We start from the raw sequence: 144179 nt of genomic DNA, 5'->3' as shown, positions 1-144179 counted from the left end.
CATGCCCCTCTAAAATTCATCTTCTTGCTAATCCTTCTAACACAAAACCCCCGTCATATTCCCCTCTCTTTCACCTGAGTATGGTTTCCCTCCTCTTCAGTTTTCATTCTTCTCTGCACCACCTAAGTAATCTTTTTGTGTAGTCTCTGATGACATACTGGATACATGCTGTCTCTCTCACAGGACCTCGGTCTCACACAGTGAACAGAGCAGAAAGACTGGGAGCATCCACAACTGCAGGGAAAGGTCTGCTCAGTCCATGGAGCCCAGGAGGGCTTGTGCACAAATTACTCTGTGGGATGTTGTATGTATCCACATACATAGGAAAAATCTGTGAAGTAGTTAGAGTAGGCTTAGGCAAGAAGACTCACCAAATAATTAAATTGCCAAACTCTTAACAGAGTTCTGCTAAGTACTTGTAAATTGATAATCCTGTAGTCTAATCATATGGTCAAATTTGAGCCCATTTCACAGTGACGGTAAAAATTGTTGATCCCAAAAGATCCTCTTCCAAGTTTCAACCCTTCTTCAAAGCACAGATATGCTAGAGGTGCTTCATAAATAGCTGATTCTTATTTGGGGGGGTGGGGAGGTAAACTTATTTTGCTTTGGTGAAACATTCCAAAATTGTTTACACATGTCAAGTTGTGGGCAACATTCTGTATCTGCACTACCTCTAGGTGAGATCGTGATAGCACTGTGTCCTGGTTTCGGCTGGGATAGAGTTAATTTTCTTCTTAGTAGCTGGTACAGTGCTGTGTTTTGGATTTAGTGTGAGAACAAAGTTGATAATATGCTGATGTTTTAGTTGTTGCTAAGTAGCGCTTATCCTAAGTTAAGGATTTTTCAGTTTCCCATGCTCTGCCAGCAAGCAGGTGGGCAAGAAGCTGGGAGGGAGCATAGCCGGGGCAGCTGACCCAAACTAGCCAAAGGGGTATTCCATACCATGGAACGTCATGCTCAGTATATAAACTGGGGGGAGTTGGCCAGGAGGGGCGGATCGCTGCTCTGGCATCGGTCAGCGGGTGGTGAGCAATTGCATTATGCGTCACTTGTCTTTTCTTGGGTGTTATTTCTCTCTCTCTCTTTTTTTTTGTTATATTCCTTTTCATCACTATTATTATTATTATATTTTGTTATTATTATTGTTATTATTAAATTTTATTTTACTTTATTTATTAAACTGTTCATATCTCAACCCATGAGTTTTACTTCTTTTTTTCTATTCTCCTCCCCATCCCACTGGGAGGGGGGAGGAGTGAGGGAGCGGCTGCGTGGTGCTTAGTTGCTGGCTGGGGTTAAGCCATGACACACTGCACCTGGCATATATTCCTTCAGTAGCACAAAAATTATAGTACTCTCTCATTAACTCGGTTAAGGAGCTGTTTGCATTTTTAGTTTTTTTCAGAATTCTAATGTGAGGAATAGATTGGGAGAGTTTTGCCAGTCCATTAGTACTTTTTAACATCATGAACTTGATCAAGGAAGAAAAAAATAGTTTCCTAAACAGTTGAAAATATGATGGAGACACAATTTATTTTCTAAATAAGGAAATTATTACGGAATTGGATGTTAAAAGTGGTTCATTCTTCCACTAATACAATACTTTAGCTTTTAATGTTGATATTGCATTTTCTCTGGATACTGGCATACATAATAAGAGACCTAAAACCTTTAAAGTGACTTGCTGTTGAACTGAGTTGGCTTTTAAAACCACCAAAACTATGTAAATTGCAATGCAATACAAGAAAAGCAGGAAAAATAGAATGGAAATGCTGTGAAAAGAAACTGGCATGTGGTGCTCCTGCCATCTTGTGGCTCTTCTGCACAAAGTCATATGAATGTTAACTCATTCATTTATATACTTAAACTAAGTTTCAGTATTAATTGTCCTAGTGCCTACCTGTGGTACAGGTCTGCCAATAATAGTCATACATGAACTGTTCAGATAAGGCATAGCCATGTGTTGAAATAAAAACATTGTGTACCAGGAAAAAATATCTGGAAAGAGAAAGACATTTTTACTTTGTAGACATCTTTTATGCTTCTCTGGGCTCCAGCCATGTTTTCCCAGAGGAAAGAAAAATACATTTTATTACATATATATAAACACAAGTATAATAAATATGTACATGTAGCTATATATAAAAGTATGTTTAATGTATTTTTCTCCTGGAAATGCATACATTTATGCATATATGTACATGCACACAAACGGACACCATTCAATATGTATGCATTTAAATATCTGTGATTCTAAATTGGACCTGAAGACGTCTGTAGATAAAGTACATGATCAGCCTTACTTATTTCAATTTCACTTCTTCCTAAGAGAATCAAGACATATGATTACTTCCCCCACAACTGCAGCTTCCAGGAGCTACAACATCAACTCAATCTGACCTGAATTTAAACCATTCAACTCAATTCAACAAACCGTCATGTTTCCGTTCAGATAGATTCAGTCTGAAATGAAATATTGAGCTTGTTTTCCCAATTGGAAAGCAAAACATTGCAGCAGAATCGAAACTTAAACACTGAAAATTTCAATTTTGCAGACTCTGTTTTGTTCCGCTCATTGCGGCCAAATATGGTTTGCATTCGAAAGCCTTAATCAGATCTAATCAAAAGCCACCAGCCGATCAATCAGTATGAACAGAAACTGCTGGCTTTCTTCATTTCACCTTTAGAGCCCAAACACAGAAACTGGCAATGTTTCTCTGTCCTGAGAACTTCAAGCCTGACCACATATGATCAAGGCTTACAGATTTCATCTGCTGCCAGTTCCATAGTGCTAACACCCCCTCCTCAAAACAGAAAGAAATTAGAGTGTGAGCAATGGGTGGCCAGGTTCTTGGGGCCTTGAGATGACTTCTTGAAAAGAAGTCATATGATATGGGATTTTAACAGATTGTACCCTGCAAAAAAGGCACATGCAATTCCTACTGCAGAGGAGGAGTAAAGTGTTTACCATTCCATCCTGGCCGTATCCTACGACAATATGTTAAATACGCTTAATTTTTATGTGGAGGGACTAACACATTAGAGCACTGTCAAGACCACTCATCTGTAGCCCTCTCTGATGCATGAGGAAAACTAGATGTTGCAAACTATATTTGGAGAGAAAAGATTGAATCAGCATCTTCAGGAGAATATAACTGTTAATACCATCCATGAATTTTTACCATGGTGAAGAGATTTCAGCTGTTCATTGAGGGAAAGTTGCTGCTGGTTCACTGAAAATTGTTAGGTTCCAAGTGGCACAAATAATAGTTAGCAATTGTGGTAATTTCTCATACACAGCTGGGATGAATGGTTAAGATGGAAATTGAGTAACTCATTTAACTCCTTGGCTCTGCACAGGAGTACTTTACCATCAGTCAAAGCAGTCCCAGCACTGGGACTTTACTAACTTATATGATTGGAAAATATGGATCAAAGAATCCCATTCCACCGTCAGTGTAACAAAGCAGCTGCCTGGGACTGGAAGACTTTACTCACTTTTTAAAAAGCGCTGTAACTGACTCAGAAGTGTGCTATCCCAGGAAAAAAGTGGCTGTGACACATGGTATCAGTAGACTGCTTTACACTAGGAAGTGTTCAGTGTGTGAATGTTTGTCACTTTGATCACTGAAAGCTTTTAGACAAACAAGCGTGTTCACCATACTGTAACCCTCACTACCCACAGATGGTCATCACTGGATGTAAGTAAAAAAAATATTGATGAGTCTTAATTTAAATGTTTGTCTTTCCCAGGAAAAGAGATTTTTTCAGAATTATAGATTTATATAGCTTGTAAAAGACCTCTGGAGGTCATCTGGTCCAACACCCTGCTCAAAGCAGAGTGAACTCAGAGCAGCTTGCTTAACTGAACTATTAACACCTCCAAGCATGAAGATTTCACAACCTCTTTAGGCCACCTGCTCCAGCATTTGAATACCCTTATTGCAGAAAAAAAAGAAAACTAATATCTAATTGGAATTTCCTGTATTGCTGTTTGTGCCCTTTATTTCTCATCCCTTCACTGTTCAACTGCAAGAAGTCTGGCTCCATCCTCCTTATACTTGCTCATTAAGTAGCTGAAGGCAGCCATGAAAATCCCCCCATCTCCCCAGACTTCTCATCTCAACACAGAACAAACCCAGCTCTCAGCCTCAGCTCGTACACCATGTGCTCCAGCCCACTCATCATTTCAATTGCCCTCCAGTGAGCTTTCTCCAATACATCCATGTCTTTCTTGTACTGGGGAAGGCCCAAACCAGACACACTATTCCAGCACAAATGCTGAACAGAGGGGAATAATCATAATCACTTCCCTCAACCTGCTGACTACACTTTTGCTAATACAGCCTGGGATATGGTTGGCCATTTTCTTAATTGCACTCTGCTTGCTCATGTTCAACTTGTGTTCACCTGGACTCCTTTCTTACCAGTCAGGACCCAGCCTCTGGCCCAGGTCTCCGGATTCGCCTTTGTTGAACTTCATGAGGCCCCTGTCAAGTCTGTTTCCCCAGCCTGACAACGCCCCTCTGGACCCACCTATCCTATAGTCTACCTATCCAATCCATACTTCACCAGTTTGGCTACAAGGATACCATGGGTATATAGCAGATAGTTTGGTGTCTAATGATCCTGAAGTTGAGGAGTCAGAGTGTAAACAATTTTTGTCTCTGGAGTATTAGTTCAGATAGATAGGAATTGTATCTTGAAACTTGATATTGATACTATAAACTATTCTTTGCATATGCTGAAGAAAGAATAACTAATGATTTTCAGAAGGGTGCAGTTTTAAAGTTAGTCATTGTTCAAAAATATTTACGTGATTAATATCAGATATCTTCAGGTATCTAAAGAAAAACTCACCCAAAATATTTGATACGTAATAACAAGGTCAACTGAAGGTGAGAGTTTTCAAGGGCTCTGAGAAACAGACTGATAATTATTTTCCCTCTATAGAGTTATGTTTCCAGTCACTCTTATTTTTCTGAAGAATTTTTTTCTAACTGAAATCTTCTGTCTCCTCTTGGCCTGCTCATAAATTATTGCAGAAAATCTGAACAGTTTCAAGTAAGAGGTTGGTGAAAATAAATTAACATCTTCAGTTATAAGAAAATAATTACTTTTTACCTTTATTTGAATCAGATATGCTGGAGTAAAAAAGCTTTAGCCGTGAGTAAATACATCCTGCAGATGAGCTGGAATTGGATGAACTATGATCATTGAAAACTGAATGTATAACACATTACACAGTGCTAGATCTCAGGCTCCAACACACTTCATTGGCAGACGACCAGGCCTAATTTTCAGAATGAAGGGTGGATATATGCGTTTATCTGTATTGCAATAGCACGTACCAGAATTGCAACCACGCACCAGGATGCACCATCACCAGAATCCCATGGCACTAAGTACCATACACACAGGACAAAGACCGTCTCTGCCTCAAACAGCTAGCACCTAGGAGCAAGACAAAAGAAAACAGAGAGAAATATTAAACAATTTCTAAGACCAGTAAGCTGAAAAAATCCAAAATGAATAACATATATTAAAACAGACTAGGTTCCCTATCAGAGAATCAAATTTCCAAGGTCGAGTTTCTCTGATACTAGAGAATACATGTGAAACCCACTGGCCAAATAAAAGTTTTAGCACCACTTTAGTGCCAGTCAACACAGAGAATGACTGTCAGTTTTATCAGTTCCTTTTAGCTTAAATGCCAGAAGTATGAGTTACTGATTTAAGAACAGCAACCCTGCTGATAGTTATGTGTTGCTATAGGGCCTAATTTCCTTTTCTTAGCTCTTTGTCTTGTGTTTTAAGACCCTGAAAATTATGTATAACTGGCTATTTTTAAAGTGACTGCTGTAAAATTAATCACGCTAAAATTAAGAAATGTGAGGATTAAAGTGGTATTTGTCACCTTAATTTCGCACCCCTGCTTGAATGCATTGTAATAGTCTTAATTATATCACCACATGCTGTACAGATGTCTACCTCTCTCAGTTTATAGTATGAATTGTCTCTGGGAACAAGTCACTGATTCACAGCAAAAGAAGCAGTTGTCCATAACACCTTGGTTTCATTTGTCATTGACGCTGGGAGGTGTAAACTGAAACAGGAAACAAGATGGTCTTCTGAGTAAGACAGGTGAAATCTGTCCCACTGAACTACATTTTATCCCTGCCTCTGTCACAGAAGCTCTCATCAGCTAAGCAGAAAAGTTTTTAAAGTGTTTTCTCCGGTGTCTACTAATTATGAGTTTCTCATTAAATGCTTGACTTGAGACTCTGCTCTGGGGTCAAAGCTCATCACTCACAGAGGAAACTGATGTCAGCAAAAGCTATACCTTCAACCTGAAAATTGCTAATGGTAAGTGTTCTGATAAAAATCAAGCTCCAGACATCTTGAAGTAGGCATCCGAGACTGATAGATATTTTACACCTAAAATCATTCTGTGCCTCAGTTTACTCTCTGCAAAAACAAGCCAATATTTCTTACACCTCTAGAGCTGCAGTATTAAGTAAATAAATTTATCATTGTTGAATAATCAAGATCATATGAGTTAGTATTCTGTCTTCAAGGAAGGCCAATTACAGTAAATATTGTATTGAATCACACCATGATATTACTAAAATATATTAAGTAGCTTCCCACTGAGTAAGCATAAATTGGAAACAATAAAAAATAAACAGAATACCTCAAAGAATGTATGCATAAGGGTCTTGCTCAGTGGTAAGGTTGCACATGCACAGAAAACCTTCATTTTGGCATTTTTTACGCTTGAGGTACTTGATCTTGCAGCAGGTATGTTCCTTTTACACAAGACAGATTAAATTTTTAGTATTTAAATTTCAGGTGATCCCATTCAATCTAGTCACTGAGTGAATCACAAATACAGAATAATTTCTACAGCTTTGCAATAATCAACTTATTTATACTGTTATATTGCCATCAAATTCAAATCTGCTTTTTTTCTTCAGCTCTAGAATGGGACAAACTCACAATTGCAGCTTATCAGTAACACCTGGTAACCGTAAGAGTTCCAAATAAATCACTTCATTTGATTTAGTATTTTTTGCTCATAAGATTATTACTTTTCGAAGCTTTTATCACTGGGTTAGACTACAGACATCAATCAGACAATAAACAAAGTGTATGGTTTTATTTTTATAGAAGACTTAGCTGTTGTTAATGTGTATTTAAGCAGACAAAAATAATCACTATGAGATCCAAAGATAATTGCACTAGGTAAACCAAAAGTACAAATCTGTATTTACATGTCTGTGCCTGTGTTGAGTAACAAGAAAGCCTATAGCTTTGTGGCAAAGGGAACTTTTGTGCATTAATAACATTAGAAGTTGATTTTTTAGAGACTGAATTTCCATCAGCTTATGAAAAAGGCAAAAGACTGTCAAGTTCAAAAATAGTCTTTCATATACCAGAACTATTTTTGGTGTGCTTGTCTATGGTAGATTGGTTTCAATCCAGATTGCCAAACTGCCTTTCAGTGATACTTGAGTTATGATTAAGCCTTTACTCACTTGTTGTACAGACTGTTTAACATTTAAAATGAAATTTTATTTAAAAGGTTGCTTCTGTGGTTCAGACACCCTTTTCTTTTTTCAAATTACTAATTACTATAGGGGAAATCCTTCCTACAGTGATAACTGAACGTTAAAGAGAGCAGCTGAAGACTAACCAGAAATATTCATCTCATTCCAAAATTAATCTAGCCCTATAATCCAAATGTAAACTTTCAGACCTAGCTATCACAGGTTAAGCTGCTAAATCTTGTGCTTGAATACAACTGATGCATCTTCCTGGCCACTTATTACAAAAATAATTAAAATGTTTGGATGGAACATGTCTGACTTGCAAAATCTTGGTTCTACTGATCGTAGACTGGCAAAATTATAAGAAAATAAACCAAAGATTTATGATTAAAATTGTGAGGCTTTTTTGATAATAGGTGATGGCTTACTATATTGAACAAACTGTCAACAACTGTCAATTGTGAAAAAGCAGTATTTTTCTACTTGAGGGATTTCTTAGTGAGAAAACTCATCAAAATTGAATCCATTTAAGATTTCTGAGGAAAGGATATACCAGTGACTTTCAAGAGAGAATCACCTGAGCAAGGGAATTCTGTGTTAATAGCCAGATGGTAAAGAGGAAGGCTAAGCTTGGAAAGAAAAGGTACTGTTGAAGTCTCAAAGGGGAGGAGGAAGATAAATCACAATATGTGGAAAGGAGCATCCTAAGAGGGGTTGGATAGTGATCCTTCACAGGCGAGAAGAAGGAGCTTCTGGTTTTTTGAAAAACGATGCTCTATGGGCAGTCCTCTTGCCACCCTGTGGTATGATACTTTGGTACAGGACTTCCTTATCTCCTAAAAACTTTAATCAGAGGCCCCCCCAAATTATTATTCTGTAGTGTATGGAGCAGAGCTATGAACACACGTGCAGTTCTGCAGGGGACTTTTATGCTCAAAAAGTTTTTAAAGCAATTTAGCTAATTGCATTTGCACAATTGTCAGTAATGTATATAGGCAAAAAGCACTGGTGGTTTCAGGACATGGAGAAAAACAAATCTTTGGGTTTTAGAGAATATAGGAATACTGAATATTAGGGATGCAGGCCACAGAATTCATAGAATTACAGATTTAACTGGGCAGAAGATAGGTTCACCTGGGAATGGCTAGGGAGAAACGGAGCAGCTACTTGTAATTTGTAGAATACCAGGGAAAGAGGGAGGAAATATTTGGAAAGCTGTGTAGCTGGGGTGCAGGTCCAGCAAAGGCTACCGAGCTTTGCAGAAAACCAAAGGAAGGCATTGAAGATGGACTATACTGAGTGAAAGGGAAATAACTTAGTATAAACTTTGCAGAGATTGCTATAAGAGCTTTTAACTCAGTGAGATAGGTATAAAAAGGGTTGGGAGAAGCTCGAATCTTTCACTATCAAATAGGAACTTTTCTGACACCCAAGAAGTGTGGAAAGGAGCCTAGTCTCAGCTGCCTGCTTCACCAACATCACCACAGCATCCAATAGTGACAGACTTCTATTTTAGCCCAAAACTAACAACTAGTTGAATGTGTAGCTACTAGATCTGGATGCTGTTGCTCACACTATATGTCATATGAGATGCAAGGTACTTGGAAATCCCCAGTGGAAGCATTGAGAGTTCATTTGGCAGATGCAAGAGACCTTACTGTACCTCCTTCACCAAACTGTTATTGAAGAAGCACGGTTATCGTTTGTGTGATATCACTGTCCACTGTTACAAGACCAGGTACTCAGCATGGCCTGCCATCTTATTCAAGCTGCCAAATGGAAATCACCAGTAGGACCAAGTTTCTTTTTTATTCTCTTAAAAGAGGAGGAAAGCAATGCAAATGAAAAATTATTCAGTGACTGTTGCCCAAAACCCCACTGAGCGTTTGTAGATAGCAAATCTGCAATAGTTGCAGAACAATTCAGACCAGAAACCTGAATTTGTCTCCTGCAGAAAGGAATTCAGAGCATGTCTGTCCATTAGCCCTATCAAGAAAGTCTACAGCCAAGAAAGCCTATATTCCTAGACTAAACCAGTCATCTAGACTTCTGCAGCCAATGGAGAGAGTCACACCCAGAGGGTAATTAATTCCATCTTAAAACAGGTCAGTAAGAAAGTAAGGTTAAATCGACAACTGATAGGAGCTATCTTTCTCTAGTATTTATAGAAAAACTCCACGTTAACAAATTACGTAAAATAAGTCTTACTCAGAGCAACCAGCTATCTCTGTTAGGCAGCCACACTTGGTAAAAACGAATATATTTCCTCATTGACCAGAACTTTTCCATTTGTCTGTTGCTGTTCCTCAGTGATGAGTGTGATCTCCTTGAACATCACTTCTACTGCTGTATTGCATTGTTATAGGACATTTTATAATTTTATTCTTTCTGCAATATCAAAAAAATGTCTGCAACCTATTACTATGAATGGATTGCAAATAAACAGTTTGATACGAGATGCCAGGTTTCTCTGGAGGCAGGGCTCTGGCAAGTGCCAAATACTTTTTAATTCTGCACTTTTAGTTATTCCAGGATGATAAAAAATTCAACAAATGCTAATAAGTAGTTTGGCACAAAAATGTACCTAAAAATCCAAATATTCCCAGTTTCTTTCTTGATAAACATTGATATAGCTTTGTTTGGAAATCCCTTAAAGACGTAATTTTTCCCTAGCTTCTCCATTGTTTCCTCATTCTTTGAAGTAGAACTAGTAAAGCTCCAATTTTTTTTCTTCAATTCATGTGAGTATTCAGTTTCTTTTCCAGTCAGGAGGTTGAAAGTGCAAAAAAAAAAAAAATTATACAGAAGCAGAAAACAACTCGAGTAATATTTTCCAAGACTGACGGGGAAAGGGAACGTTTGGGTACAGACAGGGGTTTTTTTGTAGAATTTCTGTTCTCACTTTCTCCAAACCTTTTTTAAAAAAATAAATACTGTATAAACATTACATGTTTACTAGATGTCGGTGTTCATTATTTTACTTTCAGCACAAACAAGATTTAAAGAGTAAAAAATACTAAGCATATACTTCCAATTTAAAGAAGGACCTTGGAAATGACTACACTAAAATTCACAATACAACTACATTGCTGAATTTCTGGTCTGCAGGTTTTCTGTTTTCCCTCAGGAATTTAGTGCATGTGATTTTAAATTAGAATTTAAGTCTCTTCCTTATATACGTAACCTGTTATTTTGTCTTGTAGTTCAAAGTTTTTCACTTTGTCTGTACTACTAAGGGTATGCATAACAGAAGTGAAAAGTCTGATTAATACTACTATCAGGAGTGTGCACTAATCTCTTATATCCAGAGAAGTTGTAGGTTATTTCCAAGCTGATGTCATCTGTAGAAAAAAGCATTTTTTAAATGCCTGACATGATTGGGAAATTTATAATCTAAAATACATCCTCCCTGTTAATGTTTTTTATGCAGATTATTCTATCTGGCCCTTTTTGCCCCTTTCATTCTGTGAAATACTTCAGGACCCTGATGATAGACGTGGCATAAATGAAAGGTCAAAACTGTATTATCAAAATGAGACATAAAAATAGCACTTAAGAGGTTCATACTTAGAAGAGGTAAATCAAAATTATACATGTGTATTGCCTATCTATCTAAGCAGAAATTATTGCTGTCCTGACAGTCATCCACAACACTTATTTGTGCTATAAAAAAATAACTTTTCACAGCATGTGATGGGCCCCAGGATGGCCTTTCCATCCTTCAAGTTTCTGGATGGGTGTCAGGGAGCAGGCATGGGGGTGCTCAGCCTGGGCCAGGGGCTAGCAGGGCCTGTCCCACCATCCCCACCAGGAGCAGGGCAGCCGGGGGGCACCAGAGCAGCCCCAGGACCAGGCGTCAGGCACCTCCCTAGGGATGGGACAGGAGCCTGCAGGCAGGCCTGGCTCAGTGGAGCCCATGGCTGGGCAGGGCAGTGGGGAAGCTGGAGACCGGCCCTGCTGCATGCAGCACTGCTGGGGCAGGGGCTGATGGCCCTGGGGGGCTGAGATGGGGTCCTGGACAGGGGCAGTCAGGCCCATGAGCACCCTTGGGGCCCTGACAGAGGCCTCTCCTCCCAGCAAGGACTGTCCTCACACCTTGCAGAGGTCTGGGTTCAGCCAAGGGCCAGCCTGGCCACACCCAAGCAGGACAGAGCCAGAAGTGGTGGCCAGGTCCAACCAAGAAGCCAGACCATAAGGCAACATTGTGGTGATGAGGCAGGTCTGGAATCAAGCTGGGAAGTCATCCCACAGGTCATGGCCAGGATCAGGTCCTGCGATTGCTGGACAAGTCTGAGCCGGGCCAGGGAGCCAGCCCAGAGTTTGAAGCCTGGCCCAAAGGACCCTGTAGAGAGGCAGGGGCAGGGCTGTGGCTGAGCTGAGGATCAACACTCCTCCATCACACCTCAGACAGGGAGTGAAGGCCTGGGGCTGAGCTTATATAGAGCTCCTGGATGCACAGGTGTGGGTGGAGGCCCCAGACGAGGCTGGTCAGGGTCTTTATGGCTTATTAGTGCACTCAGGGCCCTGATAATGGGAATGATGAGTCAGAATTAATATGACTGTGCCAGACTATGGGTTCTTGGTTTTACAGGTACATATGTACAAACTAAATATTGGTGTGACTGTCCCTAACTAGAGCAAGACAGAAACACAGTCATTCCTAACTGAAGAGGCACTCACAGGAAGCACAAAAGACAGTTCCTGAATTCAAGACTAATACTTCTATACGCAGCAACTTCTGATTTCTCTATCAAAAGCTGTATCACAGAACCATAGAAACCAGGAGAGGAAATGGACTTAAAGACACCATCTAGTCCATTCACCTGCCTCAAAGGCTGTAGAATTGCAGCTATATCATTCCTAACAGCTGTTCTTAAAAATCTCCAATAACGGCTTTATATAAGGTGTATGCCTAAGGTACATGCCCTGCTGGAAAATATTTGGGGGTTTGGGTGGTTTTTTTAGTTCTAACAGTTTACCTCAATCTTTTTGACTTCAGAGTCTATTATTTCTTGTCCTGTCTATCAAGAACACAGACAACAGATTATTTCTTTCCTCTTTCTGTTAGTTTCTTCTGGTTTTCAAGACTGATCAACTGCTACCTCTGTCTTTTCCTTCGTTGACTAAGTAACTCCAGATCTTTCAAGCTTTGCTCATAAGTCACGTGTTTTAAGAGGTGGCCCATTCTTGCTGTTCATTTCTGAATTTTCTCTAATTGTTCTGTATTGTTCATGAAGCATGAGGATTGAAAGAAATACTCTGGTTGCTAAATACATGCTAAATACACCAGGAAGTTGACTTTCAAGGCACAACCTGACATTTGTCTTTATTGCATTACACCCGTCTTTTCCAAATTTTTTCTCAAGTTTACCAGAAGCAGTTTGAATTGTAATGCTATCTTCTAGTGTAGTTGGTGTCATCTGCAAATTTAAGAGTCATACTCCTTATTCCTTCATCATGGACACTAATGAAAACAGTGAATAGTAGCCTACTAAAACCCCACTTAATATATTCTCCTCTTCTGGTGATGAATCACTAATTAATAGTCTGTAAGGACAGTTTTCCAACCAGCTTTGCACTCTATAGCAGTTTTTCTGCAGTTTGCTTATGACAATATGTCATGTGAGAATGTGTCAAAAGATGTAAAATCAAGCATCTTTCCTAGCACAAAGCCACGTTCCCCTTCATGAATGAAACTACTTGACACAATTTGTTCTTAATGTATCTATAGGTGTTTATAAATTGTTTCATTATTTGTTTCAGTATTTTTTGGTAATAAGAGTCTCTAACTCCGTAGGTTCCCTTTGTGATGTGCTCACCCTCCTGCAGACTTTTTGAGTATCACCTGTTTTCTAAGAGTTTACAAAGAAAGATAACTTTGAATTACTTTGAGGCCATTTCAAGCTTGTTCTCTAAGTGTTTAGTGAGGAATTCCACTGAGCCAAGATGATTTGAAGAAAACGTGTTTTAGTAGCCCTCAACCCCACATTCCCTCAGAGGTAACCTATTTGATGCTGGTATTAATTCTGTTGGCCTATTGTAAGACATCCCTCATCAGTCACTAAGGTCACCCTCCCCTACAAAAGTCCTCAGTCTCTTCCCCACCAACCTCAAAGGACAGTTTAATTCTATATCTGGAACTCCCACCAAACCACACTGCCACTGGTCCAGGCTGAGGCACAACCCCTGCAGCCACTGGCTGTGGAGGGAAGAAGGAGAGGTGTCCCCCACTATCATGCTCCACCATCATGTTTCTCCTCCTGTAGGCAAGCAGTGACTCATCCTTCCTGTGTGGTCCTTCTCAGACTCACACAGGTCAAAACCAGGGCAGTGGCAACTGGTGGATTTGGCCCTCCCACCCCTCACACTGGTTCATGGGGAACCAGACTGTTTCCAGGGAGGGTCACATGCTCTTCTTCCCTATGAGGGATGGCTGCCACAGGCCCAAACCAGCCTCCTGGATGGCCACAAAGCCTACCTATAGTCCTCATAGCTCTTTTCTGCCATCAGCTGCACTTTCAGGGGAGTAGAGTAAGAGGTGACCCCAGCATGATTAGTCCTGTAGAGCACACAATGATACTTCCCCAGACACTAATGTCCATGGATACTTGACCGAAGACAAAGGCAACACTTCATAAAGAACAGTGCCCTTAAAACAATACTGTGGAGTTATGCTCATTCCCACAGAAGCTATATACTAAGCTATTTTTGTGTTATGACCTCATTCCTGTTTGACTCTTTCCCAACACAGTCAGGTGTGGCAGACCTAGCAGCTGCTGTCAGAAGTATCTCTTCCACGGTCTTCAAGCCCACTTCAAGACTTCAAGTTAAAGGAAGTCAGTTGTCTTCCCTATTGTATTCATCAAATTCACTGAAATGCTTTCCTTCTTGAATGAAATGCATTCCCTGCAGGGAATGAAAACAGCCTGCCAGGAGGTAGCATAAACTTGGTCCCATAACCTGCATCTCCTTCCTTTAGTTAAATAGGTCAAACCCATCTGCCATGCTTTTAGATGTCCATTGTCTAGCCAAAGGATTTGTTTTGGGGGACCAAAATAAAGCAAATAATATATCTTTGACATCAATAACCTAAAACAAAGTATTATATCCTATATAAAAGTCATTTGAAAGCCAAGGACACACAATTAATTTCATTGTTTTTCCATTCCCAGCAGAGAGGCTAACATGCCTACCCATGTTCTAGAGGAAAGAAAGTTTAAAACTTCTCAAGACAAACTGAGAAACCTGATGCTTGTCTTTCTGCTGTAAACTGAAACATCATCAACAAATTTCCTTTTCCAGGTCTGAATAGTTACCTTGAAGCAAAGGCTGAGTTGAAATGAGCGCCTGGAATACTTTCCCAGGACAAACATCCTCCTCACCAGTTTATTAGCTACGTCTACCCTGAGAGCTTCCACATACAAAGAGTCACTCTAGAGGTGTTTCAGCTGCACTTCAGGATGAGACCCAGGGGTTTTTTGGAGGAAAAGTAGATACACAGAAAAATCAGGAAATAAATGTGCTCTAGCATGCTTCAGTTCACTCCTGACCATCCAGATCTTCAGTCTGGTTTATCAATAGACTAAGATTGCAGCACACAACTTGGAGTTCATCTGCTCAGATTCAGCTTTTCAATGCAATTTTATCTGGTCTGCCTTTAAGAGACACATTTTCTTTGTCTACTTAGCTTCTAGAGCTAATGTCCTAGCTCACTTCCTGGAACCAAAAAACAGCTCCATCTTCTTAGAAGCGCTGGAATGGCAGTCACGAAGGCTGCTTTAAACAGCATTATTTTCATTCCTCTTTCTACTTCTGTCCTCCATGTGTCTTCTGTAGCATTCACACCTGATTCTTGAATTCTGAAAATTCTTCAGAAGCCAAATCTCCAGAGACAGTTTCGACAGTCTTCATAGTCACTGAAATGTTGATAGGAGAGGGGACTAAATAGAATCATAGAATCATTTAGGTTGGAAAAGACCTTTAAGATCATTGAGTTCAACCGTAAGCCTGACACTGCCAAGTCCACCACTAAGCCATGTCCCTAAGTGCCACATCTTTCAAATACCTCCAGGGATGGTGACTCAACCACTTCCCTGGGCAGCCTGTTCCAATGTTTGATAACCCTTTCAGTGAAGAAATTTTTCCTAATATCCAATCTAAACCTCCCCTGGTGCAACTTGAGGCCATTTCCTCTTGTCCTATCACTTGTTGCTTGGGAAAGGAGACCGACACCCACCTCGCTACAACCTCCCTTCGCGTAGTTGTAGAGAGCGATAAGGTCTCCCCTTAGACTCCTTTTCTCCAGACCGAACAACCCCAGTTCCCTCCGCCACTCCTCATAAGACTTGTTCTCTAGACCCTTCACCAGCTTCATTGCTCTTCTTTGGACGCACTCCAGCACTTCAATGTCTTTCTTGTAGTGAGGGGCCCAAAACCGAACGCAGTATTCAAGGTGCGGCCTCACCAGTGCCAAGTACAGGGGGACGATCACTTCCCTAGTCCTGCTGGCCACACTATTTCTCATACAAGCCAGGATGCTATTGGCCTTCTTGGCCACCTGGGCACACTGCCAGCTCATATTCAGGTGGCTGTCGACCAACACCCCCAGGCCCTTTTCCACCGGGCAGCTTTCCAGCCACTCTTCCCCAAGCCTATAGTGTTGCGTGGGGTTGTTGTGACTCAAGTGCAGGACCCAGCACTTGGCCTTGTTGAATCTCATACAATTGGCCTTGGCCCATCAACCCAGCCTGTCCAGATCCCTCTGTAGAGCCTTCCTACCCTCAAGCAAATCAACACTCCCACCCAACTGGGTGTCGTCTGCAAACTTACTGAGGGTGCACTCAATCCCCTCATCCAGATCATTGATAAAGATATTAAACAGAACTGGTCCCAATACTGAGCCCTGGGGAACACCACTTGTGACTGGTCACCAACTGGATTTAACTCCATTCACCACCAGTCTTTGGGCGTGGACATCCACCCAGTTTTTTACCCAGCGAAGAGTACGCCCGTCCAAGCCATGAGCAGCCGGTTTCTCCAGGAGAATGCTGTGGGAAATGGTGCCAAAGGCTTTACTAAAGTCCAGGTAAATGACATCCACAGCCATTCCCTCATCCACTAAGCAGGTCACCTTGTCATAGAAGGAGATCAGGTTAGTCAAGCAGGACCTGCCTTTCATAAACCCATGCTGACTTGGCCTGATCACCTGGTTGTCCTGCACGTGCCATGTGATGGCACTCAAGATGATCGGCTCCATAACCTTCCCCGGCACTGAGGTCAGACCGACAGGCCTGTAGTTCCCCGGATCCTCCTTCCAGCCCTTCTTGTAGATGGGCATCACATTTGCTATCCTCCAGTCAACTGGGACTTCCCCATTTAGCCAGGACTGCTGATAAATGATTGAAAGTAGCTTAGATAAATAAGTCAAGGAGCCAACAGGGGTGAGATCATAAAGGATTCCATCTGTTTTGTTTCTGATGAAGAGAGATAGGTTTCGAATAGAAGGAAAAAAAGGGGGTAGGGTCAATGAGGAAAGCAATATTAAAGTACAAAGTCAAGGATTACATTTAAGTGGTATCTCTGGCCATGAAATCCAGTAGAGGACTGTTATTCTTTGTCCTGGAAGATGAAAAAGCTGATGGAGGAGGGAACAGGCTGTACTGAAGGAAGTGCTGGATTTCCTTCAAAAGTGCTCAGCAGCAAAAGAACAAGGACGGAGGAACTGGGCAATAAGGACTGAGTCAAGGCTCAGGATTAATGGGATAGTATCTTACACTGAGAGGAAGGCATGGAAATAAGAGAGAAAAGGAAAAGGAAGAGGAAAAGGAAAAGGGAATAAACATTTCTACCAAAAGGATGTAAGAGCTAGCATGGGGACACAAAGGATGACAGAGAAGTCCTCCACATCCCTTGCTGGAGATTTTGGAAAAATTGAGACAAAAATAGATATGATACAAGATGAACAAACATGCAGCTTTGGCATTTGGACAGCTATGCAGACACTGGGATTATCCAGAATAAGAGTAAGAGCTGGAGAAGAGGTGAAAGTTTTCAAAATGTTTCTCACCATTAAATAAAACCTATGTATTTTGAAACAAGTGTCTTAGTGACACAGCAAGATGGACTCCCCCCATAACCAAAAATAAGGCATGGTCTGTGAAATAAGAGTCCATATTAAGAGAACTGCAGAAATAACAGTTGAAGGGGAAACTTTTTCCTTTTCTTGTGTGTGACAGTTGAAAGATGAATGCCACAGAAGATGAGTATTGTCATTCAAGAAAGAGAAGGAAACAAGTTATGGACAGAGGCAAAGCAATGTTTACAACAAAAGTTGGAGGAATATGTAGAACCTGCGGAGTTGGATGAATGGCTAGGAAAGTGAACGGCAATGATGGAGCTAAAAAGGGAGTATGAGCTAAGAGTGATACAATCCAATCCATGAGGTAGAAGTAAAAGTGACAGTGAGTATAATATGAAAGAACTGGAGAAAAGTAAAGCAGAGAAGGAAGCTCAGAAGAAAAAAAAATGTTAGGAGAAGAGGAAGCTGGGAAATCAACACAGGTTACTGTAATGAGAAGGGAAGTCAGAGGGAATTGCTTGTAGTGCAGTCTTTGTTTTTCTGCTGCACTAGTATGAAGACATCATTCCCACACATTGTGCAGTGCAGTCCCCCCACAGATGTGGGCAGAGGGAACATGAATGAGGAGCAGAGTGAACACATCAACATACACACATTTAGGTTGATAAAGTCCTGATCTTCACAACTGGGCTGAGACCAGAAATATGCTGAGATGCAGAAATTCACTTACAAGCACTCTTTTAGAATTACCCTTGTTCAGTGGGAATCCCCACTCAATGTACAAAATCAACTGAGAATTGCCAGGATGAATCACAGCAGTGGTCCAACCTGCCCTAGCCAATACCAGATATGTTAGGTTCCAGAGACCTTGGGTGTAAGATCACTAAAAAATATGTTGCTCTTTAAGTCACAGCCTTCATTTGCAGTTATTTCTGTATGTATTTTAATTAAAAGTCCCCTCTGTGTAAGCCATGTTGCTTCATCATAACTCTAAGATTGCAGTAAAAGCAAAGGGATACATTTATTTATAAATATATACCAAATTAATAATTCTTTTAAAATTGTTGCCTGTAGTCTGGTGGCAAAATTGATTTTGATTTTTTTTTTTTCTCTTTGTGGGAAAAGCACAAAGGTTCACAAAAATTAATGTAAGCAAATGTCAAGAGATTAAAGAGTGAAAAAGTACAATGGATCAGTATGACCACTGAACTGTACTCACATGCATCAAACGGTAAAACATCTCCACCCTGGGACACAAGAAACAGCTGGAATTATCAGGAAACTTAATGGCATGTAGGTATCCAGAGAAAATAATGGTTCTTTTATGGCCACCACCTTCTCTCTCTGCCTGTGATTTAATGGCCCTAAAATACCAAAAAATGACTCATTACACGTGTAGATCCCAAGAAGGAAACAGATTACCAAACTAAAAATTAGATGCAAATGTACTTTAGGTAATAGCATTTCTCAAGTGTGTGTTACAAGGGATCTAAAAAATTATTTCACTGTCTTCTGTGCACCACAGTGGTCTCCATGAATCCTGCAGAAATTCAGGCTCTGATCCTGCAAACAGATATACTCCACTTCAAACTTTTGAGTAGTCCTGTTAGCTTTCCTGGAATTACTCTTTCACATGAAGTCAAGCACAGTTATCAACATTTCTATAATTAGAGAAAAGTTTCCAAAGCTCATTAAAGTATTTGTCAAAGAAGCAGGTCACTGAGTAGGATTCTGCCAGGGTACTAGGAATGAAAGTGAGATGTAGGCCACAAACAACTTAATCTCATGTTGAGGAGTACTGCACAAACACTGAATGTTGCTGAAATACCTCATATTTTATCTGGACATGCTTCTGGAATAAAAGAATTTGAAGTGTATTTGAGGAATTAAAAATGAACTAATAAAAAAAAGTCATGAGAACACAGACAAGCAAGTATCATTACTTTCACTGCACTCAGTGCTTCACAAACAGAGAATAGGTGCACTCTCCTCCGACATATTAAACAGATCAGTTCCCAACTCTGTGCGCACAACCATTCACACTTCTGTTCTGCCAGGAAATACTGAAGGTTTAGATCTCTGTTCATGCCTTACAATTTGCCTGCATACAAAACTGCCCAGTGAGTAGTAAGAGGTATGCTTTAAAAACTGCTTTGGTTAAACCACTGTGAACACTCATGGGAACCCGGCGGAGGCAGATGGGGTGTTATGCTAGAAACATAAAGTCTGCTTTAAGTAAAATATAACCATTACATTATCCAAAAGACAATTTCTTAAATTACACATTGCTCATCCCATAACACCACAGTACATATTTAGATCAGTATTGTTTTGAAGGTCCTAAGTCAACACAATGAAATATCAGGGGCCTATAGCCCCAGCAAAAATGAAGGGAAGGCATCACTTTGTCCTCTGTGAGAGCAGAAGACAAGTTTGGGAGCTCACCTCTCCCCTGTGGTTGGTAAGAACCTTGAGTAATTTCATGTGAATACATGAAGTTTCAGGATGAAAGGTGTAAAAGTGAGAGAAGTTTTAGATTTTCTTTGTAACGTTCCCAAGAGATATATCAAACAAACCCTACATCAATTTGTTTAATGAGATTTTCAGCTTAAAATGACTGCAGGCCACTGCAAAAATCAGATTCATTTCTTGAACAGAAACATGGAGAAGGGACTTTTGTGTAAGACTCCATATCCTTGCAACTCAAAATAGTTTGTCATTCTGGGACCTGATTTTCAATTTTGAATAAAAGATATTACCTGAGGGTCAAGTTTAATTAAAAAAACAAAACAAAACAAAACAAAAATAGATGAGATTTTCTACTTCAAATAGAGAAATCTGTTTCCAAATCATTTATCTAGCTGTTGAGTCATCGGCTAATCGAAAATAAGTAATAGTTGTGTGCAAGAAAAAAGAAGGTTACACGAGACTTTCTATTGAATTTAACAATATGTTTTCACAATGCCTCTGAGTAAGTGCATATATCTTGCAAAGGTATGTATATGATATATATTTCTTTATTCTTAGAAATAGTTTGGATTTTCTGTCTTCATACATTGGATCCAGCTTTCACTGAAGTAAATTCACGCTGAAGCAAGTAGGAGTCTTCCACAGATACATCATCAGGATATATATGTGGGACCAGCATGAATAAATTCATTAATTCTCTCCAGTGAATCTTTATTAATTTTACATAATATTCAAACGAAATAAATACTTGCTATTTCTATGGTACATGCCCTATGGGCTTCAGTATTAAGAACACAAGACATTAGTTAATATGTGTTTGAATAACCAACTATATTTAAGAATCCATTCAACTAATGAGGTAACAATTATTTGTTGTTAATACCACATTATATCCTGCAAGAAAATTGGCTTCCTACTCCATCACTGTTCCATCTAATTACATATTCCAGATGATATTATAGAATTTGCTTCTATTTAACTTTATTTTATATGTTTTCTAACCAAATCTGCTCCAACTGCAAACTCTGGTACACTCATACTGCTTTTAAAAAATCAGTGGGAGCATGTCCACCATCCAGAAAGTTTTATTGTTGTATTTTTAAATTAAATATTACACCTGTGTATGGTATTTAATTGACAAATTAACTTACTTAGTACCCTACCCCCCCAGGAGGAACTGAGCATCCCAGATTTCCAGTAAAGCCATGTTATAATTGACTGGAATGAAACATCTTTAATTTTCATTGAGCTCAAATACAAAATCCTCTCACTGCACCAAGCCCTTATAGGTCACCCGCTCCCCAAGTTTTGCTGAAATCCAAGTAAGACCTTTTTTTTTAAATAATTACTCTTTTTTCCCCTGTGCATGTGCATGTCTCAGAAGTCAGTCAGAATATAGTAATCTTGTTTCACATTGCAAATGTTGTGGTTGAAACACAGTCCTGTTTTGAAAAATCTGACAAATTAAGTGGCATTTCCTGTTTGAAAGAGGGGAGCAACAGAATTTTTCAGGAGCGTGCAATGCTGGCGACATTCAAGTGAGGCAACTGCTTTCACGGCACGGCGCTCTGAGCCTAGCATATGGGGTAACTCTAGTCTGCAGTTCAGAAAGTAAGAAAAGTATTCCCTGCACTCAAAATAATACAAAGGTGTTCATGCAGACATTCAAATCAAATATTACCAGGTTCATGAATGAATTCAGTTCTCCCACAAGAACCTCATTTGCTGCCATAACAGCAACATCCAGGCAGCCAAAATCTTGCGTGGTGAAGCAACGTGCGGTGTTGCTGAAGTTGATGTCTATGGAGCACTGTTCAGGTGACACCCTCCTTTGGTTGAATCCTAAATTGAAAACTTTTGCCTTACCTATTTACCAGGAGGTAGGAATGCAACATTAGAGTAGGTCCTTAGATGCACATCTAAATAAAGGTATAAAGTGTACTTCTGCAAAGCTGTAACTAGATTCCTTCCCTATCAGCCCTTGTTACTCTGTGGCTTTGCTAGATCAGCGGAGCGGACAAGTAGGCAGTAAATCCAGCCTACTAACTTTAAACAGAACTGATCATCTGAATATGACAAGCCTTTAAGAACTCAAATATGGCTATCAAAATTTAGACTTCTGCGTATAAATATCCACAGAAAGCTTTGATGTTTAGATCAAGATAAATTTTCTTACATTGCACTCCATAAATAAGAAACTCATCAGTTAGCTATAATCACTGCCTGCCAAGAATGCCCTCACAGTGCCAGAAGATGTCCAGCCTCTCTCCTTATTTACAGTCTTTGGCAAATAGAGATCATTACAGGTACATTTAGTCAGATGAGGTATTCGAACCAGTTGTAAATAAAACTGCAAATTGATAAATTCCATTTAGTAGCTTTGATGAATGGATTTCAGACATTTTTCTCCTGAGATTTTTATTTTTTAATCATGGAATCTTATAGCTGTATTCAGATCACGTCACAGTAAATTCAAGTATTCATCTGCAACATCGTATGTTAAAAATAGAGCCAAATAAAAATTGAAACGGCAAGCTTGTAAAGTAAACACACACCCCAAATCTTGTAGAATAACTCCACAAAAACTTTGTAATTGTGTTTATGTTGCTAATGTTGGTAATCAGTACTGGATCTCGATCCCTATAGCTATATAACCCCCTGCTTGAGGAGGATGCTGAGGTTAGTGCACTTCATTGTGCTTTTCTGGTTAACCTTTGACTTGGCCTGGGCTCTGTGAATAGGATTCACCTGAAAAAATGTAATGTCTAGCATAAGTAGACCTTAGCATCTGAGATAAAAGCATAGATTTTCTGTATAGTCATGGAGATTAATAGGTCTTCTAGGGTACAAATCATCTCCATCTAAAGCAGAAATCTAAAACAGGCCAGATGAACTGTGTCCAAAAAAGTCTGTTTCTTCCCACTTACAGACCTTACAGAGAATCCAAGGTAACTGACACACACACAGCTGTCAATACCATGAAAGTCCATCTTACATGAGATGAATCCCCTGTCAAAGGTCTAAACCTGCTTGTATTCAAGCCCAAAGGGACTTCAAAATTGTCCTCCTCCTGTAGAAAGACCCAAGTCCATTAAAACGATTGTCCCTGGAACGTTCCTGGCAACAAAGGATTCCACTATTCACCTGCACGTGCAGCAAGTCTCGAGCAAGGACTGACCTTTCCCATTCATCAAAACCTCCTCAGTTCTAGTTTTCATATGAAATAGTTATACCCTGCCCTATACCTGGCATCTCTCATTGAGATTTTCAAATATCCAGTAGCCTGTGCTGGCAAACATCTGGAAATCTGGTAGATTGCCACCTGCAGCAGCAGGGCAAATAAATTACTATAAAAATGACTATCAATCACCTAAACCAGTAAAATTAGGTCTGTGGTAAACATAAGATAAAGCCATCCACCTGTAGTATGACATACAGGAGAAAAAAATACATGTACCTTGACAAGCTGGTTGCTAGAATTCTTTTTTGAATGTCTGTTTTTTTCCTAAGGTAAAGCATCCAAGTGCCTAGGCAACAAATGTTATGCACAAAATTCTGTGCAATATGATAAATGGTGATTCTGTAAGTAAATGAACACACATCCTTATACAGAAATTAAATAAAATCTAAAACAAGAATGAGTGTGTAAGTTTATGAATAAGTGAAAGTACACAAAGTAAGGCATATGTAAACTTATCTTGTGTTATATGAATCATTCTTGACATACGACTATAACGGCAGCCTTCATTAGAAAGGGGAACAGCAAAAACTTCTAAGAAATGAAGTAGGAATGCTTCCTAACGTTCAGTGGTTTGGCATTCTTTGTTAAGAAGGTGAAGAAAGCATAAACAGAGCCTGCATGCATTTCATGAGTCACTTCAGAAATTAAAAGTTTTGCGTATGAAGCTATGTCACTTGGAAAAGAGGATATGACATGTATGTGGTGGACATGAAAATACTAGATACATTTTTTGTTGTTAGTTGTGGGCTCTACTTTATAAATGTTCATTTTTCAAAGGACGAAATTTCAGAGAAAGAGGTAATATTTGGTGCCTGAAGGTTTTCATTTTATACTAGAGTGTAGATACATCCTATAGAAAAGAAGTTGTCATTGGAGTTTTAGGGACTCAGGAAATAAGAGTGTGTGTGTGTGTGTGGTGTAACCATGTATGTCTTCTTGGATCATAAATTAATTTGTAAATCTACTGATCCTCCAGCTGATGTTGTCTTATCTTTCCTGAAAATCATTCATAGATACGTTTAGTATTCTGAGAAGCGCACCTTATGGCACGGAGTCACCTGGTATGCAAACACTGCCATGGGCTGGGGCGGAGAGGGGAGGCATATATCCCTATGCATGTACACACTTATAACTATCATCTCATTCAAACCTCCAATGGCAGACAGAGTTACATCTTTACAGTGAAAGTCCTAGAAGAAATCGACTGTTATTTGTAACCAGCTTCCTCATCCCAAACTAACTTCCCTCAGGTTGAGGGGTTTTACAGGCACTGGTCTGTCTCATCTTCTCCAACTAGATCATCCCTTTTCATCTCATCAGCACTGCTTTGGCAGCAAACTTTCTAGCCAGATGGGTGCTGTTGTGCACGCTGAAAAGAACTGGAAAAATATGAACTGGTCTTTCAACCTCTCAGATAAATTTGCTACTTTGAGGTCCCCTAAGACATGAAAGTGTCGTTCCAAAATGGTTTCTTTCAGTGAGAAACATTTTTGAAAATTTTTTTCCAGTTTTGGAACATTGGAAACATGACTGATTATTCAGAGCAATCTATCTCTTTGTGAACATCGAATACACAGCAACATAGTTGTTCGATGTTTTAAATTATTAGAAGGGAATATTTCCCTCCTAAGTTTCACTTTGTGCTCAGTTGTCAACTACTGCATGGAGCTAAAGTGACAGAGGGAAATGTTTTGGCTGATACCAAATCTTCCTTGCCCTACTCTGCCATCTGTTCTTCCTGCAGGATAGGAGAATGCAGGGAAAGGGAGGACAAGCTGAAAGAATGAAGTTGTGCAGTGGCTATGTTTTGCTGGGCAGAGCGCAGCACTGAAGTGTTGCGATATTAAGTGTTTTTCTTAGCAAACTCAGACTCAAGAATTCTGCAGTAACATCATTACCTCCAGTTTCCACTCAAGGAAGCTTGCAAGCCCTCACAGTTGCACACCAACACACTGAAAACATGATCCTAAAATGCAGAACACATGAAGGAAAAGGAAAACCTGTTTTACCACTTCTAAATCAATGTGCTGGTATTTTGCTGCTGACTTCAGGTCTTTGCACTTGGAGACATCCCATGGAGTTGGTAAAGAATCCTGCAACATAATGCAATTTTATGATGACCATAAGCCTTGTGGAAACATTTCTGTTTCGAAAGACTTTCACTAAATAGTGAACAGCATTCCCCCTGGTTTCCTGCCAGCTCATCTCTCCACTGTGAGCTCCGATCACTGAGGCTTGTGGCCCCAGAATACCACTTCCCTCCCGCTAGGACTGCCTCGGGACAGACCAAACTGCCCCAAATTAAAGTAGGACTTTTAGGATGCCTTAGCAAAAACTCCAGCAGCTCTGGAGGTCAGGAGAACCTTGGTCGCACAGGGTTTTCACATTCCCCGCTATGCAGAGATGTATGGAGTTTTTGCTGAAGCCGGACTTTCTCTGGCTCCTGGGCTCTGCACTTCATAGCAGGGATGTGCCCTGAGGGGCCTTCCAACCACCCCTGTGTGCCAGAGACTCCCTGGGAGTCCAAATACCTACCCGCCAGCTGCCAGCTGCTGGGAGCAGCCCCCGATTAGCCCAGACCTCCAACTGCATCGCACTTGCTGAATCCTACTTCCAGCTTCACTTTGCAGGGGGGCAATCGTGTGTGCCCATGTTAGCCACGCTTGGGCTGATGAGTTAGCTTGAAAGTATAATGAATCATTCACAGAACCAAGACCTACATGGATACAGATATACTCTGCTGCATTGTCACGCTGTTCGCCAGTTTATTAGGTATAATGCTACTTCCCTGTTCATGTGTTTGCTGTTGAGTCAGGCTCTGATCTGGGGTATTTTTCTTTGTAGAAGGAAGTGTAGGAGGAAGAGATGGTCCAGATCCTACAGTTAACAGACACAAGTGTAATCTTATTTAACCCAACAACAGGACTGGCCATGCAAGGAAGTGCTCCTCACCTGAGCAAAACCACAGGGTATCCAGTCCTCAGTGCTACCATGTCCTTCTTTAAAAACAGAGCACCCTGTTAGAAAAACAGCTGTAACTTTTTCTCAGTGCAAGATTGCGTTGCTCTCTTTCAAACAAGACAGATATATTCCTTCATTCCTCCCTCTAACGGAGAAGAAATCAGTTGAGGCTGTGACTCAAAGTAAAACTGTTGGCCCCATTGAAGACCACAGCCTCTCCTTTGAAGGCTATGTTAGATGTGACTTAATAACATGATTTTTAGGCACATAATTACTCGTTGGTTTCTCAAGACAACCTGATGCTGGTAACACACGCTGTCAGACCCTCAAGGCTTGATTATTCTAATTCCCCCATTGCCACTTACAGAAAGTTGTGAGTAGGAGCCCTAGGGCTCCTCGTGGCACTGAAACACCCTCATATATAGCCTTCCCTGCAGCCACGAGTTTTCAGGGTGTCAACCTGAAAAACGGTAGACTCCATTTTTTCTTTTTTCTAAAAACATAAATAGAAGTATAGTTATAGTGATATTGGTTATAGTGAGATCTTCCCTACCCAATGATTTTCTGCTCCCAGCTACAACTTAGTTTTAAGTGTGACACTGTCCCACCTAAAGTCCTTTCTCAGAGGTGTGTTACCTCACTGAAACCAGCCCTCTCCACTTGTTTTATTTATGTGTTGCTTTTGTTTTACTTACCTATTCATACATTTCTTGAATGGAGAGTGCTTATAATTAATGAGAGTTTTTAATTACTGTTATTCAGTAAATGAGTTATGCCTTAAATTATTAGTGACCATTGTTACTGCTGCTGCTGTTATTAATAAACCTTATTGACATTTATTAATAAACCTTACTGACATTTAAAGAGAAAATGCAATTGTGTAACCATGCTTACAATGTTTAGCAGATTTATAAAGTTATTCAGTTTTCCTAGGAACATACAAAAGCATAGAAGACACCCAAACACGTAATTTTTCATTCAACATCTCTCTCTCTGTGACATAAAGATACTTATTACCATATTGCCAGGCAATCTTTTTTCTTTTTTTAATCCCATGTCTCTGTAGTAACAACCAGTGTTGTCATTAAGGGGATTCTGGGAAGGAAATATTCATCACTGAAAAAAGCACAAAATCCCATGTACTTTACAGAAAGAAAGATCATTGATTGAAGACTGACTTCTTCAGAAATTTCTGAACTTGTGCGTAGCTTGTAAAAATTCCCCACCCACATTATTCTCTTTGAAGCACACTCTCACAGAGCTACTCCTTCCATTTCTTGCCATAAAACTGTCAGCTGAGTGTTTCATGTTGTGATACAGCTCTCTATGTTACAGGAAATCGACCTAAGTAGTTTTCCTGTGAGTATAAAAAATACAGATAAAATCCATTAACCCTTTCAATACATGATATATTTACACACTTGTAACCTTGCAGGTCTTAGAACAAAGAAAAACAGTCTCAATGGGAAACAGCAATGGTTGCGGGGAGGGTTTTTGTCTTTAAGAACCTTTATTCTACTCACTGGCTAATTTTTTTTATTTATCTACAGAAGATATTTGTGGGTGTTTTCATGAGTGGCCCTTCTTTACAACATTGCCGTTTCTAACAGCCGCAAAGTAATTGTTTTCATACTAAACATTAGCATACTCTCTCAGCCTAGAAAATAAACATCTGTTTTTCTTCTTGATTTGACAGCCCGGTGTGTTGCTGAAACAAAGCTATGCCATGAGCTCAGATCCAGCTCTGAATTTTCAATGTGTGGTAGATATTTCTGATTTAGTTCTTGCTGAAACCTCTTGCTGGATTGTTAGAGATGTGCAGACTGCAAGAGATTAGGAGCTTTGAATAAGGCTATACAAATTCATAATCCTTATCTAAATTTCCCTAGACATCCAGACAAAGAGAAAGTCTGGAACTATAATAAGGATATCTTGCACTGTAGAATTCTTAATAATTCTTAATGTCCTGCAGATGATGGTTTTTCAAAACACCCACTCACTTAAAAGTATCCTAATATTTTACATGAATAAAATTTACTTTGCAGTCCAAACTGGAGAAGACAGCACAGAGGCCCTCAGCTTAAACCGTAACAAAAGGTGAGCAGGGATCTTAAACTCAAGATCCAAAACCAAAAATGTATACCCTTAACTCCATCTATCAGAATTTTTTGTCTACTACCTATGAATTTTGCATTCTTCTCCAAGAAATCCTTTATCTGTGCTATATTCTACAGTGAGCTGAACTCTGCTGTCAGAACCACTGAATAATATCAGGTGGGAAGGAACTTCATGCTACAAGACCACCTTATCTCACTATATCTGACTATACTGTAAAGCGACTAAACAAAATCATTGAACAGATACACAGATGCAGCTCAGAAAGGAACAGCATGAGAACCATCTTCAAAAGCAAAATAGGTCATATTTCAGGGAAAGGATTTTTGACCTTCAAGTGGGACTCACAAATAGCTGCAGATAGCCCCTAATTCAGATAAAATATTGCCAACTCCTCTCTTGTGAGGAAACATGAGGCTTGCCTAGCCTTTCTTTTGCTTTGTACTCAGTCTTATATTCTCATAAATTCTGAACTGCAACTTCTTGCTGTTCTACTTCCCACTCTCTTGCCGAGGATATGCCCCCATGTATATTTGGTATATCATTGTAATTTTTCAATAAGTTCAAACAGCTAATGGTTATTGTTGAAGTCAGCTGTCCCTTAGTCCAATTCCATATCTAAAACTATTTACTTTGGGAAAGGCAGGAATAAAAGAATACACAATTTCTTTCACAGCACCAACCTGGCTTATGCCAAAAAAAAAAAGTTTACCCCCCTCAGAAATACAATAAAACTTCTGAAATAATAAATTCCACAGACTGGCAATTTTCTTCAGCCTAAGTGATCAATAATCTATTAAAATGTTCTTCTGATTCCCAAAAAAGTAATTCTGATTTGTCAGGAGGAAATAAGAACTGAAGGATTTGATATCTGGTCTGTGCTTGGGGGCACTTACGTGTCTATGATCTACACATTTTTCTGTGTAGCTTATATAAAAACCATACAAGTACAGAATCCTGACTATTCAGGATACTTATAATAAGGAATACAGTAGTTCTCAAATGCCATGTAAGGAAGGCACATAGCATATAACCTGCAGATAGAAGGAGGTGCCACAAGACCGAAGGCAGTCAGAGTTTTCTGCATGGCTCTGATTTCTTTTCCCTTTCTCTGTGAAAGTGCAAGTGCAACAGTTGGGTTAAGATGGGAGAAAAAATTCTCTTTTAGTTTTAGGTCTAAGCTTATCTCTGGCTCCCAACTAAGACACCTACGGGATGTTTTAGCTTAGTGAGGGACCTAAGCGATTTGTGAAGGTCCTCTCTCCAAGCAGAAGTCATGTTAGTCCCTTCAGCCTGTGCCTACCAAGACTGAGGGGGAAAAAAGTAGAAACTTAAAACTTTCCTGCATAAGGTTACATATGTCTTTCTGTAGTCCCAGCTTGAACACAGACTAAACACACTTCTGTGGTGATTAACTTCATCAGTCATATTTTCAATGGCTACCCTTTGCTAATGTAATTGCGGACTATATTACATAGCTGAACAGGAAAGCTCCAAGAAGTTCTTAAGAAGCCATGAGGAGATACATGCGAATTCAATTTTTCTGAACTCTGCTACAAAAGCATGTTTTATTATTTTATTATTTAGTGAATGCTCCCCTCCCCCCACTTCCTTTTCCTCCTGCCAAACCCAGCAGAGATTTCTCTTCTACCTGTCATGTATCATCCCTTAACTGGTACCTCCTAAGAAAGAGAGGCTGAAGAGGCTTATGGATGCTGTGCTGGCAGGGAGCATTGCCAGTGGCCAGCCATGCCCCCGCGTTCCTCACCAGCTCCCCCCCCAGGGCAGAGACCCAGGGAGCTGCCCCCGGCCCCTGGCCCCTGCCGCTGGCAAGGCCCTGAGGGGACCAGAGGGGCTGCACTATAAAGCACCTGTGCATGTCCAGAGCTGCTCTCCATCAAGTAGTGGCTCTGGGTACCAGGCATGCTGCCTGGCTCCACTTGTGGTGTGAGGAACTAGTCTGCCTGAAGAAACAGAAGATTCCTACAGGAGATTTCCAGAAAACAGAACAGTGGACAGAACCCATAGGAGCAAAAGGGTAGCAGAAATCCAGCCAGCTGCTGTTCACGCACAGAAATCACATATAAACGTAATCAGCAAAAAATGTTGCATTCCCCCACGATGTTAGTGAGATTTGAGAATTACAGAAGCGCACTGGACGGAAGAGTATGGGCATCAGAGTAGCTTGTCCTCTGGCCCTGCGGTTTGCAGCAATATTCATATTCCCTCTGGTTTTCCGTATTTGAAAGGATGACAGCAGTTTTTACCACCAACAAAGTAATGGGAAGAGACTTCCAGTATGTCAAAATTATTTCCAATTCATGTTTTATTGCCTTCCTTCCTAGAATCAAAGTGGACAAAGCATGGATGTTAAATATAATAAAAAATAAAGGACTATCTCACAGACTGCTAGAACTTAAAATTACAGAAAATCTGGGAATAAAAGGTATCAGTTCTCCTGCAAGAATAAAAGGCTATAATAAAGAAAATATCTAGAAACTATGAGAGCTGCAACTGTAAGTTGAGAACACTGTTAGAAGAAATGCCATTAGGATTCAAATCCAAACGTTATTCTTTGATGTCTGGATACAACTCAAAGTACTTAGAAATTACACAGAATATTTTGGCATTATTAAACATACTTTTAATTATACCTGAGTTCTATTCAGTCACACTTAGACTTACCCAGGATGCATTAAAATGTGTATTTTATAAACATAGCCCATTCTGCCATGTAAAGATAATCTCAAAGGCAGTTCACAGTAACATCCATTCCCTTTTTGTATTAGAGTCCTTACTAGTTCCAGTTTGCATTGCTTTCATTGCAGGACTGACTCTTTTCCTTTCCTTAAAGAAGTAGAAGGAACCTGTTTTCCCTAGGATGTAGCTTTTAAAGCAGCTTTCTCCACCACTGCTGCCTCCTTCCAGGGCCTTGAGCACGGGGGCTCTGGACTTCATGTTCAAAGCCTGATCTCCACCTTTTTCACTGGAATGGCCTCCAAGCTGCACCCGAACCTCTGTGCCGCCTATTGCTCTCGCATGTTCTCCTGGATTTCTCACTGTCAGTTTTGACACGAGTGGAGGAGTACCACAAGCAGTTCATCTGCTTTTCCTGAGCCTCCCCACCTCCTGGGGTACTGGCTTTAGCCCTAGATCCTCAGATAAGGCCATGAGTTCCACTGGAAAGTAGGTCCCCCAGAACATCTTGCTTGCATGGCAGCTTTAGAAAGCAACATCTCCATTGCATGGACAAGAGAGACTGTAAAGAAAGGGAAGGCACTGTTCATCAGTGTTTAAAGCTGCATCTAGGACTTATGACCTTTGAATCAGAAAAGGAAGATAGACCTGAGCAATCGCGTTCTGGCTCCTCTATGGCTCGCCAGTAGGATTTCAGTATCACAGAAGAAGTGATAAGCTCTTGAAGAGTAACTTACGCAGAATTTTGATGCCCACAAGAAAAAACTGCTTTCCTGTAAAAGCAACTCATTTGTCTTTAAGACCCAGGACTGCACAAGTTGAAGTGCCAGACACTGTTACAAAGGGATAGAGGAGAACAGGGAGAAGTGGTTTGAAAAAGCTTCAAACATCCATCTCAAATTATGTTTCAGACACTTCACTAGGCAGTGTGCAAGAACTGATAAACCATATAGAATAATTTTTGGCTAATTGAAATGTTACCTTTTAAAGAACTTTTGCTGAAAAGTGGCTTGTCTAATCAATGTCACAATGTCCATAAAAGTATTAAAAGTGTATTCAAAATAAAAATTTACAGTTAGCTTTTATTGCAAACCCTAATTTTAGGAATTTTGGAATTTTCAACTCAAAAAACTCATTAGAAGAATAAAACAATTTATTTCAAAAAGGAGAAGAAGATGACTCTGGAAAGTCTGAAGAAAATTGCAGTTAATTAAAAGAGAAGTTTGCTGCCTCTAGATTGTTACTACCTTTTCCAGTGACCCATATTTTAAACCCCTGCAGTTACTCATGAACAAGCTTTATCTGAAGATGGTACTTCTGTCATTAAACACTTTTAATTAAATCTGGTGTTTCCGCCTTTTTCATTGTTTATTTTCTAATAGAGCTCAAATTGTGATCTGCTTCTGTCTCTGATAGATGTCATTAGGAGTCTTAACCACTATCTTAAGTGAAATTAGTATTGAGTGTTATGGGTCTGACCAGTGTCATTCTAAGCTCAAACTCTCCTTGATTTCCGTAAGTTTTGGACAGGAGTCTATTGCTTGTATGAATGTATTGCCCTCTGTTGGTCAGGCATATCTCATAGAGCATCACAGAAGCCAGGAAACCTAACCATCTTTACCATGTCAGTTAGGAAATTTATGTTTTTATGTATGCTGGACAACTAGAAAGACTCCAGGAATTTAAAAATATATGGTGTACTTTTAAAGACTGATTTTTTTTTAAATGACCCTAAGGGTCCTTTTTGACATTCTTGCAAGGCGTTACTGCTTTGCATCTCTTAGTGTAGCCACTGAAATCATATTCACACACTTGAAAATACAAAGGGCGTTTATGCTTCTCCCAGGAAATTATGATACAGTTCTGTGCTGTACTCGAGTGCAGAACCACAGTGATAATTGCTGTAAGGTGCAAAAAAGAGTTTAGGGAGTGAAACTCAGAGCAGGAAGAGAGCACGGGACAGCCTCAGCCGTGCCCTGGACCACGGCAATGCCACCAGGCCACCTCACAGCACCCGTCGGTCTGGGCATTTGAAGCTGATTGCCTGCCTGCCTTCAAACACAAATGCACACACATAACCCTAATCAGGCTACCCCTAATTAGGCATCAATGCCTAATTGACAGCTTTCCTGCTAAATCACCCATGTATATTGTTCTTAGCAACATTAGTATTTTATTTGCTCTTTAACCCAAAATCATCTATTGATCCATGTATTAACTGGTGTTTTCATGCATTTAATGTCATCCCTTACAAACCAGGTCATTTTGTGAGTGGCAAAATGAACAAAATCTGTCTGCCTATGGATTTGTAATTGAGTTCCCATGTGGACTCTGTAATATTTAATAAGTTGAACTCCAATTACCGTCGTTTCCACAAGTGGGAATTTTAATGAGGTCTTTCCTAGTCTGCTTGCTTGTTTTCACAAAAATCACAGGAGTTTCATATCCTTGAGATATCCCTCCATCATTATGGGTTCAAATTAACCCATGATTTCAAGTCATTAGAGAGGAGACCAACAGATACGCACACAGACATACACATGCCAAGTGTGATTCCATAAGTCTCATCTCCTTAGGAATATAGGTTTCCAATTCATACTGAAATCAAATAAAAATGCAAGTTAAAAAAGTATTTGAGGTAAAAATTAAGATTTTTGTGTTGTAGTATAATCAGGCTGGAGACAATCCCAGGGTCTAATCTCACTGAAATGGAGCCTCCCTCTTCTCATAAAAGGTGGCCCAAAGTTTTGGCCCTATATCAAGTACCAAGCAAGAGAAGACATTTGGGGGAGAGGACCAAGTAGCTCAGTGTTTTTTCTTTTTCCTGGGTAAGGGCCCAAGAGAAATCCAGTCTCCTTCCGACCCACAAGCATAGGAAGAAAACAGAAAGGTGACTGCCATAATCTCCCCACCCATCCAGACGCATGAGCATTAGAGTGTAGCCAGGCTTACTGCCCTCTTCTCCTCCAGCAGTGTGGGCGGTGGCAATGTCCCCAGAGCACGCAACCTTGGAGATAAAATTGTTTGTGTTTCTCAGAGCTGCTTCGGCTGGGATGTGTTAAGAGAAACGTCACTGCTCCAGCCACAGCTTCAAACTTTTCTCTATAACCATGGGAGCTAAAATCCATCGTATTGTTAATGAGGTATGAGGGTCTGATTTAATCATGTAAGTGCAGATCTGCAGACAAGCACCCAAAACTTATATGGGCTCAACGGGGAAAATGAAGACGTTTCTAATGACACACCTAAAACAAAGAGAACAGTGTGTGTAAGATGGAATTTGACAGAATTTTTTTATTTCCTTATATTTTGGTGGTTGGCACACAGAACTATTGTCTTTCAGCCATCTTAATGAGTTCTGAAATGAAAATATTTTTTTTAAATGTCACTGAACTTCCAAAGCACGAGGCAAAAGAAATTCTGTTATTCATAGTGAAAATGTAGCATTTTGAGAGCGTATAACCCTCAGTGTCTGAGGAAAATCAGGAGGTAGCAGCCACACCTTTCCTTGCTGGAAATTCACATAAACTGGATTTTTCTGGGAATACGTTCAGAACATAAGAACTGTATAAATTTATATCTCCTGTACATTTAGACCAACCTGTCTTTCCAGCCATCTGCAGTGGTCTTTCAAGAATGTTAAAAATGCCATATAATTTTAATAACAGGCTTCCACAATCCAATGTTTTACAGTCTTCCATGTACACCCTAATTTGGCTAGAACTTGTCCCTGGTTTTAGAGGTTTGCAACTGTTCCAGCCACAGCTGTCAAGTGTCTCTGTGCATTTCTTGAGGACAGGGAGAATTTTATCCATCTCTGATTATGTTATTTTTTTCTGCCTGGATCTGCCAGGGTTAATTGTAATACAAAAAGTCTGTGCAGGACAGTTCTGGATGAAAAAGTAATACAGAGAAAAGTAAGAAACAGCTCACCACAGTGAATTCCCTCTCCAGTTAGATCTCTGAAGATACTGGCATGAACTGTCTCTTGCACAACATACCTCTAACTTGTTTAAGTGTACCGTCACTACTAAACAATCATTTGCATTTATTATTATTACTCAGTTCAAAGGCTGATGCCAAGCTGTCTGAGGAAGGAAAGTACATGGTGTATTTTAAAAAAATCCTCAGTTTGATTGGAGTTTTCTGTTTTCCTTCGGTTTTCTCTTTTCTTTTTTTTCTTTCTTTTTTTTTTTTTTTTTTTTGAAGCTCGGTTCTAAGAAAAGGAAAGCAGGGGATTTACTAAAGGCAAGGCAAGTCGGTTAGTTATGAGTCACCTTCATGACTTATAAAGGGTCTCAAGTTGTTTGGAGCGGGCTTTCTTCACCTAACTTGTGCTGCAGGGATGTCAGGCGACCAGCCAGACCAACAGACCTCTGTGGCAACTGCTCCTGCCTCAGTTGCTTTTTTTCATTTTTCGTTTGCCTTATTTCTCTCTCTCTCACTCTCCCTCTCTCTCTTTAGAAGAAAAAAAAACACAACCCAAGCTCAGTGATCATGGTTAACCTGTGAGATGGAACAAAGGAAGTCTGTGGCCTTCTTGCTGCCTTGGTTTTGCTTGCATCTCTGTGTAAAGAAACTGCCTCATAGCAGGTAGGTTTTTCAGTTTGATTCTTTGGCTTTTTTGTTTATTTTTGCGTGTGCTCTTTTTTTTAAATGAGAAGCTCGTATGTTACAGGAGATGGGAGCAGGCCAAGGGAAGGGGCCCTAGGGCAGGGTTTAGAAGCCTCAAGAGTCAGAGAGGCTAAACTTCAAACATTGGCACACATGCAGAAATACTCAGGCAGGCATCCTTATGGAAATATGCCTTCAGCCATCCAGAATCACACACGGACAACCAGTCTCGAGTGAATACAAACCTAGTCCCCTTGCTGTCTTTGCATTCACTTTTGTAGGTGACCTCACGTAACTGATGGGACAGCACACACAAGAAAGGTGTCTGCAGACAACTAAGAGGACATGGGGGATGCATGCTGCTTTTTAGCTCCTGCACCCCTCCTTTTTTTGTTTTGAGATGAACAGTTTAGAAGACCATGCAATATGGAATATAATTTCTACAGTGTTTCAGTTATCTATTTGGAAGAGGTTTAGGACTAATCTGCAGTTATTCTCTTGCCTACAGCTTGCCAAAGACATTTTGAGGTGGGGAAAAGTAACTGTACAGACTAGTTTGACTTATTTAATTTTGGCCATACAAGTAGTTTTGGACATGGGACAAGTTCTGGTCCTCATTTCATAAATAAGCAACAGAGAAATGCCTTCTTTAAAGTATACCCATTAGACTTGCATCATTTAGTTATGGTTTGTTTTAATTCTTTTTAAAATGAAGATGTTTAAAATGCCCATACAAGAACTTTATATAACTTTCTTGAAATGCATATCCATGCTGACAAAACAGGAGCTCCATGCTCAGCATTAATACCTGTCTGGTGAAAACTCTAAGGTTTAATTTGGTCATAAAAATTTGCTCTGAACTCAAATTTAGCAGCCAATATCTAAGATTAATCATTTCTTTTATTAGGTTTTTAATATGGAGATTTTTAATTTACAAAGGAACAAGCAAAATAGCTGAAATATAGTATTTAAAAAAAAATCCAGCTACTTGATCCACAAAGTGAAATAGAGGTACATTTTATTTCAGCAGAGAAAAGCCTCTTCTATCCATATACTCATCTTTGGAGCTCTTCCAGTATCTTAAGAGACTTGAACTCAATATTTTTCTAAGTGTTTTAAAAAGAATAGCTTTACTTTCTGAGAAATTAGAGGAGAACAGAGGACTTAAAATCCTCCTGAAAATGTAAATAGGGTGCCTGAATATGGATGTCTGGTGTACTATTTATGTGTAACGGCCTTTTGTAGGTGATTAAAAGAATTATAGAATGTGCTAATTATATTAACCTTAATTCTTTTTCAGTAAAAATTAGATTTCTGCTATTCAAGGGTAAAAACATCTCTGAAACTAGTACATTTCATTTTGGTCTTATTTTTTACAAAAAGGATTTTTTCATGACTGCAGAGGAAGACAGATTCAAAAGCCACTCTTGTATACTATACCAAATTTTAGTTTTGACAAATAAAAGGAAATAGGCATCTCCAGAGGGCAATTTGCAACATTCTAAGAAAGATATAAAATAGGTGGAGCATGTTACCGTTTGGCCAGTGCCCACTTCTCTCTCTCTCTGGTGAATATTAAGGGAGGATACACAGACAGACAGCATAGACTGAAGACCTAATTTTTCTATAGCTGCAGTTGGGTGATGTGAGTCCCACCTCACGTCCCCTACAAAGCTATTCACACAATCTGCTTGCTGGCACATCTCTTTCAAGACCCCGAAGCTCCTTCAAGTTTTTTCTCCCAGAATCAGGCCTTTAGTTTATTTTCAACAGGTAATCTGACATTGCGCTTGTGAGCTATGTCTCGTTTATATGCAGGTATATGGAAATCAAGGACTGAGGCTCACTAGGTCTGTTTCAAAGCCTATTGCGGTCAGTGTGGGTCTCTATTCTTTAACCTCAAAGCATCAGGCTTGGGGTCTATCACAGTCTGATTCCTCCAACATGACTGTGAGTGTACATACTCACGTGCATGAGCACTGCAGATTTCTGGCCTTGGTGAATTGCCTTTCCTCCCACGCACCCTCCCACTGAAAAGGGACTTTGTAACAGAGGTGATTGCACAACCCTAAGCACCTTCAGATGAGGCTCCCCAAAAGGCAAAGTTCTAAATTTTTTTTGCTGTTTGGAGAACACCTTTTATCTTTTCTAAATTGGCTACCAAATTTTGCAGAGTTGGAATTACTTTCCTAACCTGCATGTGGTTTTCATAAAAGATTTATATTGGGAAGTACTATCAAAACCGGCATGTCCTCTTGCTACCAATCCAAAGACAAAAGGTTGAGTTTTACTCCAGATTCATGACAAAGAATCCCCTCTAGTTGACCAGTAGGTAAATAAGAATTCGGTCATTTGGACTGGAGAGGTAAAACTGGCTAATAATCACATAACTAGACTAACAAGCTGGATGCTTCTAGTCCATCAGTGGACCAGCGTAAGTCCACTCAGACCCTTGAGGTACCATACAATGATGTACAAATGTACAGGTGGGGAAATGAGTACTTGTCGCATTTAAACTAAGTAGTTTGAATTGTACTTGTGGTACTCCTCTGAAGGAAATCTGAATATAGACTATGATATGGATGAACTGATTAACCATTGATATTTCACTGACCAAAGAAAATCCTAGGTTAGAGAACAATGAGCTACCTACACTTGAGCAGATTTTTTAAGTGCCTCAATAACTCATAGACTATTTTTTTTAAATATATGAAATACAAAAATAGCTATGAATATGATGAATATGAATATGATGTCCATTCTCACACATTTTGGAAGACAGATTGCAAAATAGAATTACTGTAGCCTGTAAAATGACTAGTCAACATTTATTTTTCAGTAATGCCATAGGTCTCAGTAAGGTCTCAATCAGTTGCATTAATATTGCAAAAGAAATGAAGATAAACATTGTCACATTCCGAGGAAATTACAAAGAGAATAAATTAAATATGTGTATATATGTGTATAGAAGAGCAGAGAAAATCTTTTCAATGTTTACTAATTTTACTTTTGTTTTTATTGCTTATAGTTCAAACTAAGTCATCCAGCCTCTCAGTTTATCCCAACTGCCTCACAAACTCTTCAGAAAGCACTAGATTTCTTGAAGCTGTCATAGCAGAAGTTGACCTTTAGGAGGTATTTGAAATAGGAGAAAGGAACTGTGGAGAAAAAACGTTTGTCTGAAGGAGGGTGGTCTGTAAAAAAGTATGAGGAGAAGTAGAGTAGAGTAGAGTAGAGTAGAGTAGAATAGAATAGAATAGAATAGAATAGAATATTTCAGTTGGAAGGGACCTACAACGACCACCTAGTCCAACTGCCTGATCAATTCAGGGCTGATCAAAAGTTAGAACATGTCATTAAGGGCATTGTCCAAATGCTTCTTAAACGCTGACAGGCTTGGGGCATCAACCCCCTCTCTAGGAAGCCTCTTCCAAGTAGGTGAAGTACAGTAAGGAACATGACTGGTGGAACACATCACTTCTGTATAGTATTGACAGAAAAGGCAGTGGTAAGAATTGAATGCGAATGGAGAATAACTGAAGCAGAGATGACACTGGAGGAAAAATTACGTATTGCAGCTTATATGTCTTAAGTCAAATGTTGCTACTAAGAAATCCGGAGGGACATCTCAGAGGAATAGGAAAAGTCAATGATTAAATGAAGGCTAAAAATACAGAGACAGGTCTGTGGCCACAGAGGTGGGAGGAGGACCAAGAAAGAGCAGTCACAAAAAAGCAAGGTGGGACAGCATTTTCATGTATGTCTGACTGTCAAACAGGGATAAAATAATGAAAGGATAAAGCATCTAGCCTAAGAGATCAATTCTGATATGGACAGCTTCTGTGGAGGCAATAGCAATGAAAGCAGATATGAAGTTTGAAAATGAAATTAAAACACACACCTATCTGAGGTCACTGCAACAGATGAAGGAACAGAAAAGCAGATAAGTGGATGGGACCTGATGACCAGAGATCAGCAGATAAGATAGGAAGAATAAATATGTTATTCTGATGTTAGTGGCTGAAGGAAGAGAGTGCTGTAAAGAGGAAGAGGGAAATCACACCAGATCTTACGAGCTTTTTCTTTTTTAATGATGTAAGGGAAATAATAGGGGATTTTATTTTATTATATTTAAGCATGAGTAGATGGTCATCATTTCCCCTCATGGCAAGGCCACATTTTTAGAGCTGTGTGAGAAGACAGGCAGCACTATATGTATTTGTTCATGTAATGGAAATCTGACAGCTGTACAAAAGGCTGTTACAAAGGTTCAGCAAGAGGAAACACATGTCATTTCTCACCACTTCCTGATAAAGCATGATTCTTTTTTTTTGCCTTTAGCACACAGAAGCGAAACAGTTTGCAGCGTTGGAGATGTTATGTAGCTTTTAAACCCAAAATTAAAATGCTAGGGTGCCAGCCTTGGCAAAACTATTCCATTACATAAATCCAAGATCATGGGAGTAGAAAAGCACCAAAGACAAAGGCTTGTCTGTGGTTATGGCTACCTGTTTACCCACTTTTGCCTAGAAGGGCTGGCTCTGGAGCAAAGCTACAGAAAGCAAATGCTGCCTGAAGTCTCTCGCTTCCCTCACTGCTCAACAGGAATGTTGGAAGTAAGCATGTGCAAGTACAGCACTCATTCAGCTTCTTTAGAGAAACAATTATTAGATCTATTCAAGTGATCGATTTCAAAAACATCCCTTCTCCAAGACTGAACACAGGAGAAGGCAGACTGAAGAGGAAAGTGCCGTCAACCACAAATGGCTGCTGCAAACCACAGATAAAAATATTCTCTTTTTTAGCAAAACCCATAGGATTCTTTGGCAAACCCTAAAAAGTTATGAAAGAATTAGGGTTTCAGAAGCATGATGTAAAGAATAGTAACCTGGAATACATTTAAGAGGGTGCAAATTTACAAACATGTTCTACAAATATTCTTGGGGCAACAGACTCAGAGATGGCAGAAGCTTTTTGTAGCAAAGCTCTTGTCCTACTGCCTAGTGTGATCCTTATCCAAAGCTTAATGAAGCCAAATTTAGTGTTCCCACAAGAGGAAGAGACGTTTTACATCAAGCCTTTCATAAATATCTATGCCCACTGGGTGACAGCAAGTGAATAAGGAGTCAGGGACTTAGAGACATTAAAAGCACAATAATTGAATCAGAAAATAATTTAGGTTGGAAGGGATCTCTGAAGGTCATCAAATACAAATCCCTGCTCAAAGCAGGTTCAATCCACAATAAATTCAGATAAGACAATAGCCTTTTATTGACAGAATTAACTTGTTTGCTTCCTTTGTAAAAAAAAAGAAAATGAATACCTTAACTTGCCTCTCTCATCCTCCTCCCATGACCTGCAACCCTCACCCTCCACACACATACCACATATGCATACACAACATTTAGGAGTATTGATTATAGATTTAGAAACTGTTCACTTCATTGCCCACAAATGCAAATGTTACACCACAGGTCTCAGTGTCTGACTTCAGTAGGAGTTTAGCCTGAACACTCAACAGAGCTCTGAATCATCATTTTAAATTTGAGGTTTGGAAATTTTTAAACCACTTTTTTCTGCCTACCAAAATTTTATATTCATCTTGGAATTTTTGTTTGCCACTTACATATCACAACCATGTACTTGGCTGGTTTCATTTAGAGTGGCACAAAGTGAAAGGTGATTTCCCTAAAATCTCTAAATTAGATCACAGTCTTACTATGACATTTTAACTTCCTCTTAAAACATGTGTTAGTAAGAGTAGGGAAGTTATAAAAGTACATAAGTTTCTTTAAATTTACATACAAAAAAGATCTCCAAAATTGCGTCTTATATATAATGTCTCGTTTCCCATACTGTTTTTCGTATTACTTTTTTCTTAAACAACAGTAAATGTTTTTTTTAAAAGTGGTTACTGGGAGACCAAACAGAAAGCAAACAAGATTCAACCATTTCTGAACTCTGCCCAGAAGCCGATACTTTATTTTAGAAGGATGGAGAAAGGAAAATACATTTCAATCAAGACATACTTAACAGAGAACTAACTGGGCATTACTTAGGCCTTTCTAAACCTGCTTGGAATGACTGTCTCAACTATTCCATCCTTATTAACGATGTAAGTAACTGAAAATTGTAAAAAAATTTCAGATAATTGAATATATAATGAGGATTCTCTAACCTTTCTTCTACTGAGTGCATTTCTACTTCATTATGCGATTTCTTTGCAGATTTTTGAAACATTTTATAGAATTACTGATTTCTAAAACTGTTTTCCTTGTTAGTTTTCAGGAAAGAGCTCATAATAGGCTAAAAAAAAAAATGTTCAACTTTGGTCAAAAAAATTCATCAATTACTAATTTTACGGTCAAAGCATCAGTGACTGGTTAATACTAAGAAGCAACTAGCAAACAATGTACTGTTCAACACAGACAATTATAATCATTAATCTCATGCTAGCGTACTGGAACAAGGGTATAGGAGCCTGTATATGGATCCTAGACCAGCAACTAAATCTGTCAAACAGGTTTTCTCTCTGCTCAGTGCTCATTTATTCCAGAATCCAAAGGAATATTTGTTGCTCAATCACAAACACCGCATACTGATGAAACTATGATTATTTCTTAGCTTTGTTTCTTACATCCTGTTAAACAGTCAGCTCTCCTGATTGATAGGCATTTTGTCTCATTTAAGTAAAAATAAATCCAAGTAATTTTTGCTTTTGTTTATCTTGGGTTCTTAACATTTTGAGGAACTTGGCTGATATTAGAAGTCTTCATTAACTGATATCTAAAGGGATACAGAATTAGGTGAGACCGTGCTACAATCTGTATTCCTTCTGCTCAATGCAAGTAAAGCAGCACAAAAAAAATGCAATCAGCAGAATGATGGAAGTCCTTCAGAGAAGAAGAATAGTGAATGTACTCTAGTTCTCTTATAAAAGTAACTAAAACAATCACAGGTTTGACTGTTTTTAAATGTACAGCAGATGGTTCCTGTGTATTTAACTAACTACAATCCTTTTTCCTCTGATGTGTGTCCTTTCTCTGATATAATTTTTTTATATGCATTTCTTTTTTTTTGTCTTTTTTTTTTTTTTTTTTTTTTTTAGGTATATCAAGGGGAAAAACCAGTGGTTTCAGTTCTTTATGTCTCATACTCCAGTCTCTGGAGTTCTTCAGTAGGCTGTATGTTGTTAATGCTAATCGTGATAGGGGTTTTTACCTCTGACTGACTCCTACATATTAGCATTAACACTGTATCATGCCTCTTACCAGAATTCACATGGAACAAACTGCTGCTGTGGGAGGAGAACAGAAATTGTGAATCAGTCAGTGCTATGCTGGGAAAACCTCCGTTCTACGTGTAAAAAGACGAGTTGTTCTGCATACAAGCATGCTTGCTAGAATGTTTGCTAGGTTTAGAGTCACTGGAAAAAGCAGGGAAAAAAGCAGCTTTGTGTATCAATAAGTCCTTACTAGGATGTAGAATATGTAAGATTTTGAGCGCAACAACCTGTTTTTCATTTTGTTTTATTGCTTTTCAGCTCTTCTGGCTTTACTTCCTACACAAATATTTCATTTCTTCATTTTATTTAGGAAAGAAAAATTATTAATTAAACTTTTGGCATTTATAACTGTGCATTCTATTCATTTCTAGCGAATTTTATTATATGTAAGAGAAAAACTGACAGAAAATGTTTCTCTGAGATTTTATTGTCAGTTCATCAGGAGAAATGGGTCAATGGGTCATTTGGAGAAAATGAAAATATATTTATTTTACTTTAGGATTACCAGTGCATTCCAAACTTTTAGAAGAAGTCTCAGAAAATTCCAGAGAAATAGGAAAGTATTGTTATATTTATTTTGTGGAAGGTCAAAATAGATACTGAATACTTACAGTCACAAAAACTGAGTGACAGAGCCAGTCTTTAAAACTGTCTATCTTATGCTCTGATTAAATCTGCTTAATGAATAGTTTAGTTATGAAACATTAATTTGATGGGGGAGCAGAAGGGGAAACAAAAACACTCAAAGTACTCACCATTAATTAAGAAATAAGGTTAATGTTTGTGCTGTATAAATACGTATACCCTTTTCTGTTCGCAGTGTTTTAACTGTGAACCCCCAGCATGAGGTATGATTACAGAGCACCTTGAGACTGCAGACACTTATGAATCAATGGTCTCACGTATAAAACAGTCTCACATATGAACAGTCTCGCTGAATGTGATTTTTCCACTCAGACAGAACCGCTGCAGGGTGTAAATGTTTTCCAAATCAGGCTGTAAGTTCAGTGGCTCCCCTGGGGATGCATACAGCCAGGGGCCATGACCACCAAAAAGCAAAAGCCAGCTTCATCCCTTCCAAAGTCAGAGCAACAGCTCTGAGAGGGGATTCTCAATGTGGTGAAGCACATGTTGTTACAGAAAAGTGTATTCCTGTTCATTTTGCAGGAAAAATAGCTTTGAAAGTGGGGAGGAAATTGTGGTGAAAGAGAGGAGGAGAGTCGATAGAAATTCTCATTTCTTGGGACTAGGGTGAAACAGTGAAGTGCAGTTTGATTTCCCTCTCCTTTTGAGGCAAGGTTTGGCAGTATCAGTTCTCTTACTGAAGCCACGGTGGTCCCCGAGCCCCTAGGAGCAGGGGAGTCCCAGGCTTGCGGGTCACTGCTGCTTGTCTTCTCCGTGGTGCAGTCACCAGAGAACTGGCAGCAAGCCTGGCGCTGGCCTGACGTGGTTGCAGTACTTACGGAGCACCTAGCTGCATGACTGACATAGAAAGACAAATTTAAAGCTAAGATTTCTGTGAAACGTAGAAATCTGGAGATGCTGATGAGCTTGTCTCCACAACTTAAATTCCCCCATAGGATGTATAGATTAAAGTGAAGTATTAATTAAGTGATTACATTTATTATGTCAATTGTGCTCACAAAAGGAAGATGTTACATGGTATTTTCCTTGGTTCCTCATTGCATTCAAAGAAGTCTCATGTACTGCACAGCACCCCAAGCCTGCAACCAGTAAGAGATTTTTTCTCTTCTTCAAAGGCTTTAATTAACATCAGAGCAGTGTACCTGGAGTACAGTACTGTCCTCAGTGCTTGTGAATGACACAGTACTGAAACAATGACCAGCTGGGACTTCCTTACTTCACCCCACCTTTCCACTCCCCAGCCTGGACTTCCCATTTCTATCCTATATAGACACACGCCAATAGAAGGTATATTAAGGAAGAAAACGGGTCTTGCCACTCACCATTTTGATTCATAGTCATGCCATAAAAATCAAATGTATGTTCCCGTACATTTTCGCTCATTAATATGTAAAAAAAAAATGTAAAGTAACCTGCAAACTTAAGAAGTAGATAGCAAATATAAATATGGTCATTAGACCATTTGTATGTATTTTTTCTGCATAGGGGATTCCCCAGAAAAGCAGGCACCTTAAGTTGTAGATATTATATTAGCACATATTAAAAAAATATGTTTTCTTTTTACTCTGAAAAAATGTTAATGCTGTCCATGACTGGGGTTAAATCTTGTGAAAGACCACAGCGTGATAGCATTACCATTTTCAGATGGTTGGTGTTCTTCAAGAAATATCCACTGCCAACTCTTCCCATCGAACGCCTCTATGATATTGAGTTCCTGTGTCTGGATTCCTTAAAAAACTAATAAAATAAATGTAGTTGCACTAGCAAGCTCACTGGCTTCAAATATAACAAAGTATTGCGATAAGCTGAGTAGTATAGCACTAGATAAGTTACCGAACAGCAGTAAGAGATTACTTCTTGTCAGAGGTTAAAATAGAATGGGAAGCTCATTCTGGCTGCTGTCATAAAAGGACTCGATGTCTACTGATGCTTGAGCGTTTTCATCACTTGCATGTGTTCCATTTCCCAGGGAAGAGTTTCGCTTCCTTGGCAAGAAAAAAAATAACTCTCTCGACATTTAATTCCTTCTGTTATGAAGTCAGACTACATCATAATTGCCTTTTCTATCTGCAAAATCCATGATAACGTGAATTACAGAATATTACTTTGGAAAGGATATCTCAGTTGGTCAGATAATGTGTATACAAAGCTGGAACTGACTCAGCTCAACCTTCCTACTGCCACCTTTTAGGATCAAGACACCATGTAACTTTAACCTTGGTATGGAGTTTCCTTTTTGAATAAAATCAGTAAATAAAGGTGAAGGTTCAAGAGTCCTAAGCTCAGAGGAAAAATTCTGCAATTTGGAAAAGTTTCAACTCTCTTTCAAACAAGAGGCAGAAGGAGGAACAACTTGAATGTGAGAAGCCATGGAGCTACTACCGAGATGTGCAACAAGGAAGAAGGCTTCAGTTCCTGCCTTTTCCCCTGTCATCATAGAACGGTTTGGGTTGGAAAGGACCTTTAAAGATCATCTAGTTCCACCTCCCCTGCCATGAGCAGGGACATCTTTCACTCGATTGGGTTGCTCAAAGCCCCATCCAACCCAGCCTTGAACACTTCCAGGGTTGGGGTATTCACAACTTCTCTGAACAACCTGTCCCAGTGTCTCACCACCTTCATCATAAAAAAATTCCTTATCAGAATCTGGCCAGTGTCATCTTCTGCTCATGTATGTTGGGCTAAGTCACCCCACTCTCCCCTTTCTTCATCATCTGTATTTTGCAGTATAGTGTGTTCCTAGATTCTCCCTTACCTTTAGCTGGCTCTGCATTTCTTTTACTGAATGGATAGAGTAAAAACTGCCTCTTTACACCTGAAAAGCAATAATAAAGAGGAGAAATAGCCAAGGAGGGGACTTCACTTAATTCTGCAGTCTCTTTTGTCCATCTGCCCTCCCCTAATCCCTGTAGTTTCTGGGATCTATAGCACTCACTATAGAGAAGTAACAGTATCTACTTTCTTGTCTCTTTTGGCCACTTCCAATGGAGAAGATTGGGCCAGTCCCCATGTAGGCAGGACAATACACACACATCTAGAATCCACGCCCAGCCAGAGCTTTGCCATACCCAAGCTCATTTTGGTAATTTATATTGCCCCATAGCTTTAAGTGTGGTATATAGCTATAGTTCCAGGTGTATATCAGAGCACAGCCCCAAATAGCCAGCCAGGCGGGTACCACCCTGCAGTTCAGCTAAAGTTCAGAAATCCTTAAGCCAAGAAGAGAAAGGAAGCATTACTCTAGCCTAGCTGCTGTAACATTCCTCTTGGTAGACAATTTCAGCATTTTGTATGCCAACAATTATTGGTAAAATACAGAAATGGCCCTGAAGTCAGGGACCAGATCTCCCTGCCGCTCTGTGGCTGCCACGAGCACTGAGCACTGTTTCCATTTGTTCTCATGCTCGTCCAAGAAACGTTCAGGACTTTTTTCTAGTAGTGGCATCACTTCATACAGATTGGGTAGGGAGTACTCAAACTACCTTATGATCCATCCCCCCAAAAAACCCACAGATGTTTCCCCCTGCAAGCGTGGCTCTGAATCCCTCTCTGGCAGAACAGGGAATTGAATCTACATCTCCTACTTGGAAAGTGCTGTCACCACCATATTGGTGGTAACAAAGAAGCGGACACTACCTTCTGTTACCGAGTTCCCTTTTAACTGCTACTGTCCTCTGTGAGAATCCTGGCGCTTTTCAATGACATCCTCCAGCTCCATCTCTCCCAAAGGAAGACCTGCCTTCTGGAGCCCACGTAAGCCAAGACATGAGCTAGCACCAAGTTCTGCAGAAGTTTGAGCTTCCACCTTTTTATGCATAGACCTCCGGGGAAGCAGGGGGAAGTTTAATCTCGTGTAAACTTCAGCTGGCAGCCCTCAACAGCATTTTCGGTAACGTGGTTCTGCACTTGCAAAAGTCCCTTCCATGGGGATTCACCCGTGTCCCTGTAGGGCAACTCTCTTGCTCCTCTCCCACCGGTAAGGCAGCACCTCTCCTCCCCAAGCCACTGCTCCCACCTACCGGTAGGAGCTCTGCTGTAAATTCCCCAGCCAGTCCTGCACCCACTTGTCTTAAACCCAGTAACGGTCAGGAAAGGGAAGTTCCCTCTCCGGACTTTTCAGCCCAGCAATACGCCTTTCAAACCGTTTCTTCCACTGCACACTATAAAAGCTGGGTTCCCTCTCCCGAAAAAAAAAAACCAAAACAAACAAAAAAAAACAACCCCCCAAAAAAAACTAAACACCCCCCCCAAAAAAACCCAGAAAAGCTCTGAAACATGAAATTCCAGCTAAGGTTAAAAAACTTCCTAAGGGGAAGCAGCATTCTCACCTTCCTCTGCAGGTGGTGGAATCCAGGAGGATTCCTGGATTCCTGAACTAGATTCCTAAAATACAGAGCAGACATCAGGAGACTGTGTGGGTTGGTTATACAACTGGCTTAAGATTCAAAACAGACCACCTAGATCAGATCCCACTGGCATAATTTCACTATGGTCTTGGGTTAATCAGAGATGGCAGGTACCTCCGGGGGGAAAAAACAAACAAACAAACAAACAAAAAACAAACAGAAAATTTTGTGTTCCTCAAGACAGGAACCAATGCTTGCTTTTTCAGTAGCACCAGAGCAACAGGTTCAAAGCCAAAGTATATTCCGGAAGGTTAGGTTTAAAAGAAAGACAAATATTTGAAGTTCAGAGCAAAGATCATTTATAATCTTAAGAAAATATATAGACTGTGTGTGTACTCTTAAGGTAAACCTTGAATCAAGAATCTTATTTAAAAAAATAAGCATCTGATAGTATTATAAAAAGTCCTCTGCAACATTAATCAAGAGGAAAAAAAAAAAATCAGTTTTTCAAGTACTCGGAGAAGGCATGGGCTATACTTTAAAGATGCGTTTTATTTAACAGAAAACTAAACCAGAGGCCATAGGCTGTTCGCATACTGACGGACTTCAAACTTCACTGTATGCCAGTAAATCCAAATAGCTAAAGATTGCACTAAGCACAGAAATGCACAGGAGCAAACATATTTTAACACATACCTTACGGAGATTTCTGCAATTTCACCAAAAGCTACTTTTACCGCTTGCATTTCTTCTGTGCTCAGACACATTCAGCATTTACTTACTTATTATTTAGTTTGATTAAGCTAGGTAAGATTTCCTTACCTAAATGTATTTTACTGCTACCCTGCTCTTACAAAACTATAGTGTCAATTGATGAGAAAGCAAGTGATGCAGTTCATGGTAAAAATAGTAATTGGGATAAAATTCAGAGAAAATATTTGCACTTCAAAAAGTAATAAAAATCTCTTCCGGTATAATGAGAACAGCTCTAATGAGCTAGGGATGAAAACACATCTAACATCTATCAAAACATCTATCATCTAACAAAAACCCCTTGTGAAATTTAATTGAAGTCACCATATTTAAACATCAAAGAATGAAAATGCATAATAAAATCTTACTACACTGGGGATGCAAGTAATAGACTACATTCCTAGTACTATTCTGGAAAATGATCTTTAACTGCACTTGTACAGCAGAAAATATTAAACTCAAAGAACTTTTCAGCTTTTACTTTCTGCTGGTTTGGTATTAGTAAAGCAATGGCAATTACAGAGTTGTCTACTGAAGGGAGTCTTTTGAACTGGAAACACAACAGAGTATCTAATTTCAATTCTGACAGGAAATCAAAATTAGTAAAATAATAATATTTTGTAACCCTTTAAGGGCTTCTGAAAGGGCGCCTTTTTTCCTTTTTTTCTTTCTTTTTTTTTTTTTAACGATATTATTTGTCTCAACTTTCTACTGCAGAGGGCAAAGAACTCAGTGGAATTTCATCAGGAAGTCCAGCAAGAAACAAACATATCAGGTCAGAAATTAGAAAGAAACACTTTCTTCATGGAAGACCAAACAAGGGGTCTTGAAATAGTGTCAAGATAAAGGGGATGGCCTTTCCAGCTGCCAGTTCAACTACAGTCTGTAGGCCAAACTGCACTAACCACAGAGGACTGCATACGGACACATACAATTGTTGTCGAGATAAGGACAAGGGTAACTTGCAATATGAGTTATTGCAAATGAAACATTACCTTCCCCCCCATTAATTGCCCAAGACATTTTTATATGCAGAACAACTAAGTCATGTAAAAATACACATTTTATTATGTACATTTAGAGGTTAAAGTTAATTTAAATTGATACAGTTTTTCCTTCTTCAGTTCCATCTTTTGCCTCATGATGTTCTGCTGCTCCTTCCAAATATTTTTCTTCAGTGACCTGCAGAAACATATCAATTTTGTTATATTTTAAAAAATTATTTAATTCTCCTTGATCCTGGAAATCCTCCCCTCATACTGTCACTGTAACAAGAAAGGACAGCCTACAAAGACAATTATTGTCTTCAAAATTAAACCACCTGAATGACAAGCATCTTCAAACTAATTTCACAGAAAAGTATCATGGGGTAGGCTGTGGGAACACACCCTTGGCTAACAAGTTTCAGTAGACATACAGCACTTTTCTTCTCTCTCTTGCCACACAAATAAGTACAATATTTGATCTGAAGGCTCCAAAACATCTGCTGTTCAATTCATATGAAGATTTCCCACATTTAAGCATGCCTTGATAGTGAGTCTCCCGTTATATGCGGCTTATAATATTTTATAGTTCCATTTATCTTATAAACTTGCCTTTTGCATTTACTCATGCATTGTAAAGCTTCTCTTGGATAAGTACATTTCAACTTTGAAACACTGGTTGTTTAACAGAAGAATGTTTGCAAGAAACTCTTATTTTCCATGTAGGTTTTAAACAGGGAAAAAATACTCAAACTAGTGTATTTATGCAGTTTACTGAAATAGCATTCCCTTTTATCTCCAGTAAGTTCCACCTAGGTTTACCCAGTGGTATGAGATTTTATCCCTGCATTTACTTGTAAGAAACATGTTTGCAGGTGTTCTCTCAAACCTGTGGCAGAAAACTTATTACCTAAAATCTAGGTAAGTGTAAATACATTATTCCAATTTTTAGTTTTCTTATTTCATGTTCACAATTAAAACAGGAAAAAATAATTTTAAATCTTACACACGTGATACCTATATTAATTCTAGAGATGAATCTGAAAAATACTAATATAGTCTAAAGTGATAATTAACAACAGCTTAAAGAGATTATTATAAAAAGCATGTGGGATTCTCAGAAGCAGACAGCTTCAGAGCCATACATGGCAAGTCTGATATAATTTGCTCCAGTTTTTTTTAATAGTATAAATTATAGCAATTGAATAGTGTATGTTTTTTTTAAATGGTACAATGCATTTTAACAACCAGACTTCAGAAACAGTATCAGCACATCCTCTACTACACAGCAGTTAGATTTCCTGTGCATTCGATTTTTCTTCACCTGTGAACATTTCCATTCCTAAAGATATGTTCTTGAATATATTACCCATCTCTAATCATTCAAATTCTACTCTATCACAGCATATCTTTATATCTGGTAAGCTGTACTTCACCACTAATGAGACTTACCAGCCTCTTCGATCTTTCCAGCAGTTTGTGCCACACAGTGTGGTGAGCCTGTATTAAATGTCATTAAATGATGTTAGTGGAGGTAAAAAAAAAGAAAAAATCTTATCATAAAATAGATTCTGACAAATGTACAGAAATGCTGGCACAAAACCGTAACAATCCCTAATTCCGAGAGATTACAGCTTATGATTTCTGTGTCCAATTTGCCCATATTCCTTTGGGGGACTTGAATAAATGTCTGCTCATCATATCGATTCATTGTGTGGAATCATCGTGGGGGTGTAATGGGCAAAAATGGAAATTAAAATCTTATGATGAGGAAGGGAACACAGAGATGAGGTGATGAACCCAGTGCCCACTTGTCCCTTGAAAACTTCCCCAACTGAGACAACAGCACATGTGCTAGACCACAGGCCAAAATCATGTAAGTCAACAGGAATGGGAAGAAAGACTCCTGCCTCTGCAAAGCCTTTGTTTAAGGCTGATTAGTGCCAGGACTTTTTTTGTTATTGTTGTGGAGTTTTACTTTGGTGTCATGAAAGACTTTGAAATAGTATCCTTTATCATGAGTACAAATTCAAAGTTCTGCTCTTTCCTGAATCTGAATAAACACTGTCAGCAGCCTCAATTTCAGAAGATCAGCATGCACAACTAAGGCAAGGTGAATGAAATATCCATGCAGAAATTGCACAACCGAAACAACACTTTCAGTACTGAAAAATAACATCAAGGGCCCTCTGATGCAAACTTTTCTAGTTCTGATTTCACATCCACAATAGTTCCAGGAAAACAAACCCCAAATATCCAATGTAGTCATCATGGGCCTTCCCTTTCTGCTACTGTTCTCACCTTTGAATTATGTTTGGTTATCAGCACAGCATATAATAAAGACTGGAGAGTAAGCCAAATGGCCTAACTTAAAGAAGGAAAATCTGTACAAAATGGATTAGTTACCTTCAAATGGATTGGCAGGGACACACCCTGGAACCTCCTTATCAATTCAGATTGGTTAGTCTGCAGATTATGGGCTGCCGTTATCTCATACTGGAAACAGAAACTTGTCCTTGGAATATGAGGGCCTTCACTAACATCTACAAAGTCACCAAACCTGATGGGAGCAAAAAAAACCCTATGTCAAATATATTCGGAGAGAAGTACAAGCCTATTTGTTTTTTATTTTTGATTAGCAAATTCCTATCTACAGAACAGATGAAAGAAAATCCACACAAATTCCAAACCAAATCTAAACAAATCCCCAGTTCAGCATTTCTAGGTTTCCTGAAGCAAAAGTACAGGTCACATAATTTCCTAAAATGAACTTACGAAATTTAAACCTCAAGTCTAGAAAGAGGATCCTAGGTTTAACAAATCTTTGAAGCCACGTTGGCTTTAAAAGTAGGATAACTCTGCCATTCACCAGAAAAAAATTTGTCTCCAAGATCACATATTTTCCACAGTACAGTGTTTATAAGCTGCACAGGTATTTACCTTTCAAGTCTTGGAAAACTGCAAATCAATTAAGAAAAGTGAGAGACAAAAAGATGTACAGCAAAAGAATACTCGGAACAAACCTCTCCCAGAAATCAATAGGTAAGCCCATTTTCCCTCTTATTAAGCAAACTAGAGAGTTGGAGGAAGGTGAGAACAGACACAATATCATTCTAAAATTTCAACCATCACTGCGAAGACATCTGTTCCTTTAGAGAGATGTGGACTCCAAAATCAAATGCAGAACAATTTAGATATCTAGAAAACTGAATATCCTACACTAGCCTAAGCTAGTCACAAATTCTTTTATATGCCTGAGATACAATACAAGCTTCCTGCCTCCAGCCTAAGAACTTTGTATCTTACACTGTATCCCAGGAGCCAGCTCCATTCTCATCTCCACCACTACAAGGCAGTAGCTTGCCAGTTAGGAAGATCTTCACAACTTTGGAAGAAAAATCCACTATACAATGCTAACTCTTGTTTTCAAACAAGTATTTGGTTTGTATTTTATTTAACCTGTCAAGCTCTAGAGATTTATTTAGATTTTACGTAAAAGCATTCAAAGCAGTAAGACTTCTCTGGCATTTACCACCTTTAACATAACAAGAAATAGAAATGTAGTGAGATCCACCAAGTGTTAAGTATCACAAAAAAATGGTTGTATAAAAAAAAAAAAAAACCAAAACAAACCACCCAAACAACAACTTAAGACAGACTACAGACAGCAATGAATACAATTGATTTCTAAATTGAAAACCATCACAAGTAACTTACTCTTCTCACTTGCAGAGAACTTGCAATACAATCAAATCTTTCAGTTAATCATTACAGAATGAGAGTTCAGTTTTGCTCACCTATGTAATGTTACAATTCCTTCCATATTCTGCGAAGCTTTTTGTTCTATCATCTCCATTTTGTATCTGAACAAGATAAAAAAAAAGATTAAAAAAATCCTCACCTTTAACACCTAGTTCTTATAAGAATACTTAAGAGATCGATTTCAGCAGCATTCTTAAAAATCATGCTCGTATTTATGTGAGCTTTGAAACAGGTTTGAATTCTTAATTTCATATGACAACACATATTGATGTGTTTCATAAAGCATTATCATACAGACTGGTTAGTCTAACCTCAGTTCCTGGAAAAATTATGGAGAAGATTATACTGAGTACTATTGAAAGGCATTTAAAAAATAATGCAATCATCAGGCACAGGCAACATGGGTTCACAAAGGGAAAGTCCTGTTTAACTAATTTCACATCCTTCTGTGATAAGGTCACTCGCCTAGTGGATGAAGAGAAGGTGGTGGATGTAGTTTTTCTGGATTTTAGTAAGGCTTTTGATACTGTCCCTCACAGCATCCTTATGGACAAGTTGTCCAACTGTGGGATGAGTGGGTTCACGGTGCACTGGGTGAACAACTGGCTGAAGGGCAGAGCTCAAAGGGTTGTAGTGAATGGGCCTACATCTGGCTGGCAACTGGTCACCAGCCATGTTCCTCAGGGTTCAATTCTAGGGCCAGTTCTGTTCAATACATTTATCAACGATCTGGATGCAGGAGTTGAATGCACCATTAGCAAGTTTGCCGATGATACCAAACTGGGAGGTGCTGTTGTGTCTCCTGAGGGACAAGAGGCCTTGCAGAGGGATCTAGATAGATTGGAGCATTGGGCAATCATCAATGGGATGAAATTTAACATGTCCAAATGCCGGATTCTGCACCTAGGACGGAGTAATGCCGGGCATGAGTATAAACTGGGAGAGGAGTGGCTGGAGAGCAGCCCTGCAGAAAAGGATCTGGGGGTGCTGGTAGACAGCAGGCTCAATATGAGTCAGCGGTGTGCCCTGGCAGCCACGAGGGCAAACCACATCCTGCGGTGCATCAAACACAGCATAACCAGCCGGTCAAAAGAGGTGATTATCCCGCTGTATTCAGCGTTGGTGCAGCATCACCTGGAGTACTGTGTGCAGTTCTGGGCCCCATAATTTAAGAAGGACGTGAAGGTGCTTGAATGCATCCAAAGGAGGGCAACAAAGCTGGTGAAAAGACTGGAAGGAATGCCTTATGAGGAGCGGCTAAGGACTTTGGGCTTGCCTAGTTTGGAGAAAAGGAGGCTGAGGGGCGACCTCATTGCTCTCTACAGCTTCCTGAGGAGGGGAAGTGGAGAGGGAGGTGCTGATCTCTTCTCCCTGGTATCCAGTGATAGGATGTGTGGGAATGGTTCAAAGCTGCGCCAGGGGAGGTTTAGACTGGACATTAGGAAGCATTTCTTTACTGAGAGGGTGGTCAAACACTGGAAGAGGCTTCCTAGAGAGGTGGTCGATGCCCCAAGCCTGTCAGTGTTTAAGAGGCATTTGGACAATGCCCTTAATAACATGTTCTAACTTTTGATCAGCCCTGAATTGGTCAGGCAGTTGGACTAGATGATCGTTGTAGGTGTCTTCCTACTGAAATAGTCTATTCTAGTCTATTCTATTCTATGTATATGTTATAGGAGGGCCATGCTCTCTCAGCAGAGTTTTATTCAGAAAGATAAAATGAACCTACTACTTCTAATAAAAATAAGAGTTTTTCAAGTCACATGTAAGACTAGAAGACACTATCAGATCACCTAAACTGATTTTATGCAATGTGTGGTCTTCAACAGCTGCTCATCTGCAAGACAGCAAAGTGTTCTCTGTTCTTTCTACACACACACAAATACACATACAACGTCTAAAGCTATTATCAAAAGTCAGCTCCCACCTGCTGTCAATGCTTGCCAGCCAACATAGCGAAGAGATCCTAGTCTGTATGTCACATTAATATCATCTTCATTATTAAGCTAAAAACCTAGTTATTTTTGTAACTTTAACTTTAGCATAATTTTATTTTGGTTCACAAGATGATAAATTATTTATCATTTCCCCCCACCTCTCTCCAACCACCAAAAAGCTGTGGATCAGAGAATTTTTTTCCCAAAACATTGCTTAAGTGTTTTTTCAGCGAAGACGACTGGAGTGTTTTGAACAAGCCTTCTTTTATAGCACAGGCCAGAGTATTTTACCCATTTTTCCCCTGCAGAGCTCAAAAGCTGCATTTCATCAAATCTTCATTTGAAGATACCAAGATATGAAAAATCTACATTTCTTTGAATATGAAAGTCTTTCAGCAAAGGCTGAGAGTAACTAGCACGCCAAGTCTAACCACCAGAGCTTCAATTTTAAAGTAGTGACATCTTGAAGCTCACTATTAAACTAAGAAGTCTACAGTCTTTCCGTTTGTCACAAAACTACATCCAGTAAAGGTGCCTGGTGTTGGCCTCTGGAGAGAACATTAAAAATGAAATAAGGTAGTGTGACAAAGAGAATGGAGGCACGTTCATTCAGAGTAGTGGGAGAAGTACCTTCTTACTTCACCTGTCACATCTTTTTTTAGATTTACAAGACCAAGCAGAGATTTAAATGAACTTCAGACAGTTACCTGTTATGCTGAAACATTTCACGTGCTACTTTTGCTTCAACATGCAGTGTTTCAAATGGCAGGTCTTTACGAATTAGCTTTCCAGCATCCCTTGTAAGAGAACGGAAGTTGTCCTAAAAAACCAGTTAATACATGTAAAACTGTCACCACTGTTTCACAGTTGTAGTGAACAGACAAAGCATAGGAAACACTAAATATTAGTCAAAACAAGGATCATCTACCATAAACCCTAAATATAAGAATATTGCTGTAGGACTGTAACTCTTACTATTTATCAGCAACAGACTGCTACAGATCATCACTGTTTAAATGGACTATTCAATGCCCAGTCAAATCAATAGGCATTTTTCCATCAGAAACAATATATATTAATTGGAGTTAAACTTCTCAGGTTTTCCCAACACAATATATACACATACAGTCTTGCTACTGTTAAATATTCGTCTGTGTATCTTGTTTCCCAGAGTCATGACTCCACTTATAAATGACCTCTATTGTGATGGAATCAAAGGGGAAAAAAAAGTACTGAATAATTAATAAATAGAAATTGATCACCTTGGTCCAGAATCCAAAGCTCTGCATACTCAGATTTATTGATAAATAAGAAATTGTTATTAGGAGAAATTACATTTATAATGTCATGTAGAAAATATTTCAAACTAAGTTACTTCAACTACAAGATCATATTGAAAAATTCTGCATTGTACTAATATTGCTTTGTTAGCCATACACACCTCTGCTGATACTGGGGCATGAGAACAAGAATAGGCACCATATGAGTAAAACATTCATGATCACACCAGCTACCAAATGGTTATGAGACTTAGAGGTTTTAGATTATTAGATTTACTGAAGAGCATGAAATATAAGCAAGCTATTAAGGAGAGCTTCAGCTGAATGTGCTCATAGTTCTTTTACAACAATAAACTGATTATGCTGTAAACCACTAGGAGAAAATATGCATATTACACACATTTTCATTTTCAGAGGGCTCTACTCACAGAAAGACTACAGTTGCATCTACATTACTAGGCAAGAGCAGCTGAGTAGGAGCAGATCTGTACAGTAACAAAGATGGCACCGAGGTCCGAAGAGCCACATCAACTGTTTCTGGAATTGTATTTCAGACTAGAACTTATTCTAGCCCCACAGACCTAAAACCTGTAAGCATCTGGAGGACAGCTCAAGGTTTAATTTCATCTGAAAGGAACCCAGTCTGTGTGCTCTGAGAGCACTCTGCAATGAGAGCCAGTATGTGGTAAATGCGGAGATTAGTTTCCAAAGAGTACTCCTGACCTAAAAAAAATACTAGTGTACCCAACAAAAAGAAAAAACTCACTGCCCTGTCTCCCTCATTAAAAAAGAACCATCGGACAAGCATTCAAGCTATGTAACTTTTTGGGCAAGAAGTTATTGTGCTTACATTTGTTGGTTTCCAGTCATTCAGTCTATTGTCCAAAATTACATCATAACAGAAAGCTCCAGAGATCACTGCAATTCCAATGCCAAAGAGAAAAATACTCATGTTTGTAACAAAATATGTATTTCAGTGTCATAATATATTCCTATATCAAAATGAATGAGAAGAAAACCAGAATGATCTCAAGAAATCCATCAGAAAATACAAATTTTCAGCCGTGATTATACAGTTAAATGGCAGATTAAACCTGTATCATTTTCATTTCGTTTCACTGAATGAGAAAGTCATTTGAAATGAGTTTTAAGGTAATGTCAGCACAATACAACCCCACTAAAGAGAGAAAAAAAATTATACTGCTTCCCAAAACTGCATCTAACTTTGAAAGGAAAAAAAAAAAAAAAACAACACACACCACTTTGAAAACATTTCACATTTTTTCCTTTGTATGCATCATACACTAAAAGTAAATTTGCACTATTAAATTGTAAAGAAGAATTTATTGCATAGAGAAATCAGACAATATTAGAGCTGAAGTAAAATGTTTATCCATGACACAAGCATGCCACAAATTTCTGATAAAGGCAACACAAATTTCTGTGATAGTCATTAGAACACTCTTTGTGTATATTTATTCAGTTATTGCCTTCTTAGAAATCCAAGCTTATGAACCCAGTAAGCTCACATTATTTCTATACATACAGTATAACGATATAGCTTAGTATATGCAAGATTATTCCAAATCCTGGCAGAACCAAAATACCCACTCTACACTTACCAATCAAGAAAAATGCTGAAATTGCTAAAAAGGGAATCAGTTGTAGGAGGACTTCACACAACCAGCAACCAACCTTCTTATATATCAAATGCATAATCACGCAAGCTTTGTTATTTAAATAACCTCCTCTCTTGTGCATTTTCTCACCTTTGTAAATCAGGTCACAGATGAGCAGAACTTGTTACTAACCCTGTTTGTACTTCAATAATCTTCCAACTTGATGTATACATTGTAATTTTTAGTAACTCAAGTGCTCAGAAGGTTATGGTTATTAGAGCAAATTTCACAGAAACACATCACATCTTCTAAATACCTTACTCATGTAACTTCACAATAAAAAGGTTATGTCCTTAAGTTACTAACTTAACCTATGAAATCCTAAGTGGTCTGAAACCCAGCGGCCACACAGACCAATTTTCTGTACTTCGATAACAAAATTGTTTTCAGTGTGATTACTATAAATTAAAGGCTTCAACAACAGCATGTCATACACATATCAATGCTAAGTGCCTTCAATCATTCGAAAAGGAGCCTCTGAGTTTTTTGGTAACACTATTAGACACTCACTTAAGAAACAGCAAAAGAGAAGACAATCAATATAAAACACTTATATCACCTGGCACTTCTGGAGCTTTAATCAGATTCACTGAGTACTCATCTTTGAATGCCCGCTTTAACACACTTGCCATGATCATGGCACAGGAACGCCAATAGGCCTATAAAGAGAATTTCAAAACACAGATTTATTACCTAGCAGCTAGAACCCACACCAGATGAACATCAGCTATTTATTCCAAAAGAATACCAACATTTAACTGAATGACCCACAAACCTAGCTGTCAACCCAAGCATTACTTTCTTCAGTATTTAAACTTCTATTTGGATATGATTCTCCATATAGAATCAATCAAAAAAAATCAAAACTGCACTTAAAATGCAAGCCAGATGTTTCCCTGGAGATATTTAAATCTGAAATCATAGAATAATATAACAATATAGGTTGAAAGGGATGCCTGCACATCACCTAGCCCACACCCCGGTCCAGCCAATGATAACCATGGTGTGCCACCCAACTATTAAAAACATCTGAACTTTCACAACAACAAAGTTCAAGAAAGCAGACAGACATGGAACTGAAAGGGGCATACAGAATCAAGTGGCCATAATCAGGGTCATCTACAATAGGATAAGATACAGACTTACCTTGTTTACTTCCTCTGGATCCTCATCTTTGAAAGTAAGGAACTGAATTTCACATGATTTGGTCAAGGGTCTGTACATATCCCAGACTTCACCATCCACAAGAGCTAGAACGGATTTCTTGCAGTGCCATTCACTTAAGTCTAAAGAAAGTTTAAAAAGTATTACAGAGTTATTAACCATATTCCTCAGAGTCAGCAGTTTAGACCTCTGCATTTGTAATAACAAACTGCAAGTTTCACTTTTGTAAATGACTTGGAAGGATGAGTTGTTAACAGAGCCTCCAAAAATTAGCTCAGTTTCTGCTGATGTATTTTAGTACAAATGTATTTTAAACTTACTAAACACAAATATTCTGAATGCATCACTGTTATCTTGGTCATTAAAATGTCAATAATATTAACATTTCAAATTGAGATGACAAGTACTTCAATTGGCAGCACAATTTTCATCATCAGTGGCACAACGTTAGCTTAAGAGTCCATCCACTTACGCATGGCACAATTGTACGGAGTAGACAAAGCTTTGTTCATTACAAACACACTGCCAGGGTGTGATTTCCCAGTGTATTTTACTTCGATTTTCTCAATTCTTGGATAGAGAGACAACTGTCTCTCTTTCTCTTTGGTGAAGAGCTCATTACGCATCTGAATCACTTCATCTGAAGTCAGTCGAGAAACAGTTGGTGTGGAGATGAACCCTGATAAAAGGAATGAGGTAAAATAAGCAAGAAAGAGTTTTCAAAGCCTCTTTATAAGATGTTGGTTGCTAAAGAAAGGAAGACATGCCACTGCACTGCTAATCCATGTGTCTGGCTCAATATGCATAAGGCGAGCACTTCAGCAGCTCTTACTGCCCGTCCATTCTTGGTCCCTGCAACGCCTGCAGGAAGTCACAACTGAGAACTCGGAAGCAACGAAAGCGTAACGACGTTCTCTGCCTGCAAAGGCCCTTCCCTCAGACAGGCCAACTGCCCCCGCGGACCGCGCCCGCTCCGCGCCACCGCACCCGCGCCTCGTCCCTGCGCGGGGAAAGCGGTCGGCAGCGCCTCCCGCCCACGGCCGCCGCGCCCCGGCCCGCGCCCACAGCGGCCTCCTCAGCCCGGCGGGCCGGGGACCCTGGCCGCCCCGCACGGCCAGGCCCGGCCGCCCCAGGCCGGGTCCCTCAAAGCACCGCCGCAGGACGAGCCCGAAGCCGGCCCTGCCCGGCCCGGCCCGGCGCACACTCGGCGCCCCGCTGCGCCCGCGCCCGGCCCGCCGCCACTCACGGCGCCCCTCCCGCCCGCCCCGCAGACAGCGGGCCGCCCAGCGCGCCGCCATGCTCCGGCCGAGTCCCGCCGCCCCGGTGCCGCCTCCCCCGGCTCCGCCGGAAACAGCGGCGGCGGCAGCGCGGTTCCGCCCGGTGTTGTGCCCGCGGCCGCCAGGGGGCGCCGGGGGGGCGGGCGCCGGGGCTCGAGGCGCCGCGCGGGGCCTGCGGGGCGGCGGCGGCGGCGGCTCGGGGCGGGAGGAAGGGCGGGCGGCTGCCCGCGGCGCAGCGGGGAGCTGCCCCTCCTCGGCCTCGGCTTTTAGCTCTCTCTTCAGAGGCCCCGTTATGTGTATATTAGTTGCACTACGCTGTGGGTGTAATGCGTTGCCCCCTGCCCTCCCTTTGCCTCAACAGGCCTCATTACCCTGGGCAGTAACGTCATCCCTGAAACCGGCATCTTTTCGGTGGCCTTAAGGTGTATTCAGCCGTCTCGTAGTGAGGATCACAAACATGCACTACTGGGGTTACAGAAGTAACAGTAACAGCCTGGCGGCTGGTGGAAAGGGTCTTTCCTGCCCAGCTCCCTGCTGTGGCAGAGCCGCGGGCCGGGCCACACCACACACAAGCCGCCAAGTTTCCGTGTAACTCCATCGTCACTGGCCTCCTGTATTTGGGTTTGCGTGGCAAGGTTTTGGTAGCGGGGGGGCTACAGGGGTGGCTTCTGTGAGAAGCTGCTAGAAAGTTCCCTCATGTCCAACAGAGCCAATGCCAGCCGGCTCCAAGACGGGCCTGCCGCTGGCCAAGGCCGAGCCCATCAGCGACGGTGGTAGCACCTCTGTGATAGCATATTTAAGAAGGGGAAAAAGTTACTGTGCAACAGCAGCCAGGAGAGAGGAGTGAGAAGATGTGAGAGAAACAGCCCTGCGGACACCAAGGTCAGTGAAGAAGGAGGGGGAGGAGGTGCTCCAAGCGCCAGAGCAGAGATTCCCCTGCAGCCCCTGGTGAAGACCATGGTGAGGCAGGCTGTCCCCCTGCAGCCCATGAAAGGCCATAGCAGAGCAGATATGCTCACTGCAGCCTGTGGAGGACCCCATGCCGAAGCAGGTGGATGTGTCCGAAGGAGGTGTGACCCATGGGAAGCCCGCGCTGGAGCAGGCTCCTGGCAGGACTTGTGACCCCACGGGGGACCCACGCTGGAGCAGTCTGTTCCTGAAGGACTGCACCCCGTGGAAGGGATCCATGCTGGAGTAGTTCGTGAAGAACTGCAGCCATGGGAAGGACTCTCGTTGGAGAAGTTCATGGAGGACTGTCTCCCGTGGGAGGGACCCCACACTGGAGCAGGGGAAGAGTGTGAGGAGTCCTCTCCCTGAGGAGGAAGGAGCAGCAGAAACAGCGTGTGATGAACTGACCACAACCCCCATTCCCCATCCCCTGCACCACTGGTGAGGAGGAGTTAGAGAATTCGGGAGTAAAGTTGAGCCCAGGGAAGAAGGGAGGGGTGGGGGGAAGCTGTTTTTAAGATTTAGTTTTATTTCTCATTACGCTACTCTGATTTGATTGGTAATAACTTAAACTAATTTCCCCGAGTTGAGTCTGTTTTCCCCGTCATGGTAACTGGTGAGTGATCTCCCTGTCCTTATCCGATCCATGAGCCTTTCAATCATATTTTTCTCCCCTTGTCCAGCGGAGGAGGGGAGCGATAGAGCAGCTTGGTGGGCACCTGGCATCTAACCAGGGTCAACCCACCACACCTCCCTACCACCCTTCCTCCCAAAAAGATTGAAGCCAAGCAGAAACTAGCTACTGCCCATGTAGGAAAACCATGGTTTGCACTAAAATTTATTAAAATTTGTGAAATAACTCAAGAGTTTGTTTCGATGCTTTACAATTTAGCTGATGGTGGTCTTCATCCTGATCCCCAGTTGGCAAAGATGTAACAACAGCCATTAAGAATGCCAATGTCAAACAGTTACACTGAATTAGTGCCATTAAGAGCTTAAGGATGTAATTAAACTCAGCATCAAAAAAATAAATGTGTTAATACTGGCAAGGGCCGGTAACAGACAGAGAATTTTCCACTGTGGAAACATGTCTGTAGAGCAGCAGGACAGCTGGCTCCTCTTGGTTCGGTAACTGCCACTGGCTTCCCTGCTTACCTGGGCTCTCATCCAGAAAACCAGGTGTGTGAGTACAGTAGCTATTCATGCCCTTCATTACATTATTTGATAGATTAAGCATTTCAGCAAGTCAATCATCCTGCTTCCTCATTTTTTAAAACAAGTTAAATACAAGTTATTTTTTAGTGCACCAGTGTCCTGGTTTCGGCTGGAATAAAGTCAGTTTTCTTCCTAGTAGCTGGTACAGTCCTGTGTTTTGGATTTAGCAGGAAAATAATGTTGATAACACACTGATGCTTTCGTTGTTGCTAAGCAGTGTTTATACTAAGTCAAGGACTTCTCAGCTTCTCATACTGCCCTGCCAGCAGAGGTTGGGAGTGCACAAGAAGCTGGGAGGGGACACAGCCAGGACAGCTGATCCAAATGAGCCAAAGGGATATTCCATACCATGTGACGTCATGCCCAGTATATAAACTGGGGAAGTTGGCCGGGGGACACTGCAGCTTGGGTGTTGGCTAGGCACTGGTCAGTGTGTGGTGAGCAATTGTATTGTGCATCACTTGTTTTGTATATTCTTCTATTATTATTATTATTATTATTATTATTATTTTCCCTTCTTTTTCTGTCCTATTAAACTGTCTTTATCTCAACCCATGAGTTTTACTTTTTTTTCCGATTCTCTCCCTCATCCCACTGGGTGGAGGGGAGTGAGTGAGCGGCTGCGTGGTGCTTAGCTGCTGGCTGGGGTTAAACCATGACAACCAGGCTTACTGTAGCCTACATACTTGCATGTGTAAAACAGTTTATAGCCTTGAGGTGAAAAGTCCTGAGAAAACACAAAGATGCTATTATTATTTATGTCACTATAGCTCAACCACACCATTTCTTCTATTAACTTTTTATTCTATGGCTTAAGGAATCATATGTGGTCAATGATCATATCACATAATCGTTTTGGTTTAAACAGTAAAAAAAACCCAAACAAAACAAAGTTCACAATGTAGGGTATAAAAAACCATTTTTACTCTATGTGGAGATAAATTAAAAATGTTCAGAGAATGAAAGAGAGAAACAAACCCTATTCTGTCACTCTGAGGAAGTCTTGAACGACCGGAGTAAAATCCTATTTGATACTGCACAATTTCTTATATGTCTCTCTCTGTGTTTTAAATTGCCACTTTCTAATCTCTAAATCTTCTTTTGTACAAGTATTTGTAACTTTTTATTCAGCTTAATCTTCAGCAAAATGGTGGTAGAATATCTGGTCCTCCTTCCACTTGTTTGGTGTCACTCTGGAAGCACGATGCAGATAAAAAGCCATCTGGGACTTGTAACATGCTGAAGACTACAGGAGGAGCATGGTCGTAGTCCTCTGTCTTTTGGTAATCCTCGGCCAACAGAGTGACATTGCAAAGCTTTACCCCCCCATGGAAATCAAAAGACATCCAAAGCTGCTGGAAATTTCACCCAGGGTTCAGCTGGCATCTCTACAGCCCCTGGACAAAAGCAGAAAAGAGAAACAACATTAGCATAGATTTGGGGTTAATTAAAAAGTTCAGTCTTCAAGCTTATTTTTGATTCATGCTGGCACAGCTGGCTCACAACTGTAATATAATTTCTCTGTTTACTACAGTATATTTACTTGAGGCTTCTGTGAGAGGGTAAAAACCCCTGGGTCCACTCGAACCCCATGGACTGAGCCGAGGGCCAGCTGGGGGTTACTCTCAGCTGCCAAACATGGCCCTGTCAGCAGCCTGGGGGGACGTACAGGCCTGCTGCAATCCCCCAGCTATTGATCCCTCAATGCCAACAGACAAAAGCCTTCCAAGTGAGAAGTCCTCTAGGAAGGATTTGGCTGAAGTCCAGCGGCTTTTAGCGTGTCACAACACTGAGCACGTTTGTGGTACGGAGAAGAGATGGGTAACAAAACTGTCTGAGAATAATTACAAGGTGTCAGTCTTAATAAAGCCCTTTGACTTTCAGGAAAACTGTTGATGTTATTTTATAATGGGCAGAAAATGAGAGGTTGCCCTATGAGGCAACAGGAACCCTGTAATTGCTCTTATGCCATAGTGTGTGACCCAACAGTAAAGCATAAGTGACAAACCGTGACGGTTTCTCACCCTCATGGTCCCAAAGCCAGCTCTGAGCTCACTTACAGATTGCTTCAAAAGCAAAACCAGCTTAAAAATTCCTGCCCCTCCCTTTGCCATTCTCGGCTGTTTCTCACTGCTTATGCTCTAGGTAGACAACTGTAGCAGCGCTGTACAAGGCGCCGAACACAAGATCACTGAAGTGATACAAATTGCAGGATCAGTATTGCTGAAACATTATGTTTTATTCACATTATTTCAGTGACCTGGCTTAAAGTACAGCTTTGTATACTAATTTCTGTGCACAAGTGAAGTGATAGCAGTAATCCATGGCCAGAGGCATCAATTGCCTTGGAAGACAACATGGTGTGTAACTACACCCTAAAAGCCGTATTCTTCATGCCACCATGGTGCAGCAAAGCATTTTAAACACTGTGGCAAAATAATTCTGAATCTACCACCATCAGTATCGTGGCTAACGCGTTGTCTGCTGTTGCTTAGGTTGAATTGGGAAGCATCCTACAATGCCATCCAATTTGGTGGATCTTTTTTAGAAATGTACCTTTGATTGCTACTGAGCTGTCTGCTCAGTGGCAGTAATCTTGCAAATTCAGTTGAAAAAAATGTCATTAATAATGTACTTTGCAAGTCAAAGATAAAATTATACAAGACATTCCAGAAAATGGAGGGGGGGATTCATAGAAAAAAGCTACTGAGAACAAGTAATTTATATTACTGCTATCTTGTTCTATCCTCACATTTTGTGGCTCTCCTGGTTCAAGTTTGGCTGACGCATTAGATATTAAATGTTTTAACAGTCTAATAGAGATACATTGTTCTATCACAGCGCTCTAGTCCATTTCATTATAGCAAGGCAACTAATCTATGGTATATTCTGTCTTTAAACAGCCATCAACAACAGCTTCGTAGAAAAAAAGAATATCTGAAATTTTTTTTGCTTCTTTTCTCAAAATAATACTTGCTCACAGTTTTCAGTTTCAAAGTACAAAACAAGCAGATCTAAATCAGATTTTTTTCCCAGACAGGAGTTAAAGCAATTAACATGAATCAGTGAAACAAAATAACAAGATGCCACAGAAGTAGAAAGGAGACAAGGCCTACTGTAACTAGGGGAGTGGATAGCTGTTAAAGCAATACCGACAATATTATAAAAAGCTAGGTGTGGTGATAGTTAAAATTGCAAAAGAAAAAACATTATCCCTTAAATTGTAGGTATCAGCCTCTCCACACACTTACACATGGCTGCTGACACTAAAGAGCAAGGCTTTCAAGCTGATAGATTCAATGTACTGCAGGCTGGTAGTATGGGCACAACGAAAAATACATAGCACATTGATCAATGAGTTTCAGAAAAAAGATTTGTGACACAGAGCATGAAATATGTTTTTTGGTGATTAAACTAGTTAATGTATTGGGTTTGCGTGGCAAGGTTTTGGTAGTGGGGGGGCTACAGGGGTGGCTTCCGTGAGAAGATGCCAGAAGTTTCCCCCATGTCTGACAGAGTCAATGCCAGCCGTCTCCAAGACGGACCTGCTGCTGGCCAAGGCCAAGCCCATCAGCGATGGTGGTAGCACCTCTGTGATAGCATATTTAAGAAGGGGAAAAAAACTGCTGCACAACAACAGCAGCAGAGAGAGGAGTGAGAATATGTGAGAGCAACAACTCTGCAGACACCAAGGTCAGTGAAGAAGGAGGGGGAGGAGGTGCTCCAGGCACCGGAGCAGAGATTCCCTGCAGCCCCTGGGGAAGACCATGGTGAGGCAGGCTGTCCCCCTGCAGCCCATGGAGGTCCACGGTGGACCAGAGATTCCCCTGCAGCCTGTGGAGGACACCATGCTGGAGCAGGTGGATGCCCAAAGGAGGCTGTGACCCCGTGGGAAGCCCGCACTGGAGCAGACTCCTGGCAGGACCTGCGGACCTGTGGAGAGAGGAGCCCACGCTGGAGCAGGTTCCTGGCAGGACTTGTGACCCCACGGGGGACCCACGCTGGAGCAGTCTGTTCCTGAAGGACTGCACCCCATGGAAGGGACCCATGCTGGAGTGGTTCGTGAAGAACTGCAGCCCGTGGGAAGGACTCATGTTGGAGAAGTTCGTGAAGGACTGTCTCCCATGGGAGGGACCTCATGCTGGAGCAGGGGAAGAGTGTGAGGAGTCCTCTCCCTGAGGAGGAAGGAGCAGCAGAAACAACGTGTGATGAACTGACCACAACCCCCATTCCCCGTCCCCCTGCACCACTGGTGGGGAGGAGGTAGAGAATTCGGGAGTAAAGTTGAGCCCGGGAAGAAGGGAGGGGTGGGGGGAAGCTGGTTTTAAGATTTAGTTTTATTTCTCATTACGCTACTCTGATCTGACTGGTAATAAATTAAATTAATTTTTTTCCCCAAGTCAAGTCTGTTTTGCCCGTGACAGTAATTGGTGAGTGATCTCCCTGTCCTTATCTCAACCCACAAGCCTTTCATTATATTTTCTCTCCTCTGTCCAGCGGAGGAGGGGAGTGATAGAGCGGCTTTGGTGGGCACCTGGCGTCCAGCCACAATCAACCCACCACAGTTAATTAAATGGAGTCTGTTTTAGCAGTTTTATAAAATAGATTTCCATCAACTTGTCCCATTGCCATGCCCAGAATCACAGCAGAACAGTCACTCTACAGCTATGTGCTCCTGTCTTCATCACTTACTAGAACAAACATATGTGACAACAATTTAGTGTGCTTGGAAAAAAGATGTATACAGAGATTTAACCCACAGGCTATGGCACCAAGTCTCAAATGGCATCTCTGACCACCTCAAACATAACATTTCTCTTTTTAGAATTATGAAAAAAATCTGTTTCTTCTTCTTTAAATGTGGAAAAATATTCAGAGAAGTCTTCTTGATCAAAACCTAAACAATGTAAATTCCAATAACAATCAGCCCTCCAACTCTCCATATAAATAAAGATATAGGTATGCCTATGCACAGGAGTACTTTTTCCTATGTCTTTTACTTTCTCCCTCAGTGGCTCCAGATTCTAAATCTTCGCCCTGGCTCCTCTCATCATAACCAGGCACAGTTATCAGCAACCTTGCTGGGCTACCTGCTATTATAGATAAGCTAAGAGACACTAAAAAGTTTAAAGAACAATTAACTTAGGAAAGCACAGGAAGAAAAAGGAAAAGCAGTGCAGAACTGTAATCTTTGATGCTTTCACTGACGTTTCACTCTGCAAACAAGAGATGAGCTACTCACAGATCATCACACATCCATACTACCTGCTTATCAACAGAATAAAAAATATGTACTTGCTTACGTGAAATTAGGGTTATACTACTTGATCTACTTAAATTCAATGAGTAAACTTGAGATATGTCAGGTTTGTGCCTGAATGGGATATACTAGGGAAGCATTGCCTTTCATTAAACTTTTTTTTTTTTTTAAATGGCAGTGCAAGGATGAACATTCATTAGCTCTCCCATGCCTGTCTTCTAGTTTGGTATGTGTAAGCCATGACAGATGAGTAAGTACATAAGAATTAACACCTTACTCTTCTAAGTGTTAGTTAAACAGCCAGTTCTCTTCTGGTAGCGCACTACTTTCCCCCCTATTCTACGTGTGTTTTTGAGAAGAGGAATCATAATCACCTTCCTTTCTTACCTATCTGTAATGTGTTCAAGTATTTACATAGCAACACCTTTGTAACCAAATTTAGGAGTTCTAATTTGTTGTACTGATTTTTTTATTATTATATCTCAAATTTATTCTAGAAATCAGCATGCAAGGTGCAGAAAAATAAATCTGGAGTGATTTGGTTTTCTTCCCCCTGCAAAATAAAACCTATTTTGAGTGGAGAAATCACCAAAAGGAGCATTTTCTTAATACAGGTTAATTTCTCTGTATTCATTTTTATCATCCTATAGCTAAGAAAAATGAAATGTTCCCAAAGTGAAGAGTCAGAGTTTTGGCTTACAGTGTTTCACAGAATTTTTGCAAATTATTTTTCAAAATGTTTTTTTCACAGAGCTCTTTAACAGAGTGATGGTACCATAATAAAAGAGATAAACTTGTATTGTTAGAACAGATTATCATCAGCACTCCACATTTGCAATAGAAAGTTTCATTAAAAGGAGAAAGAATTCCATTGCAATGTAAGAATGTAGATTTATCTAATATAGCTAATGAAATGAGGGTAATCTTTTGGTTTATGAATTACTGAGATCATTAAGAAGCATCCAAGTCTTGAAATCATGTTGCACTTCCACACAATTCTTAAAGGCTTTGCTATACAAAGAACTCTACTAGAATAGTTACTACAAAAGAAGATAGCTATTCTTGACCGGCATTCTGTGTGGAGATGTTAATTATAGACTATTTTTATTATTCTAAAAAGGAGTCTCTATGGCAAGCTCTCCAAGAATACCTGTTAAACTGAGCATCTCAAACAAATTCTTCCATGTTAGGCTCTATGTGCTGTTTAATGAAAATATTTTTACTACATTTAACTTTAAAAGATTAAAAATATGGATAGCAGCTTTGTGCTCTTTAACAAAGTGCTTAGCAGTATTTTTAAGAATACCGTTGTTCAGCAAAGTACATACAGAAAAAGTATATATATTAAATGAACTATATGCATTACAACCACATTTCCAATAATTCTGTAACTGCATTCAGAATACTCACATTTAATTGCTGGTGTTTCTTGCAGTTGTATAAAGCAAGCAGAGAAACTGTGATCTAGTCATTGCTGAAATAAAAGAGGGGAATGTAAAGAAACGCTGAAAGTACTGTGAAACTGTACTAGAAGAAGTCAGAGAAATGTGGGTGAGACAACCCTGTACACCGGTATTTGCTTCACTTGCAAGAGAAACAAAACAGTGAACAGAAAAAAAAAGGATTTTGACCTCATGCTTATATAAACCCTATGCATTTAAGCGGATTTACTGTGGTGTAAGAGTCATATTAATGAAATCCAAATTAAACCCTATATGTGAGTCTATCTATTTGGGCAATTAGAACTGAATGTTTACTGTGGTGGAAAGGCTACGGTACTAATCTAAACTTAATCCCATTGTCTAATGAGAAACCTTCTCCTCCCGATTCATCTCTTCATTCCCCTCATCGATTCATTGTCACTACATTAGGTTTAGTAGTCATCCTAAGACCTATCCCTTAATTTAACTCCGTACTGCCATTTCTTAACATTTCCCACCTCTATACCTTTTCCACCAGGCTCCTCCCATATATTTAAATTTTATATCAAACAGTGTTTCTATCACCGAGTGGTTTTAAACAGTAAAGCAGTCCTACTGAAATCAAGCTTTGTATATGCTTAAAGTTACGATGTGCTGGGCCACACAAAATAAAGAACTTTTCTGTTGCCTATGGAATAGTTCTGATTTTATTAAATGCATGTCACCATTATACTGGTAATATATACTGGACATATATATATGCATATTTTTTGCAGAACTATTACTTGCATTCTATATAAATTTTTGCCTGTGAAAAATAAGAAGATTTTGACATGAAGAGCATCATGGCATCCTACTTCTTTGGTCTCCATTAAAATAGCTGTTGGATATTTTATTTATAACTAATCTTTCCTCATTTTGCTGCAGTCTAACAAAATACAGCCAATGTTGCTGTTCAGATTATCAAAGAAATACTTACGATACTTTTCTTGTTATAGAACCGTATTACATCAGTGGTAATGTATTTTTAAGATGTCATTAGAAACTACTCAGATGCACTACTGTCACAATGAGTAATTTTCCTTGATTCATAAATTTAAAGGGCCATTACACCTCCTGTATATTTAATCAAGAATCTCCCAGACTGGTATAAACTAATAATAAAAAAGGCTTTGAAGGTCACCGTGTAGTCCATCTTCTGCTGGCTAACGGACGTGCCCTACGGTAGGTGGGATTTTGCCCAGTCCAGCTGCACAGGCACAAGGAGTCACTGTGACTTTGTTTAAAGTCTGCAACGTAGAACAGCGCCTCATCGTCACATTGCTCTCTTTTCATCCGGAACACCTGAATTTTTGTTTCGAGATTTCACCCTGTTATTCCTACTTCCCCCCCAGGTAGGTGTGACTTCGGGAAGCGTACCAACAGGGACTACGGTCTTCTTTGAGAAGTTTAAGCTTTTCGTAATGAAAAGTTTATTCTGTTGCAACAAATGTCCTTGAGCTTACGAAGATCTCACAGATTAAAAATAAATAAATAAATAAATAAATCGGAGGGAAGAGCTGCTGAATACAATACCGTACAGCCCCGGGATGCGCGGGGGCATCGCGCTGGCTGAGGAGGACGAGGAGGAGGAGGAGGAGGAGGAGGAGAAGGAGGAGAGCGCTGCGCCCGGAGCTGGCGCGGAGCTTCTGCCCGCCGCGGCTCCTCAGGGAAGGGCGGGCGGCCGGAGCAGGAGCGCGCAGCCAGCCGCGGCTCCCTGCGCTCGGAGCCAGCCCGGGGCGGGGAGGCGCCTCCTCGGGCACGTTAAAAGTTTTGGGCTGGCGGCGGCGGCTCCGCCGGCGCGGAGGCAGAGCCCAGCGGGTGCCGGCGTTGCGCCCCGGCTGCCGCACCTGCTTCGCGGCTGCCTCCCCGGGCGCTCTCGGCCCGCCAGGCGCCGCCCCGTTCCCCCGGGCCGAGGCGAGGCCGGAGCGGGCCGCCCCTCACGCCCCGCCGCCGCCGCCGCCCGGCGGTTATTAGCCGCTGCCGCTGGTGGGGAGCGGCCGTTGCCGGGAAGATGGCGAGCCGCAGCCTCCGCCTGCTGCTCCTCGGTTACTTGGGGGTCCTGAGCTGTAAGTGGCCGCGTCCCTTCCCCACCGAGCAGGCGTGGGGGCTATCGCGTACCGCTCCCGCCGGGAGCGCCCCGGCCGCTGGGCTCCCCCGTCCCGCTACGGCGCTGGGCTCCACGGCGGCGGGGGGGACGGTCCCCCCGAAGTGTGTGTGTGTGTGTGTTGAGGGGGGAGGGCTCGGCCCGGGGGCGCCCGGCTCGACCAGCCCCTTCCCCGGCCGCCGCCCGGGGCCGGCCCTGCCGCGCCCCGCCGCGCTGCCCGCCGAGAGCCGCGCCCGCCCCCGCGGCGCCGCCGCTGCCCGGCCCGGGGAGCCGCCGGGCAGGGCGAGGGGAGCCGCGGCGGGATATCGTTTCCCCTCCCTCGCCCCCGGAGCGAGAGGAGCCAAGTCGTGTCTCCCAGCAGCGAAATACAATGAACGGGGGGAGTGCGCGCTGATTATTTCCATGTGTCTCTTGTTTTCACACAGATGTAACCTGTTTAAGCCGGGCCTGTTTCAGCGCAAGCCAGTGGCTTTCTGCAGTGATGCAAACTTTAGGATGCGGGCTGCGTAGTGTGCTTTTCTGATGGCCTTTGCAAGATGAATGAGCAAGTGGTGGGAGCATGATTTCTGTTGCCAGCACTGGATGCTGCAGCTCCGGAACAGACTTATGTTTCCAATTTTTTTATGGTCCTATTGTCTAACCCCTTAAAAACAAAAGGGGGGGGGGCATGTTAAAATAAGTTGGCAAAAGCTGCCCCACGCAGAAAGCACATGGAAATAAGAAAAAACCAGATCGTGGGGCCACATACCTGCAAAGAAGCAGTGAATTAATATACAGTGTTAACAGTGCCAGTCGTGTGATAAGGCTGTCACTTTCAGATCACATATTACTGTGCTCCTGCTGTATGCTTCTTGTGTCTTGCTGGTATTTTAGGGAAAGAGGCTGTAGGTGGAAATAATGTTTTGAAAATAATTATGTAGCACAGTCTTGTAATGAAGTGACCACCTGGGACCAGCCTGGGACGGGTTCTCAGTCCGTTGTGGATACGGGATATCCACGGTGCTGATGCTGGATATGTTTTGTAGTTTACCTTTCATTCCTCCTCACCTAACAGAAACTTGTGTGTGGGGAAGCTCCTTTTGTGCAGAGGAGGGATGAGTCCTGTCGAGGAGAGGCTTAAAGTGACGTGTCTGTTAGGTCTTTGGTTTGGTGGTGGTTTTTCTTTTCCTCTCTCTTTGCTTCTACGAGACCTTACGGAAATTTTGGGCTGTTAGATGAGCAGCTAGCGCAGACTCTCTCTTTCATATAGTAAATAATAATAAAAACATGAAAGAAAATATTTTTTTCTTTGTTTGTTGTTAATTGCATGGGTATATCTGAGCAGATGAGGCTGCTGTGGGTTTTTTGGTGACAGGTTTCAGTGTGTTCAGGCTGCTCAGCTTTCTGGTTAGTTGTGTCTGTTGGCAGTGCTGGCTTTGACCAGTGAGGAAATGATAGAAGGTGGTTTGGAAGCAGTACAGTGGATCAAAGTCTGGTGCCTACATTGTTGTCAGGCTTGCATTTTTTTTTCCTCTTCCTGTCCCAATTCCCAAGAAATGCCAGGTGGGGAGAAAGTTTACCAGCAAGGTGCTGATAAGAAGTCCTTGCATGAAGAAAGCGACTGTAGGTGGGTGTGCAAATGCTGATTGTTTGTGTGAGCCAGAGGAAACCCAGGCAATCAGGAGTCTGCTGCTGCTTCTGTGGCTGGAGTACGTTCACACGAACAGTAAGACTGAGTAATACTGGCGTCCATCAGACATATGGGCTGAGTGGTCTCTTATGTGGGACCCACATGCTCTGGAGATAGTGGGGAATGGGCAGAAACTAATGAGGAAAAGGAAGTAGTGGTTGATACCCGAAGTGTGTGAGCGTTATATTGTGGAGCAGGTGTAGAGAACTTGCTTGGTAGTTCAGCTGCAGAAATTGAGAGCTGTATAAGTTGGTCACAGGACGTCAGCATAGCCAAGAACAGTGCTGAGGTAGATGAGGTTTGGATTACTTTTCAGTGAGAACCTAGTAACAAATATTAATGGCCTGCAGAGATAGTGTTTTTTCTGAGTTAAAGCTTCTCTTTCACCTTTGACTTAGGGGAAGGTAAGGGAGTTGGAGATCTTCAATCATATTCTCTGTCAGCCTGAGCACCTGAAACTGATGTTATCTGGAAAGTTTTAAAAGGTGCCACAGAGTATGACTTGTGAGCTCTGTTGGCAAGACTGTTAGAAAATGTACAGAAATTATTATTAATCATCACGGCTACTCTGGAGGAGATAGTATGTACTAATGAACTGGCCTTTTTGTGAAGCTTCTAGGTGTGATTTTTCTTGCATTAGTGTACATTAGAAATTAAACTCAAGCTGGTGATGCTGGAAGCAAATCCAGTACAATGTATCTGTGTGAGGACAATGCAGAGGCAATAAATAGTAGTCTTACATAAACATTTGATGGAGCTCACTGGGGTAGTCTGAGCAATGAATAAGGTGAAGTTTTGTTTGTTTGTTTATTTTTGGCTTTAAAACAAACACTGCTTAGTGCTCAGGAATCTTTCAGCCAGATACAAAAGGCTTTTTTGGTCTAGAACCTCTGTATCTCTCTCCCCCCCGACAAGAAATAGTAAAGCATGACTGCATTGGCTGTAGAAATTGACAGTGGAAGTCTTTAAAATATGCTTTCCTGAATATATGCAATGTACAACTGATGTACTCAAAATCGAGGATATTTTGTTATCCTCCAGTCTTCTGTTGAACCCTCTTTGTTTGCTGGATTAACCTGGTAGGGACTTACTCTGATCTCCAGAGTCCATATTCAGGTGAGATGGGATTTCTTAAATTTGTAAGACTGCATACTTCTCTAGTAATTTCTGTAGAACATAATACTATAAACCAGACTACCTGTTTTTTGGAGAGGGAGTGGGGGGAAGAGACAGCAAAGGAAGGTTCCTTCTCATGCCATTTTAGTTGAGAAGCAGTATTTCTTTGCTATAGACTGCTAGTGGTCTACAAACCTGCATAGACTCTTAAACATTAACATAGGCTGTGAGATGAGAGTAAGCTTCTTAAATATAAACAAACAAATAAAAATTAACTACAGAAAAGCAACGCTTGTTTCTAATGTTCAGCCTAACTTTTTTCGTTTATGCCTGTGGTGACGCTGCACAAGGTACCCGAATGCTTCTAAAACGGATAAAAATTGAGGACTCGGTTGGAAGACCTTCCTGTCTTTAAAAGGGAGACGTGCTCCTCTCCAGCTTATGTTATAACCTTCACAATTTCACCTTCTTGATTAGATCCTCAGGGCTCAGAAGAAACTTTGGCTGTGAGTTATTGGCATGTCTCTCAGAAATCATGGCCTTTGCTGCGTTTGAGCAAGTCATGCTATTTCCCTTAAACCTAGGCATGCAACTTGGAAGGGCCTCTCTATTTCTGAGAGGCCTCAGCCAGAAGCAGTGCTGTTCTGTGGCAAGGGCTTTGTCTCTCCTCTCTCTCTCCAGCAGAGAGGAGGCAAAGAGAGCTGGTCCCTGGCTGGCCCCGCGGTATCCTTAGTTCAGGGTACTGGCCCCACAGCCTGCTATTGGATATGCAAAAGAAAAAATGAGGGTGACTGTCTTCCCTTGCTGCATACAGGAGACAGGAAATGTACCTGGAAACGTGACATCAAGACAATCACAGTTCCTCTTGTTTTCTTCTGTTTAAGGTGGCTGTATGCAAGTGGAGGACTTGCTTTTGCTGTTGCTTGGCCTCTGAGGTCCTGTTTTCTCAGCTTTAATGTTGCAACAATTCTTTGTTCATGTCATAGGACATGTATTTCTGGTAATTGTGAATACCATAGGGCATCTGGCATTAATAATGAGAGTTAAAACTATCACTGTGATTAGCAGATCTAATTGAGCCTGGATGAGGTCTTCTCATTGGCTATTTAACTGAATTACACAAAGATATTTTTGTGATTGTTTCCTGTATTATACCTATATTTCCTACTGCAGACTGTTTTGGCAGGAACACGGTAGCTGCCAGGTTCTGCTGCAGAAACTGGCTGATGACATCACAAATGATTAAGTAAGAACTCGCAAGTAGTTGAACTTTGACTTCATGTTTTCTCTTTAGCTGACTGACTTAACAAAACATGTGGGATCATCTTTCGTGACCTAGAGCTGCCAAACTTGTCTGTGTCCACTGACTAACCCCAAATGTTGTTGGGGGTGTATGCAGACCTCTTTTTAAAGAAGTGAGCTAAAAATGTTAGAGAAGGCTTTTACCCTTCCTCAAAGGGTGCCCCAAGTGCTTTAGCTTCTTCTCAGGTGCTGGTGGTCATGAGAGAGAAGTTGTGATCTTAAGTGTGGGAGAATCTTCTTGTACAACTGATATTAAAAAATCCAGTTTTCTCATAATTTCACATGAGTAAATAATAGTGATATTTCTTCACTGAAGACGGACAGCAACATGCATGTAAATCTTCTGCAGTAGGAGTAAGCAAGCTTCCCTTGTTGGGGAGGGGTGTAGGTTTGGCTTGTCAGTGCTTTTGGAGGGGTGGGAACAACTAGTAATTTTAATTCTGAAATTGGGATTTAAAAGTTTACATATGGTATGATCTACTTAGAGTCAATCAAAACTCAAAATGTTATCTTTCTGTTGGAGCACTTCTGAAGACAGTCTGTTTATCATCAGTTCCCTGCAGCTGGCTATCCCTTTTAGGAATACTTTGAGAAAAGTCAGGCTTAGTGTCATACTTTCTCTTAGCAATGCTAGAGGTGACTCCAGTGTAAATGCTTACGTAAAGGAAGATTACTAAGAAGGGTTCACACAGCCAGAAACGTCCACATCGCAGTATAAATATCTTGTATATCAAAACTGAAGCACAAGGTAGACATTTGTATTTGTCATTGCAGAGTATTTGCCAGGGCCATATGGAATGGCTAAATTAAGGTTCCCTTGAAGTTATACAATGATATCAAACAAAAAAAAATTGCTTAAAATAGTGTCCCTGTGGATGTATACAGTGAACTATCTTATTGCTGTTTTTTCTCGTTTGGCTGGTTAGGTTTTTTTCTCCACCATGATAATTTTGTGGCACTATTGCATATATGTGGGAAAACAGATGGTTTACAAGTTCTTACTTTCTAGTTTAGTGGCTAATTTACAATGGGGTGAGCACTTCAATGGAAAATGAGGGAAATGTTAGGTGGAAGATGAAAGGCAATTCATTTACCAGTAATTAATTCTATTCCGGTTAGCTCACTTTCCTCCCCCCCCAAAAAAAATGTTTTGTAAAGCTAGCTTTGTTACAGTTTTACTTTCTGGCATGTCTTTTCCCATCCCAAGTACTTTTCAAAGAACTATCAGTTTTAACAAAACATTTGTGCAGAAAAGCCGGTTGCGTCTTCCTCAGAGCGTTGTATGTGATTGTGCTGCAATTCCACCACAGGAAGCTTAAAGCAAATATTATGGTGTCTGGTAATCAAGACAAATTATTTGTTTCCTTCATCTAAATACTGGGGTTTTTTAGGGAAATGAATATGTATTTCAAAGAATGAGACAGCAAATGAGGCTGGAGGAGCATTTGGATGATTGCCAGTGCTTGTGCTCACCTGTATTTCCAAAGCCCCTTTTTTTCTGGAGGGCTCCAATGAGTTATGTCACCTCTATGCCCACAGTATATCATTGAGCACTCAAATACTTACATAAAATTTCTTAAACCAGGCAGAAGGTGAGCTTGGCAGCTGAACATCTGGTCCTGTTCACTTGTCAGTTTCTAACATATGCTGGGAGGCGAAGGAGCTTTTGGAGAAGGAAGAAGGGGAAAATAGCCATTTCTGAACAACAGCAAGTAATACAACAGCGGTAGTTGTTGAACCACTAGTAAGTCTGTAACCCCTCCCGGTTAATAGGAATTAAAGCAAGCATCCAGTTTCTCTCAAAGGTTATTTGCAGGGAAAAACATGATAGAAAAATCTGGTGATACACCTTTTTGAATGCTTGCTTTTTACAAGTTCAAAACTTCGCAGTTTTCAGTAAGAGATGGGAAGATCAAACTTGCATTGAAATAGCTACAACTTGATCCTGGCTGTTTAAAAAAATAAGAAATGGTCAGACTTGAGCTAGGAAGAACAGACCCTACAGGTACGAAGTTTCAATAGATACATTTACATAGCTTTTGTTTGGATTAACTTCTTAAGGGTTGAACATGCTCACAAGCCCGTCCAAACCACTGGATCGAGCTCAAAGGAAAGCAAAACATATTATCATCTGGATGGAAAGTGATATTTTATAGGGTTGTTTTGGTACCAGATAATGTTAACAATAGGGGCTATATTTGCTGCTCACAAACTGCTAGCATAGTACTTGGAGGTAATGATGGAACATGCATTCTTGAGAAGTGACTTTTGCTCAAATTAATATAATAAAGAAACCAAAATGATTATGTATTGTATCTCAGCCTGCAGAAAGTGCCCAGTATGAATTGGGAGAAATTCTTGGGGGTGGTATGCTAAGGACTTGTGTATGTTGGCTAGAGCTGGGTTAGAGTTGGAGAAGTGCTTGTGCTTGGCATACTTGTAAACACATGAGGAAACGATACACAGAAAACCAGAGTTTGAATACATACTATGTGAGTTAGACAGCAATTTAGCACTTGAATGTATAGACAGTACTTATCTCCGGGAGGCCCTGGTTCATAACTGAAGTCTTCTAGTAGCTGTACTGGCAAAAATGAGTAAAAACGCATCATCTCAAATGATATCTGTAGAATGCATAGGTGTATTTAGGTACATGTTATGGCTAGCTTTTGTGCTCCAGTACTTTTTCTGTTTCTATAAAATGGTCTTCAAAAGTTAGTATTGGTTCTTTGCCCTTTGACTATTGTGCCACCTAAACTGATTTTCTACCCCTCCTGCAGTCTTTAAGCTAAACCACAAAGGTGAGAAATTCTCTCTTAAACTCCTGGCTTGTTGTTTGTGGCTCTTGTTTTATGTACTCTTGTGCCAGATTGACTGGGATTTTGGGGAGTGTGACAGGGCTTTGATGCAGCTTTGACACCATCCAAACTGGTGGTGGTGAGGCATTTCTGAAACTGGGATTCAAGCAAGCTGTCCCATGTATTTAATAATGAAGGGCTATACTTCTGTATTTGGGGAGGCTGCTTCCCTGCCTAAATACAGAAAAATCTGAGAGGGTACTGTGGCTGGGGATGAGAAGTATGGGCCTTGGTGTGCCAAGACCCGTGGAGGGCTGCTGGCTGGAAGCCTCTGCAGCTCTGGTTTGAGGCGTTGGTCAGTGGCATTGGCTGGGGTGTTCTGAGCCGCTGTATTCACGCTACAGAGCTTTGCTGGGTCCAATTGACTGGTGTTAAGGTGTTGAGCTTGCTTGAGAGCCTGAACGTTTTTAAAATGTAGATTGGGGGAAAGTCAGGCCCTGCTGAGAATAAAGCACGTAGCTGACCCATGCTATGTGAAAGGTGTGTGCATTAATTAAGTTAACTCCTAAGTTGTGCAATTTAATTCTAAACAGAAATATATGCTTTCTGTAATGAATGTGACATGACTGAAGACTCTTTAAATGCTGCTGCTGAATTAAACAAATGTTAATGTGATGTCTTGCCAATTAAGATGTTATATGTCAAGATTTGGAAAAGGGTATAAATTTTAGTAACTTCTAACAGATAAATGCATATATGTTGTTGCTTGAGACTTAGATTATGACTGATCAGTGACTTATACTGCACATAAACAACTGCAGCTTGTTTCAGATATTTGCAACTCCTGACTGTAGGAATAATTAAATAGAGGAGGATTATCTCTAGAACCAAAGTAGTGGAATATCAAAGGAAGACATCACTGGTATCTGCTTAGCACTGTTCAGAAACAAAAATACGTGATAAATGTTGCTGGGTTGAGTTCTTTTGTTGTGTGTTGTTGGTTTGTTGGGGGGGGGCGGTTGTGTCTCTGTCCATCCCCCCTGCTTTTCTTTAAAGAACAGACATGTATCACAGGGTTCTCCTTGGAAGGTGGGGAAGGGATGTGTGTCTTTTTTTTGTTGTTGTTGTTTTTCCTTCTTTCTTTCTCCTCTAATGTCCACATAAAATCCAATTAAAAGATCATTAATAGCAATGCTTAGGTGTTGGAAGAGTTTGTGCAGAAAAGGTCTTTATCCTCCAAGAAGACTTAGTAGCTTTCCCTTTAAGTGTTAGTAAATATTTTTATGTGAAAGGTAAATTTTATTTTTAGTCAGTATTTGAGTATTCTTTGTATCTTGCAATGAATGCTGCTGTTGCCTTCTGTTCACCAACATAGTGGTCCTCCCTGGTATAATGTGATTCACTGATATCAGAAGAATATCATAATCATTTAAAAGGCTCCTGAAAGGAAAATCAATATTTCAATATTGGAATGGAGGAATACAGCATCTGAAAATGTAAAAGAGAGGGAGGGTTGGGACAGCCAGGTAGTAGTAAGGGCTCATAAGATCTTTAAGATGATGCTGTTGTAGTATTGGAGTGACTAGTAAAGCAAACAAATTCAGACATTCCAAATTCACTGATAACATCAAAGTTGGTGCCTGGGAGAGGAGGTAGAGAGAAGTAAGCAGATGCATCCATGGTGGAAGTATGCTTAGACATCAAGAAGTGACCCTTTGGGCTGCGTTAGTGTATAGTTTTGCTACTTGTCATACAGTTTAAGAGGCCTTCACATAATTCCATTTGTAAGTCAATTGCCTTTTTTTTTTTTTTTTTTTTTCCTTTTCTAAATAAGACCTACATCCTGGACATCAACTAGTGCTGTTTGAATCAAGTGATACAGAAGTCTTCTAAAATGTATTAGGCATAAAAAGTGAATGTGATTCTTCTGTTTCTACATGTTCAGTTTAAATGTTGAAATGATGGCTCAGGGGTACTTCCAGAAGTTAATGTACTTGTAGCACTCGTCTTCAGAGCCTTCCAATAAATAATGTTCTAGGGGGTAAAAGTCATCTGGGGAAGCTGTTTATCATCAGGGAATCAGCGCCATATGTAGAGAGACTAACTAAAAAATTGTTTTCAGCTCTACTTTTCCCCTGTCACTGGACACTCTATTTCTTATTTCATTCATGTTCCAGTTCTATTTCTAGGTGAGTCCCCAAGACTGTAACAATCCACACACAGTTGCTGTTCACTTTCCAGCTGTGTTCAAATTCTTAGCCCCCTTTTTTAGGGGGGAGAAGGGAGGGAAAACAGTGCTGCAAAGGTTTTGCCCAGTTGCCAAAGAGTGCAGTGGCTTTCTAACTGTTGGGAGAATGCACTGGTTTTTGTGAGGGAAGAATGAAGTGATGTCTCTTTATAAGCATTTAAACTTATTTAAAGTTTATTCAAAGCTCTTGAAAACTATGTAAACAGAGAAAGAGGAGGGGGATGGCCAGTTCTTATATGTACAGACTTTCAGGTGCAGAACATTTTTCGTGAGTTAAAGCAAACTTAGTGTCTTCTACGGAACATCAAAGCTGCACAAATTTTTTTTTTCTCACCTTTTTAAGCTAGTCTTCAGTCCAACAAAAAGGTCACAGAAACCTTATGTTTTCTTATGAAAATGTCATAAAACTTTGAGACAGATACTTTGTCTTCTAGTAAAATAATAGAACCTAAAGGAATAGGATATCTATATAACAAAATCTACTAAACCCAAAAGATTGTTTTACACTTCACTTTGGAAAGCTGGGAATAAGTCAGTATTTAGGATCAGCCTAGCATTTGATAAACTCTGAACACAACTGGTTTTAACTTCATCTAATTTGGGGGGCGGGGAGGGCAAAGTTGAACTTGGATCTTATCGGCGTCTTTAACAGTTGATTGTATACATCAGTGTACGCTCCCCCAGCCCCCAAAGCAAAAGAGCAGCTTGGAGGTAGAACAGGATGGGCAAGGGACAGAGCTGCTGTTCGTTGTCAAAGCGATGCTGTACCTATGGATTCCAGCAGAAATTAGATGTTACAAGCAGTTAACGAAATATTGGGAGGGGGTAAGGAGGAATTTGCCCTTCTTTTGAAGCTGAATTAGCTCACATTGTGTGAATACAAAGAGAAGGAGAGGGAGAAACTGTAACTAGAGAGAATATCAGTCGAACTAACAGTGTAGCTTGTGTGTCCAATATCTACATAAAGAAGTTGACTGGAGTCCTAGTAACCCTGTTTACAGGCATACTATTTAAAATAGTATGTCCAATATAGATAAATTAGTAACTTAAACACCTTCAGTTTTGGGGTGGGACTAATCATCTGAAAACTAGAAAAATTATCTGCTGCATCATGTTGCTGTTAAGGCTGCAATCCTGCACCTGTGTGCTGCATTTGAATCCCTTATAACTTTATGGAGCCCTGCTGAAATCTTGTATGTAAAAATGTGGTATGAAATCTGATTATTTTAGATTGTCAGTTGTGGTGACTAAAGGATAGACAGTCCATGTTCTTTAGCTGCCTCTGCCTTGGGATGCAAAACGTGTGCTGGGTGGACAGATAGTATCCAAGGAAGCTCCTATGGCTAAATGTGGCAAGGGGCTTAGTTAAGAAATGAGACTGTTAGTAGAAGATATGTGTAGACTTGGCTATGAAGAGTTGCATATCTGTAAGCTCTGAAGCAGATACTCTTTCCTGTGAAAGAGTAATTAATTTTTTCTTGTTAGGAACCTGTTCCTTATCTGCCCTAAAACAATACCTGGCACTTGTAAACATAAACCATAAAAGCTTGTGGGCTTTATTTTACAAAGGCACTTTCAGCAGAACTGTTGAACTTTTACTTAGTTGGTGATGAGTTCCTCTTCTAGAAGAGAAATGCTGGTAGCAATCTATTATTCAACAAGCCATCTTGTTCCCTTTCTTGATTTCTTGACCACTCACAGCTCTGCTGATGCTAGCTCTGTACCATCCAGGCTCGTTGCAGGAGGCTCAGCCCTGCAACAGCAGTGGGAATAAATATGTAAATGTATCCAGATTCTCTTCTTACTAAAATATATTGTTCTGTGAATTTAGAGCTGAACTCTGAAGACCTTATTTTGTGTTTGGGTTCCATGTGATCACAGTGCTTATGCTGATGTGTGTCTGCTTGTATAATCTGTTTTGCCAGCATAGTCCTTGGCCTGTTCTTCAGTCATCTTTTTCAAAAAGACATCCTTAAACTGAAATTAGTTGACCTGAGTTGAAGGAGCGCAAGCACCTTCAAAGGGTATTATTTAGTCTTATTTCTAAAGGAAACTTCAGTTTAAGCAATAATAGTGTCACACAAGTTTCTAGAGCGTCAATATCTCATGAGCAGTTGGTTATAAAGGGAATACAGGCAGAAGTAGGCAAAGCAGATGGCAAAACAGTAGTTTAAAGCAGCATATATGCCTATCTGGGAGTCATGGTTTCATGAAATGTTTTGATCTATTGACTCTAACAAGTATTCTAGAAATGTAACATGGTTTTTGATGATATTGTAGCTTATGTGTGCTGTAGACTATTCCAGATACAGCTATTTTAACCACCAGACTTTTAAGCACTAAGTTGCACTTGAGAAGGTAGTGACCAAGGTGGCTGAATGCTTAATCAGATATGGTTTATTCTAAAAAAAATAAAATTAAAAAATGTCCTGCTCTACATGTTCCTGGTACTATTTCTATCTCTGAACTGTGACTAGATTGGCTATTTAATTCTCACAAGATTATTTGTCATCCATAAAAATCATTGTCTCCAGGATTTTTTTTTTTGTAGTTTTACAGCATTACAGAACTGCTGACATCTTTTTGTTTCATTTTTGTGAGAGTGAAACAGCTGGTACTTTCTTAGTTTAAGTACCTGCAGACAAGATCATCAAATCCTATTACATAGAGCAGCAAACCAGTGAATTGTGAATGTTAGCTCACATACTGAGCTTTCCCTTCTGATGTAAAGAAGCAGAGTGTTTCATTAGCGAACCTTACCCAAATGTTCTCGAGGATGTGGCTCCGGCTCCTAACATCTCTTCTGTTCAAAAGCTGTGATGATCCCCAAGTTAACATTTATGCTTGATTTAAAAATAAATAAAGCACAGAGTTACTCTATTATGTTTATTCCTTTTTCCGGTGTAACTTTCCATTGTTGTTCTTCTAATGTTTTCTAATCTGAATACCCATATGTTGTTTTGCTTGGGTAGCTTATAATGTGAAGAAGAATGTAGTGTTGTTGGGTTTTTTTGGTTTTGTTTGGTTTTTTTTACCCTCTTCATCCCCTTTAAGGAAAACTTGGCACCTATTATACTGTGACCTATTGTTCCTAGCTCTACCTTCCGGAGGATTTCTTCTAATCACCCTTCTTTAAGCGTGCAAAACATCTTCTGTTTGTTCTAGTTCCTCTTGATATGTATCAGCTTTAATTGAATTGAAGGAGTGGCTTCAGTCTTGATATGCCAGAAGGTGCTTCTATAAAATTTGATATTAAAGAACTAAATTGTCTATTAAAGGCCTGTAGGATTAAGGCTAAAGATATGCATTCGTACTGTAAACTATGATGTTGATTGAAAGTAATAGTCATCAAACATGACTTAGCTGCTTCTGGCAGGAGGAGACTATTGAGCAAACTTGGCAGTGTAAGAGATCATGTGTGAATGAAAATGGGATGAGCTAATTTGGCAATTGCATTTGGATTATTGGGAAGGGTTCACCAAATTCTTTTGGGCAGGAGAAAAGTGGTCATCATGTTCCCAGCTCATATTAGCAGGGAATCTGGTCTGTAGTCTAGAGGAAAAAAGTTAAAAAGCTAAGTTCAGTGCTGTTTATCACTAATAGGATGCAGTCCTAAAATTCATGGTTCGAGTGAAATTTGCTCAAGTGAAAACATTGCCACTACCCCCAGTTATTGGAAATATCTCCTCAGAAATGCCACATTCACGAAGCATTGCACAAGGCTCTTGCTGAGTACTTGTATTTAAAGAGAAGCCTACTGTTTTTGGAAAGACTGTGACTTTTTGGTTTTTTAATGGACATGCTAGCTAGAATGAAGTCACGGTATGTCCCAAAGTCAGCAAAAATTGAATGGGAGAAAGCCTGTGTAAGGCCCTTTTTAAAAACTCACCAGAAGGAGTTATTCTTGCATCCATTGCATATTAGTATAGAAGTATATTCTAGGTCAATATTTGCTTCAGAGAGAACAATTTTTTTTTTTAAATAATGTATTTCAGATGTATTATCCTCTTCAGTGGGGGACATAAAGTGACAACACTGACTTGGCTTTGATTATTACACTTTGCTGAAAATGAGACATTTGGGTGTAGTTGGTCAAATTAGCTATCCTACCTGCTACTTAGGTTCTGTTTACAGTGCCGAATTCTGGTTAATTAACTACCGCTATACCTTTAGAAGCCAGAACTTAATACATACTCATACATACTCATCCTCTGCAGTGAAAGCGCTTTGTAGAACTGCTTAGATTAGTCAAAATGGGGTTGAGAAGACCTACTGGGGAAAAACTCCTATAAACTTGAAAAGGGGCTGAGGATGCACAGGAAATTTGGTTCCAGCTTAAATGAATAAGACTAACTGGGAAGAGGCATTCCTTCACTATAACAATGTATTTACTTACAATGATTTAAAATTGTAGCATCTTGATGTTCTTCCTAGCATCTGGAAACATGAGCCTACAGTGAGGGAGCTTGAATGACTTCACTGGTTCTGAGTGAGCAGGGACTCCAGTTTCATATGGTGTTTACAAACAGCTAATGCTGTTTTCAGGCTTTTTTAGATAAGTAATGTCTGTATTTGTGGGTATGTAAATGATGCAACTTCTTGAAGTGTTTATCCTTTTCAAATTGCTTGGCAATTCCAGCAAGTCACTTAAATGTTGTAGGAGATTTGAGAGATCTTTATCTCGAATTGTGGGCCAGAATGGTTGTGTGGGTTTGGGGGGGGGTTGTTTGTTTCTTCTAGTTTCCCAACTCTCTTGTGTTTCAGGGCTGATTTTATGGTTGATGTAAATCAGTCTAGTACTATTGACTTCAGAGGAACATGCCAATTTGCACTGGGTACTTAGCTGTTTTGTAAATTTAATAATCATTCTTGGACAATTTCTCTAGGTATTTGCACTAGCAAGTGTTTTGCTGAATTGTTACACCTAGTAATGCAACTGGAAATCTGTTTCTTCAGTTCACTGCTGTAGTGTGTGGTAAGAGGTGGGGGGGACAGCAGTGGCAAGGGGCTTCTACTCCCGTAACCTATTCTCATGGTCTTTTGAAACACGATAGTACTAGACACAAGTCGTTAGCATCCCGATGCATCTTAAAATAAGCAACAGCTGAAGCAGCTATAGGCTTGCACTGCATTTACAAGCTGTCTTTGAGCTGCTGCTGAGTTGCCGTGGAAACCAATGTTGAGCAGGACTGGGAGAGGGCTGGAAAATAGACTTTTTTTGTGAGAGCCTGACTAGTTTAAAAACCCATCCCCCGTTTTCAGAAGCTCCCTCTGAATTGCCATGGAGACAAGAAGAGTAGCGGAGTTTTAAGTCTGTGAGCTTTTAAAAGTGTGAGCTGTAAATATTTATTTGGTTTATAGCATATGCTTTCTGGATTGTCCCTCTGTTGGAATAAGCCCCATGCTACATTGAACCTCTGCAAGCTGTGAATTCAAACCATTCATCTCTTCTGTGTGAGTAGAAAAAGAGGAGACAAAAAAAAACTTTGAAGGGAACTGAATTTTACATTTTGATTATTAATTATATAAAAATGAATTATAAATTTCTTTTTCCCCAGAATTTCCCACATCATCTCATGCAGTAATCTTTCAGTGTTGGGACTGCTGAAAGCACTTAGGAGGCTGTTCAGTTTATCTGGAATTGTGCTTTGGTGTTCAGTTTGTTCAGAAAGGCTGACCTAAATAATCTCTTCCTTTCTTGTCCCGTGCCACTTGATTTTTATTCCCTACTTTCTCCTCTACAAGCACTTCCAGTTTTGTGTTTCCAGGGCCAACTGTCCTTGGGGCTCTGCTCTGAAATGAATCATTAACATGATCTTAAACTCTTAGGACTACTACTGATAACTTCAGATAATTGGCTCTGAAAACTTCAGTCTCTTATTACCTTTACTTTCAAGAGTGAGTTTTGTTTTTTTTTTTTTTTTGCTTAACTTGAAAGTTAAGAATAAAGGCACCATCAGCTGGTGTGCTAGCCTTCCAGATTGCACTAAACAGTACACACAAAGCCAAGGATTAACTCATTCTTAGGTTGGCATATAAACGAAAACCTCTTTGCTAGTCTGCTCTGTAGTTGAGGCATTTAACACAAGAACTTCTTTCCCCTGTGAGACTGAGAGCTCCTCAGATCATCCGATACCAGTTTTTAATACAGGTAGAAATCCTGCTCTTAGTCACTTTCTGGCAAAGCTTCTCTTCCCCTGTTTAAATAACTCCTGGCTGGATGAAAATGCAGTTCTGCATTCTGTTTCTCATGTGATTTCCATTACGAAGGCAGAGTTACTGAAGCTGATTAAAACCCACTTTCTGTAACAGATGAGTGTGAAGGATTGTCTTTATTTTTATGCTACATCTAAATAAAACAGTGCTTTTTTGTATTAGGCTTTAGACCTCTGGATATGTAGTAAGTAGTAAATCCAAGAAAAACTATTTGAACTTGAGCAGCTTGGCCATTTACACTCTGTCACTTTAGCCTAAGTTTTGGGGTTTTTTTGGTTTTGGTTTTTTTTCTGAAACAATGTACTATTTGTCAGGTTTTTCTGTTTGGAGGAACCACCCTAAAGTACACTTTAGGGTGACACCTTGCTTTGTTGCAATAGAGGTCATGCAGGCAGCATACCTTGAAACTTGACTGCTTTGTCTTACTTGAGTATCTGTAGATAACTTTTTTTTATTTGACTGCTTTTGCTCTTAATTTGAGATCTTTTAATAAAAAAAGATGAAGAGTCTCTCTGTTGACTTCCCAGCAAGACACTTAGTGTGTGGTGCTATGTATCTAACCGACCTACCATCTGGATGCTGGCCTTGTTATCAGCGACAAATGTATAGTTCTGCTCAGGAGAGCAAAGAGAGTGGAGGATTACTCCATTGTGCATGGCTCTGAGCCTGGGCTGGAAGGGGGGAAAATGCCTTTGGGTTTTGGGGAAATTTTTTTGGTTTTGCTGGGGGTGGGGGGAAGGTCAACATTGTGTGTGTCAGATACTCAGCTGTAGAGATGGAATTTTAATTTTGTAATAGCTGCTCTTCCAAAAGAGAAGCCAAACCAAATATTGGATTTAGCTATTTTCTTCCCCCTACCCCCACTGCCCTAGCTCTTCCCTTGCTCCAAAAACCTAGCCAACTTCTCCATGAATAAAAAATTTGTCAGGAGTTAGGAGAGGGCTTTTATAAAAGGAGGGGAGGGAAAGCTAGCAGGTATCTGCGCACACAAATTGCGGTTCACTACAAGGCTTTTCATGAGGTTATTAATAAAGTCTCCTTATGGAAGAGGCACTGCCTACAACATAGAAGTTTAGCTGTGTTACTCTGCCAGTGAGCTTTTATTCCCTGCATCCCCCTATTCTTTGAACCTTCTGAGTATCTAAAAGCCTGCTGCTTCTGCTGTATCTCTGTCATTCCCAAGAGTTGAGACCAAGATACTGCATTTCTAGTACTGTCTAAGGAGTGAAAATAACTAGCCATATTTTTTTCCTGATGCTTGAAACACTACCAGCACAGATACACTAGAACAACTTTGTAGTGCCAGGAGACCAGCACTGCATCTGCTCATATCGAGGAACAGTTTTCCTATAGTTGTAAGGACTAAAAACTTAACTTCTTTGTTAAAAGCAGTTGCTTCCGCTGCTAGGAAAACTTTTCTCATTTGCCACTGATGTAGGGATAGCACATGTGTACATAGTGTAGGATCCCTTGGTTTTCTTCCTTGATTAAAAACATCTGCAAGGTCTGTGTCCTAAGTAGCCAGTAAGAGTGTTGAAAATCTTGCCATGTATTTCACTGCATGTTAAGCTACTTTCAAGAGCTGTGTGTGTTACCACCAGGTCTCAGAGAGTTGCAGCAGCTCTGGGGTCTGAACGACTAAAACTTGCTGTGTTTAAGTCTAGCAGTTTCCAAAACACAACAGAAGCGCTGCTGACAGCTACCACATAAGTGAAGGGGTGGCTGAGAAGCTCTTCAAGTTCCTTTTGTGTTTTAGACCCCTTTAGCTGGTCAGTCAGAAAATGTGCCTTCTCTCTTAGGTTACCATCCTTTATGCAGTCACACCACACCTATTAAAATACAAGCTTGCTCTCCACGTCTGGTCTTAGATGGGCTTATTATTCCCACTCTGCAGACACCCCCCTTCAGACTACTCCTTTATTTGTTTTCTGTGGCTAAAGATATGCAGGGTTGTTTTTTTGTGAATCAGATAAACTCTGCCCAAAGTAAATCCTGTTCTATTATTATTCTTGAAGATTCAAGAAATTTTGTAACCCAAGACAACTGGAAGACTGAAGTTGAGCTTCTTTTTCATTTTTTTTCCCATGATGTGGGATAATTTCTTCTAGCCCTTGTCCAAACTTTGAAGTCTTAATGCCATGTTTATGTTATGTTTACTTAACTGGAGTAAACCCAGCTTCATTATTTCAGGCTTCGTTTTGGTGCCTAAATCACCAATTTCGGAGACCGGTTAAGGACTCCGGCCAACACAGGAGACTCCTGCAGAGGCTGTGAATACTCCCAGTCTTTCTCCAGCATGTTTGCTGGAGGTTAGCATTCACCAAGCAGAACTGATGGAATACGAAGGCTGCTTAAACACTGACAGCAGCGTGGCTGAGAAGTGGTGGGTCTGAGCCCTGGCTGCCTGTTGTTAACTGTTGGAGTTAACGTAGTCTAGCCTGCCAATGCCACCGTGAGCAGGGTTGGTAGCCTTTTGGCTGTAGCAACTGCATCTTAGACTACTAAGAAGAATGGGAGTTAGTCTTTTTTTTTTTTTTTTTTTAAGGTGATTCACAACCAGTTCTGTCCAAAGGTAGATAGCTTCTCCTCCTCCTTCCCCATTTATCTCCTCCCCCTTCCCCATTTATCAACTATGTAATCTATGGACTACTTCTCTTGGGGAAAAATATGGCAGCAGGAGAGCCAAAACAGATGTGAGTGTTTAAATGATGTGACTGTGACAAAACTCTAGGTATCATTTGAGTACCTCATGGCAGATAGTTACATAGCTGAGAAGTCTGCATCAGCACCTAAGCATGTCGCCGATGGTTTATCCTGAGGTGGTCACGTGTCTGAAGGATGCTAACACCAAACAGATGTCTGGTTTCCTATTCTCTTTCAGGGATTTCAGTAGGAGAACTGGCTTCATTATCGCTTTATTCTTGGGACATCAGACTTCCTAAACTTACAGCATCCTCTGAAATCCTTTGTTAAGCTTTGCTCTAGACCACCTGCTATTTAGAACTTGGCAAAACAAACACCACAAGACTGCTTTTTCTCTTGTACTTATAACTTTGTTTTGATTTTGTTCTCATGTAATTTCCTCCAGGCACACTGTTTCCTTTGATTTGGTTTGACTGATATGCTTTTCCTTAATGATTCCTCCAGCTAGTAGTATCAGTTTACAGCTATGTAAGTGATTATCAAATGGAAAGTGTGTATTTTTGGGGTTTCCTTCTAAACAAATGAAGTTACTGACACGCAAGAGTAGGGTTTTTTCCAGTCTGTAGAAAAGCGTTTGATGAACAAAAAGTTTACTGGTACAGTAATATGTCATCTTTTCACTATTGCTCTTTATATGGTGAATTAAAATCCAAAGCTTAAATCTTGGATTCTGAGTAATTGGCAGAGGCATTTCTAAAAGGACATTTTAAGGAAGAGATGCTCTAGCTTTAAAGGGCTCTTCTGTCTTTCTGCTTGATCAGAATATATAATAATTTTAATTTCAGTCAGCTATCTCTGCACCACCTTAAGTTACTGTTCAGACTCTACTGCTTCTTGAAGAGGGTCATGTGTATGTGTGGTTTGTGTGTGTGAGGAGAAGGGCTGTGTATGTGTCGAACTTCTTCCTTTCTTTTTTTCTGATGTATTTTGTACTTACTGCATTGCATAATAGGATCTTCATGTATTCTATAAATCCCTTGATGCAAGGGGAAGTATGGAGACTTTGTGCAATTGCAAGCTCCCAATACAGCGTATGCAAAGTAATTTCGTGGTAACTTCCATAGTGAGAAGTACCACGATCCTGCCCCAGAAGTCATAAAACATGTTTTCTTATTGTGGCTTCTAGTTTGTGAATACTTAGACCATAACAGTGAGCTGCGTGACATCTGTATTAAAGAGGAGGAGAGAAATTTCCAGGTCCATGAAACAGTGAATGTAATATAGTGGTGAATTGCAAGTATTTGAGCTGTTTTGTGTCGAGACAGAGAAGGCTGATATGCCAATAATGTATAAATGGCTTTACCCACATGCTGGAGTCCTAGAAGTGCTTCCTACCTAAGTGTTAGCTGCTGTCAGAGCCTCAGGACAAAATGCTCCTCCCCATCATGAACACATGAAGGAAGATGTTATTTCAATAGATAAACATTTGTTATCTGTTGGTATATAGGATGGGGGGGGTTATTGTTCTGCAAACAACATGGTTTGGGTAAAAGTCAAAAGCTAATTTTCTTTCCATAAATCTAAATAGGGCTTAACAGGTTAAAAGGAGAATGACTTAATCACTTCAGGCTTTATTCTAGCCCAAGCTTGGACAAAAACAAGGAGATGGGCTCTGTGTGGACATGCAGAAGTAACGGTTACTTTGGGAGGCGCTGGAGAAGCGATTCCCTCCTCTGGTTTCAGCAGGGTGTGTGTGGGGTCATTTGGGGTTTTTTATTTCTTTTTCTAAAGTCCAACAGGAAAGTTTCCTTTCTTGATGGGGTGGAAAAAATTTCCAAGTGCTATTTGTAATGCAAATATTTTTTGCTATTTCAGTATTCTAAGGGTACATAAATGGCATTGCTGGAATTGTCTTCTTCACTTCTTATTTATTTTCGTATTATAAACTTCTGCTGTAACTATTTTGGGGTAACAGAAAGGTGACGATAAAATTAAAACATACTAAGGACAGGATAGCTGCACACAGATTTGGATCTTTTGGTAATGTGCACATACGAAAATTCACTTTATGTTGCCAGGTGTGAAGCTGTATTCTCTTAGAAACAAGAAATGTTGGACACACATTTGGAAGGGGGGAAGGGGATGGTGAGATATCTAGAAAGCAGCAACTCTGAGGAGTAATACAGGGGTATGGGGTGCAGGTGCCCAGGTGCTGGTGGGGGGGCTGCAGGGTGGCCTCTGAGGAGAGGCTGGGGCTGCCCCGTGCCAGACACAGCCAGTTCCAGCGGGCTCCAACCGACCCACCACAGGGCACGGCTGAGCCCTGCAGCCACAATGGCGGCGCCTCAGGGAAAGCCTCTGTAAGAAAGGGCAAAATGCTGCCCGGCAGCCAGGGGTGAGGGAAACAGTGCGAGAAACAGCCCTGCCAGCCCGGAGGGGAGAGGAGGAGGAGGATCCCCTGCAGCCTGTGGACAAACCACAGTGGAGCAGGTATTGCCCTGCAGCCTGTGGAGGATCACGCTGGAGCAGATATCCACACTGCAGCCCGTGGAGGATCCCACACCGGAGCAAGTGGATATGCTTTGAAGGAAGCTGAAGTGCATGGAGGATCCACTTTGGAGCAGGCTCCTGACAGTAACTGTGGCCCATGGAGAGGAGCCCACGCTGGAGCAGGGGAAAAGTGTGCGGAGGAAGGAGCAGCAGAGAGGAGCTGTTATGGAATGACCACAACCTTCATTCCCCACAACCCCTGCACTTACTCTATTTTTAATTGGCAATAAATTTAATTTTCCCTAAGTTGAGTCTGTTTTGCCTGTGGTGGTAATTGCTAAGTGATCTCTGTCTTTTTTTTGACCCATGAGCTTTTTAATTTTATCTTCTCCCTGTCATGTTGAGGAGGGGAAGTGAGAGAGCGGCTGGGTGGGCATCTGGCAGCTGGCCAAGGTCAACCCACCACAACAGGATACAGTGAATGAGTAACTGAACTCTTGCTACAGTGCTGGGGAGTCAAATACCTATTGTGACTGTTGCTCTGTGACTCACAGAGGCAATGGTTATAGATACCGATAGAACCGCAATCTGTATTTTTAAAGGATGCTGAAAAAAACCTAGAAAATTATGGAGGGAAAGGGCTGTAGAAACAGCTTGGATGGAGAATTCCCACTGTAGCGCCAGACTTGAACAGTAAGGAATGATCTTTAATTGAGGAGAAAACCGTGATGGTGTATGGCACCAGTACTGTTTAATATCTTCATCAATGACATAGACAGTGGAATTGAGTTTGCATCAGCAAGTTTGCAGATGACACCACACTGAGTGGTGCAGTTGACATGCCTGAGGGATGGGATGCCATCCAGAGGGACCTGGACAAGCTTGAGAAGTGGGCCCATGTGAACCTTATGAGGTTCAACAAGGCCAAGTGCAAGGTCCTGCACATGGGCTGGGGTAACCCCCAGTATCAATACAGGCTGGGGGATGAAGGGATTGAGAGCAGCCCTGAGGAAAAGGACTTGGGGGTACTTATAAGAAAGATGGGGACAGACTTTTTAGTAGGGCCTGTAGTGATAGGACAGGGTGTAATGGTTTTAAACTAAAAGAGGGTAGATTCAGACTAGATATAAGGAAGAAATTTTTTATGATGAGGGTGGTGAAACACTGGAACAGGTTGCCCAGAGAGGTGGTAGATGCCCCATCCCTGGAAACATTCAAGGTCAGGTTGGATGGGGCTCTGAGCAACCTGATCTAGTTGAAGATATCCCTGCTCATTGCAGGGCAGGGCGTTGGACTAGATGACCTTTAAAGGTCCCTTCCAACCCAAACCATTCTATGATTCTGTGATGGTACCTTCATACAAAAAAACCGCCATGCTAACTCAGAGCTGTGAGAACCCGTAGCTAAAATCCCAAATGGACTCACTCAAGTGAGAAATGAGGTACACGCTTCAACAGAAGTAATCAACTGTCAGAAGAAAATAATAAGAAGCAAAAGATTCTTGATCTGTTCATGTCTTCAGATCAGGACTGGATATCCATCTTCTAGGTTGTGTGCAACTCTTCCCCCGTTAGGCAGGGGAAAGGGAAATTAATTCTTTGGGGATTAACAAAGGAGATCTCTGTGTGTGAGAGAGGTAAATAGCATGATTAGACTAAAAGGAGTGAAGCAAGACTAGTTTCTATCAGTCAAAAGAACATTATGCTCTTAAACAAGCTATGTTTCTAAATATTGTTGGTGGGGAGAGGGGCTCAGTTCTTGTTCATACCCTCTGTAGCAATTGTTCAGTTGGCTCATGCAGATGGAGGAAATGGACTGCATTAGGAGTGTCCATGCTGTCTTCAAAACTGGTCCTAAACCCAAGGGAACTTGAGATGCTTTTGGAGAAAAAAAAAGTTAATGTAAACCTCTGTAGAGAACTGTATTTAGCTGTTCTTAAGCACTTGGTAGACTTGTAGCCTGCCATGGAGTAATCGGAATAACTGTGACTGACTCTTGGGCCTTGCAGGAATGCTTCTGAATCATGAGGGAACATGGTGGAGTCCTTTCCTGGGAGGAGAGCAGCTCTTAAGAGAGGATGTATAGTGAGATGCAGTGGAGGAGGTAGCTGGGTGGGGGTTGATGTAGGGCTAGTGGTTATTTCACTTGTTCTCTCTGGAATTTCAGTATTCCCGATACCAGAGATATCCAAGAATGTAAGGGTTTTTTTTTCTCTCCTTGATATAAAACTATAGAAATGTTGACTAATGTTTTTCTTCTCCTTTCGACAAGAATTTGAGGTAACTGCCAATTACTGCACACATTCTTTTACCCTGTAGAAGCTGTACATAGTATTCTTCAGTAAACATGCCTGCCTTGTAATAGGAATACAATGGATAATACACTTATGGATTAATACAAGTCTCCCCAGTTAGAAACAGACTGAGACATTACCCCAGTAGAAAACAATGCCTACTGTTTATATAGAACTTCTCACATGTAAATATTATCATGCTATTGTAAAAGAGAAATATTACTATTTTTTATAGGTGCCAGGGCATGGAGAGGAAAAGATGAATTGTTCAGGGCCACCTACATGGCCAGCCCTGGTCTAGCTCTTAGTCCCGTGCTCTCTCTAGTAGACAATATCTAATCTGTCCAGTGTAAGGAGGTCTCAAAAATATTGCTTGTAGCTGATGAAGCACATATGAAATTACAAGTGTTTATTGCTGAATTGTCTTGTCTTTTCTGTCCCCTTGCAGATCGTAAAGTGTCTGGAATTTCCATTGAAACGGATAACAAAAACGTAAAAGCAGAGGAGTTTAAGGGTACAGTATGGGCATTGCTGTGATTATTTTTAATATATACACAATACATGCAAACTATGTATACAGAAGCTGTCCAGCTGTTAAGATTGTCTTCCTCTTTCCTGCGGGGTCCTGCTCCTACTCTCTCCATTGACTCTTTGTGTAATCTTGGTCTTGTCCCCATTTTCTCTTACTTGATGTGGGGTTGGACTACACGCTCCCCGGAGATCCTTTTCGGCCTCACCTATTCTGTGATTCTATGACTTGTTTGTCAGTCCTGGTAGCTCACTCTCTAACTTCTGCTTTCTTTCCTTCCACCGAAAATGATGGGAACTGATAGAAAGGAGAAGCATTAATTATCTTACAAGACAGAGGAGTGAGGGACTAGAGAGAGAACACCTGTAAGTCAGCTAATTGTCAGTAACTATAATTTAATGGCTATTTTTAATTGTCAGTAACTATAATGGCTATTTACGTATTTATATGTGTATATGTCATATGTAAAATGACAAATGACTTCCAATAATGTGCTAGAGAAGTTACGGAGGCAGGGAGGAAAACCTGATGTTTGCTGGGTAGATGAGAAAGGGATCCTAGTTAGTGTGTATGTGAGGTTTGTGAGTTAGGTGGGGTTTTTTGTTTGTTTGTTTTTTGCATTTGGTTGGAATGGAGAGAGGTGGGAATTTGGGAACTGAAAGAACTGTTTGCTGAGCTTTAGGCTTTTTTCATCTGTTTGAGGTAATAATCAAATATTTTGGAGGTCTCTAAAGCTGTCAGCTGGGCTCCTGTCAAGTATTCTTGTCACTTTGGGGGAAGAAAAACTTAGTGCATTTAGAGCTCAGGACAGGCAAGAGGAGACAGAAGCTCTTCAGGTAATATTAAAGCTTGATTAGGTTCTGTCTTTTTATATGATATATGGCTTGTGGTTTTGTTCTTTTGTTATTTGTATGATAGAGTGAGATCAGTTTAACATAGCTCAGATGCCATACCGAGTTCTTTTTGTGTAGCAGCACTAAGGGAATGGCAGGGGCTGATAGATGTAGCTATTCAGCTGAATGCAGCTGATCTGAAATGTGTTTTTCTTTTCTCCTCCAACTCCTGTTACTGTAGAGGAGGGTGGTCATTGGAACAGGCTCCGCGGGGAAGTGGTCACGGCACTAAGCCTGTCAGAGTTCAAGGAGCATCTGGACAACGCTCTTAGTCATATGGTTTAGTTCTAGGTAGTCCTGCAAGGAGTAGGGAGTTGGACTCGATGATCCTTATGGGTCTCTTCCATTTTGAGATATTCTATGATTCTATAACCAAATGATAGCCTCCAGACCAGATGTAAATCCAAATTAAACATTGTCCAGACCTCTCCAAGATCCCAGAAGGTTCTCCCAGGCCTGGCAGAGCCTGTGCTGATGCACAGCGTCCTGTGGGCCTACCTTAATGCGAGTCAAGTAGACCTGTTCTGCAAAATACCTCTCGCTGACTCCGTTAGTATCAGAAAAAGTGGGAGAGGGGAACTATAACGAAGGAGGATTTTATTATGTTATCTCCGTTCTGCGCGTGGTCCCTTTCCATTCCCTTTCTCCGAATAAGATTAGTGGGAGGGCATCAATGCTAGCTTTTTCTGAAACAAAAAAATGTGGCATGCAAGAAAGGGGCAGTTCATTCAAGACGGAAGTGACTTGTTCAGCTGAGAACACTTCAGCTGAGCTGTCTCTATGTCAACTAATATAGACCAGCTCATGAGACCAGCCAGCTGTCACAAGGTCAGTAGCAAAAGCAAGCTGAGCTTGAATGATGGTTTTTCTTTGTTAGAAGGATACAAAAACAAAATGGAAAGGAAACTTTAGCAAATCTTAAGATTCAGGAAGCCTCCACCCATCCACTCAACCTGAAGTCAGGAACCTCGGGCTTCCTGAGTGCACAGCATGTTTTTTGAAGCGCCCAGTGCGTCTGTAACATGTTTCTGGCAAAGAATGCCCTCCTGCCTCAATTTTTCTTTCAAGTCTGGACATTTTTTCCCCTATGAAAGATCACCAAGGCTACCAGTCTGGCCCCTTGGAAGCTTTTTGTTTCTCTACAGAACAGACCTGGGAAATCAGACTCTAAAGGGTGAGTGGGTAGATCTGTCGGTAGCTCTTAATTGCCCTTCAGCCTTGTTTGCTGAGACTGGAAATGAGGGTGCTAGTTAATGCAGATTGACTGTATGTTTGAGCAGTGGATGTTTGTCTCCCGAAAGCTAGAGAGACATTGCCAAAACTATAAAGGCTTTTGATCCTTGATACTCTGGCCTATATCGGAAGATGAGGAGCCTAAAGGTGGCAAGATCAGTATTGTATTTGTTTCTTTTAGAGAGTTTTCTGGGAGATACTAAATTTTACTTTATTAATAGTTTTGGAGCCAGTCAGATGTGTGGATGGATTCTTTCCTCTGATGTTGTCTCCCGACAATTCTTATTAGTACCTTGACTTAACAGTTATTTACTGGGGGGAAAAAAAAATACATGTATATATTTCAGCATGCTGTTCCACAGAGAATGGAACTACTGAAACACTGAGTTTGTCCCAATAACTGACCTATACAGTTTGTCATGTCTTCTCTCCCTCTTTAGTTCCCCCATAATAACTATAGGCTTGACCATAGACCGCAATTACTATGATGCAAGCTACGTATTAGTGATAGCATATGCTGATGCCCTGCTGTGAGGGAGGAAAAAAGAGCAGTTGAGCTCCCAGTATGACCTGTTCCTCATTAGGAGCACTAATTTTGGTTTGTTTCCTACCCAGTTCTGGCAACTTTAGCAATAATCAGTAACTCTTGAAATCTCAGCCTCTCTGTGAAATTTGGTTGGTGATGCCCACTATACGTAAGTCAGGGAAACTTGAGTGGACAGACAGAAAGGTGAACAATTGTATGAATCTTCTTTTCTTGAGAACTCAAGAAAAATACGAGGTAACCGCCAAGGGCTGTTATGAGCAACCTCTGCTGCTAGCAGCTCCGGGGGCCTGGGAGTTCTTCCTGCCCAGCCACTGGAGCCCAGCCCAATGTGCCTGGAGACCTGGGGGTCTTTGACCCCCTTTTCAGGTTCAACCAGTAGCAAGGCTGCATGTCTGTCCCAGGGATGCACGCGTGTGTGCGCACACCCACACATACACATGCTCGCGACACTGGCACTGCCAGCTACACAGACCGCCACAGACAAGGCACTGCCTTCAACAGCACCCACATGTAACACTGCCTGGGCTCACATAAAGCGTTAAGTATAGACAGCTGAGCCTCCTTACTCCTCTCTGGCTGGTGGAGATTGAAGTTCAGTGGTGAAAGTCCTCACACAACACTCCCTAGATTCACAAGCACATGCACGTTCTTGGATCCCCTGAGCACCAGCACAGCCCCTCTGCCCATCCACTACCCCTGCCCTACACACCAGCTCACCCAGCTTGAGGTTGTGCTAGTGAGTTACACATACACCTCCAGGCACACCAGGTTTAGGGAAGATACAAACACTGCACACGCACCACACACCCCCACTTCCAGAAGCCAGCACCACAAGCCCAGGGGTGCCTACACCCTCCGTGTGACCCCAGTTGCTGGCCCTAAATTTAGTCAAGCCACCCCTCTCTGCCTCGATAGCGAGCACTCCAGGCACACATGCTTTGAGGCTCACCAACATACACTCCCAACATCTATGGCTCTTCCAACTACTGATGCAGAGACCCTCACTCGCTCCAGTTGCCCACACCACCGTCCCATCAGTTTGTTTGGAGACTGATGGTCTTTGTCATCATCTCTGTTAGTCCCTGTCTGTCATGTCAGGACTTCTCAGCTTCTCATACTGCCCTGCCAGCAGAGGTTGGGAGTGCACAAGAAGCTGGGAGGGGACACAGCCAGGACAGCTGACCCAAACGAGCCAAAGGGGTATTCCATACCATATGACATCATGCCCAATATATAAACTGAGGAAGTTGGCCGGGGGACACCGCGGCCCAGGGATTGGCTGGGCACTGGTCAGCGTGTGGTGAGCAGTTGTATTGTGCATCACTTGTTTGGTATACTCTATTATTTTTTTTTTTTTATTATTATTATCCCTTCCTTCTCTGTCCTATTAGACTGTCTTTATCTCAACCCATGAGTTTTACTTTTTTTTTCAATTCTTTCCCTCATCCCACTGGGAGGAGGGGAGTGAGCGAGCGGCTGCGTGGTGCTTAGCTGCTGGCTGGGGTTAAACCATGAGACCTCTTTACTTGTTATCACTTTTGCATTGAAAAGGTCCTTGATTGGGAAACCTTAATGAAGCAGACTCTCACCTTCCACCTACCCTTACAATAACCAATGTGAAATTGTAACTACATTCGTAAGTTACTTAGGACAATATTTAACCATCTTACTGGTATGTTTTCCATCTGCATTAAGTTATACATTTAAACAGTTAAACTACTGATACTGAATTCGGAATGGTAATTCACAAAATATTGTTAACTGGGTCAGAGTCCTTTTTTAATGGTGGTCTGCTCACTGATGAAAATATTTAAACCTAAAATGAGGGTAGTAATACAGAATCTGTGCCCATCCAACATGGGAATATCTAGTCCCCAACATCTGAAGTTTGATCCAAGGGCCACTGAAGTATGGGAAAGTTACTAGTTTCTGTTTCCCCATTGTGTTTGTGTAAATCCAGAGAAGGTCTGATGGCATCACTTTGAGAAGTAGATCTGGCCCTTGCTGACTGCTCAAGTTCTTTTGAAGGGGTAATATTAATTTCATGGAGCCTGAATGTGTACTGAACACAATACTAAAGTCTCTAATTTTCCCTTTTGTGTTCTTTTTTTTTTTTCTCCCCTCTAGAGGCTATTCTTAGTTGCAAGCACAAATTTTCAAAAGGGATGAGCTTAAGAATAGAATGGAAGAAAATCCAGTCTCAAGGAGTCTCATTTGTCTACTACAATGGTGAATTTACAGGTACAGTACTACAAACTTAGACTGATGGTTTAACATGTCATTCTCTAACATAGGTATTGACTCTTTGTTGGGGAATAACATTAGGAAAATGACTGAAAGAGAACACTCTTGACTCACTGTACTGAACAGCTGTCCTTTTGAGGAGAAGAATTCTTCCCTGGGGGGGGAAAAAAGCATTTCTTAATAAAATTGTCAGTGATTAGTTACCTTTTTAATGAAGTTAAATATAATAAAACTCAAGACTAAGAAAAATGGCACTGCACATTCCTTGACATTTTTCAAAAATGAAATTACATTCAGATATAAACTCCCCAAAACTACTGCAAGCTCTGCACTCCTATCCTACAAAGAGGGTTCTGAAGCCTCCTGTAGAGCTGGAGGCTTAGATATGAATAATGCAGCAATTTTTATATACATAAAATATAAACTCAGCTGTATATTTTAAATTATTCGTATTCTTTTCAGAAGTGGAATTTCTGTTTGCATGTTCTGAAAAGGACTTACCTCAGCTTTATGTGTTGAAGAAAATATGGGTCTCTGGTACCTTGTACACAATAAATGAAGGTTAAGAAGTAAAATAAAAGCACAGCGATTTTGTTAGTTTTTAGAGCTTGCAGGATGTGCTGGTCTTGTTGATGAACTCGTTTTTTTCTGCATACATTTAATATAGAGAAACACTGGAACTCACGGTTCTGTGTGTGCATGTAACTAATTTTGTAACAAGCTGTAGAATGAAAAAACCCTCATTGTAAGAAGTCTGATGGCAATATCTTTGCTAAATCCATCAAGTTTTTCTTGCCAAGTTAAAATGTCAAGTACTTTGCTGTGGTCTCCCTCACAATTCTTTCTGTAAGGTAATTAAGTTAGTGATTGCCATCCCTCTAGTGGAAAATGATGTATTTTTTGTCACCGGACTACTGCTATACATGTTTTCTTTAAATATCTGCAGAAAAAAAGCATTCCATCTTCCAAGTGGAAAATGTATGACAGATGTAGGTTTTTTGAACTGAGTTTTTTTTTTTTTTTTTTTTTTTTACTAAATGAACAAGTTGTGGAAGGTTCTCACTGTCTTGGGAGGGGGATTACATATTGCTCCTTGGTGATAGATAACTAACACTGAACAAATGAGCAATAGTTCATAAATTGTACGTGATATCAGAACAAGCCAATGAGACGTAGTCATTTGCTATAAGCAAAGAGCAGAAACCTTTCTGTCTCTTCTCCCTTCAAGGTGATCTTCGAGGCCGAGCAGAGATGCTGAATACAGGAATCCGTATTAGAAATGTGACTAGAAAGGATTCTGGGACCTACCGCTGTGAAATCAGTGCAAAGAGTGAAGAGGGGCAACACCTGGGAGAGGCTACTATTACTCTCACAGTATTGGGTACAAACTTTATTACTTGGGCTTCTGTAAAGAATTTGAATGATGGCAAGGGGTGTTGAAGGTAGGGTTGTCCATATGGTTTGTGGCTGCTGGGTTTTTGGGTCGTCTTTGGGCTGGGTTTATAAACACACGTGCACGTGTACATTCTAAACATACTTCACAAAAGAGCTTTGCAAAATGCACACTTGCATTAGAAAGGAATGTAACGAGGGTTTTGTTGATATAAACGTGAGTTTCAGTTCTCAAAACTTGGCAAGTATGTTGATTTATGTGATTGGTGAAACTTCCATTTCTACTAAAACTGAAGTCACTCAGTGGGTGAGAATCTGGATAAGCTGATCATAGTTGTTTGGCACTAGAAAGTCAGCATCTGTCAACACTTATCAAATATTCCTAAGCAGCAGTTCATTCCAATATGCTACAGTCTCCTCCTGTTTTTGGAAGGAGAAACTGCTGCAGTGTCTGCGCAATGCCAGCCAGCGAGCTAGCAATCTGTGGACTTTATTTACAGGAGAGATGTTGTTGGCTTGGGGTGGTGGTTGTTTTTTGTGGTTTTTTGTTTGTTTTCTTTCCCAGTTGTGGAAAGGAGGGAAAAGTGAATACTGAGTACATTCTTCTTATGTTGTTCCTGATGTTTTTTCCAGTGGATGAGTGGTAGAAGTTGGTAGTTTTTTTCTTTTCTCAGTATAGGGAGAAAAGAAAATATTTGCTTTTGTAGTTTCTATATTGTTTTTTTCTGTACAAAAATAATTGATCTTTTAAAATTACAAGTAAAGTCTCAAAGGTCTTCATAAAAGATGACAAATTCATGAACTTCTGATTATCTCCAACAATGAAGTAACCCCACTTATTCCTTCTTTCTTCCACTCTCTCAACAGCTTTCCTCTTTTAAATGTGGCTTCTTAATTTAAAGTTGAAATGTTAGAGCCCAAAGGAGAGAGCGTGTGTGTTGCTCACAAACCTTTTTGAAAGTTAATGTGAATTAGTTAGTATTTCACTTTGTTTTCTTTATTTTTGCTTTTTATTTTAAAATCAGCTAAGAAAAAACTATGAATACTTGTTAGGGTGTCACTTGTGCTTTTAATGTTCCATGCATGCCTCTTCACCCTTAGTTTTCTTCTACATAGCTTCAAGTTACCAAAAAAAAAATTAAGTTCCTTTTCTGTTCACATAATAAAAATTGGAAAAGAGACGCTCATCTTCATGGCAGAAGGAGTGATCAGTTCTCCTGCATCTGTGTGTGGGAATGTTTGCTTTTAATTTAAACTGAAATTTAGTAGCCAATTGTTTTTGGTCCTGTTGTGGTTTAGGTCCAGCCGGCAACTAAGCACCACGCAGCCACTCGCTCACTCCTCCCCTCCTCCCAATGGGCTGGGGAGGAGAATCAGGAGAAAAAGGTAAAAAACTCGTGGGTTGAGATAAGGACAGTTTAATAGGACAACACAAGGAGAGAAGAAATAATAATAACAATACTACTAATAAAAGAATATATGAAGCGAGTGGTGCACAATGCAATTGCTCACCACCCGGAACCCAATGCTCAGCCCGTTCCCGAGCAGCGAGCCCTCCGCCCCCCGCCAGCTCCCCCAGGTTATATACTGAGCATGACATCAGATGGTATTGATTGTCCCCTTGGCTAGTTTGGGTCAGCTGTCCTGGCTGTGTCCCCTCCCAGCTTCTTGTGAAAATTAACTCTATCCCAGCCAAACCCAGGACAGTCCTCAACCTGGGATTTACACAATGGCTGTGATGATGGCCAGTCTTGGTAATTCTTTCTGACAATCATTTTTCAAAACCCAGTTGACTTCTTTTAATACAAAAAATCTTCTTCCTCTTCCTCACTTCTGTTTTTAAATACTGGGGCAGGGAACGGGGGAATTGCTGGACTACAGATTCCCTGAGTTATCCCTCCTCTGTGAGCAAGAGGCCCCATACAAGAAATGAGGTGAAACAAACTCTCTGGGGTTGGATGAGAGTGTATAGATTGGAGACAGGATGACACAGCATGTGGTGGGGGAGGCTGGGAGCAAGCCTCTTTCTTCCATTTTTAGCAACTTACAAATTTTACTGTGCTCTCTAGTAGCAGGACTCTGCCTTCAACCCCTTCTCCAGCACCTCATTTCATTAATGTGCTGGTTTCTAAGCATGTACACAAGTGCTCACCTCCTCACCAGTGACTGTCAAACTGTTGTCATATAGACAATACTGATAAGAATGTTGTCCTGGTTTCGGCTGGGATAGAGTTAATTTTCTTCCTAGTAGCTGGTACAGTGCTGTGTTTTGGATTTAGTAGGAAAATAATGTTGATAACACACTGATGTTTTTAGTTGTTGCTAAGTCATGTTTATACTAAGTCAAGGATTTTTCAGCTTCTCGTGCCCAGCCAGCAAGAAGGCTGGAGGGGCACAAGAAGCTGGGAGGGGACACAGCCAGGACAGCTGACCCAAACTGGCCAAAGGGATATTCCATACCATATGATGTCATGCCCAGTATATAAACCAGGGCGAGTTGGCTGGGAGGGGCAGATCGCTGCTCGGGAACTAACTGGGCATCGGTTGGTGAGTGGTGAGCAATTGCACTGTGCATCACTTCTTTTGTATATTCTAATTCTTTTAGTAGTATTATTGTCGTATTATCACTATTTTTCCTTCCTTTCTGCCCTATTAAACTGTCTTTCTCTCAGCCCACAAGGTTTTTCTTTTTATTCTCTCCCCCATCCCACTGGGTGGGGGGAGTGAGCGAGCATCTGTGTGGTGCTTAGTTGCCAGCTGGGGTTGAACCACGACAACTGTGTAACAAGTGTAATTTCGTTGTCCAGTTGCTCCAACTACTCCGATATGTGAGGTACCCAGCTCCGCAATGACGGGAACAGTAGTGGAACTGAGCTGTAAGGAGACTGAGGGGTCTCCTCCATCTGAGTACCAGTGGTACAAGAACGGTGTTGCCTTACTGGAAAAGACAGGAACAGGCAGTGCTAGAGCAGCAAACATAACTTACACCATGAATAAAAAGTCTGGCACTCTGGTAAGTGTAATAACCAACTCTGTCATAACCAGCTATCAAGAAGACCAAATTTACTGTTTAGTACAATGATGCACAGGGGTCTTAATCCAGAAATGCACGAGGTCTTTGTCGGAGATCAATGTCATGCTGAAATATGTGCTAACAAACGTAGAAGGTGGTTTCTGCCTCAGACCAATGACAAGCCATAGACATTGAGTGATAGAGACAAATTGGGTGAGTTGCGAGGCTGCCGTAATGATAAATGAGCAGAATCTAGAAAATACGTGACAAATTTCACCTTGTCAGTTAGCTAACTAGTGCCAGGTGAGAACGATCTCTCAGTATGTCAACAGCGTTATATTTGATAGCACCTTAAAATCTGAAATAGCAACTTCACACAGTTCAGTGGGAGTGCAGCACTAAGGGCAGTCCAGAATCTGTGCAATCCAGTGGCCTTTACAAGTTCCAGTCCAGTACTTCTGAAGTCAGTGGGAATGAGTCAGGGCTATAAGTAAGCTTAGTGGTTTTTTGTTTTAGTTGTGGTTTGTTTTGTGGGGTTTTTTTTTCCCCTCAGAACTGCCCGTCTCTTTCTCATCCCTCCTCCGTTAGCTGATCCTTCTAAAAAAATTGATACGTACTAGTTACAATGCGTTGTCACCTGAGATTTTTCAGAAGTAAAGAGTTGTTCTAGGAACACCCTACTCTTGTGCATGATCAAACGTAGAAACGGAAATGTGACTAAGCATTCAGAGGTGCTGTGGATCTTTCAGCACACTGTGGAAATTAAGTGGACTACTCAAAATTACTAATCACTTCTGGGATGCACTTAAAGGGAAAAAAAGTTAACAAGTCTAATGATGACGACCTACACAGAAACACTGGAATTGACATGAGGTCAGTTTCTGTCCATCTCTTGCTTCCTCATTTTCATTTTTACAGTAATAGTATTTGATAAATAGTGCAGTTTAGCATTTCTCCATTGGAAGAAGAAAGTGCCATTTCTGGGGGAGAAAAAAACCCCACAAATTTTCTGTGGGAAATATTTTTTGTAGTACATGATTATTTTTTTGGTAATTTTTTTTGTTGTTGTTTTTTTGGTAAAATGAACAAACTGTTCTGATTTCAAGGATTCTGAAATTTGAGCATGTCTAAGAAAATGCAGTTTATTGGAAAGTACGGATCCACTGAAAAAGAATCTCCTTGTAGATACACTCCATCTAGTTAAAATGTCCATCTAAAAGACCCTCTTAGACCGGAAGCTGAAGATAAGGACCAGGGAATGTGACTAGGGAGCTGAATTATGAGGTCGAACTGGACCAGAATTTCTCTCTTTCAGTTTTTTTTTTTTTTTGTTGTTTAAACAAACAAACCAACCCTGTTGACATGTCAAAATTTCTAGCCCACAGGAAATTCTGATTTTTTTTTTTCCATTCTGATAATGGTTTTGGACTCTTTCTTAACAGCTGTTTAACACAGTTACAAAGAATGACACTGGAGAGTATTTCTGTGAAGCCTCCAATGGGATTGGATTATCTCAGAAATGCTCACTGAAGCGAATGCAAGTTGGTATGTGTCAAAGACAATAAGGGCGGAAAACAGTCTTGTAATAGGAATTATTTTATTGCATGATGCAACTGAGAAGCTAAGACCAGATTGAATGATATCTTTTTGTTTGATTATGGCATTTTGGGGGAGGAATAATAATAATACGAGTTCCTTCTGTGTAGTTGCTGTGGCTACTTAAAGCGTTCCTTTCTTACAGCACAAACATATCTCACTGCATTTCACAGAAAAGCAGCTAGTTTAGTACCTTAAAATTATTGCAGTAGCCAGCCTTTAGGTTGCTAAACACTGAACTTCACAGAACAGCGGTATCCATATGAGAGCCTTAATATTCCAGAATGCTTTTGTGGAAGGTGTACAGGATAATGTGCCAGTCCACTGGGTTATTTTCTTTATGAAAAGCCTCCCTTTTGAGATGCATTCATGTGAGATCTTAATGTAACAGATCAGAAGTTTAACTGAATGACTCATTTATACCTGCCAGAGGAACACTGAAGAAGTCAGTGTATCTTAAAAAAAAAAAAAAAAAAGAGTCCTGCTGCCTGTTTCTTTTCTACTTGCACAGCGTAGGTGAAGTGTAACATTGGTTAGCTAATAAAGAATTTAGCAAAGGCTGGAGGGGCAGAGTCTACAATAACCCAAAATGTATGAATGTTTTTGCAAAATATAAAACTAGCTCTTGCAGATGTGATAGGAAAGCAGATGGTAACAAATCCTAACAAAAACTGCACAGAAGTTCTTGTCCAAGTATTCCGTAAAGCAATCGTCTGTTTTTTTCTTAGAACTTAGCTGAAAATCACTGTATCATGGCTTTTATCACTGTATCAATGCATTCCTGGTTGATTATGAGCAAGTGTTCCACAAGCTACCAAGATAGAATCCCCCCTGTTGCGGAAATACTCACCAAAGTCCTAAATTGCTGTCAACCAATGCACAAAAATGGATAGGTTTGGGGGTAAAATTCCCAACCATATATTAATGTATGCTTAAAGTCAGGATCCAAATACGTAATTGGACATATAACAAAAATCTATGAAAATGTTTCTGCTTGTTGATGTTTTTGTTTTTCCTAAAATGGGTGATTGTCTGAAGCTCTTAGTGATTATATCAGGAAATGGGCATCAGTCATCACCTTCAAAATAAAAATGGCTAGATGTTTTGGTAGCCCAGTGTAGAGTTTAACTTTAGACATCTGGGCTAAAATATTTCTTGTCCTTTATTGTGTTGAATTTTAAAAGCCTTGCTGTTTAAAAATAAAACAGCATTGAATTTTAAATAACTCGCCTGAAGAGTTCTTCAGGACTGGGACTTGACATTGCCATCAGCTGTTTCAGTTATTTTAGGCAAACTAACTATATGAAAACACTTGTTTTAAGACTTTTAAAGATTTCAAGATATTTTCCTTTAGAGACATAGACTTGAATAATACTTATTGGGGATAGGGATAATGAGGAGTATGTATCCCTTGACCCCTCGTATTCTTTCCTTACTTTGGACCCAAACTGAGCAGTTGAAGTGTATCAAGCACTCCTGTTAAGGTGGTTGTGATACAGTAGTGCTTTTGGACTGCTTATCTACCTGTAAGTGTTACTAATTGACTTATACAGCTTGGGCCAAAGACCACCTATAGATACAAAAGATGCCTGTAGTAATTAGGGGGAAAAAAACCAGGCAATGGCAATTTTTACAACTGACAACATTGGACTTATGTTTTATAATTACAGATGACCTTAATGTAAGTGGTATCATCGCTGCTGTAGTATTTGTGGCTCTGGTAATGGCACTGTGTGGCCTTGGAGTATTTTATGCGCAAAAAAAGGGCTACTTTACAAGTAAGTAAAATAAAATCACTCCTTCCTTGTGTCAAAAAAATGTGCATACTTCTGCTGGCTGTAACATGTCCTCCTTTTCATGAAGGCTCTAACTCCATGGTACTAAAGCTAAAGAGCATTACAACGGCAACTTTTTTGTGCAGACGTTTTTATTCTGCCAACTTCTACTGCGAAAGGTACTTCAAGAATGACATGGAGACGTTTGTGCAGTTGCATAAGGCTACCAGACAGCAATCTAGGGAAAGCAACGAGCCGAACCCTGGTTCCTGGAGCCTCTCTGCTCTGCTCGAGTTTTGAGAGGGAACGGCAAAGAAAGGCAACATAAAAACAAGCCGTGCAAGTTCACTTTTAGGCTGAAAGGTCTGAGCGGCTGAGTTCTGATGAAGGGGAAACTAAATTAACTGGCTCCCTCTTCTGGGTCGTGGCGAGAGTGCACATGGCCGAAGTTTGCTTTTAAGGATTGCTGCAAAAAGCTCGACACCGAGCAACCCTCTCCGTAGCGTTTACATTAGTGCCTGTAGAGTTCAGCACAGCAAGAAGGGATGCCAAATGTCGGGGTCTGAGAAGGTCTGCTGCCTGAAAGTAACAGGTTAACGGAGCTGCTGTGAGAGTTCATGTTCACTTGGAAGTTCATTTACCTTTGAAAGCAACCTAATCTTTTTCTGTTTAAACTCACTACACCAAAAAGAGACATTTGGTTCAGAAATTTCTTCTAGAAACTGAAGAGTTGAATAAGCTATGAATAACTATTTCAAAGAACTTTAAATCAGCTAAGGAAACTGTTCTTGTGCTAATTCTTTTTTTTTTTCCTTTCTTTTTCAGAGGAAAGCTCTTCCCAGTAAGTATCCTGATGCAAGTAGTACACAAATCACTGCAAACTTCGTTTACCTTTCTGATGATTTAGTAACTGTGATGATTGTTTAAGGCCTTTCTTATATGATTCTTGTACAGTGACTTTTTTGAACACTGAAATAAATCTGATCCTACACACCAGCTGGTTCCCATATTAGAACCAGTGTGCTGTTCAGAAAATGAATTAAGCATTATTACTGTGATAAATGTGCAGATATATGTCTTTTTACATCGTTATGGTTTACACCCGTAACTCAGCTACAGGCATGCACATGTCTCCTCTTCAAACTAGACAAAAGATTATCAGAACCAAATTGAACTGTCATATCCACGTCTACAGATTATTTTAGGAAATGTTTTCTAAAAATATGACTGGTGGAAACTTTCTGAGGGTGTCTGGTCTACTCCTTTGATATGGATTTATTTCATGCACTTAATTTCCTAGTAGCAAGTCAGAATTCCTCAAGCTATTTTAGTGCTCCCACACAAGGCTAAAATTGTGTGCTTCATTGGAGGCTGGCCTCCAATTTTTTTTTTTTTTTTTTTTTTTGCTTTTAAAAGTTTATCTTAGCACTTCTAGGTGATAGGTAAAAAAAACAGAATAATGTACTAAAGAGAAATACAAATATTACTTTAAAATACTGTGTGACTTACAGTGGCCATGAACTAGACAAAAAACATAACTGGAAGACTTGACAAGCTAGGGAAGGTAATTTGACAGTGGTTCCTGAGATAATGACAGCTACCTAAAAGCATTCAATGGATTTTTTATTGTAACTTTTTTCTAAGAGGGGAAAAAACCCTAAGGATTGCTGGAAATGTGGAAAAATGCATTCATAAATAAGGTTCTCAAAGGGTTAAAACTAACACCAGAAAAGTCACTACTTAACCTGTGTTCCTTTCCCGTTCTGTTAACAGAAAGACCAACTATCAATCTACAAGTGAAAAGGCAAGTATTTTGCATTCAGTAGTGTGTTTAAAAAGTTTTAGATGTCTCCAGAATTCCTTGGATCTGTGATGTTTCTGCACACATAACCCCCCACCACACACACCCGCCAAGCCGTACATGCCACCAATGGCTGGAGATACCTTATCTCTGTTTGCATTTATAGCTTGCTATTACTCAGTCTCAAGTGCCATACAACTACAGCACCTTGCTCCACACTTTGCCATCTTTTTCTTTACCATGCTAACCAGATTTTTACCTGGTTGTCTTTTACCTACTTCTTCCTACATTTCCCTGTTCTATTAGCTTCTTTCATTCTTTTTCTTTCCCATTTTCATGATTATTTTCCCTCTATCAGATAAACTAAAGAGGTAACACCCTTACACTATTTGGCAATATCACCTCTATACTGCCCACTTAATGCCATTTCTTGTGAAGACTTCCACTCTGCCTTGCTTGTACGTATCAGTTAACCAAGGAAACTAACTCAGACACAGTCAAAGGTGGCAGTGAAACATTAGGCCTTAATTCCTCTAAGCTTAATGTGGGTCAAAAGGCTTGACTAAATATGGAAGCTAAACTTACACTTTTTTCCCCCTTCCTCGCTGAGAGGGCTCAAGGGCTTTAACTGCGTGTACATTGCTCCAGCTTTTCAGATTGGTGCAAAAAGAATGGAGCTCCAACTAAAGCTTCAACTAGGAGCAACTTAATTTCACTACCTATAGTTTAAGGCTACATTAGTAGCCTTGAAAGCTCGCTGAACACCACCCATTTCTCTAATCAAAACAGAATGTACTAAATAGCATAAGCTTATTCCTTCACCTAGTATGTATATAAGAAACTTACTGAGGCCAACTACCTGGTTGCTCTGAGTGGGAAGGAGCAAACTTTGAAGAGCTATGGTATCTGTTTATCAGTAGTAATGCACTTATGAATCAGATGCTCAACAGAGCTGTTTGATACTTGTATTTTTTAATAGGTTATTACTTCCATTCTGTGTAGCAGTGCATTCTATAGACTTCCCTTTCCAGAAAGAGTAAACGTTAACTAACAGTGCTTCAGGCATGCTTCTTTTCAATCTCAATGCCTTAGTTTCTTCTGAAACATACACTAAATGTTAATCTGGTTAAAATCTTTGAACTATTACTTATGTAACCTTGTTTGCTTCATTTAGGATTTCAAGCATACCAAGTCCTTTGTTATTTAGAAGATTTCAGCCTCTGTGAGGGACATCAAATGACTACTTGTTATACAAAAGTATCAAAGGGATCTTTTGACCTCTACTCTGTAAATATTGTTTCCACGTACTACATGCTGAACATAGAAACTGCCAATGTTTAGATCTAGTCAACCTAACTGTGATTGCTTTTTAAAAATACAAAACCCAAAAAAACTTAAAGATAGAACTAAATTGAATATACAAGTCAATTTGTGTCAAGACTTCTCATTTTGTTCATGTATACATGCAGCAATACAGAATTCACTCTTACAGCTTGGAACAATCTATTCAAATAACTTTCACAGATGACCTTGCTACCACTACTACTTCTACTTATGCCTCCACCATTGCCAAGGGCTCAAACTCTCCTGCAATTCTGACTTACTAGTACCTTGACATGGTATTAGATTTGCCAAAGCCATCTGTAAGTGCATAAGTAGTCATGCAGACTTAAACTCACTCTCCTGACAATAAAGCTACCTGTAATTGAGGTTCAAGCAGTGTTTTATTGTCTAATATAAAATGCCTACAGTTTATGTTCCACAAGGAGATGTATCTCTCTCTGTAGATTGCATATGTAATTTCATTCTGAAGAAAACTCATGCCAGTACAACTCAAGCTGTAGTATCTGGACCCTAACTGTTGAAGTGTCACAAATAAATAGCTCCTCAGAACCTGAAGTGTTCATGTGAATAGTTCAGTTACTGAAATTTAAATCTCACCACCTCATTAACAGGTTTCAGTTGCTTCTGTAAGAGTAACGCTTCATCACTTGTGTGTTCATTGATGCAGTGTAAAATTAGTGTATTTGTGCCTATGCTTTTGGCTGTGCAGGTCCAGCACTACCATAGGGCTTTGCTACAGGTTTAGGGTCCATGGGGTTTTTTTCTGCAGAAGGTTTTTGGATGTGACAAACTCGGAAAAACAAGTAGTTCCTTCTTGGTGTATCACTATTGGTGTTATAACTTCTCAGCACTAAAATGTAGCTTGGCAAAGGAGTTTTGCAGTTAACATTGAGAAACACTACTCAGATGCCTCAGTCACTTAAAGAGTTGACGATCATAGCTAACTATGCTCACTATACAGTAAGAACTTATTCACATTTCTGAAATCAAACTGAAACACTGTCTTTATTAAGTTACAACTGATGCCACGTTCAGCAACTCCATTGATGTACACTGCTGTTTGGTGTACAACCTGCAGAGATCACTTTGGAGTCTCCTCAAAGTTGGGCTCTAGAGGAGGAAGGGGAGAGAGAGAAAAGTCATATTAGTCTCTTTTTATTCCAGCCTCGAACACCACAATTCATCTGGTATTCAAAGAAAACTAAACATTAAGTTGGCAAGCTAAAGCAAGCTCTTGTACATTGCAGTCTACACCACCATTTACTTTGTTTGTATCAGGGTATGATTGGATGTGGGCAGCACTAAAGAATAAACTACGCTGGAGACAGGTCTTTTCTACCTGAGAGATGTTATGCATAAGGTTTAAGACAGACATGCACTTTAGTAACATTCTGCCAAAACAGCTTTTAGCAACACCTGGGGTAGGGGAGAAGGCAGCAGAGAAAGTGAGGAAGTCAACCACACCATTACTGGACGTAACACTAATATTTCCAACATAGCCCTGATATAAGAACAAGTAACCAAGCTATTCTTTCCTCTTGATTAGTGTCTTACAGCTGATTAACAGAATGGAGTGCACAATTTCAACTCCACTCAGCAAAAGATATTCCTCCACATACAAATACCGAGAAAGGAGTTCTTGATGTCAAAGGTACAAACTCAGAAGGGTTAGGGCTTTTGATGGGCAGGCTATTAATGCCTGTTCTCCTTGCTACAAAGAGTCTGAGACGTAAGGTCAGCTTATAGTAATCTTCACTAAGACAAAAAATTAAGCTTCTACCCATCTAGCCACTTAGTTTTGAAAACCTGTTGAAATTAGATTAAGGATAGGATGGTAAATTCTTTTACCATAAGAATGGTAAAAGAACACGGTCTCCCCCCCCCCTTTGTTTTGTTCCTATGGTCACAAAAATCTTGTTTCATTACAAAAAAAATCCTAAACTTTAATATGTATTGTTTCACATATTACATAGAAATAAAACTGAATATAAAGAAACCACATGCCTAAAACTGGGGGCGGGGGAACCAACAAACTACACCATACATCCTACTTTACAGATGCTCTGTTTTATTTGCACCAGTAACAATCTGACACCAAATTCTTCCTTAATCCAACTGAAATACCACCAAAACCCAAAACATTTTTAGGTGTGTTCCTAGTCTAAATTAGAATTTCCAGTTAGTCTGATCAGAATTACAAGTCACTGACTATGGTGGCTTGACCTCGGCTGGCTGCCAGATGCCCACCAAGCCTCACGCTCTCTTGCTCTTTCCCTCCCTCCCTCCACAGGAGGGCTGAGAATAGAGACAGCGTTTTTCACCCTTTTTAAAATATGTCATCACAGAGGTGCCACCAGCATCAGTGACTGGCTCAGCTGTGTCCTGCAGTGGGTCCATTTTGGAGCTCTGTCTGATGTGTGGACACCCGCTGGCCTCTGCTGAGAGAAGCCACCCCTGCAGCCCCCCATTACCAAAACCTTACCACGTAAACCAAATACACTGGCACACGTTCAAAAGATTGCTGAATCCCAGCTACCAGCTGCTTACAGCTTATGAGAAAGACAGCTTACCCCCTGCAAAACCTGACTTCAGCTAAAACTGCTTGTGAGCAATGAAGACTTCGAGCTGTACTTACATAAGCAAGCAAAAGAAACAAAGAACTATAGACATGAGCCTGTCCGTTAAAAAATTAAGTTGCCTTTATGTCCTAAGGCAGACAGAGTCTGTGCGATTTCTTTGCATTCTTGATAAACCAATCGTCACAAGCATTCTTCTTGTCATAATCAATCTGGGTAATATGAAAACACACCAACACAAACTTCAAGCAGTTAAACAGAAGTCATATCCAAGGAACTGAAGAAAAAGGTTTAATATAATTTAGTCACGAAGTAATCATAACTAACAAAGGTAAGTTCTATGTTCATTTTCTGAAATCACTGACTTTCCAGATGAGCTTACAAAGTTTACAAATTGTAGTTTGGATGACATAGACAACTGTTTTTCAAATTACAGTCTGCTGACCTCTTTGGGAGGATGAGTAAAAAAAAAAACAAAACAAACAAACCCAACAACAATAGGCCTTGGGCTATTTCTAATTCTACTTATATTTGGACTATTTCTTTAGGGTCTGTGAAGGGTAAGATATACTGATGCTTAACAAAACCTGCAGTCAGATCAGGTTAAGTCCACATCTCTACCGGAAAAGGCAAATAATCAAAAAAAAGGAGTCCGATGGAATCAGATGTGAACTGTGCAAAAGTAAGGAGATTCACTGAGAGCATCTTACAGGAAATTAATGGTCCAAATAAAAACCGAATGGGAATTAAGAAAACCAGTCAGCGAACATGTCCTTAGTTGCAATTAGAAATTCAGTAAGATTGTTAACTCACCCTCAAATTTAAATTCTGGAAACTTGGTTAGATCTCCCTCGCCATACGCCCGTTGAAGTCTAGCAAGGGATTCATTCATGTCTTTCTGAAATTCAGGGCCTGCATCAACAGGCCCTCCAGCTTGCCTAAAAAACATAAAAAGATCTGATTAACAGTTCAGTTCTGAAATTTCATGTGGAAGTTCTATATTTTCATGGCCATTTATGAATTAAAAACCTTTCTGACAACCAGCTAAAGCAAACCATTTAAAATATTGCCAAAAGTCGAGCTATGACACACCTTAGGGCCTACTTCCCTTACACATAAACAAGGTTCTCAGGGTAAAGTACAGGCTTTCTACTATCAATGATGAAAATCCAAGGTACACAGGTAGCCTTTTGAGACACAAAATACACTGAGTATCCAGGCTTTCAAGGCTCTCAGTTTCACTTGTTCCAGGTGTGATTTCCTGACAAAATTGTGATTTGTACCTCTGCTATTTCCGCATTAGTGATCTTGGTTAGTAAAGCTTAACTGTTCTTGCAAAGAGAACACGTTTTGAATACTAAACAAGCAAAAAAACCAGAGACAGGGCACCTTGCATTCATATATATTCAGACAGGAATTTCTTGGGATACAAATATAAAATAATTAAAATAATAACTCTTTAGATTACCAATGCTCAGTTGTACCAACACAGATATCACTTATCATTGGTAAAGCCACCAAAAATATGCCTCTTACACAGGCTAGTTTGTAGGCGTCTTCCTCCAGCAGAACTAAGAAGTGGCTTATTTCCTTCCCAAGAATAATTCCCAAGAATTAATTACACAGAATTACTATAGTTTTAGTTTCGTGTTAAGTAATTCATTCAAACATTACAAGAATCTAAGATTCCATTTGAATGAACTGCCTATTAACTTAAGATGTTTAATGAATCAGCCTCACAGCTCCATTAATTCTCAATTGCTTTTGGAGGCTATTTCCATTCAGCTTCTGGAAACGAGACTGAAGAATAGCTGTTTTCTGTAGACAAAAAAAAAGGAACTTTTTTTGTTTTCTATTTACAGAGCACATAGATGGGTAAAAATTAACATCTGGTATGTTCACATAGCATGCAAAAAGCCTTAATTGAGTGCCTTAACTCCCTAAGAAGAGTGACATCAGCTTTACTTTTTTTTTTTTTTTTTTTAAGGGGGGAAAAATGGACATTTTCTGTCAGGTATGCAAGAACAAGCCTTCTCACTTGTGACACTATCACTAAGTGTTGCAGGAAAGCATACCTTAAGCATTTAGACACCAACCTACAAAGCTAGCATATTTTAGCATTTGTCAAAATCATCATTTTTCCCCCTTTTGTCATCAGCCTTAAAATAATTTCCTTTACTTACTTGCTCTTTGTGTTGTATTCTCTGATCTTGTCCAAGAAGAGCTTCTGAACTGGATCAAGCTCTTTTGCCTTATTAAAGACAATGGCCGAAAGCCCTATGTTTCTGCGCAAGTGAATGGAAACAGCAGAGCGAAAAATGGAAGAAAGTCGCAGAATCTGATGCAGAATCATGATGACACTAATGCTTTAGCTAAAAAAAAAAAAAAAAAGCCAAGACAGAAACACGGAACTAGTTAGATCTTTCCACAATGTAAATGCATAAAGAAGCAAAAAAATTTAGTTCAGAGATGAGCTTTAAACCAGAAAGAATATTTAAACCAGCATGCAATCTGGGGTGAAAACTCCAGCAGCCACTGAGCCCGAACAGCACCGTGCCACCAAGTACGCTGCTGCACATCCCGTTCAACTGCGCACTGCGACTGACTGCTCGCACCACCACCGAGACAAACGGGGAATTCCAGGTTTTGTCTTGTTTAAAGAAACAGTAACAATTTTAACCCAGCAGCAGCATCGGCCGCCGGCCCCACCGCTCCCCGCCGTCTCTGTCTCCACCTCACCCGCCCCGGGAACCCCCCCCCAGGCAGCGGGGCCGGGAGGCGCCGCTAGCCCCAGGGCCCGGATGCCCCAAGCGCAAACCGATGGAGAAGCCGCCCCCCGGCACCCCCCGGCGCGGCGGGACGACGGGTACAGGGGCGCCGCGGGGCCGCCCCGGCCCAGCTCCAGTCACCTTGGGAGAGTCGCCACTGCCGCCCCGCGTCCGGGCCCGCCCCGCCTCCCCGCGCAATGCACGCCGGGAAGCCGCCCCGTCCGCGCGGCCCGGTGCTGCCACAGCACTGAGCCCCGCGGCCACCCACACGTGGTCCCCGCGGCGGGGGGGGCAGCGGCCACCGCCCGCCCCACCGCCCGGCCCCGCTCAGCTGCCAACCAGGGGGGACAGGGAGCACGGAAAAAGCCCTCCACCGACCGTTACCGCCGGAAGTAGGCGATGCGCTTCCGGGTGAGGGGAAACGGTTCGGAGCGACAGCCGGCATCAGCCCCGCCCCCCGCCCGCGGATTGGCGGCGCGCGGGGGCCGCCGGGAGCTGTAGTTCCCGCACCTGCGCGGGGGGTGGCGGTGTCGGCGCGCCCTCCCCGCCCGGGCCCGCGCTGGGCCGCGCTGCCCAATCCCGAGCGCGCGACGGCCTCCTCAGGGCGGCGGCGGCGGGACCCGCTGGAGCTGCCAGGGCCGCGGCCGGCGGGAGGTGTCGTGCGGCCGCTCCGCTCGGGGCCGGCGCGGCGGACGGCGGCGGCGGGTGAGTGCGGCGCGGTGCGGCCCGGCGGCCCGGCCCGTGTTTTGTTTCCGTTTCTCCCCGGCGCCGCGAGTCTCATTTCCGTTTCGGGTTCAAACAACGACGAGGCGCCGCGGGGAGGAGGAGGGGGGGAAGCGGGCGGGGTGGCGGGGGGAGAACCGGGGCCTACGGGGAGGAGCGGCCTCCTCCGGCCGCGGGTCTGCGCCGGCCGCCGGCCTGGCTGCGGCGCCGCCTGCCCGCCCGCCCGCGGGAGGGCCCGTGGCGGCGGCCCCGCGGCCGGAGGAGCGGGCTGGGGCGCCCCGTCCCGAGGGGCCTCGGCGCCTCCGGCTCAGGTCGCCGCCCGCCGGCCACCCCGGGAGCGGGAAATGGAGCCGGCGGGCGCCGGCTGCGGCGGGGCGCGGGGAAGGGCCCCTCAGGCAGCGCGGCGGACCGGGGGCGGGAGGAGGGTGAAGTCCTCCCGCCGCAGGTCCTGCGATCGCGGCTGGGGGCGAGTGAGGCAGCCCGGACCGAGATGCGTGAGCCCTCTCCGGTTGTAAAAACTTATCTCCGCTTGTAAAAACTTAGTTCGGGTGACAACGTAAGAGGATATTTGGCATCTTGCATAGTTTGCTTCCTGGTGTTCGGCCAGGTACATGCTGCACAGCCACTTCTCCCAGTTCGGATTTATTTTCTAACTTCTGACTGTTGATAAGGAAGGAAAACACTTGAAATCTGGCATGACTCCACCCCGTGTAGTGGTCCACTGTCTTTGTCTTAAATCCAAACTGGCTGATAACTTGTAAAAGCTGATCTGTAAAGGATAGGTTGTCTGCTTTGTTACCTAGTTTGTGTTGGTATTTACAATTCGAATAATAATAGGGATGGATAGTACCAAATGCTCCACGAACACCGGAGCTTCTCGGGAGCACAAATATCTCCAGTGATTGGGCTTCAGTATCAGTTGATAATGCATATGGGCTCCAGTAGTTGCCCCCCCCTTCACAGTTACCTGGTAGGAGAACAAACGCTAATTCTACTAGTAGAGTTTGTGCCCGTATCATGATGGGCTTGTTACTTGCCTAATGCCTTGTGTTCTAGGGAAAAGAAAAGATAGATCTTAACAGAACAATGGGACTTGTCCCCTGACTGCAAAAGCCAAACTGTAAAAGATACTGGAGTAGCGCTGGGCTGTCGTGCAGGGGAAAAGGGCTCTGTTGACAGGTGCCTTCTCTTATGTTAGTGGAGGTCTGTGTCGGGCATTATGGTCAGATTCCTTCTTGAATAACAGGTAAGTCTTAGGGCTGTTTAGGTTGAAGGAAAAATCAAACAGAAATCAGTAGGCTGTACCTTCCATAAATCAAGCACAGTTTTATATGTTTCTCCAAACAAATGCTGCTGTTATGGTATTGCTACCACATTGACCCTCCTGGCAAGCCAGGCTGTTTGAGTTCTCTTGTTTCTCAGTAGCCTTCAGGGAAGGCTCAGGAAGCTTAGTCCCATCTGAACCTATGTATGCTTTCAGTCTCTTCATCATCTTGTAGCAACAAATTTTGCCAGACTTTGTGTGAAATGTTTATATGATCAGGAGTCTCTCTATCCTAGCAAAGGAAAGAGTGAATACTTTTCCCTATTAGGTTTCTCTGAACTGTTAATGACTTTACACATTTTCATAATGTTATTCTTCCTCTTTCCACCCGTCATCTCCCTTTCTTGCATCTGTGCTCAATGGAACCGTCTGTCTTCCTCTTTCTGTGCCTGTACTCTCCTCTCCTACCTCCCCAGGGTAACCAGAAATGTAGTAGAGCCTGTGAGATGCGACCGCAAACCACCTTTGAAGAGTGAGTGAACAGTTACTAGCCCAGCTGCCAGTTTGGAGTCCAGTCCATAAGGACTTCAAAATGTCCTACCTAATTCTATACAGTTACTGTGCTGTTGTAATATTTAGTCACTGTGCATCACTTTGCATTTACCAATATTGAATATCTTCTGCCAGAAATCATTCAGGATAGTGAGTTCTTTCTGCAGGTCTGCACAGTTTTCTCAATAAATAACTTATGACTATGTCAAGGAAAAGAAATCCTAGTCTAACCCCTTTTGTGACCTTACTGGTAAACTCCCTTCTTTACAAAAAAAAATGATAACTTATTCTTGTTGTCTTGGGTATTTAATCTGATTGCTAATACAGGAAAGAATTTCCCCCTTTTTTATGGTACCAGTTAGCTTCTTTGGGAGTTTTCAGTAAGGGGCTTTGCTCAAACCTTAATTTCGAAAGATCTTTTAACAATTAACCAGATCACCTGTAACCATGCAGGTGTCAGTTCTTCCAGATATTTAATTAAGCTTGTCTGCATTCTTCAGAAGTGGTGTTTTATTCTTCCCCACTTATCATGAAGATGATAGACAAGATTAAGTGATACGGAAATTGGACTCCCAGGACTCTGTTCAGTGGACCCTACCCTGGCAGATAGGGGATTTTCACGGAGCCAGATCTGTGAGCAGAACAGATTCTGGTTTTGCTTCTAGTGGTGAGATATTAATGAGGTGCTGTTTACTTCCTGTCTAGCCCTGGTAGCTTCTTATAGATTGGTATCACATGCAGCACTTGATTTCTTCAAAACTAATTTTACATAATAGTTTTTGAAGGAGATAATAAGTAGTTTGAATTTCTTTAAACATTTTCTGTAACAACTGTACAGCTTTATTACTATTTCTTTTGAGAAGTTTTAAAGTTTAGTAAGTTCCCTTATTAACTTGTCTTTAATAAATTATCTTACTAACAGTTCTCTTACTAAGAGTAGTCCCTGGGAAAGAATGATTCCAGGATGGAAATCTTGCTAATCTCTTCTATTGTGGATATTTAAATAGTAGCATGTTTTGCTTTTTCTACGGTGATTTTTTTTTCTCTGTACTCCTACTTCCTGTGAGTTGGTGGTGTTATTTATTGTAAACTGTTAATATAATTTGGCCCAGTTCTTTATCATGTGTATTTCATACTTACGATGTATGGGATGGTTAGTGAAACATGATAGTATTATACAAACTGTGTCTTTACAGACCAATTGCTATAATTCTTTCTTTCCCCCTTACGTTCCAACAGACTCCAGTATTCTACAGGGTGTGAAAATCTGCAGTATCAATGAGAATATCATCACAGACTAGCTTTCCTTTTAATTGCTGACATACTGCATTAGTTTGGGACTTAATAAGATGCATTCATTATGCACATATCAAGTGATCACCCGTGAGAGGGATGGGTGGAAAGATGGGACAGTCAATAAACACTTTATTGTTGAGTTTATTCACCTATGAGGAAATCATGGATCTTCTGTCTAGCTTTGTGTTGCAGCATTTTATGTGAAATGCTGCTTAAATTTATAAGCAGCATCTTTCAGCCTTGCTAGGAAGGTGGTGTGTAGCTGAATCTAGACAGCAAAATACGCATCACTTTCAAAGAATTTTCAGAAGTTCTTTGCAATCAGCCATTAAAAACTGTAGGTGTCCCATAACTAAAACATTCAGTAAATTTGGATGCCTCCAAGAAAATCAGGCATTGAGCTCTGTGCTAATGTCCATTTATAGTCCTGGATTTGCCCCTAGAACGTTTGTTTGAGGAACAGGTATTGTCATCTGTTTTGTGAAATCTGTATTAGCTTTTGGCTTTATTTTTTAGGTGAATTCTTGTCTTTAAAAAGCTATCCTGGTATTTGGTTTAAAAAGGGTTTGATAGGACACAACCCATCATCTAGTTTTGTTAGTCTGTGACTTACAAAAAAAATTCTTTTCTGTTCACAGGTCTGCTCTTAAGACATTTTAGCCATGACTAAGAGAGAGGCAGAGGAGCTGATAGAAATAGAAATCGATGGAACTGAGAAACAGGAATGCACTGAAGAAAGGTATGTACTGGCTTTGCTTTTTGGGGTCCTTAGGCTGCAATTCATTTATTTGTTGTCTTTAATTGGTTTCAGATTTGTGGCTGCACACACTAAGTTTGGTTGTTCAGATTTATTATTGGGTATTGTGTAATGCTTCAGATCGGCCATGGTTGTGAAATATGTACAAGTGTTTTCTAGCTAGGCGAAAGAAGTAACTTTAAACTGGCAGTAGTAACTAACTCAGTATTATCTCTGTAATCCTGCTGTTGATTGTTTCCACAGTTTTTCAACTTCCTTGCTGGATACAAAGTTCTTAGTTTTGCTTGTGCTCTCTTCAGTTTTTCTGTTTCTTATCTAATTAAATGGTGGTTTTCTTGAAGTGGAACTGTAGCCACTATAGGAAACCAGTATAATGCTATCATGTTCTTCAATCCTAATTACTTAAATCCCAAACCGTTTTGTTTATCTCTTGCTATGTTCTTAGTAGTTCTCTTCCCCTACTTTCATGTCTGTAGGAATATGTCTACATGTACGTGCTGCAAACCTTTCAGCTTCAGTGTATCCTTCTGTAATTGAGATGAACCTTTCAGTTTCTCCAGTCCATTGCTTTACTGTTATACAGGGTAATTTGCTTTTTAACAGAGCAGAAATGATGTTCTGTGTCTATTGACTATATTGTTGTTAGGGCCATTGAAACCGTAGATACAGAAGTCTGATATCCTTTAACTTAATTACCTCAACCTGTTTTTTTCTTCTTAATGCTTCCCTTCTAATTTTTACACCTGTTTTGAAAGCACAGAGAGGCAGTTAATGTGTTGGATAGAAATAGCTGAGGCTGGTAGGTGACCTGCTCTTTAAGAACCTGTACTGGAGAACTGATTCAAAACCACTTACTGGTTTCTTCTTACTCTGAGCTCCTTGTATATTTTTACTACTTACAAACTGACTATGGCTGTGTACTTTCTGATTTCCTTCTGCGTGAAAGTAGAGAGACCAACTGTCTAAGGTCATTGTTAAGGTATGAGTCCCATAACATTGATGTTTCTGAATGCCTACGCTAATACTGTCATCATTTTAGTGCAGGACAACCATGACACGTGAATAATGTTTCCTTCAAGGCTCTATGTTGCTGTAGTTCTTTCTGGTTGTCTGTTGTATGCATTAAGCTTGTCCTTGTGCTGACTGGTGAAGAGACATGGACAATTACTCTGTATGAGAGTGGACATTTTTTCCCTCTTTTTTTCCCTATCTGTTAAGTTTCTATGTTTGTTTTTAACTTGAATATCTTTTAAATATAGTCTAGGCAAGGCAAATAGAATTAGTTTACTCTATATGCAAGTTAATAACGTATAATATACTAATCATGACTCTGGTGATCTGAAAATAATCTTGATATTTAACCTAGCTTTTTAATGGCGACAGGGTAAAAGAAGAGTTACACAACTGTAAAATCAATGGGACCAAATCTAGTATTTCACTCTCTACTCAAGCTAAGAGTTTTTCTGCATGGTATTAAGATTTCAAAGTTGGTATTACCTTTTATGTAGTTTACTTCTAAGTTTTTTAAGCTTTCGTATACCTACTGTATTAACATGATTTATTGTATTAATTTGGTATTTAAGCATCGTTGAGCAAACCTACACCACAGCAGAATTTGTGAGTCAAGCTATTGACATCAATGAACCAATTGGAAATCTTAAGAAGTTGCTGGAACCCAGACTGCAGTGTTCCTTGGATGCACATGAAATTTGCCTGCAAGATATCCAGGTAAATTGAAAGGCTATGAAAGATTTAACCTCTTAATGGATAAGCATTTTATGTACTTCGTCCCTTTCTTCCATTGTTCATGGAATTCATGCTTCGTTTGGTATATTAATTACAATTAAGAGTTTAATTTTATGTTGGATTCATTATCATCAGACCATTTAATATGTACACACTAATTCAGTGGGAATAAAATCAGAATACTTTTGGGGTTCCTGGGGTGAGGGTGAGAAAGCAAAAAATTACCACCTTGCAAGTGAAAGAAGAATGAGGGCAGCGACAATACTATCTTCTCTTGAGGTAGCCCACATCATTTGTTACTGCCTGATCTTCCATGAGTCTAATCTTGTTTTGAATCTGAATAAAGCGAGAAGGTTTTTATACTATTCAGGTGCATAGATAGCAAAACATTACTCAAGAAGATTCCCCCCCCCCCCCCCAACTATTTTTGCAGGCATCACCACGTTAGACAGTATAACTGTTTCACATTGTATTTAGCTGCATGTTTTATTTGTAGTTATAATCAGACATCTGTGGCTTCTCCAGAAACAACAGGGAGAATACTGCTTTAAAGACAAGAATTTTTATGAAGGTGTTAAAAACTGAGAAAAGGAACTATAGATACTTTTCACAAAGTGAACGTACTTCCAGGTATTGCATTCCTTTTTTTAGGTTAAAAAAAGTCCCTGTAAGTGAAACTACCTTAAACAGAACAGAGTGGCGAGTTTCAAATTCCAATCAAATTCTTTCTGTCATGTACTGTGTCTACATAGCACTAAAAATATTTGCACGCTTCTTCAGAAAATTTGCTGCAGACACTAAGTGTTTCTAAAGTTTAAAGGAGAATAAGTTTCTTATAACTGTGAGACTAATACATATTTTTAATTTTTTGCTTTTATCAAGCTGGACCCAGATCGAAGCCTTTTTGATCAAGGAGTAAAAACAGATGGAACAGTGCAACTCAGTGTGCAAGTAATATCTAGGCAAGGTAAGCAATAAAGTTTGTCTGTTGTACAGAGAAATTAATATTGTAGGAGTGCTTGTGAGCAAACCTAATCCCTTACTATTTCTAGCTGTAAAATTGAGAAAATCACTGAATGGTCACGTAGCTTCAGAATGTCTCTTTCATTGTGTAGTGTGGTTACAAGTAGTAGTAATTAAAATAAATGTCATGGACTGATGCTATTTGAAATGTTTTTTATAGTAACTCCATATCAATTACTAAGTAAAAAAACAAAAAACAAAACCAAAACCCAAACAAACCTGGCTCAAATAGTGACAGTTACAGTGTGAGGCTTTCATTAAGGGTGAGTAGTTACTCATACCAGACCAAGTATCTAAGCAGGCAAAATATTTTTGTCTAGGTAGGTGACAGTTTCATCTTTGTGAGGTGAGTGAGCTTGTATGCTTCGTGAGTGATTCGATTATGAGAGTATATGTGGCTAACTGAAAATTGGTATGAAAGGCTGGGATCGCTATCTGTTGTCTTGTCTTTGGATGAGAAGTCAGAGTAAACTGTTGTGACAGAGGAGCATTAACCAGGTGGGTAGGGATTTGTTGATGCATGGTTTTTATTTGTATTATCAGGTATGACAGGATTTCCACTTGTTAAATCCTCAGGAATTAGTAGCTTCATTGTTTTGCTTTTTGTCCTATTCTTCTCCTTTGCCCCCTCCATATGTCTTGAGTGGAAGGACTGCCACCACTCACTGAAGACAGCATTCATGTTGGGCTCTGGGAACAGCTACAGATGTTTGTTGCCATGTTTTCAAACAAACAGTGACAAGAAGTCCCTACTGGAGTAGGGTATATTTGATTATCTGTTTTGAGTTATGTCAGCAAAGCAGATTAGCAAATTTGGGGAGCATGTTTTGTTTTCTTGTGGCTTCAGTGTAGATTAGATAGAAGAAAGCCTTTCTGTTTTGTATTAACAGTATTAAGTAAGACTGACGATTTGCATTTAATGCTGAGCGTCAGGTGACTAGTGCTAGGTTGAATCCGCAGTTCCCCGTACGTAATGGGGATTGAACTACCTTTTTGGTTTTAAAAACAGAGTAGGAATATCCTTCAGGGAACTAGAATAACTGCTCTTAATTCATGCCCAGTAACTTGTAGTGTGCAGTGCTCAGACTTCCATTTTCAAAAGGATGCAGGTGATAAATATCTTCACTATTATCTTCCATTTTCTTCCTGTGGCGTTTTTTTTTCTTCTTTAATGTAAAACTGAGGTGCATGACCATATAGCACAAGGAGCTGCTCCCCCCCGCCCCCTCTTCTCTCTCCCCCCCTCCCCCCCCTAAAGAAACACTTGAGTATTAAGTACTTCTGTATAACTTTGGAATGATCCTTAGTGTTGTTTTTCAGGCCATGATACTTGACACTTAAGCAACTGATAAGAAATCTGTATGTTGAAGGCAAGTAAAACACGGCAGGACAAAATATCAGAAAACAAACAGCATGGATATAAATAATAAAAGGAAGATGTTTGGATCACTAACAGGGAAATGGACTTGTTACTCTGACTGCAGTGTCCCTTTGAGCCAGAGGGGAAAAAACAGCTTCTTATGCCATCCACATATTTTTCTTGTATGGATGAGGTATTGAAAGATTCTTGATTTACTTATTTTTATTTTTCCCCAACTGATATAATGTATAGAATTCAGCTAGCAGTAATCAGTGATGCTAATCCTTGTGATGGATTGGACTCTCTTATTTCTTAAGAGAAAAGCTGTTACATCAGTTCAAGTGTTCTATCAAATTTTGATTAGCCATCTGTAAATTCAAAGGAATAAACACCAGCTGAAATATAGTCCATTGTAGTTCTTTTATAGCATTTCATACAAATATAAGTTATGGCAGATAAAATATCAGTCCTGTTTATTCTTTTTACTAGAAAGACCACTCTGTCACTCCACCTTGCCTTAACTCCTTTCTTCTGGTTTGAAGAATGGAGATGTATATGGTTTTCCTGCCATTGTGAGAACAGCAATTTTGAGTGCAGCCCTCTTCTGTACTGCTCTGAACTAAGCCTCTTGCAAGTCTGTGGAGATCTGAGTAACTGCGTTGCATCATATGTCAAAGACTTTTAAAAAAGCTTTAATTTTTAAGACCTCCATAGCAAATATTTTGGTCTTTTTTTTTTTTTTTTTTAAATCCAGATAGAAGTTATATCTGATCAAGGCTTTCTCCTGCCTACCTGACTGTAGATAATATCATATTAACATTTTGCCATCCTTAAGCTGTTAAGGTTGATAGGTGTTTTTTTTTTCTAAAATGGATTCTGACCATATCTTTAGTTGCCTACTCTGTTTTTGGTTTTGGGTTTTTTGTTTGGTTCTTTTTTTTTTTTTTTTTTTTTTTTTTTTTTTTTAAAGAAAAGAAATGGGTAGAGGGGGAGGGAAGATAAACTTTTCAGGTTGTAAATTCCAGTGCTGGGTGTATGGCATAGGTTGAAATCTTTGTTGGGAAAACTTCAGAGGTGAAAGACCTGGCTGGCAGTCTGTCACCTGAAAGAATCTTTTCTTGCTTTTTCTACTTCCTTAATGAACAGAGTAGAGGCAAGCTTGAATGGAAGTACTTGCCATGATGGTTTCAGATTAATTGTGGGAGACAGAGATACTAGATTGAAGGGGCCAGAATGAGAGCAGCGATCTCTGACAGTCATTGATCTGAGCAATAGGAGGAGACACACCTGTATTATGGAGGTGGACAATGTAGTTTTCCTTTCTGTTTCTTGTTGTTTGTGAAGTATATGAACAGATAGTCCAGTTAACCTGCCATTCAGGTCGTTCACATACCACATACACAAACTTAAACGAGTCAAGGCCATATTTGTGAATGAAAGTGTCTGTAGCTGCTGTTTGCGATGAGCTTAGTTCTGTCTGTTACGCACACCCAAAGCACACCTGCAAGATTAACATTTTCCCGAACAGATGCTGTTCCACCTACTTTTTAAACGCTTGACTGACATAAGAGGTTAGTGTCTAGCTGCTTTGAGAATTTCTGAGCATGTATATGTAGCTGTACTATAGATACTTACACAGATTTTGGGACTAAGTGGTGGTTAAGCACAAAAGGTTCTTTGGATTTAGGTAGCTGAAGTACAAGTCCTGTTTTAAGTGTGTAACTCTTCATTTGACTGTGGTTTCTGAACTGTTTTTTTGCAATAACTAGGCTTTTATTATTTTTAGTATGTAAAGGAACGATTCATAAGTGTAATGAAACATATTGATTTAGATTAAAGGTGCAGTTTGACTCATGTCCTGTCTCTGGCTGTGGTTAATAGTAGACATTTCAAGGAAAAAAAACCAGGTTGCCTGTAGGTCAGTCTTAACCCTAGTATATTCTCCAGCTTCAGACAATTAACAGTGAAGGGGCTTGTACTGGCAACATCTGGACATGTCTTGATAGCTAATGTCCTTGAATTTTTGTACTTTTTGTACCAGTTTATATTTCTGGGGTGTGTGACATTGGCACATTGTGTTCTACAACTTATGTGCTGTCCAAGGAAGACTGCACTTCTGTTTTCTTATGTAGTAGGTAAAGGGTGAGATGTGAGGAGAGATGCAGACAAACCCAGTGAATTAATGTTGATCTAACGTTGCAGTAGTTTAGGTCGCAGACTGTTACTTCACAACATTTTTATTTACTAGCTGATTCCTCTACAGAGACTCATCACTTTGATCTCCATGTTTGCATTATGGGTAAAGCAGTAGATTCACAATTCTTTTGACATGTAGTTATTTGGCAGACAGTGAATTATTTTGTTGAGCAATAGTGAACTGTTCCTCTCTAGAAGCTTTTTTTCTTTACTTTCTTTTTTGAGGATCAAAAATAGAATCTTAACCCTTAGTGTTTTCCCTTACCCATTTCTATCTGACTTTAAAACAAGCCTGTGCTGCGCCTGTTGATCTTAGATGGCCTAGATAAAACACTTACTCTCCTAAGTAAGGTACTTGTTTACTTCTTCTTCATGTTTGCTTCTTCATCTAATCAACCACTTACTGGGTGTCTACATCTATTTTGACTTCCTTAATTTCATATTGCTGCATGTTGTACTTACGGTCTTTGTAGTGTTCCCTCTAATATTTTCCACAAGCTGAATTCCTTGTAAAGTCTAGAGGAATACTTGTCTGAAAAAGACTTGGTTTGTTCTTACTTGTACTACAGGTAAGTACTCCATTTGTTTTCCCTTATAAACTGTGGATGGATTGTGGTTTTAGCTTTTAAGACTGTCACCTACAGAACCTACCATCTCACATTGAGCTTTAATATAGATTAGACAGGAGGGACACAAAGTAATACCTTACAGCACAAGATACTGAAGTTATGCTGGCTGTGTGATGTTCTGTGAATCCTACTTTCAACTGCTAACCCTAGTCAAGTTTTTCCAAGTCACAACAAAATGGAATTTTAGATTTTTTTTTTTTTTTTTTAAGATGCAGATATGTTTGATAAAAATCTCTTAAAGAAGGGTGGTTGTTAGTTGTTATTATAATGGAAATTACATGTCACAAAAATTGAAAGAATTTTTTATGTTTAGCATATTATAATGACAAGAAAAATCTTCTGTACAATATCAGAAATTTGGTGAGGCACTAGTTGGACAAAATACCTTCTCAGAAGACGACAGAGAAGGTGGTGATACAAAGCATTAGTAGCATTAGTGAATGTGTTCTTTATTGCTGCAGAATAGATACAGACGTATCTTCCAACTCTGTGGTCTAACATCTTAAATGACAGACATAAAACCAAAACATGAATAGCTGTGGAAGCCTAGAACATGAATTTTCTAGTTTTCTTTTAACTTGCTGTTGAACTCGCTGTCTCTTGCAGGGTACTGAAAGAAAATGTTAACTCCTATGTGTAGACCCCAGCGATATCAGGGAAATATTGTAAAGGCTGAAAGAAATGCGTCTTGGTTGGGGGAAAGAGGTGGATGCTTGTTCTGGTTTTTTTGGGTTTGCTTTTTTTTTCTTTGGTTTGGTATATTTCTTACAGACTAAAATACTTGTTCTTTATGCCCACATGCTGAACATTCTGTTCGAGATATGTGAAATGGATCACCTAAATACAACAGGAAGCTGTAATACTGGAGGAGGAAAGAGGGACAGCTTTGTATTCACCTTACTAAAGTATATACTGTATAATAGAATATGTCATACTAATTTAGGACACTTGCAGAAATTTGATGATGCTTTTGTGTCATGCTTCTTTCCTAAGTATGCTAACACCTAGTAATCAAAAAGCTTTAAAACAATGTTTTTGTCATATTTGTATTACTATCTTTAAGTTTTGTGTTTGTTCTTTCTATACCTAGGGATAGAGCCCAAGTTAAACATCCTTGAAATTGTGAAGCCTGTGGAAACTGTGGAGGTAGTGATTGATCCAGATGCTCATCATGCAGAGGCTGAAGCTCACCTTGTTGAGGAAGCTCAAGTGATAACCTTGGATGGAACAAAACATATTACAACAATTTCAGATGAAACCTCTGAACAAGTGACACGATGGGCTGCAGCGTTGGAAGGCTACCGAAAGGAGCAGGAACGCCTTGGAATACCCTATGGTAATAATACATGACTGTGTGTGTGTGTGTATGCGTGCATGTGTTCAGGTAGGGGCTGGGTTCTTCTGTTCATTTGGGGGATTGGTGGGTTTTCATAAATGATAATTAATTTTGGTTATATAATTAAAGTGCTCCACTACCTCAGAGAAGGCTTCCTATGGTATGGGTAAGTACAATGCAAATATCTGCATAAGAGAAGGCTAAAGAGAAGTAGAATCAATGCCTGTAATAGTTTTATTAAAGTAGTGCTTTTTGCTCCATAACCTTCTTGTCATTGCAGTTTTTAGAAAGCAGTTTTCTTCTTCCTCCTGTCCTTAAAAATGTGTACATTAGTGTTTTTCCTGTGTGTCTGAATTTGCACTAGACTCAGTACTTGGTGGGGGTTGCCTTTAAAGATACTGAAACAAATTGTTCATAGGTTGTAGGATGCCGAGTATGGTGTTAAATCAGATTTTGCATGGAAAGCCATACTTGACTTCAGCATACTGGAAAAAGATGATTCAGAACAGAATACAAGTATTCTGGTAGATCATCATCTGTTTTGAATGAATGTTGTTACTTAGCAGGCTGCTAGTTTAATGTTAGCTTAGACAAAGCGTCTCTGAATGCCTGCTTAGGATTGAACCGAAACTGTGGGTTTTAGACCTACATCACGTTCAGGAGATTATCCAGCTGAGTTGCTTGTTGTGACTTGCAGAAGTGTACTGTCAAGGCATATTCAGCACATGAAGCTGTAGTATGTAAGCAGACCTGCAAAACTGGAATATATTTGGCAAGTGGGATATTTGGAAGTGTTTAAGAATTCCAGTGAAGTCACAGGTCTTTGCAGGACATGTAGCTTGCCAATTATTTTGAACGTATTTTTGATAACTAAAGCAATGGCTTTGTCATGCCTTTTTGTTGTTTTCATTGGCAAGCACTTCCAAAATAGTTTTCATCGTGCTATGTCCATTGATAATCAGGGATTTGACACGGAATGTTTGGGAAAAAAAAAAAGTGAGGCATTACCAGGAGCAGACTGATACTTTTCAGTATGCTCTCCCATTAATACAAGAAAATCACTTAAAACCATGTTGTTGTTGTGTTGAATAATGTTGTTAATAAACTTTAATAATGTTGCTGCCTTAAGAAGACCCCATAACCCACAACTGTGACTTTAAAAGTTTAATGTCTTTTGTGTCATGGGAGTGCAGATTTTCCAGGAAAATCATACTAGTTCATTATGACAGATTTCTGTATTAAGAATCATAGTGTTCTCTTGATATCAGAAAAATGTGCTAAACTGCCTTCCTAGAAAGAATAAAATTTTAGATGTTATCTGAGTTGACGTTGCAGGGACTTGGGTTGAAGTAAGGCACCACTAAGTTCTATGTTATGATACAGTTGGAAGTTTCTGAGAATAAAGAATGTTCTTAAGGTTCTTATGTAGTCCCCCAAAAGAGCCTTCCCCCCCCCCAACATTTATAAATATACATCTTAAAAAATAGAAAAAGAGGCCAGTTTCCTTCAAAGAGTTGTGAGGCTTGGTTTTGTGAAGTTCTCTGAAGTTGCTCATCTGAAATTATTCCTTGAATCTTTTCAAAACACAGAGTATGTTGATATTAAAAGTCAAGTCTAGTCAGTAAATAATTACCATCCAGAAAGGTAGTCGTTCAATATCTTCATCCTTACCGGTTCCTCTGTTTTGCTGCAAATGGAAAATTAGCTTTTAGCAGGTCTTTAAAATGTTGTGGCTTTCCCTTTGCGTTGTTTTGGTGGCTTTTACCAGAGATTACAAATTCTTAGCTGTTAAAGGTATTTCTGCTAGTAGAATCCAAAAATTCGGTACCATTGCAAAGGTCCCTAGGAAGAAGGAAAATATTAATTGGTATGAGAAATAAAGCCAGAAAAGGGAGCAGCAGAAAGCTTGGAAACCATGGAACTGGTTAGAGAAAGTAATGATTCATGTTACCTTGCAGATTATGTTCTGTCAATGAGAACAAATTAGCAGCTCTTTGATAAAAATTCACTGCTGATAACATTTTGAAGACCAAAACCCTTTTGGTGTGGCTTTTCCCACAGAATTACATTGCATGGTTTTAGGTAACATCAGTGAAAAATGATGCAATGTTACTGTCCTTTACTAAGCGAAATGGAATTTGTGGCTCCTAGATGTTTATAGACTTAGAAAGCTTTGCTTTCTTTAATTCTTAAAATAAAAACTTGTCAAGGTGACATCTGTTTGGGGTATCGTAATTTAAAAATACATAATTGTTCTGCTCCTGTTTTTTGCACTTGAGACAGTGAAAATAAACATCCCTACTTTAGTTTCCATTTCCAGTTCGTTCTCGTTGACATGTTTTAATATATTGCATACAACATTAACAGTTTTAAAGATGATGCTTAGATCTACCCATCCTCTTTCCAGCTTGTTCACACTAATACTGCTTGAAACAACAGACTTTTTATGTTAAAATGTCTTGAGTCAACAAATCATGTATTGCACATATCTTGAGTTGATTATTTATTACCATTTCTATACGTTCCTCTGCTGTGTGAGTTGTCTATACTTTTGTGTGTTTGGCACTGGCGTTTAAGTGATGTGCATGTTGTGTTCTGTTGAAAGGTCAAACAAGCGTCCCAAAACTTGATGCTGTGGCTTGTTTGATTCAAATACAGGCATGCATTGGGTTCTGTTGTATCAAATCTTGGTTTAATGGTTTATTTGATGTGGTGTATTACACTTACTGTTTTATATTTTTATCTGTGTATATATATAGTGCATGTTTATTAGCCCACCCATGTGGAGGGTTGACCCCAGCTGGCAGGTTAGCCTCCACCCAGTCACTTGCTCACTTCCCCTCCAGAAGCATGGGGGAAAGAATCAAAAGGGCCAAAGCGAGTTGAAAAACAAAATCATGGGTCAAGATAAAGACAATTTAATAAGCTGTCCTGGCTGTGTCTCCTCCCAGTTTCTTGTGCACCCCCAGCCTACTCACTGGGGTGGCCGAGTGAGAAACAGAGAAGGCCTTGTGTCAGAGTCCAATACTCTCTGACCACGTTCTTTTAGATATTCCATGTGTGGAGGGTGTAATGTTTAATATCAAATTTACTTGAAGATGGTTGATGTTACATGTGGCTTCTGATTTAGCAGAGTGGTACAAATTATACTAAAAACACAATACAAAGGTAAGTTACACTTAGAAAAATACAGCAATTGCAATACACTGTTCAATCACAATACCAATGTGATTCCCATTACCGGTCTCTATATAACACGCTCACCATCACGATGTTGGGTGTCTCCAGTTGCCGGGAAGGAATACGTGGGTTGAAACCAGCCCAAGCCCGTTGCTCTCTTCGAAATTCTTTTGCTAGTTGTCTAGTTTGTGTACTCTATGTTGGGCTGAGCAATGTATTCACTCCCCCCCTGCTGGTCTGGCTGACTCAGGGAGACATTTATACCACCAGTTGATCCACTCAGCTGCCGATAGCTGTTCATCTAAAACAAAGGCTACCCTCCGCCTCCTTTTCATTGAGATAAAGTCAGCTTTGCATTATTCTCTGAGCTGCATGGGCACTTCACCCTTGCCTGTCTCCTCTGAGCCTTCTTCCATTGTAGGGGAGTGACGTTCCACCCCTAGGGTTTTAGTCAGTCACACCTTGACTCTGTGCAAGCACTGCTCAGCAGTAGCTAAAACATCAGTGTGTTACCAACACTGTTTTGGTCACCAACCTAAAACACAGGACCATATGGGCTGCTATGACGAATATGAACTCCGTCCCAGCCAAACCCAGTACGATGGTGATTTTAAATAGTTCAGAAACTGGGATAATGTGAATGAGTTTAGAACGTAATATTTCATCATAATCACATGCTGATCAATGTATTTGAGGAAGAGCATCCTGGTGTGAGACACTACTCTTTTTTGAAACTAAAGACCTATGGAAAAAGAAAAAATAATTATTTTCTGTGTTTGAGAAATGTCAGGCGTAGTTCTGATGTAAAAGTTTTTGCTAAAGAAAATCCCTTTTTTGCCCTTTCCATCTCCCCACCAAGTAACACCACTCCATCAGCATTTTAAGAGGAGTCAACTTTCCATCCAGTCAGATTTGGTCATGGTAACTACACTTCTTGATATTAGGTATTTTCTTATAAGGAAGTTATTATATAATTGAAAACATACTGTCATTGGACTTTAACTGAATAGCAGCACTGACTGGCCTAGAAGCAGGCCCTTTTAAAAAAAAAAAAAAAAAAAGTAGATAACAAGAACCCCCTAAATAAAGTTTTTTAAAAGGCCTTCAGAAAAGGTCATACAAAAAAATGAACTCTGGGTTACACTTGTTTGAATGCTGTGGATCAGTAGCCACTATTCTTATTGTCAGTTACAGTAAAGACTAGCTCTGTATCCTCAGTGAGGAGGAACCTTGCAGTACATAATGGGTTGATTTGCAGTTTTGTCTCTCTTTTCCCAGACCCAGTGCAGTGGTCGACAGACCAGGTGCTCCACTGGGTGGTGTGGGTGATGAAGGAGTTCAGCATGACTGACATTGACCTCAATGCGCTCAGCATTCCTGGGCGGGAGCTCTGCAGCCTCAGTCAAGAAGACTTCTTCCAGCGCGTCCCACGGGGAGAAATCCTCTGGAGCCATTTGGAGCTTCTTCGAAAGTGTATGGGAGATTTTTCTGTAACTGATTTTACTTATTCCCCCTCCCTGCTTCTCTCCCCCCCCCCCCCCCCACCTTTCTTTAAAGATGAAACCAATTGTGAGCAGTTGTTTTTCCTCTATTTAATATTGGCAGTAAAAATGAGGGCATCAATACAAGATAACAGGAGGTATCAGTGAGAATGTCTGCTGTTATGAAACACGTCTGCATACTAAACACTGTTTGCCCATCTTTCATCAAACTTCATAACTAATAGGGAGGAAGTAGTGACTGATGATTCCTCCTTTGTTTTAATAAAGAATGTTAGTTTGTGCATCTCCTGAATTTGACAGTTTTATAATTAAATATTGATTGTAAGTTATTTAATGTACATCTGTGTCATGTAGAACAGAAGATTATTAAGCATAGGCAATGAAATCCTTAGATTGTACACAACACAACTGATAAGTGATGCATTGTATGTGTATAATACAATAATGTATCTGTGCATTTCAGATTTACCATGCTTGGATGTAACTTGGCAGACTAAAAACTATTTCCATCTTCATTTACATGATATAGCTAAAGGTTTTAGGGGATGGAGAATGCATAAGATACCTTGAAATTCACCATGTACATCCTTATTTCTAAAAATTGAATGACAGACGTTAAATGTCTCTGTTCATAAGACCATAAGCTATGCATGTCTCTTGCAAACTGATACCAAATTTTGACTTTTTTCCTCTATGAAATATGAAAGTTTTTGATCTTCAGCTGACTTGAAATTTGTGGGTTAAATAAAAACTTACAATCTTTTTTTTCTAATTTGCAGATGTGTTGGCTAGCCAAGAACACTCTGGAGAAATAGCAACTGTTACTATTGATCAGCGTAAGTACTTCTGCCAGCAGTTAATTCACACAATTAACTGTTTGCAGGTTTAGCACTGTACTTTGGTTCAGCACTATAATAGTACAACATTTAGAAAATCACTCGAGAGAGTAGTTTTTCTTGGTGCAGGGAGGAGGGCATATTTTAAACTTCAAAGCAAAATGTTGGGTTTCTCGGTATTTTGTTATTGGCTGAAAGGTAGTGTATGACCTGAATATGAAAGTTTCTAACTTTCATTTTGGGTGGTAGGTTTTCCACTCTTTTGAAATAGGCTGTCTAGGATACATATTTGAGGTCTTGAGTTGTTCTGTTTTTTTAGGTTATATATTGTATTAATGAATGGATTATTAATTAAAATGTTATGATTTCAAAAGAAAGCATTTCCAAAAACTGAAAGGGAGTGTGGAAGAGAGGACTTGCTTAGAAACCAATACTAGAAAAAATACATTAAAGTAACTTTCTAGTTATTTGAAACTCATTCTTCCAGCTGAAGCAGTGTCATCAATTATTAAAATCAATCAATTTTCAGATGACTTGTAAGCAGCTTATATGTTAAATAGATAGACCGTGTATTACATCCTGGGTTTGTGTCTAGTTAAAGCTACCTAGAGTGGGGCATTTGCATCCTCTTATACTATTGCAATAGAAGGGTATTTAATTGCTGTTTGAATAGCAGGTATGGAGGCTTGTACAGTGACTATAGAGAAAAGTGCATTAGGGTAGATCATATGGGAACAGTATAAAGATGAAAACAAAGGCATGAGAGGGGGTGTTTGTTTGTGGAAACATGTAATACACATGATAGTAAACTAAAGCTGATGTTTTATCTGTAATGTGGCATCTCTACTATGAGCTTAAAACCACAATTTTCCCTGTAAGAGGTAAAAAGTCTTTAAATTATTCTTAGTGTTGTGACTTATACAGTGTGTCTTTTTAGCAAAGGAAAAAACTAGCTCCTAGATGTTATGATAATACAGGTAATAAATAATATATGCCTATTGCTGTGCCGGCAATTTATAATTGATGTTCTGCAATGTTCTCTGCTTTACAGCTGTGCAGATTATTCCAGCGTCTGTACAGCCTGCTACCCCAACCACCATTAAAGTAATCAACAGCAGTGCAAAGGCAGCTAAAGTACAGAGAGCTCCAAGGATCTCTGGGGAAGACAGAAGTTCCCCTGGGAACAGAACAGGTATTGTCTCCATTATTTTTAAATGCAGATGCAGTAAACACTCATTAATTTGAATTACAGTTTTGTAGAAGACATCTTTGTCACTCTAAATGTGAGGTTTGTAGAAGTCCATGTGATATGAAGGGGACTGTGGCTACAAAGTATATCACAAGCACATGCAAACCTGGCAGGTTGGTTAGCTCGCACAGGCGCTATGTTAACGTGATGCCACAGCTTTTGAGTCCTGCAATAAATCAAATGCATAAAGTTGTTTCTCTTCCTGTCACTTAACAGTCTGTCCTCTCAAACCACTGCGTAGCATTTATTCAAGCTTTTAACTTCTTTCCACTTTCCATTTGCAGAAAAGGGAGAAAATAAACTGTATGTTGTAGAATCCTAGCCTAGCTACTACTTGCTCTACTTGTTCCCCTCCTCCTCCCCCTCCCAATTTGGTGACTTTAGAATTTAACAAGTTACAGATTTCTTGTTTTGTTAAATGAATGCACCTTCTGGAAAACTGCACACTAAATCTGCAGTTTATTTTTGGAATTACTGTTATTTGTACATACTCTTTGATTATTAATAACTCATCTTAATTTCTTTATCTTATTTTTTTCTTGCTGTCATTTTTGCTTTGGTTCTCTCCACTGTTGTGAATTTTCCTGTTAAATCCTTTCCTCTCCTTCCCTTTGAATTTTTTTGTTTTAAACTCTCCATAGAAATATATTATGATGTCATTCAGGATTCTTAGGCCAAGATTTTATCAGCTGACATCAGTGGGGAATACTCTTTGTGTTTCTCCCTTTAGACATTAGGTCTGCTATCTGTATCTCATTGAGAATTTAGGAATTTAACGGCAGATACTTGAGTTAAAAAGCAATCTTAATGATTAGACATGAAAGATATTATATTGATGTAAGCTGAAGTTTGGGGGTTTTTTTTGTACTTCTAATATTTCATGTTGAAAATTGGAGACTAAACTATTTTCTAAAAACCAACTTCTATTACATATATGTGTGTGTGTATATATATGCCTGAAGAGGAATAAGCAGCTCTTGCTAAATCTGTTCTATTTTAGGGATAAATATGTGTCTCAATGACTATGTGTAGTGTTATATAATTTTTTTTTTCTTAAGTTCTAGGGACAGATTTATGAGAAATCTTGATTATTTTTTTTTTCTGTATTCATCAGTTTCTTTTTTAATAGATTAATACTGATGACTTTGCAGGAAAATGTTTACGAAAGAGTAATTAGAAGAAATGAATTAAGTGCAAGTTTTCTTTCCATCATATATTCTATGTTGGTCTGCTTTAATATGTTGGTTGAAAATTTTTAGCTATGAGGGGAACATAAAAAGGACTAATTGAAATGGATCTTATTATTCCTATTTCAACAGGAAACAATGGCCAGATCCAGTTGTGGCAGTTTTTATTAGAACTTCTCACTGACAAAGATGCTCGGGACTGTATTTCTTGGGTTGGTGATGAAGGAGAGTTTAAATTGAATCAACCTGAACTGGTTGCACAAAAATGGGGACAGCGCAAAAACAAACCCACGATGAACTATGAGAAGCTTAGTCGGGCTTTGAGGTAAGAAACTTTAGGAGCTGATCAGGTGTGAAGTGATTTGCTTCCACTTGGCTACTTTAACTGTCATAATGCAAGACTTGCAGCTTTTTTAGTAAAGGGATAAACAGATCCTCTGAAGCTACTCCTTACTGTCAGATCGTACTAGTCTTAGGGGCAAGGTATTTATTGGGGTGTTTTTTCTTTTTCTTTTTTTTTTTTTAAAGAAGCTAGTACAATAACTTCTTGAAAATATATTTTCTTTTTTCAAGATTATTGAACACTGACATGATAATTTGGGTAGCTCGCTTTCACAAATATATTTCTTTTTGATGTATCTTCAGCATTTATGCTTTCAGTAGTGTGCCAAACAATATTGATTATTGGTGAAAGATACAGAAATATGTGAATACTCTGAATTATTGACTTATTTTTCTATTTTACAGTTTACTTGTTTGTGTTCCTCTTGCTCTTGTTATGTTATAAAGCAGATACTTCCCTATAATTATGTAATTATTAGTAGTTTTCTGTATGTAACAATTTTTTCTGTATGTAACAAAACTTTTTCTAAGTTCAAATATTCATTGATCCAATCCATTGTTCTTATGGTAGGGATGTTAAATTGAAAAATACAGTTGACAGGTAAGTTTCAACAGTTGTTGTGATTCCAGCGTAGTGAACTTTTGTCATCTGAAGAAATGGAAGCATTTCAGGCTGTCTTCATTCCATCGTGATTTTGTAGTTTGACATTGGTAAAAGGGACTTGTATTACTGAATCACTGTAGGTGATGTGCTGGAGGAGGGGGAAGAATGCAAGTACCTGAATTTTAGACTTTTCTTCCCTCATTATTTTGGCCTCTGGAATCATTTGAAGATTCATCCAAGTTCTCTGAAATCATTAAGATTGAAATTCTAATTTCTTATTCTGATATGGTTAAATCTATCTCTCTTGATTAGTTTTCAAGAAAGGTATTTATTGCCTAATCCTGCAAATTATTTAAGCGGTTTTAGGAATTCTTTTTTTATGAGTGAAGTTGCATATTAGTTGAAGTCTGAGATCTAAGATTTACTTTTCAGCATTTCCACTTTTGGCTCCATTATTTTTTTTTTTTTAAAGGAAGTAAAGTCATCTAGCATTGTTTAAAAAAAAAAGAAAAACCAACTTCTATTTAAAAATACCTCTATGAGAAATGATGGTAAAGTTACCATATTCTGGCTTTCTTTAGTCTTTTAGGGAGGATTTAAATAACATCAATATGCGTAATGCTGAATGAGTACTTTCACTGGGGGAGATTGAAGTCTAGAAGACCATGAATGGCAGAGAGTCAGTAAAGAAAGACTGCTCAGTATCTTATTTACATGAACAGGAGGCATCAGAAGAAACAGGCAGACACACAGCTTAGCTATACCCTTTTGTTTGTCTTGTAACTTCTTGAGGCGCACAGTATTGTGGATGCCAGAATTATTTTATGAGTTTGAGAGGAAAGTGAACAAATTAATGAAAAAGAAATATTTTGAAGGCTATTAGGTATGGAAAGATGCAACTTCTAGAAGTTCCTGAGCCCCCAGATCATTGGAAGCAAGGAAGATCATCGATATATGCTTACTCTACTTTCATGGTTTTCCTTAGGTATCCTCTTTTGGTCTGTTGGAGTCTCTATCCTGTTCTAGGTAGATCTTTAGTCTGGTCTTGTATGGCTGTTCTTGCATTATTTATATATTAAATTAGAATGTTACTTTTTTTCTAGAATCACAGAATCTCGTGGGTGGGAAGGGCCTCAGGAAGTCTCTGGTCCAACCTCCTGCCCAAAGCAGGGCCTTTCCAGTAGAGCTGCTCCCCAGCCTGTATTGTTGCAATACCATTCCCGTATTTCCAACCTGTTTTTGTGAGTCTATTAATTTGTGTTCTGAAGGTATATGTGAAAAGTTTCTGGAACATAAAAATGATGTAAATTATGCTAATGTTTTTTGGGGTTTGTCAACAAACTCTGCAGAAGATCTCAAAGGCAGCTGAAGAACTTTAGAATAATGTTCTTATCACTGGGATATTAAACAGATGTCTGCACAGTAATTTGCATAAATCACTATTAGAGAAGTTTTGCATTTATATTTTAGTCACAGAATTACAGAAATCACATTCCTCAAAATGTTGCCATTTTGGCAGCTGCGTCAATATTGACATGTTTCCTAACACTTGAATGTCTGAAGGGATATTTAATGCCTCTTGCTACTCCCATGATAAACACTGTTGCCAAGCCGAAGTTTTATTAAATGGCAATATGTTTTGTTTGCTAATGTACTGAAATTACTGTGTCAATTGTTGATTAATACAGAAAATGATGTTGATATTATTGAGAAATGTGCTAGCTCTTCTGCCCAGCTGTAGGAAAACCAGGCAGTATAGAAACTAGGGCAGGGTGAAAAACAGAAGAGCAGCTTTTTTTTGTTACATACACCTTGGCAGATTTTCTAAAATCAACATCTGTTTAGTTATCCAGTAGGGAAGTGAGACTTGAAGAAAAATAATTCGTCTCCTGTATTATTCTGAAACAAAGTTTTCATGTGACTCGGAACATTCCAGTAACTAAGGCTTTGTAAATTTGCATGGGTATTTATTTTTATTTATTTTTAGCTTTCTATATTTTTGAATAAGCAAATGCTGTAGTCAGAAAAGCATTCAACATGATATTGAAAAAACCCTCTCGCCACATTGCCTCAATTCTAACTTGAGTGTTTCTAGCATGAGAAGTGGGAATCTTGCATGGGTTTGGGCCTTTGCATAAATGCAGACTAATTTCTTGTGGTCCTTTTCCTTTCTGATCATACCAGTAATGCGGACTAAATCATTTAAAGAAATTCATTCAGTTTTGTAAAGCATTTTTCTACGGCATTATTTTGAGAAAGGCATTATTGTACAGGATTGTACAATAAATGTAAATGCTTGTACAGAGTTAAATAACTAAAAAAAATTTGGCTAGTGGCACTTGACATATGCCATGGCCACATTTTACAAACTCTGGCTTTCTGCAGATGCTTCGTATTGACCCAGGTGAGCACAGCTCCCAGTTCCCCAGTCTCTCTGTGTCCAGTACCGTGTCACATTCAACATGAATGCCTGCCCAGTGTTCCCACACTCTAAACGATACTGTATTTCTCTAAGCTGTACTGTATTTCACACACAAGGGATACACCAGGATATCACTCATCCTGCCCCAATTCTGCCCAGTACTGCAAGCTGATGAATTACCACCCCACCCTCTAGGTTACAGGGTTCATCTAACCCATTATAACTAAACCTCATTGCCTCACTAGGAGGCTGGATGTGATGGACACCATACAACAACAGATCCTTCAGCTGGTGCCAAGAAGATGCTTCGGAGGATAGGGCTGGCGTTGAGAAGTGCTGAGTGGCAGTGGAGTAGCAGTTAAGAACAAGCATAATGACGTGGAGAAGAAAACAGAGAGGAGTTGAGGGAGGCGCAGGTGTTAGCTTGGAGCAGGGTGGAGTGAGGAGAAGGACTGAAAAGGAAGCTTTTATATAGCTGTATGTCATTCAGGAGAAAGGTAAAGGAGAGCTTTGGCAAACGGACCAAACTTTCTTTACCCACAGAGCAATAGCAAGCTATTTTGACAGTTCTTGTACTCCTCTGTGGCTTCTTGCGTGATACCAGTAACCAGCAGGCTTGCCAACATTTTTTCTACACAGTCTCTCTCTCATCCTATCTTTGCATTGGTCCTGTTGCTTAGATCCTGACCCTCAAAAGTAAGAAATTAAAAGGCTCTTTTTCAGAATTCGAGGTGTCTGAAGAAATTTGGTTGGATTCTTAGTAACTTACCTCTTTTCCACTAAAGCTAGGAGGCAGAAGTTAGTCTTCTAATTGACTGAATTTTGCTGGTGAATGAGAATCATCTTTGCTTTACAAGCATGTCACTCAGAGGATTGGGTTTTAGACAAGAAATCTGGACTCATTTGTACTACATTTGGGTGATGGTTTTGAGGAAATTAAATTGTGTGAATTATTTTTTTGGTTGGTTGGTTTTGGTTTTGATTTTTTCCAAATTTATCACAAGCTTGTTAAGCTCATCAAGTCCAAGTTATGTCCCAGCCACTTAGGTTTTCTTAATGAGAAACATGACATGTGTTCTCTTAATGCCTGCAGTGAGACAAGATCAGCAACAAAACTAAAATTCTAACTTCTGTTTTATTGGTATTACCTAAAGTTTTATAATGTCTCTGGAGTACAGTGGATCATATAGACTTCGTTATCTTTACTACATTTTTGCCCAGTCTGATAATTCTTTTGTGATACAAAGTAAAAAGTATTCATAGTTGGAGAAGTCACTTTTAGTTGTAAATAAAGGCAAAGGATGTAGTTTTTCCGGCATATGAATTATAAAAAAAAACCCAAACATGCTTTTATAGTTTTTCTTCCATCTTTGAAAACAATAGGGAGAGAATGGCTGCTTGAGTATCATAGAAACGACAATGCTAATTTTCAAACTGTTTCCAACATTATTTTTTTCCTCAGAAAAGCAGAGACAAGAGTAAGGAAAGCAAAGGACAATAATGAGGGGGGACACGACATCATCTTATTAAGGCAAAGCGCTATATAAAACTTACACCCCCTCCCCCCCCCCCCAAGCTCTTTTTAAACTGCTCCGAGACTTTCATTTCTGAACTGGTGCTTCCAACTGCCTATAAAATAATTACTATGTTTTGCTTCTCCTTAACGTATCAAGGTGCAGGGACAATTTTCAACCCTCTTCCCTTTTCTCATATAAGAAAATGCCTAAACAGTATCTTGGTATATGAAATTACATGAGAATCTTGATGAGAAAAAGATTCATATTTTGGCGTCTGAGTGATGAGTAAATAACCAATGTGTATGGAAGTTACAGATGCTGAAAATTTACATTGATATTTTCTTTTTTTTTTTTGTTTCTTTTTACAGGTATTACTATGACGGAGACATGATCTGCAAAGTGCAAGGCAAGAGGTTTGTGTACAAATTTGTCTGCGACTTGAAAACTCTCATTGGATACAGCGCAGCAGAGTTGAATCGGTTGGTCACAGAGTGTGAGCAGAAGAAACTAGCCAAGATGCAGCTCCATGGCATTGCACAGCCAGTTACAGCAGTGGCGCTAGCTACAGCATCCCTGCAAACAGAGAAAGATAATTAAGCACTAGGACCTGAAAGTGGGAGCGTGAGGCCTTTCCTATATAACCAGAGCAGTTGCTGCTCTTACCTTTATCAGAAATGGAAACTTCTTTTGTTTCTTGACAGTACAATATAGAGCATGATTTTCTATAAAGAACTGGGACTCGCATAAATTTGGATCTTTTAACAGCATATATTTCAATATAAATTAAGGGATCACCACAACTTCTGCAACTTTGAGTCAGGGCCTCTATGGTGTGCAATCTGAAATTGGTGAGAAAGGTTGAACTGGTCAGCGCTCTGTGTCCACACCTGTACAAAGTAATTTTTGCAGCGCTTTTAACAAAAATGAAGTACCTACAGCAAGCAGGCTGATCAGTTGGCTGAACTCAGTCCTTTGCAGTCTCTTGTCCTCTGCTGAACTACCAAATGGCATTTGATGCTTTCAAAGTTAAACACGTTCATTATTCTCATTTAATCAAGCAGAGCCGAAAGACACATTAAATGTTACAAAGCATCAGGTTCTTAAAATAGCTTCTGTGTTCATAAGCAAAGGAAACTAAGACTAGACCGAACTGAAGATCAGTGCTGAAGAAGGAGATCCAAGTTTAGATCTGGCTTAGGTGAAAAGCCAATTATGAGTGTTTCATTGTAATATGTCGATAATATGCATATATGAGGGCAAGTACTTACCTGTTTTGAAAGACATTGTTAATGCTAGCCATTTAGCAAAAAGCGAAGATAAACTTCTTCCTCCACTACTGCCCCCCATCAGGTGATTTGAAAACTTGAAAAAATAGCCCTCACCCAAAGAGTAGTTTGTTTTGGTGGGGGGGTTTAATGCTCTGATCTGCAAGGTGTTCATACCTGCACGGTAGTCACCCTTAGTAACTGAAGACTTAAGTTAATCACAGTCAGTAGTCCCTGTTTAGAAACAAAATGCAAGTTGAAAATAGTTTTACAGAGAACTGAAGTTTGATTTCCAAATTATTGTACAGTCTGACATGTTAAAATACAAAGATGTATTTTTTATTTAAAATTAATTTCTTTCTGAACTTCAAGTGATCTTTTTGAAGCATCAGAAGCCAAATGCATGCTCCAGAGCTGGGTGCAATTTGAGGTCTGGATGATGAATAGAAATAATTGGAACGTGTCCTGAATTCTGAGCTACGGAGAGTACTTCATGCAAACTTATACGTGCAGTAAAAAGTTGGCTGCAACTTTTGAGCTTCTGTACTGATGCCTATTAGACGATTTCTTTTGATGGCTGAAAATGGTGCAATTTTGGTTTTGCTTTTGTCCCTTCGTGTTATTAAACAGTATATTATGTCACCATGCATACTTTCCATCTTTTTGTAAGTGGAAACCCCCTCTGGTAACACTTAACAATTAAAATGCAGATGTATAAGGGAAAACCTTTAATTCTGTTGAGGGATCAAGCTACTCTTAAACCTTAAATCAAAAGTGCTTGTACAGTGAGGTTCTAAACATAAAATGTGTTTATACCGAGTAGCGAGAGCACTGGACTGTTGCTCTTGATCTGAAAAGGAATGGTCATGCTTGCGGGC

The 144179-nt window shown here is 40.2% G+C and overlaps 4 protein-coding genes across 7 annotated transcripts; 2 read left to right on the top strand and 2 right to left on the bottom strand.

Moving 5' to 3' along the window:
• Nucleotides 1–49802: 49802 nt before the first annotated feature.
• Nucleotides 49803–64356, bottom strand: MRPL39 (mitochondrial ribosomal protein L39). 2 transcript variants are annotated; one of them, XM_050914949.1, is made up of 10 exons: nucleotides 64185–64356; nucleotides 60035–60241; nucleotides 59545–59684; nucleotides 58958–59057; nucleotides 57570–57637; nucleotides 56147–56259; nucleotides 53538–53603; nucleotides 52147–52300; nucleotides 51193–51240; nucleotides 49803–49939 (listed from the first exon to the last, which is right to left on the bottom strand). In XM_050914949.1, the coding sequence occupies exons 1-10, from the start codon at nucleotides 64222–64224 to the stop codon at nucleotides 49853–49855; spliced, it is 1023 nt and encodes a 340-aa protein (XP_050770906.1). In that variant the 5' UTR covers nucleotides 64225–64356; the 3' UTR covers nucleotides 49803–49852. The 2 variants fall into 2 exon arrangements, with proteins under 2 accessions (XP_050770906.1, XP_050770905.1); XM_050914948.1 differs by lacking the exon at nucleotides 64185–64356 and adding an exon at nucleotides 60809–60860.
• Nucleotides 64357–71712: 7356 nt separating this feature from the next.
• On the top strand, nucleotides 71713–111562 carry JAM2 (junctional adhesion molecule 2). Its single transcript, XM_050893943.1, has 10 exons — nucleotides 71713–71791; nucleotides 95053–95118; nucleotides 99934–100047; nucleotides 101279–101431; nucleotides 104250–104455; nucleotides 105898–106000; nucleotides 107722–107829; nucleotides 108652–108667; nucleotides 109600–109630; nucleotides 110802–111562. The coding sequence occupies exons 1-10, from the start codon at nucleotides 71737–71739 to the stop codon at nucleotides 110832–110834; spliced, it is 885 nt and encodes a 294-aa protein (XP_050749900.1). The 5' UTR covers nucleotides 71713–71736; the 3' UTR covers nucleotides 110835–111562.
• Nucleotides 111563–111957: 395 nt separating this feature from the next.
• Nucleotides 111958–116842, bottom strand: ATP5PF (ATP synthase peripheral stalk subunit F6). 2 transcript variants are annotated; one of them, XM_050895943.1, is made up of 4 exons: nucleotides 116826–116842; nucleotides 115731–115919; nucleotides 114361–114485; nucleotides 111958–112081 (listed from the first exon to the last, which is right to left on the bottom strand). In XM_050895943.1, the coding sequence occupies exons 2-4, from the start codon at nucleotides 115898–115900 to the stop codon at nucleotides 112053–112055; spliced, it is 324 nt and encodes a 107-aa protein (XP_050751900.1). In that variant the 5' UTR covers nucleotides 115901–115919; nucleotides 116826–116842; the 3' UTR covers nucleotides 111958–112052. The 2 variants fall into 2 exon arrangements, with proteins under 2 accessions (XP_050751900.1, XP_050751080.1); XM_050895123.1 differs by lacking the exon at nucleotides 116826–116842 and adding an exon at nucleotides 116457–116554.
• A 104-nt stretch (nucleotides 116843–116946) lies between these two features.
• GABPA (GA binding protein transcription factor subunit alpha) lies at nucleotides 116947–143948 on the top strand. Of its 2 annotated transcripts, none has more exons than XM_050891935.1 (10): nucleotides 116947–117020; nucleotides 120789–120889; nucleotides 122491–122635; nucleotides 123536–123620; nucleotides 128952–129197; nucleotides 133656–133850; nucleotides 134659–134715; nucleotides 135767–135907; nucleotides 137284–137476; nucleotides 142405–143948. In XM_050891935.1, exons 2-10 carry the CDS (start codon nucleotides 120813–120815, stop codon nucleotides 142631–142633), a joined length of 1368 nt encoding a protein of 455 aa, XP_050747892.1. In that variant the 5' UTR covers nucleotides 116947–117020; nucleotides 120789–120812; the 3' UTR covers nucleotides 142634–143948. The 2 variants fall into 2 exon arrangements, with proteins under 2 accessions (XP_050747892.1, XP_050748700.1); XM_050892743.1 differs by lacking the exon at nucleotides 116947–117020 and adding an exon at nucleotides 118244–118284.
• Nucleotides 143949–144179: the final 231 nt, after the last annotated feature.

The sequence above is a fragment of the Gymnogyps californianus genome, chromosome 1, assembly GCF_018139145.2.
Source record: "Gymnogyps californianus isolate 813 chromosome 1, ASM1813914v2, whole genome shotgun sequence".
NCBI lineage: Eukaryota > Metazoa > Chordata > Aves > Accipitriformes > Cathartidae > Gymnogyps > Gymnogyps californianus.
This window is presented reverse-complemented; position numbering and strand designations above follow the sequence as displayed.

What these genes read in the sequence shown, in the direction of transcription:
- JAM2 (XM_050893943.1), top strand. Translation starts at nt 71,737, where the DNA reads ATGGCGAGCCGCAGCCTCCGCCTGCTGCTCCTCGGTTACTTGGGGGTC. An exon ending in TATTACTCTCACAGTATTGG is followed by an intron (nt 101,432 to 104,249) that starts GTACAAACTTTA and finishes TTCGTTGTCCAG; the next exon opens with TTGCTCCAACTACTCCGATA. An exon ending in ACTGAAGCGAATGCAAGTTG is followed by an intron (nt 106,001 to 107,721) that starts GTATGTGTCAAA and finishes TTATAATTACAG; the next exon opens with ATGACCTTAATGTAAGTGGT.
- ATP5PF (XM_050895943.1), bottom strand. Translation starts at nt 115,900, where the DNA reads ATGATTCTGCATCAGATTCTGCGACTTTCTTCCATTTTTCGCTCTGCT. An exon ending in GAATACAACACAAAGAGCAA is followed by an intron (nt 114,486 to 115,730) that starts GTAAGTAAAGGA and finishes TATGTTTTTTAG; the next exon opens with GCAAGCTGGAGGGCCTGTTG. An exon ending in TCCAGAATTTAAATTTGAGG is followed by an intron (nt 112,082 to 114,360) that starts GTGAGTTAACAA and finishes TTCCTCCTCTAG; the next exon opens with AGCCCAACTTTGAGGAGACT.
- GABPA (XM_050891935.1), top strand. Translation starts at nt 120,813, where the DNA reads ATGACTAAGAGAGAGGCAGAGGAGCTGATAGAAATAGAAATCGATGGA. An exon ending in ACGCCTTGGAATACCCTATG is followed by an intron (nt 129,198 to 133,655) that starts GTAATAATACAT and finishes CTCTTTTCCCAG; the next exon opens with ACCCAGTGCAGTGGTCGACA. An exon ending in AAGCTTAGTCGGGCTTTGAG is followed by an intron (nt 137,477 to 142,404) that starts GTAAGAAACTTT and finishes TTCTTTTTACAG; the next exon opens with GTATTACTATGACGGAGACA.
- MRPL39 (XM_050914948.1), bottom strand. Translation starts at nt 60,860, where the DNA reads ATGGCGGCGCGCTGGGCGGCCCGCTGTCTGCGGGGCGGGCGGGAGGGG. An exon ending in ATGACTGGAAACCAACAAAT is followed by an intron (nt 56,260 to 57,569) that starts GTAAGCACAATA and finishes CTGGTTTTTTAG; the next exon opens with GACAACTTCCGTTCTCTTAC. An exon ending in GGAATTGTAACATTACATAG is followed by an intron (nt 52,301 to 53,537) that starts GTGAGCAAAACT and finishes TGCTCCCATCAG; the next exon opens with GTTTGGTGACTTTGTAGATG.